The sequence below is a fragment of the Phyllobates terribilis genome, unplaced genomic scaffold (assembly GCF_046119375.1).
Source record: "Phyllobates terribilis strain yellow unplaced genomic scaffold, ASM4611937v1 Scaffold_11__3_contigs__length_659146591, whole genome shotgun sequence".
In the NCBI taxonomy this organism is placed as follows: domain Eukaryota; kingdom Metazoa; phylum Chordata; class Amphibia; order Anura; family Dendrobatidae; genus Phyllobates; species Phyllobates terribilis.
The window spans coordinates 575,129,309-575,255,667 of record NW_027362771.1 but is presented as its reverse complement, the minus strand read 5'-3'; the positions used below and the strand labels follow the sequence as shown (position 1 = coordinate 575,255,667).

Genomic DNA, 126,359 nt, shown 5'->3' with positions numbered 1-126,359 from the left:
GCTTCACCAACACCCCCGGCAGCGTTCCGGAGGGGTTAGGGCAGCGCAGCTTGGAAAACCAGGGTAGTGATTCTAATTAAATTCCTCCCACAGGTGAAAGAACAATAAGTTAAAGGCAGCTCTACCGCACCCCAACAGGGGGAAAGGGACAATAAATGGATATGAATAGCGGTACCAGAGCGCCAATAACAGGGCAAAAATATTAAAAGGACTGATTTATTAATATACACACAACGCGTTTCGGTGGACACAGCCACCTTCATCAGGTGTGACAAGCAGCAAACAATTGATCCTTATATACATTTGACTAGGTATACAATTACTTCAAAGGGGCGGGGCCAGATACAGAGTAATACCTCTATATTAACCCCTTGAGTTCATATATGCTCAATAGAGTAAAAAGGATTGTTATAAAATAATGCCTAATGAAGCATATAGGGTTCTTATAAAAAGGATTCGCTGTAAAAAAACAACAACTTGTGAATCCTATAATCTTAATACTTCATAGGATATATTGTCATCTACCACCCTATATTTTAGATTATATAAAAAAATAATAATAATTTTTACATACAACATAAAACAATGCATAAATATAAAGTATAAAATTACAATCAGTTTCTATCATTATAATTAGGAAAAGTAGACGAAGAAAGGAAAGGGAAAAAAAAGAGAAAAAAAAAAAAAATAAAAAATAAAAAATAAAAAATAAAAATTTTTTTTCTTTTTTCTTTAAATTCTCTCTCCCTTCTCTCTCTCTCCTCCCTCCTCCCCTCCCTCTCTCCTTTCCCCTCTTCCCTCCTTCTCTCTCTCCTCCCCCCTCCTCCTCCATATAAAAGATATATATAATAAATTTGCTAAAATATGAAAACAATTATTTAAAAAGTTGTCTTCTCTATATTAAGGTTCAAACCTTCAGGAGACAAGGTTCCCATTTTGAAAATCCAATAATTTTCACGTGTAATGAGACGATTTAGTCTATCAGGGTGTGTATCAACTATATGATCAATGATAGTTAGTTTTAGGTTATTAGGATTTTTTTGATGTTCTTTTAAGAAATGATTAGAAACACTATGTAGGGGAAAGCCGTTTCTAATATTTTGGCGATGTTTATTTAATCTGGAGTGCATTTCCTGGATAGTGCGGCCAATGTATTGCAGGCCGCAGGTGCACTGGAGCAGATAGATCACATATGAAGACTGACATGTAAGTCTAAAGCGAATGGGATATATCTCTCCAGTGACCGCAGAGACGAATGTTTTGGCTCCGTTATCAATGGATTGACAGCATAAGCATTTAGGGACATTACATTTATAACATCCATTATTGCTAATAGGAACTGAATGGTTCGGTCTTCTACCAATTGTTGTATTGCTAGGGGCTATATAGTTTCCTAGATTTTTACTCCTCCGATATATGACATGAGGAAATTCCGGTAAATGACCAGTTAATATTGGATCATTACTTAAAATGAACCAGTATTTTTTTAATAAACTGGATAACACTTGCGTAGGTTTACCATAGGTAGTAATCAGATTTAAACTGAAATCGCTGTATGGCTCTTGGCTGGTATTCTTGGATTTGTTGATACACAGGTTCTGTGATAGGGATCTAGTTTTGGAGAAAGCATCCTCTAATAATTTCCGGGGGTATCCCTTAGCTCTAAAACGTTTTTGTAAAACCTTAGATTCCAGAAAAAAATCCGAATCATGTGTACAATTTTTTCTGACACGCCAATATTGACCGTATGGAATATTTCTAATCCAGCTGGGTAGATGGCCACTGTCAAATTCAAGATAGCTATTTACATCCACTTCCTTAAAGTGGGTAGATGTGGATATTTTACCCGAATTGTCTATATTTATCTGAAGGTCAAGATATTGAATATTACTCTCAGATATGGTAGAGGTAAAGGAAAGACCCCAGTCGTTAGAGTTTAATTCATCAATAAATTTGGCAGCCTCCACAGTATTTCCCCTCCATATAATAACCAGATCGTCTATAAAGCGGCGGTACATAACGATGGATTTATCGGCGCCGAGGGATTGCGCGATGTGGATAGACTCGAATGCCCCCATATATAGATTTGCATAACTGGGGGCAAACCTCGTCCCCATCGCGCAGCCCCTCAGCTGCCGATACATCACCCCCTCAAAAGAAAATACATTGTTCTCAAGAATGAAAGTTATACCCCTCAATAAAAAGTTTTTTTGAGGATCTTGTAAGTTAGGGTCCTCATCTAGGAATTTTTTAATTGCCTGTAAACCCAATACATGTGTGATATTGGAATAAAGAGAGCTTATATCGAGTGTAATAAGAAGACAGCCTGGAAGAGGGGGTAATTCTCTCAATAGTCTAATTAAATGTGTGGAATCCTTTAAATGAGAATCTAGGGATAAAACGTACTTCTGTAAAAAAAGATCAATATAGTGGGATAAGTTGGATGTGATAGAATTAATACCAGAAATAATAGGACGTCCAGGGGGATTAAATTTATCTTTATGAATTTTGGGTAAAAAATAAAAATAAGGGACTTTGAATTTTTTAATGTCTAAAAAGGATTTTTCTTTTTTATTGAGGAAGCCAGCTGTAGAGGCCCCTGCTACAAGTCCTTTGTACTCCAAAAAAATGGTTACAGATGGGTCTGCTTCTAATTTCACGTAGTAGTTTGAGTCGTCTAAGATTCTGAGGCCCTCCTTGATGTACCAGCCTCTGTTCATTATCACAGTCCCCCCTCCCTTATCTGCTCTCTTTATAATTATTTCTTTATTATCCTGAAGGGTTTTTAATGCACATTTCTCCTGGTAGCTCAAGTTATTCACTTTTTTAGAAATTGGGGGGAATGTCCTAAGGTCCCTCAAAATTAATTGTTGGAAAGTTTCAAGGTGTGAACCTTTGTGATGTAATGGATAAAAATTATTTTTCCCCTTCACATTTACATGAGTGAAAGGGTCCAGTAATGGGGGGCCTGGTATATTAGATTCTTGAATGGAGGGGGATACTGTTGAGCATGAACTAATAGGATGTGATTTTCTCTTATCTTCCAATAGAAAATGTCTTTTTAGTGTCAATTTCCTTATAAATTCATTTAAATCACAGAACAAAGTGAAATTATTAAATGGGACAGCTGGACAGAAAGATAATCCTCGACCTAACAAGGATCGTTCAGCTTCAGATAGCACATAGCTAGAAATATTAAAAATGCCCCCACAACCGATAGGGGTTTCTATCTGCAGGGAATTTGTATTCTGGTTCATTGGCAAGATTTCATTTTCTTTATATTTGGATTGTGTCTCAATTTCGGCATTTGGACTATTTTTGTTATTGAGGCCTCGGGTTTTTCCACTCCCTCTACATCCCCTAAATTTCTTTTTCGTTTTGGACAACGTCCGGGGACCACGTGAAAAAAATGTGTAATTTTCGTTTTATTAGTTTGAGATGCAACTGCATTCTGTGTTTGAGGATTTATCAAGATACTATTTTCATTCAAAATCGGAGATAATTCCAAGGATGTCATTCTGTTTATAGGGGGTTTTATGTGGTTTATACCATTTGTTTTATCAGAAGGTCTCCCTTGATTAAAAATATTCAGTGTATCCGCTATCGGGATCTGACCAGATGACTCCCCAGCAATAGGAATCTGTATTGCACTAGAAAGCTCTGAGATATTAGATCCACTATGGGATATCTCCTGTGTGTTAATATGTAATGTGAAGTTCAGTTCATCAATATCTGCTACTTGTGTGGAAATAGTAGACGGATTAGCAATAAATTCTACATCTGCTGCTTGTGTGGATAAAATAGGTGGATCAGTAATCAGTATGGAGGGAGGAGTAATTTCCATACACATTCCCTCTATTATAAGGTCATTATTTTTTTCCAAATTAGAATTAAATGCAGTATTTTTCTTGTAATTATTGTTAATGGATAACTTCTTCTTATGAGTCTCATATATTGCTTGTTGTTTTTTATTCATAAAAAACTGTTTTTGAAAACTATTCACTTGTTTTGTATGGTTATCAGTATCATTGCTTAGAATAGGGGATGATGGATTATCCCTAGTTGTTCTCTGCATAGAGATGATGGGAACAGGTGAAATTTGAAGTGGTGATTGGATTTTTTCTTTTTTAGAGTCTTTTATATCTCTTTCATATTTTTTGGCTTTTTTATTTATTAAATCATTTTCAAACTTAGCCAGTCTTAGTTTTACCTCATTATCTGTGGCAAAATATTCCGCAGATGAAGAAAAGAACTCCAAATCCCCTTTAATTTTAGCTATTGTTTCTAAAGCATGCATAGCCAGAGTATTCCTTTTATCAATCAACAATCTGATCAGTGTTGTTGAGCAATCAGAAATACACCTGTCCCATCTTTCAGTAAAAACAATATCCTGAGGAAAGGATGAGTTGAGATTCATTCTCAATCCCTTGGGTATTATGTTATCCTTAATGTAATGTTCTAAAAACATCGTGTCTACGTGATTAGTTATTTCTATTTTGCTATTATTTTCTAAGTTCAAAAACAGTCCACGTAACCTTTTTTGATCTGTATCATTCAGCATAGTTGGATTAGTATATATGCATCTGTCGCCATCTTTAGAGTCTTTACTAAGGGCTGTAATGATCAGAGATAATCTAAATTTCTCTCTATTGGTCACATAAAAGTCCATAATGATCCAGCAATTTAGATTTTAAAGTCTTAAACACAGTTCTTATCTGTTGACGATTCTGCAAGATTTTTCCGTCTCTCGATGTGTTGAATAATCTGAGTCGCCCAATTTGCAGCTCCTGGTCTTGAGGCTAAGCCCCCAGCAATAGCAGACTCAATATGTAAAGAGAGGAGAGAACAAGGCGCAATGGGTGACTCAGTATTGCAATTGTTAGAGGGGTGTGAGGATGGCTACTAACCTTATGAAGTTGTGCACCTCTGCACAACCCCAGTGTAAAGCTCCACAAGCTCCGCTCTGTTGGTGGCTGTCATCTATTTCCAGCGGCGTTCACAGATCCTGATCTCTCGGTGGTGGATCACGTGGTCAGGTTAGTTGCATGTAACGCCGAGATGGACGCCCAGCTTCACCAACACCCCCGGCAGCGTTCCGGAGGGGTTAGGGCAGCGCAGCTTGGAAAACCAGGGTAGTGATTCTAATTAAATTCCTCCCACAGGTGAAAGAACAATAAGTTAAAGGCAGCTCTACCGCACCCCAACAGGGGGAAAGGGACAATAAATGGATATGAATAGCGGTACCAGAGCGCCAATAACAGGGCAAAAATATTAAAAGGACTGATTTATTAATATACACACAACGCGTTTCGGTGGACACAGCCACCTTCATCAGGTGTGACAAGCAGCAAACAATTGATCCTTATATACATTTGACTAGGTATACAATTACTTAAAAGGGGCGGGGCCAGATACAGAGTAATACCTCTATATTAACCCCTTGAGTTCATATATGCTCAATAGAGTAAAAAGGATTGTTATAAAATAATGCCTAATGAAGCATATAGGGTTCTTATAAAAAGGATTCGCTGTAAAAAAACAACAACTTGTGAATCCTATAATCTTAATACTTCATAGGATATATTGTCATCTACCACCCTATATTTTAGATTATATAAAAAAATAATAATAATTTTTACATACAACATAAAACAATGCATAAATATAAAGTATAAAATTACAATCAGTTTCTATCATTATAATTAGGAAAAGTAGACGAAGAAAGGAAAGGGAAAAAAAAGAGAAAAAAAAAAAAATAAAAAAAAAATAAAATAAAAAATAAAAATTTTTTTTCTTTTTTCTTTAAATTCTCTCTCCCTTCTCTCTCTCTCCTCCCTCCTCCCCTCCCTCTCTCCTTTCCCCTCTTCCCTCCTTCTCTCTCTCCTCCCCCCTCCTCCTCCATATAAAAGATATATATAATAAATTTGCTAAAATATGAAAACAATTATTTAAAAAGTTGTCTTCTCTATATTAAGGTTCAAACCTTCAGGAGACAAGGTTCCCATTTTGAAAATCCAATAATTTTCACGTGTAATGAGACGATTTAGTCTATCAGGGTGTGTATCAACTATATGATCAATGATAGTTAGTTTTAGGTTATTAGGATTTTTTTGATGTTCTTTTAAGAAATGATTAGAAACACTATGTAGGGGAAAGCCGTTTCTAATATTTTGGCGATGTTTATTTAATCTGGAGTGCATTTCCTGGATAGTGCGGCCAATGTATTGCAGGCCGCAGGTGCACTGGAGCAGATAGATCACATATGAGGACTGACATGTAAGTCTAAAGCGAATGGGATATATCTCTCCAGTGACCGCAGAGACGAATGTTTTGGCTCCGTTATCAATGGATTGACAGCATAAGCATTTAGGGACATTACATTTATAACATCCATTATTGCTAATAGGAACTGAATGGTTCGGTCTTCTACCAATTGTTGTATTGCTAGGGGCTATATAGTTTCCTAGATTTTTACTCCTCCGATATATGACATGAGGAAATTCCGGTAAATGACCAGTTAATATTGGATCATTACTTAAAATGAACCAGTATTTTTTTAATAAACTGGATAACACTTGCGTAGGTTTACCATAGGTAGTAATCAGATTTAAACTGAAATCGCTGTATGGCTCTTGGCTGGTATTCTTGGATTTGTTGATACACAGGTTCTGTGATAGGGATCTAGTTTTGGAGAAAGCATCCTCTAATAATTTCCGGGGGTATCCCTTAGCTCTAAAACGTTTTTGTAAAACCTTAGATTCCAGAAAAAAATCCGAATCATGTGTACAATTTTTTCTGACACGCCAATATTGACCGTATGGAATATTTCTAATCCAGCTGGGTAGATGGCCACTGTCAAATTCAAGATAGCTATTTACATCCACTTCCTTAAAGTGGGTAGATGTGGATATTTTACCCGAATTGTCTATATTTATCTGAAGGTCAAGATATTGAATATTACTCTCAGATATGGTAGAGGTAAAGGAAAGACCCCAGTCGTTAGAGTTTAATTCATCAATAAATTTGGCAGCCTCCACAGTATTTCCCCTCCATATAATAAACAGATCGTCTATAAAGCGGCGGTACATAACGATGGATTTATCGGCGCCGAGGGACCCCAATCCATTATAAGTCCGTTTGGGTATCCTCCCCAACGTCAATTCATTATAAGTCCCTGTATAGCATCTTCTCTAACCAACTAATTCATTAAAAGTCCATGATGACGTCCTCCTCCTTTTTCTCCCAATTCAATATAAGTCCCTGATAGTGACGCGCCCCCTGGGCCGTGTGGGGAACCCAGAACTGGGCCTTTTAGTGGATGCTGGGGGTTGTAGTCACCGTGGCGGTGACCCAGTCCCGTGGCTCAGAGTGGTCAAACCAGTGGCAGTCTATTTATGTGGTTTTTATGATTATTAAATGTCCGACTACGCCACCTGTGGATTGCGGTTAGGAGGAACCGCCGCTGCTGGGCAGGCTGCTGAGGCTGATGAGGTGTGCAGCTAGATGGTGTGACTCCCCACAGGAAGAGTATTGCCTCAGGGCAGCGTGAGTGGATGATGAGAGTTGTGGTGCAAGGGCACAGCAGAAACTACTCAGAGTCTTTGCAGTGCAGTCCAGGGTCTTTACTCATAGTTGCTAATCCAGATTATTACGGCCGGTCATAATCTCCCGCGTCGTACTGTGTTCGCCAAGTGAGGGGCTTGGCCGACTCCCAGATATCTTTGGAGTACTTATCAGGACCCCCTTCATGTGTCCTTTCTCTGGCTCTTCGTGCCTCACACCTTACACTGCTTCTGTCCAGCTGCCTCGGGTCTTGGCGGGCGACGTGTGTTCCGTTCCCTGGACCCTATGTGGTCCCTTCCTAGCGTGGACTGTGAGGGGCTGTGACACATGCAATGCCACAACCTCCGGTGACTAGCTGAGTGTGGTTTCTGCCTCCACTAGTTAAGGGAACCGGTTCCCTGTCTTGGCCTGACCCCCCTACCTCCAGGTAGCGGCGGGCGTACGGCCGGCTTGCTGCATGGCCCGTACCTCTGGGATCCCTTCACTCCTTCTCCTGGAGCCTTTCCTGCTCCCTCTCATCTCTGCTCTTTCTCTTCTCAGTCTTGGGCCTCTCAGGCTAGGCTCGCCTCCTGGAGCAGAGCTCCACAGAGCCCTTCTCTGTCAGTGCTCCCCTCTGACTGAACACACTTCCTAAAATGGCTCCCCTCTTTATACTCCTACTCAGTGCACCCAAGATCTGCACTCTCCATCCACACACCACTGGGTTCCCCCTTTCCTAGGTGACCCCTCCCCACTCCTGCCAGGGATCAGGGACAATTGTGCTCTCCCGTGGGAGCATTGTCGCCCTGTCCCCCGGAAATGTGGTGTAATGCATGCAGGTGTCAGGGTCCTGAGCCATACTCCATCCTTACCTGAGAGTGAGATATCGCACATCTGGGTGAGATGCAATACCTCTGTAGCGACCGAACCCTCTGGGTGCTACACTAGCGTCCGTCCTCACTCTCCAGTTTATTATAAGTCTCTAATATCATCCTCCCCTACCCCCAAGTCATTACAAGTCCCTGATAGCGTCCGTCCTCACTCTCCAGTTTATTATAAGTCCCTGATATCATCCTGTCCCATCCACAAGTCATTACAAGTCCCTGATGACGTCCTCCCTCCAATTCAATCGTTAAGTCTTATGGGATCATCTCTGCATTGCTGGACAGGTCTGGAATACAGAAGAGACGGTTCCCTTCCAGGACGTAGAAACCAATGGACAGAACGTATAGTGGTGAGTGGTGATAGTCTGTAACCAGAAAGGAGGAGCAGACGGCCGATAATACAGGAGAAAATCATTGTGTCAGTGATCATGTACAGAAGCCTGGATAGCTCAGTCGGTAGAGCATCAGACTTTTAATCTGAGGGTCCAAGGTTCAAGTCCCTGTTCGGGCAGAAGCTTTTAATAAAGTTTAATTAAAGAATATTCAAACAATATTTCATGGGACAGATACAGATTTGTGAACTCAGGCACAGTATGGAGGATAAGGTCACATGTACTGTTTGTTACATTGTCGCTTTAAGGAATGAATAAATAGCTGAAGAAGCCGACCGCAGAAATTGCTATTATGTGGTGATGGTATGGCGGTATTCAGTCACTATTTTGAGTTACTATGTGGTGATAGTATGGGGGTGTTCAGTCACTATTTGGTGTTATTATGTGGTGATGGTATGGCGGTATTCTGTCACTATCTGGTGTTATTATGTGGTGATGGTATGGCGGTATTCAGTCACTATCTGGTGTGATATAGTTATACTATGGCGGTATTCAGTCACTATCTGGTGTTATTATGTGGTGTTGGTATGGCGGTATTCAGTCACTATTTGGTGTTATTATGTGGTGATGGTATGGCGGTATTCAGTCACTATCTGGTGTTATATAGTTATACTATGGCTGTATTCAGTCACTATTTAGTGCTATTATGTGGTGATGGTATGGCGGTATTCAGTCACTTTCTGGTGTTATTATGTGGTGATGGTATGGCGGTATAAAGTCACTATTTACTGTTATTATGTGGTGATGGTATGGCGGTATTCAGTCACTATCTGGTGTTATGTGGTGATGGTATGGCGGTATTCAGTCACTATCTGGTGTTATTATGTGGTGATGATATGACGGTATTCAGTTATTGAAGAGCAGTCAGATGGAGGATAAACCCTCTCCCCTCCCCCAGCCTGGGGGGCCTTTCTTTCTTCCATTACAGATTTAGGGGAGGGGCGTTATTAGCATATCCACTCCCAGAATCCTTTGCTCCCACAGCCCCCTAATGACTTTGTCTCTCCTCAGTGTAGACAGAGCCCCAGATCCGGAGGCCGCAGCTCCTCACAGATGGCCTCCAGCTTTGCGCAGTGGCAGTATCATAGCCCATGAGGTTTATCCGAGGTGTGATTATTGCTAGTTGAAAACTTTTCCCAATACCTCGCCATGAGGGCTCGTAATACAGTCAGCATGGCAATTTTTGACAGTCTCCCAGGAGACTGAGTAGGTGGTAAAGAGCAGACTAAGGATGGGTGGTGTGCAAATAGCAATCTGTGAGCTTTGTGGTTGGAGTTTGTCATGATAGTGCTTTCAGTTGTGCAATGTGGTGGCCATCTTTGTACTCTTGTGGTGGCTCTGATGCTGCCTTCTTTGTACTCCTGATAATACTGTGCGGCCGTCATCTTTGTACTCTTGTGGTAGCTCTGGTGCCGCCATCTTTGCACTCTTGTGGTAGCTCTGGTGCCGCCATCTTTGTACTCTTGTGGTAGCTCTGGTGCCGCCATCTTTGTACTCTTGTGGTGGCTCTCATGCCGCCATCTTTGTACTCCTGATAATACTGTGCGGCCGTCATCTTTGCACTCTTGTGGTAGCTCTGGTGCCGCCATTTTTGTACTCCTGATAATACTGTGCGGCCGCCATCTTTGCACTCTTGTGGTAGCTCTGGTGCCGCCATCTTTGCACTCTTGTGGTAGCTCTGGTGCCGCCATCTTTGTACTCTTGTGGTAGCTCTGGTGCCGCCATCTTTGTACTCTTGTGGTGGCTCTGATGCCGCCATCTTTGTACTCCTGATAATACTGTGCGGCCGCTATCTTTGTACTCTTGTGGTGTGACTGGTGCCGCCATCTTTGTACTCCTGATAATACTGTGCGGCCGCCATCTTTGCACTCTTGTGGTAGCTCTGGTGCCGCCATCTTTGCACTCTTGTGGTAGCTCTGGTGCCGCCATCTTTGTACTCTTGTGGTAGCTCTGGTGCCGCAATGTTTGTACTCCTGATAATACTGTGCTGCCGCCATCTTTGTACTCTTGTGGTGGCTCTGGTGCCGCCATGTTTGTACTCCTGATAATACTGTGCGGCCGCTATCTTTGTACTCTTGTGGTGTGTCTGATGCTGCCATCTTTGTACTCCTGATAATACTGTGCGGCCGCCATCTTTGTACTCCTGATAATACTGTGCGGCCGCCATCTTTGTACTCTTGTGGTAGCTCTGGTGCCGTCATCTTTGCACTCTTGTGGTAGCTCTGGTGCCGCCATCTTTGTACTCCTGATAATACTGTGCGGCCGCCATCTTTGCACTCTTGTGGTAGCTCTGGTGCCGCCATCTTTGTACTCCTGATAATACTGTGCGGCCGCCATCTTTGCACTCTTGTGGTAGCTCTGGTGCCGCCATTTTTGTACTCCTGATAATACTGTGCGGCCGCCATCTTTGCACTCTTGTGGTAGCTCTGGTGCCGCCATCTTTGCACTCTTGTGGTAGCTCTGGTGCCGCCATCTTTGTACTCTTGTGGTAGCTCTGGTGCCGCCATCTTTGTACTCTTGTGGTGGCTCTGATGCCGCCATCTTTGTACTCCTGATAATACTGTGCGGCCGCTATCTTTGTACTCTTGTGGTGTGTCTGGTGCCGCCATCTTTGTACTCCTGATAATACTGTGCGGCCGCCATCTTTGCACTCTTGTGGTAGCTCTGGTGCCGCCATCTTTGTACTCTTGTGGTAGCTCTGGTGCCGCAATGTTTGTACTCCTGATAATACTGTGCTGCCGCCACCTTTGTACTCTTGTGGTGGCTCTGGTGCCGCCATGTTTATACTCCTGATTTTACTGTGCGGCCGCCATCTTTGCAGTCTTGTGGAGTGTCTGGTGCCGCCATCTTTGTACTCCTGATAATACTGTGCGGCCGCTATCTTTGTACTCTTGTGGAGTGTCTGGTGCCGCCATCTTTGTACTCCTGATAATACTGTGCGGCCGCTATCTTTGTACTCTTGTGGTGTGTCTGGTGCCGCCATCTTTGTACTCCTGATAATACTGTGCGGCCGCCATCTTTGTACTCTTGTGGTGTGTCTGGTGCCGCCATCTTTGTACTCCTGATAATACTGTGCGGCCGCCATCTTTGCACTCTTGTGGTAGCTCTGGTGCCGCCATCTTTGTACTCCTGATAATACTGTGCGGCCGCCATCTTTGCACTCTTGTGGTAGCTCTGGTGCCGCCATCTTTGTACTCTTGTGGTAGCTCTGGTGCCGCCATCTTTGTACTCTTGTGGTGGCTCTGATGCCGCCATCTTTGTACTCCTGATAATACTGTGCGGCCGCTATCTTTGTACTCTTGTGGTGTGTCTGGTGCCGCCATCTTTCTACTCCTGATAATACTGTGCGGCCGCCATCTTTGCACTGTTGTGGTAGCTCTGGTGCCGCCATCTTTGCACTCTTGTGGTAGCTCTGGTGCCGCCATCTTTGTACTCTTGTGGTAGCTCTGGTGCCGCAATGTTTGTACTCCTGATAATACTGTGCTGCCGCCATCTTTGTACTCTTGTGGTGGCTCTGGTGCCGCCATGTTTGTACTCCTGATATTACTGTGCGGCCGCCATCTTTGCACTCTTGTGGAGTGTATGGTGCCGCCATCTTTGTACTCCTGATAATACTCTGCGGCCGCTATCTTTGTACTCTTGGGGTGTGTCTGGTGCCGCCATCTTTGTACTCCTGATAATACTGTGCGGCCGCTATCTTTGTACTCTTGTGGTGTGTCTGGTGCCGCCATCTTTGTACTCCTGATAATACTGTGCGGCCGCTATCTTTGTACTCTTGTGGTGTGTCTGGTGCCGCCATCTTTGTACTCCTGATAATACTGTGCGGCCGCCATCTTTGTACTCTTGTGGTGTGTCTAGTGCCGCCATCTTTGTACTCCTGATAATACTGTGCGGCCGCCATCTTTGCACTCTTGTGGTAGCTCTGATGCCGCCATCTTTGTACTCCTGATAATACTGTGCGGCCGCCATCTTTGCACTCTTGTGGTAGCTCTGGTGCCGCCATCTTTGTACTCCTGATAATACTGTGCGGCCGCCATCTTTGCACTCTTGTGGTAGCTTTGGTGCCGCCATCTTTGCACTCTTGTGGTAGCTCTGGTGCCGCCATCTTTGTACTCTTGTGGTAGCTCTGGTGCCGCCATCTTTGTACTCTTGTGGTGGCTCTGATGCCGCCATCTTTGTACTCCTGATAATACTGTGCGGCCGCTATCTTTGTACTCTTGTGGTGTGTCTGGTGCCGCCATCTTTCTACTCCTGATAATACTGTGCGGCCGCCATCTTTGCACTGTTGTGGTAGCTCTGGTGCCGCCATCTTTGCACTCTTGTGGTAGCTCTGGTGCCGCCATCTTTGTACTCTTGTGGTAGCTCTGGTGCCGCAATGTTTGTACTCCTGATAATACTGTGCTGCCGCCATCTTTGTACTCTTGTGGTGGCTCTGGTGCCGCCATGTTTGTACTCCTGATATTACTGTGCGGCCGCCATCTTTGCACTCTTGTGGAGTGTATGGTGCCGCCATCTTTGTACTCCTGATAATACTCTGCGGCCGCTATCTTTGTACTCTTGGGGTGTGTCTGGTGCCGCCATCTTTGTACTCCTGATAATACTGTGCGGCCGCTATCTTTGTACTCTTGTGGTGTGTCTGGTGCCGCCATCTTTGTACTCCTGATAATACTGTGCGGCCGCTATCTTTGTACTCTTGTGGTGTGTCTGGTGCCGCCATCTTTGTACTCCTGATAATACTGTGCGGCCGCCATCTTTGTACTCTTGTGGTGTGTCTAGTGCAGCCATCTTTGTACTCCTGATAATACTGTGCGGCCGCCATCTTTGTACTCTTGTGGTAGCTCTGGTGCCGCAATCTTTGTACTCCGGATAATACAGTGCGGCCGCCATCTTTGTACTCTTGTCGTAGCTCTGGTGCCGCAATCTTTGTACTCCTGATAATACTGTGCGGCCGCCATCTTTGTACTCTTGTGGTGTGTCTGGTGCCGCCATCTTTGTACTCCTGATAATACTGTGCAGCTGCCATCTTTGTACTCTTGTGGTGGCTCTGGTGCCGCCATGTTTGTACTCCTGATAATACTGTGTGGCCTCCATCTTTGTACTCTTGTGTCTGATGCCGCCATATTCGTGCTCATGATTCTGTGCTGTCGCCATATTTGTGCTCCTAGCGATCCCATTCTCAAGTTGTGGTTATCACCACACATGTTGTTATTTCTCTGGGAGACCATACAGATTCGATCACTGCCACCAGATGTCAGGGGATGCAACTCAGCTGCCTCTTATGGTCAGGACAATTACACAATAGACTGACGAGTGATGGACGAGGCCCCAGCTGCTTCTACTACAAGGCCGGTTATTGAGGAACTCACAGTGAGTGTACGGTATATGCACCTCCAATTCAAACGCATGGAATATATGTATATTTATATATACACATATATATATATATATATATATATATATATATATATATATATATATATATATATATATATATACCCCCCGTATGGTCACTGCCAGCTCCACAATAACAAAAGGGAACCACTGCTCGCTGCCACCACCTCTGATTGGACACCCTTTACAGATAGCGTATGGCTTCAGGGTTGCGGTTTACAGAGCCAGAGGAACAGCGATATTAAATTTTATATAGTTAATAAAATATATAAATCCAGAAAGGTAGGCAGTGTTTATAAAAATATACAAAGATGATACAAAAGGGGAACAAAACAATATGGTATATATTCAATTACATAAAATAAAAGGGATAATAAGAGAAAAGTACTAAACCTAATCAGGGAAATGAATCAGAGCTTAGTGGAAGAAAGTATTCCTTAGAGCAATAGACAGAATGACAGAGTACTGTGTCTTCCAGAACTGACAAATACCAAAAACCCAAACTTTGCTTTTTATTAGATCAAGGTTACCCGCACATGCCTCCCCTCAGTGAGCTTATATGGGGGCCTGTCATGGGATGTGCTAGGTCTTTTAGAAGTTTATGAGATTTCCAACTTTCAGCATATCTTTGCCCCTGGAGGTCCCAGGTGGGAGATATTATTGTGTTTTCTATCACGATTTTACCTTTCTATAGAGATGAAACATGGCACAGATAGCATCATCCATCGGAATGATATTAAGTTGGAGGGGTTCGGATGGCCTTACCATGATGTGAGTGAATGCATTATGGTTGTCCTTTCGCTACAGCACTGAAAATATTTCTCCCATAAATATCGGATTGATGCAACCCCAATATTCATCACTGACCACTGGCTCCTGAGTGTCTGAGATAATTCCATGAACAGAGGAAGCCCCTATACTTCTCTGCCTCTGAGCATAAGAATCCTAAGTTTGTTGGCTGGTTCCCATCAGATCCCTAAGGCCACGATCCCGCTATCAGTATTTAGTCAGTATTTTTTCTCAGGAGTAGGAGCCAAAACCAGGTGAGGAACAATCAGAGAAAAGGTATAATAGAAATAAGTGCATAAATTCTGCATTTATCACCCACTCCTGGTTTTGTCTTCCACTCCTGAGAAAAAATACTGACCGAATACTGACCAAATACTGATAGTGGGGACGTGGCCTTAATGTAATTACCTGCTCACAGCAGGAAGTCCCTACTTCAATGTTCAGCTCTTTCTCACTTCCCCAGTTATAATTAATCCCATATGTTCAATGTGAGGGTGATATGTCCCATGTCTGGAGATATCTTTATGGATTTTACAATTTCTCTCTAAGACATCTGTTGCATTATCTCCCTCCACTACCTAGAAATAAAACTACTATTTTTCTGGGCCCATAAACCTTAGATCTATGGAAATACGCAATTATTTTACACCAAATAGTGTAAAATGTAAAGAAACAGTAACAAAAAAATAATAAAATAGAATTTTTGGTTCCTGCATATAAAAAGCGACTGTAACATCATACGTACCCTAAAAAGGTACCGTTAAAAGCTCCTACAGCTCGGCACAAATAATAACGAAATGTGGCCCCACACAGCAACATCGCTGGAAAAATGTTCTCCATCCTCCCTGCTACCAATTCTTCTTAAGGGAGGGGTTTATTAGCATATCCACTCCCAGAATCCTTTGCTCCCACAGCCCCCTAATGACTTTGTCTCTCCTCAGTGTAGACAGAGCCCCAGATCCGGAGGCCGCAGCTCCTCACAGATGGCCTCCAGCTTTGCGCAGTGGCAGTATCATAGCCCATGAGGTTTATCCAAGGCGTGATTATTGCTAGTTGAAAACTTTTCCCAATACCCCGCCATGAGGGCTCGTAATACAGTCAGCATGACAATTTTTGACAGTCTCCCAGGAGACTGAATAGGTGGTTAATAGTAGAAGAAGAGTTATTGCTGTTTAACTGGAGTAATTCTATATACAGTTGTATTGGAGCCGTATGTTACATGTGTCGGGCTGAGAATTATAAGTAACATTTCACTTCCCCGAGGACAAGAGAATCAGCAAAGAAACGTGCGGGATCAATTACAGGATTACTATCTAGTCAGCTGCTTCCCCGGAGATTTCTCCATGTAGTCATGTTGTTGTTTTTTTCTTGTTATGTGGGCATGGTATTGCGGTATTACAGTCACTATTAGTTATTATCTATAAGTGTCTGATAACAGCATCCCTCAGCCACCAATTGATTAAAAGTCCCTTATGGCATTTGCCACACCCCCCCCCCCTAATTCATCATAAGTCCCTGTATAGTGTTCTCTTCCACCCCTAGTTCATAATATGTCCTTTATAGCGTCCTCCACCAACCCCAATTCATTATGAGACCCTCTAAGTATCTTCCTCCCACAACTCAATTTATTCTAAGTCCCTTATGGCATCCTACACCACTCCCAATTCATAATAAGTCCCTTGTGGTGTCCTCCCGCACTCTCCTGTTTATTATAAGCCTCTGTATAGCATTCTCCCCAATTCATTATAAGTCCCTGATATCATCCTGTCCCATCCACAAGTCATTACAAGTCCCTGATGACGTCCTCCCTCCAATTCAATCGTTAAGTCTTATGGGATCATCTCTGCATTGCTGGACAGGTCTGGAATACAGAAGAGACGGTTCCCTTCCAGGACGTAGAAACCAATGGACAGAACGTATAGTGGTGAGTGGTGATAGTCTGTAACCAGAAAGGAGGAGCAGACGGCCGATAATACAGGAGAAAGTCATTGTGTCAGTGATCATGTACAGAAGCCTGGATAGCTCAGTCGGTAGAGCATCAGACTTTTAATCTGAGGGTCCAGGGTTCAAGTCCCTGTTCAGGCGGAAGCTTTCAATAAAGATGAAACCAATAAACGCTATTTCTAAAGGATATAAGAGACCTAGGGAAGGACAAATGATGGCGACTGTTCAGGAAAATATCACGGTTACTGTAATATCCTTGATTCCAGTTAGTTTTGGGTGGTGACCTTGTTCTCCTTAGCTGCACTTTTGGCGCCAACAACAGGCGATCACTGGTAATGTAATATAGGAACTTGTGAACAGTCTGTATAGAGGGCACTATATGGCGGTATTCAGTCATTATTTAGTATTATAATGTGGTCATGGTATGGCGGTTATAAGTCACTATTTGTTATTATATGGTCACGGCATGACAGTATTGCCTCTCAGCTTCTCTTCTTGCGCCATCATCAGGAAGTTCCTGGTAATGCAATCCTGTAACACATAAGTGAAGGTTCCCCCAGGACGCAGGAGCAGACAGTCTGTATAGCAGGAGGTGGTGACACTATGGTCAGATGGAGGATAAACCCTCTCCCCTTCCCCAGCCTGGGGGGCTTTTCTTTCTTCCATTACAGATTTAGTGGAGGGGCGTTATTAGCATATCCACTCCCAGAATCCTTTGCTCCCACAGCCCCTAATGACTTTGTCTCTCCTCAGTGTAGACAGAGCCCCAGATCCGGAGGCTGCAGCTCCTCACAGATGGCCTCCAGCTTTGCGCAGTGGCAGTATCATAGCCCATGAGGTTTATCCGAGGCGTGATTATTGCTAGTTGAAAACTTTTCCCAATACCCCGCCATGAGGGCTCGTAATACAGTCAGCATGGCAATTTTTGACAGTCTCCCAGGAGACTGAATAGGTGGTTGAGATAGATCTGAATCGGCCATGTGCTGTAGGATCAATATTCTAGAAATTATAACATTTCAGGTATATTTCTATGCCAATGAGAACTTGTTCCATGCGGGAAGAATTATATATATATATATATATCTGTGTGTATAAAGATCAAACACCCACTTTTCCAAAAATAAATAAAAAATTATCACATTTGTTATCGCTGGGTACATATATAAAATACTATTTATTATATACGGCGTGCACCAAAACAGAAGAAAGTGTAAATGGCAAATTCTCTGGGACTTTTTTGGTCACCTCCCAAAATATGATGGAATAATAAGAGATCAGAAAGTCATATAGACCCCAAAATAGTACTGATAGTATATGTGTATATATATACATATCAGAAAATGTAAAACAATACATGAAAAAATTCTATATATACTGTACATATGTGTATATATATATATATATTTATATTTATTTATATGAATATATAATTAGAAAAATACAGGTGCAGCACTAGCAAAGTTATTACAAAAACAGTTGGGTGCTAAATACGCCTTACAGGCAAAACCAAACCTCAAGACGTCCAGCAAAGACAAAGGCAGCGCTCCATAGTCCAATATAGGGGGATTTATTGACCCATCACGTCAGGGCAACGTTTCGTTCAAAATGTGAAACTTTTTCCAGCTTGAAAAAGTTCACCCTATATTGAACAATGGAGTGCTGCTGCCTTTGTCTTTTTTGGATATATATGTATATATAAATATATTTTTATTTTTTTTTTAAATATTATAAATATTAGATATGAACATTTTTTGAAAAATCTAAAAAATGTTAAAGATTATATATATATGTACATAATTTTTATTTTTTCTTTAAATATTATAATATATATTTAAATATATGTATATAAAATGATATATATATATATAATATGTATTTAAATATAGATATGATATGTATATCTATTTTTTTCTTCTTAAACTGAGAAAATACGATTTATTTAAATATATTTATTCAATATATATATAATTTTAATTTTTTTTTTAAATGTCTTTGATTTTTTTTCAGTCCCTTCGGGGTTTAACCCTGCGATTGCCTGATATAAGAGACCCGCAGCCGCTCCGTACATCATGGATCGCACCCAGACTGTGGACCGCAGATTTGTGAAACCGGTCTTAGATAAACCTTTCCTCTGGACGGAGCTCCGCCGTTATGGACGGGTCGTTTCTGGAATTACTGCTCAGCTTTATTTTAGTAAATGGAGCTCAGTTGCAATACCACACACAACCTGTGAACCGGAGTGGCGCTGTTTTTGGAAGAAAGCAGCCATGATTTCTAATACAGTACATGTTTGTAAAGCACTTTGGTTTTTTTTGGACAATGAATAGTATTTATTAGGTGAAGTTTTCTGTACTTGTATGTACAAACATAGCGGTGACAGGGGCCTTCACTAGACCCCCGGCTGTCATGGTAACCCATCGGCACCATGCAATCACATTGCAGGAGTGGGTGGGAATTTGGGGGGTCGAGATGGGTGCAGACAAATCACGACCATTTACATGCCGCTGTCAGACATTGTCAGAGGGTTGAACAGCAGCGATCAGAGCTTGCACCGGTGGTTGTCTTTGTTTCCCATAGCAACCAATCACGGTCCGGATTTCATTTCTTACACAGCTCTGGTAAAATGAAAGCTGCTCTGTGATTGGTTGCTATGGACACCAAAGACTTTCATAGCAACTGTTTCTTTCTGGGGTCACACAGACTTTTCTACAGAAAAAATAAATAAATTAAGAAAAACACTAAAAGTGTGTGATTAAAAAACAAAACCGCAAGTGATGGGGGAAGGGGAATCACAGACCCAACCTATGTTAGAGGACAGACCCCACAGGGAGAGAGGCGTGGTCTCTTTCGATGTACATGGAGCCTTTCAGCTGACTATGATCCGGTCTAATCACCTTAAAGGGGTTGTCCAGGACAGAAATCTTCAAAGTGTTTCCGAGGATAAACGTCTCTATGTCACCAGACTTCCTAATATCCAGCGCTGCCTTCCTGTCGCTTCCTCTGGTCTTTGTTGACAAGTTGCTGGCGAGACGTCACAACTACAGAACGTGACCACTGCAGCCAATCACCAGACTGATGCCGACCTCAGTGATTGGCTGTAGTGGTCACAATTTGTGGCATCACTGCTGCAGCCTCTTGACAGGACGGGAAGCAATGACAGACAGGCAGCTCGGAAGTATCGGGGGGTGAGGAAAACACAGTTTATTATTATTTTCACTGGGCGAGCCTACGGAGATAGAAAACTTAATAATAGAAAAACCCTTTAAAAAGTTGAAAAAATACTCGCCTCCATACTTCATAAACAGCCAGTCACTGAACATCCTATTAGGCCGTACAGATGTGGGATCACTGCAGCCAGTCTATGATCACATTGGTCACTGCTATGGCTAGTGATTGGCTGCAGCGGTTACATTGTAAAATGGTTAAACAAAACTGTCTACACACCTTCTTATAAGAGACAGACTAAATATTATGCATTTTCTTTATGTTGCTGCCATGTTGGCGTTCCATTATGTTGGTCTTGTTGCACATAGTACAGGCTCTTGTTGCACATAGTACAGGCTCTTTTTGCACATAGTACAGGCTCTTGTTGCTCTCATGTTATGTGTATGGTCCGAGCGGAAGTGACGGGGAACTGTGCAGAGATGGCGCTCGGCCTTGTGGCTCCAAATGGTATTACTGTGTGACTGCGTAGGTGACCCCTTGAACATCGGATGTTTCCTGCTACTCAGGATCAGTCATAGGGGGCACACAAAGCAGGCGGGAGCTGTGCACATCAGTAGTTATGGTGTGCAGCCTTAGGTCACTTACAGAGGGAACATAACCTCTGTGACTGACCCTGGCAGGTCCAAGGAGGCATTCATCCTATGGGCTTCAGTGAGCGTGCATGTAATATATGGTATCAGTATAGATCCCTTCATACTTCCCAGGTGCAAGAAATAATGTATTTATATAATACAAGGTGTTAAGCCCCCGTCTCACATAGCGATATCGCTAGCGATATCGCTGCTGAGTCACGGTTTTGGTGACTCACCAGCGACCTCACCAGCGATGTCGCTGTGTGTGACACTTTGCAACGATCAGGCCCCTGCTGTGAGGTCGCTGATCGTTGCAAAGTGTCCTGGACCATTTTTTGGTCGTTGGCCTCCCGCTGGCCAGCACACATCGCTGTGTGTGACCAGCGGGACCAACGATCTGGCTGGTAACTATGGTAAACATCGGGTTACTAGGGGCACGCACGCACTTAGTAACCCGCTGTTTACCATGGATACCACTCTGCTACGGTGCACGGATGCTCCCGCGCACCGTAGCATAGTGGTATCCATGGTAAACAGCGGGTTACTAGGGGCACACGCGCACTTAGTAACCCGATGTTTACCATAGTTACCAGCCTGCCCCTGCTTGCAGCAGGCTGGTAACGGGAGCAGGACATCGTGGAACGATTCTTTCCACGATATCGCTGCTCCCCTGATCACTGGTGAGCCTGCCTGTTTGACAGCTCACCAGCGATGTATTAGCGATGCAGCAACGATCCCTGACAGGTCGTATCGTTGTCGGGATCGCTGCTGCATCGCTTAGTGTGACGGGGCCCTTAGTTGTTGTTAGTTCCACACTGAAATCTTACCACTCCTATGTTTTCCACAGAGCCTGGATAGCTCAGTCAGTAGAGCATCAGACTTTTAATCTGAGGGTCCAGGGTTCAAGTCCCCGTTTGGCTAGAATTGTTATTTAATAAAATTTCATGACATTTTTTTTCAAACAACTGCATGATATATATGTAAGGTCACCTGCACAGTTTCCCATATTGTGGCATCCATAGGCCACAGATTACACCGTCCCTTTTTGGATCACCTTGGGGAAGACCCGGCTTTATACAGATTTCGGGTAAGTATAAATAACCCGAGGCTGATTCGTTAATTAGTCAGAAGTCACATTGGTCAGTTTTTGTCAAGGATTAGAAAAAAATGTCTGTTCCACACTAGTCCAGAGTTGTGTCCGGAGCCGCCAGCCTGATTTTTATTTTTTTTCTGAACAACTTTTCGAAAGTCACAAACAGAGAACATGGTTTATGGACACATTGAAAACCCATAAAGAACTGTCTAGAAATTTCTGGATGGTGCAAAAACCCGATTAAGTCTGGTATTACTGCTCAGCTCTATTGAAGAGAATAGGGCCTAGCTGCAATACCACAAACAACCTGTTCACAGGGGTGGCGCTGTTTTTTGTAACTCCGAAAAATTGCTATAAACTAGTAGTTGCATTTTTGAGACTGAATCATGTGGTTATAATAGATGTGCTTTCCTATTTTGTGGAGGTGGGAGATCTGACTTGTCTGCAGGCTGACGATGAAAGAAGTGGCCAATCTATTTTTTTTTCTCTCTGTTTTCTAAAAGCCACAACATTTTTATTTCTCCATCCGCGTTGCTGTATGAGAGCTCATCTCTTGCGGGACGAGATTTAGTGTTGTATGATAGCATTCATTTTGCCATAAAATATACTGAATAGTGGGAAAAATTCCAAGTAATGAAAAAGTTTTGATTCCACCATTGTTATTTAAGTTTTGATTTTTTGGCGTTCAAGTTGCTGTAAAAATGACCTGATAACTTTCTTCTACTTGTCAGTGCGATCATCGTGATGTCACATTTTATATAGTTGTTTTACTGTAAAAAAAAAAAATCAAACTGCTTTAAATAAAAATATCTTGTTTCAGCCATCATATTCTGAGAGCCATCACTTTTATTTTTTGGGTTGTTAGAGTTGTGCGAGGTCTTGTTTTTTTCGGGGCGAGGTGTAGTCTATATTGTACCATTTTGGGGTCCATATGACTTTCTGTAGGTGGTGATTTCCCGTTCTATATCCTGTCCTGAACCTTTCCTATATAATCAATAACTCAAGTTTTGGGAAAATAATACAGATGTTTAATGACAAGAAAAATAAGATAATAATAAGGCAATTCAATCAACAATTTCACAATAGAACCTTTCTTCAATGTCCTCTAATTAGAGAAAATACAAATACAATTATAAGTATACTTAGCAATGATCCTTCATGGCAGAGAGAGAGAGATAGTCTTGACTCTACTTCATTTATACTAAAAATTTCACATCCACACCCACATACAACCCACGACTCCGCCCTTCTTCTCCGGTATCTTCTGTGGCAAATATCCAATCATCTTCAGGGTAGTATGAGCATTGTCATTGGCTGCATTGGTCAACACCTTCCTGCAGATGGCACTCTTGTACTTCTGGAAGAAAGTCCTTGTGTAGGTTCAACTCCATTTGGGCTGGCTCCAAGATGTTCATCAAAAGCATTGTGCACCAATATACATATCCATAGGCTGAAGACAGGATGTCTACCTCAGGAGCAATGGTATACAATTCAAATCCACAGGGGCAGTGTACATATGTAGATTACACTAGGACACAAAAACAGGATCTGTATTCAAGTTCACCACAGAAGGTGTGTGTACCTGTATCATCCAGGAGGCTGGAGGGCCTATACTCATTCCATATGTAGATGCAACCTTTACTTTATCACTAAAACAAAGGACATCACACAAAGAACACCGGCCTTTTCGCCTAGCAGGTTCACAACCTTGTACCTAGTGTCTCTTGATAGAGTCCTGGAAATATCCAGCACTCAAAGTTCAGTCATTCCTATGATATATATATATATATTGTACCTGTTGGCCTCCAACACTTTCGTATCTGTTTTAATTCCACTTTATTTTGGGAGGTGACATGACCCCTCCCCCAACCTCCCCTGCAATTCTGCCATTTAGATTTTTTTTTCTTCGGTTTCGGCTTGTAGCATTTGGGATAAAAATATTTTATTAGTTCAGATATTTAGAAACCCAGCAATACCCAATGTGCTAATTTTTTTACATATTGGTAAAAGGGGAGTGATTTTATTTTTATTAGTCCCCTTTGGGGACTTGGACCTGCGATTGCTTAATACTCACCTCTATACAGGCAGCCTCTGTACATCCTATTCTGGACACACAGATGGGCATGATCTTATTTTTATCAGTCCCCTTAGGGGACTTAAACCTGCAATTGCTTAATATTCGCCTCCATAAATAGGAAACAGCCCATCTCTGTACATCCTATTTTGGCCGTACAGAAGTGTGATCACTACTGTCAGTCTCCAGTCACATTGGTTACTGCTGTGGCTAGTGATTGGCTGCAGTGGTTACATTGTAAAAGGGCTTAAAAAAACCTGTCTATGCACCTTCTTATAAGAGACCGTGGTTGCATTCACTCTTTGGAAGTGCTCAGAGGCTAATGGAAGCGAGTTAGGTCCAGCCTGAAATAGTCCTAAATCTTTAGTTCAGGGTTCGAGTACCTTTTCAGGCTGAAACTTTTAATAAAATTGAATAAAAAATGTTGAAATGACTCCATGATATATAGGTGATATAATATAATATACAGCACAACAGGCCTAATATTATGGGAGGAGGCTCAGCATGGAGGACTAGCGGTGATCTCCTCTGATGGCGCCACAACTAGGTCACCTGTACAGTTCCTTACACTGTGGCCTCTATAGGGCCACAGATTACAACATCCCTTTTCGACCACCTGATGGACCTGGTGTTACACAGGATGCGGGTGTCTATAAATGATCGGAGAGGCCGAGCCCAGAGATAGTATTCTCTCACTATCTGGCATTATTATGAGATCATGGTAAGTTGGTATTTAGTCACTACTTTGTGTTATTCTGCGCTCATGGTATAACGGTATTATATCAGTGCATAAACCCCCTCCCCTCCCCCAGCCTGGGGAGCTTTTCTTTCTGCCATTACAGACTTAGGAGAGGGGTGTTATTAGCATATCCACTCCCAGAATCCTTTGCTCCCACAGCCCCCTAATGAGTTTGTCTCTCCTCAGTGTAGACAGAGCCCCAGATCCGGAGGCCGCAGCTCCTCACAGATGGCCTCCAGCTTTGCGCAGTGGCAGTATCATAGCCCATGAGGTTTATCTGAGGCGTGATTATTGCTAGTTGAAAACTTTTCCCAATACCCCGCCATGAGGGCTCGTAGTACAGTCAGCATGGCAATTTGTGACAGTCTCCCAGGAGACTGAATAGGTGGTTAATGTTAGAAGAGGTGTTTATTGGAGATAGTTACGTGTATACAGTTGTATTGGAGCCGTATGTTACATGTGTCGGGCTGAGAATTATAAGTAACATTTCGCTTCCCCGAGGACAAGAGAATCAGCAAAGAAACGTGCGGGATCAATTACAGGATTACTATCTAGTCAGCTGCTTCCCCGGAGATTTCTCCATATGGAGTCATGTTTTAGTTGTTTTTGTTATTATGTGTTCATGGTATGGCGGTAATAAAGTCATTGTTTGGTGTTTCTATATTTTCATGGTTTGGCGGTATTCAAAAACTTTTTGCTGTTATATTATGTTCATGGTATAGCGATATTCAGTCACTATGTGATACTATTATGTGTCTATGATACAGTGCTATTCATTCACTATTATTAGTTGTTATCATTATAAGTCCCTGATGGTGTCCTGTAATGGGGGCTCCTCAGGGGAGATGAATGTATATAAAGGGAATAGATTATGAAGCATTTGCTCCATGTGCTGCACAGCACTCTTGTCAGCACTCTGTCAGCATTCTGTCAGCACTCTGTCAGCACTCTATCAGCACTCTTGTCAGCACTCTAGTCAGCACTCTGTCAGCACTCTGTCAGCACTCTTGTCAGCATTCTGTCAGCATTCTGTCAGCACTCTGTCAGCACTCTGTCAGCACACTTGTCAGCACTCTGTCAGCATTCTGTCAGCTCTCTGTCAGCACTCGGTCAGCACTCTTGTCAGCATTCTGTCAGCACTCTGTCAGCACTCTTGTCAGCACTCTTTCAGCACTCTTGTCAGCGCTCTGTCAGCACTCTTGTCAGCATTCTGTCAGCACTCTGTCAGCATTCTGTCAGCACTCTTGTCAGCATTCTGTCAGCACTCTGTCAGCATTCTGTCAGCACTCTTGTCAGCATTCTGTCAGCACTCTTGTCAGCATTCTGTCAGCACTCTGTCAGCACTCTGTCAGCGCTGTCAGCACTCTGTCAGCACTCTGTCAGCACTCTTGTCAGCACTCTGTCAGCGCTGTCAGCACTCTGTCAGCACTCTTGTCAGCACTCTGTCAGCACTCTGTCAGCACTCTGTCAGCGCTGTCAGCACTCTGTCAGCACTCTGTCAGCACTCTTGTCAGCACTCTGTCAGCACTCTGTCAGCACTCTTGTCAGCACTCTGTCAGCACTATTGTCAGCACTCTGTCAGCACTCTTGTCAGCACTCTGTCAGCACTATTGTCAGCACTCTGTCAGCACTCTTGTCAGCACTCTGTCAGCACTCTGCTATTGTCATCACTATTGTCAGCACTCTGCCACATAAAGGGGCTGTGATACTGTTACATAATCTATTGCCTTTATATACATTCATCTCCCCTGAGGAGTCTCCCGTTACAGGTTGATGAAATGCGTATGGAGGGTTTGTACAAGGACATTATTAGAGGGATAGGTCGCACTCGGGCACTGTCCTTGTCAGGACGGGGAGATATTGCATTGGGCACGACAGGGAACGTAGCTTTACCTGTCTGACTTTATTTCCCTTTTCTCCCTCCTGTGTGATGTTTTTGCTGATTGAAAACTTCTAATGGTAAGATCCAACTATTTTATAATTGAGGACAAGTTCACTTTGTCACTTTAATATCTGTATATGTCATTGTGAGATATTGGTACCCATATTTTAATCTTGAATATTAAAAGTGAGATTTTATTTACGAAATCTGATCCGGCTTACCCCTACTTAAATTCATTGGATTCTTGTACCCCTAGTGGGCTTTGCTAACCTGATAGCATCCTCCCACCACCACCAATTAATTAACCCTCCGTCAGGGGCATCTGATCTGACAGGCGCAGCTCACTCAGTTTCATTTCTCTATTTTCAGTGGTTTGTCTGGGAAACACCCTCCTCCCAGTACCTTCCTAACTTTAAAGGCTGTGTGAAACCTGAGAAGCCTCTTGTGCTGCAGAGCTTCAGGAGATCAGATATCAGCCCCTGAATGCGTCACACCTTTGACGGTTAGTATTTGCTGTTTTTATTCATCCCAATTGTTTTTTTAGCTTGTTTTATGAATAGCTAGTGCTAAATTTGTGGATTTGTCATAGAAGGTTTTGTTAGAAATAAGAGTGTGCTTCTCAGGCACATGGCGCCCTAACACATATTCTCTCTCTTGCTTCAGCTTTTCTTCTGAAATGGCGAGGAGAATATTTGACTTGTCAAATGCCCTTCATGTTGAGCAAGTGCAAAATATACTGCTTGATGATGATGAGACAGACCCCTTACAGCTAGAAGATTTAGGGGAAGAAAGTGACATTGATTCAGAAGATGATGTGGAAGAATGTCCAGATGTGTCTGATACAGATCAAGATGGAGAGAGTGCGGAGGATGCTCAAGACATAGAAACAAATTATTTGGGCAAAGATAAAACAACAAAATGGATAAAAAAGCCACCCCCTAAACGTTCTCACACACGCTCGCATAACATTTTGAGCCACCTTCCAGGTGTCATAGGAACTGCAAGGAATGGAATGCTAAAAATGAAATGGAATGCTGGAACTGTTTATTCACTGATGACATTCTGGTCACAATTGTGACATATACAAATCAGTACATGGACACCATAAGGGACAGTTTCATTAGAAAGCGAGATGTCAACCCTATTGATGTAATTGAACTGAGGGCGTTTATTGGTTTGCTATATCTTGCAGGCGCCTATAGGGCAAACCGACAGAGTTTGGAGGAGCTCTGGGGTAGAGATGGGGACGGCATTGAGAAATTTTCCTTGGTAATGAATAGAAAGAGATTCAAAATTATAATGCGGTGTCCTCGTTTTGACGACAGAAGTACCAGAACTGAGCGAAAAAAATATGACCGGCTTGCTGCGATTCGTGAGATATTTGAAAAATTTGTCCAAACCTGTCAAAAAAGCTATTGTCTAGGTCAAAATGTCACTATTGATGAAATGCTCCCGGGATTTCGTGGTAGATGTGGCTTTCGGCAATATATCCAATCTAAACCAACCAAATATGGGCTAAAAAATGTTTCCCTTGCTGACTCCAGGATTACTTCTACCTACAATATGGAAGTTTATGCGGGGAAACAGCCAGCAGGTCCATATTGTGTAAGCAACACACCGAGTGAGGTGGGAAAGCGAATGGCTGAGCCTTTGTATGGTTCGGGGAGGAATATAACTGCAGATAACTGGTTTACTGATGTGGGTTTGATTGATTTTTTGAAATCCAAAAATATATCATATGTGGGTACTGTGCGAAAAAATAAAACACAATTGCCGCCACAGTTTATCAATGTGAAAGGGAGAGAACAATACCACAGTATGTTTGGATTTAGTGATGGGAAAGTTTTAGTGTCCTATGTCCCACGCAAGAACTAAAATGTTATTCTTGTATCCTCTCTTCATGATGATGATGATGTGATCGATCCTCGGTCTGAAGCACAAAATAAGCCGGAAATGATAACGTTTTACAACGAAACCAAGGGTGGTGTAGACCCTGCAGATCAGATGTGTGCTACTCTCAGCGTGTGTAGAAATGCCAGGCGCTGGCCAATGGTAATTTTTTTCACTATGCTAAATGAGGCAGGAATAAATTCTCTCGTTATTTACATAGGAAACCAGCTGGGATCACAGCGTAGAAGACTCTATCTAAATCATTGGCTCATGAACTGGTCATTGCAGAGCTTCGCAGAAGAAGTGTGAAAACAATTGGAATACCCTCTAGCATGCAAATGCGGCTGAGAAAATTTCGCACAGAACATGAACGCGAAGAATCACCAGCTCCCCCACCACCCAAAAGGCAGAGATGCAACACCTGCACAGGACTCAGGAGACTCTCAAATTATGCATGGAAAAATTGCAAAAATGCTATTTGCCTGTCTCATGCAGAAATGATCTGCAAATCATGCTCATTGCTCTGCAAGTGTACTTTTACAGGTGAACCGCTAACATCTGATAGTAACTGATTTTGAGTACAGTACTATTTCAGCAACCTTATAATTTATTTTGCTTATCTAAATTTTATGTTTACTAATAGTTTTTGAAGAAAACTGTCGGGTTTGTTTTGCAAGTAGCAAAATGTGTGCACTTTGAAACATATTACTTTTCTGGTTAGTAAACATTTTTTTTCCACCTGATTATGTGGATTCTCATTTATTACATTCCTATTAAGGTAACTGATCACTTTTAGAGCATTGAAATTTAAAAAAAAGGAAAATATAGCCAATTTTCTAGCCTGTGCCCCTAAACTCGTTATGAAACATATTGCCCCTGACGGAGGGTTAAAAGTCCCTTATGGCATTCTCCACTCAACCCCTCCAATCAGGGGTGGATTAAGAGTAGCAAGGGCCCCGGGCAGATTAGAAGGCGCGGGCCCCCCCCACCTGATTTATCACGTGACATGTCACATGATCCCCTGTGATAGATCATGTGATAGTTCACGGGAAATTAATTTGGCACAATATTAATTGTGCTGCCCCATCTGAGAGCAGAACAATATAGGGGCAGATACCCTGATTCCAGCGATGTGTCACTTTTTCAGCTGCTTGCTGTCATTTTGAGAAAATCACCGTTTTATCTGCTGCAGATCTAGCAGCTCTCTGAATGCTGCGCTCTGTATAGCCCCGCCCACACCACTGATTGGCAGCTTTCTGCCCATGCTCAGTGTACACAGAAATCTACTGATCAGTGATGGGGGTGGGGTCCTACAGAACTTACTAGTCATCTAGTGATAATTACCTTCTGACAAATCATTGATTTTATCAAAACAACACTAAGCAGCCCAGTAAGTGACACATTACTGGAATCAGTGCCTCTAACCCTACATTATGCTGCTCTCAGATTAGGTGGCAAAAACCTGATGACAGATTCCCTTTAAAGGAGCTGTAAACACAAAAAAAGTTTGTATTAAGAAAATACAAGCCATCTGTGAAATTAACTTTTTTTCATTGTTATTTCACATTAGACTGTATCTTCAACACTTTTGTCAGCAGGTCTTATTACAGACTCTGAATAGGGCAGCTCTCTCCCTCTCCCTCAGCAGAAAGTCACAGCATGGTTAAAAAACGGGATCTTTTATGATTTTCTCATAATAAATAAATAAATAAATAAAAAAGGACATGCAAGTCCTCCAAACTATTTTCCATTTCTCTATAGGGGAGGTCCTAAATCTTTCTTGTTCTTTAGTTGATCACATGTCAAAAAGGCAAAGCATTTACTATGAACTCGCTTAAAAAAATATACACTTGGAGAGTAATATCATCATCTGCATGTAAATCTTCCTTGACTCTAAGGGCTCGCTCACACTGTCGTATAACATGGCCGAATGCTATGTGATGTTTTATCGGATAGGACTCGGCCCTATGTTATACTATGGGAAAGTGCAGATCTGCTATTATTGGCATGAGAAAATAATCTCATTCGATATTCGGACCATGTGCACCCATACAAGTCTATGGGCGCACGTAAAACATTGGACTGCACTCGGATGTCATCCAAGTGCAGTCCGATGAACACTCACAGAGACTATGGAGAAGATGGAGAAATTAAGTTATCCATATCTGTGCTGCGAGAGAATCGGATCACACTCAGTTGAAGCTCTGACAGAGTTTGAGCCGAGTGTCATTAGCATAATTGGCCCTATTCTCTTGCATGAGAGAATATATGGCTTAGTGAGTGGACCCTAAAACTGAATAGTAGTGACGGACAGGCACCTCACAAGCGGGATTCATGTAGCTCTCAGATGTCATGTAGGTAGGGCTTCATTCCATGGGGTAGGGCTTAATTTCAAGGTATATAAAAAAATGGACTTCAAATAAAAATTAAATGAACACAAAAAGCACTAATTGAATTATTTTTTTCGTATTTATGTTTGCAGCCCCTTTAAAAACCCTTTGAGGACCAAGGCACATATATGTCCCATAGTTTTAAACTGGAAAAAAATTTGATTGAATAAAATTTAAGGTCCTCGAAGGTTTAAGTAGGTCATAAATTCATATGAATACTTGCTCATACAATTGCACATGCCAAAAGATGAAGAAGAACAGAATCAAAAATATGACATTAAGTGGAGCACTTACAGGTATTCAAGGTGAAAGAGACCAGCAAAGGCATCGTCTCGAATGACAGTAAATGAGTTAGAATTCAGCAAGCTGAAAATGAAGACAGCAGGTTAGAAGCGAACCAGACTTTATGGTGCTCAGAATTAGTCAAGCAGAATTTATTGACTGCTCTTGCAAAGCACTGAGACTCCCGCTGTGTATAGATGGTGCCGTGCGGCCTCCCGCTGTGTATAGATAGCGCCGTGCGGCCTCCCGCTGTGTATAGATGGCACCGTATAGATGGCTATGTGCGGCCTCCTGCTGAGTATACGTGTATAGATGGCTACGTGCGGCCTCCTGCTGTGTATACATGGCACCGTATAGATGGCTATGTGCGGCCTCCTGCTGAGTATACGTGTATAGATGGCTACGTGCAGCCTCCTGCTGTGTATGGATGGTGCCGTGCGGCCTCCCGCTGTGTATAGATGGCTACGTGCGGCCTCCCGCTGTGTATAGATGGCGCCGTGCGGCCTCCTGCTGTGTATAGATGGCACCGTGCGGCCTCCCGCTGTGTATAGATGGCGCCGTGTGGCCTCCCGTTGTGTATAGATGGCACCGTATAGATGGCTACGTGCGGCCTCCTGCTGAGTATACGTGTATAGATGGCTACGTGCGGCCTCCTGCTGAGTATAGATGCCGCACGGCGTTCCCCCCAGAGACAGCAGGAGGCCGCACAGCGCCATCTATACTCAGTGGGAGGCCGCACGTAGCCATCTATACACAGCAGGAGGCCGCACGGCGACATCTATACTCAGCGGGGGGGCGCACGTAGCCATCTATACACAGCGGGGGGCGCACGTAGCCATCTATAATGAATATCTGAGAAGAGCCCTAGAGAAGCAAGAACATTGGAAAACCAAGAGGTGGTGGCCTCAAGTCAGGTGTAGTGTTCAACAGGGCAAGACTTTCTAACCTGCCCACACACACACACACACACACACACACACACACACACACACACACACACACACACACACACACACACCTACACACACACACACACACACCTGCCCACACAGACACACACACACCTGCCCACACACACACACACACATCTGCCTACACACACACCTGCCCCCCCCCACACACACACATCTGCCCACACACACACCTACCCCCACACAGACACACACACCTGCCCACACACCTACACACCTGCCCACACACACACACACCTGCCCACACAGACACACACACACACCTGCCCACACAGACACACACACACACACACCTACACACCTGTCCACACACACACACACACACCTGCCTACACACACACACACACCTGCCCACACACACACACACACACACCTGCCCACACACACACCTGCCCACACACACACACACATACCTGCCCACACACACACACACACCTGCCCACACACACACACACACACACACACACCTGCCCACACACACACCTGCCCACACACACACACACACCTGCCCACACACACACCTGCCCACACACACACACACCTGCCCACACACACACCTGCCCACACAGCCACACACACACACACCTGCCCACACACACACCTGCCCACACAGACACACCTGCCCCCCCACACACACGCACACACACCTGCCCACACACACATCTGCCCACACACACATCTGCCCACACACACACACTCACCATCCCCCGGCTCCATTCCTCCTGCCTGCTCTCTCTCCGCTCCGGTGGTAAGTAGCAGTACAGGCCGGGCGCGCACTGCGTGACGTCACAGCTAGGAGACACGGCCGCGCACAGAGCCGTGTCTCCTAGCAGTGACGCGGCCGGGCCAGCACAGGGAAGTTAACTGCTTGCAGTGCTGGCCCGGCCGATGAAGAAGTAGCGGCGGTCGCTGCTGGGGGAGCGGTCCGGGGCCCCCCCTCCCGCCACTGTATGTGCCGCGGCGGCCCGCACATATAATGAGGGCAATCCGGCATTAGACACCCCGCCCGGAGCCGCGGGCCCCTTGCAGGCTCGGTGCCCCGGGCGGTCGCCCGGATTGCCCTCATTATAATCCGCCTATGCCTCCAATTCATCATAAGTCCCTGATAACAGACTCCCTGACGGCAATTCATTGAAAAGTCCCTGTATAGTGTTCTCTTCCACCCCTAGTTCATAATATGTCCTTGATAGCGTCCTCCTCCTGTTAGTGTCTTCCCCCCCAACCCAATTCATAATAAGTCCCTTATAGCCTCCTTCCCCACCCTCTGGTTTACTATAAGCCTCTGTATAGCATCCTCCCCAATCACCCAATTAATTATAAATCCTTGATATCATCCTCCCCTACCCCCAGTTCATTACAAGTCCCTGATGACGTCCTCCCTCCAATTCAATCGTTGCCTCTTATGGGATCATCTCTGCATTGCTGGACAGGTCTGGAATACAGAAGAGACGGTTCCCTTCCAGGACGTAGAAACCAATGGACAGAACGTATAGTGGTGAGTGGTGATAGTCTGTAACCAGAAAGGAGGAGCAGACGGCCGATAATACAGGAGAAAGTCATTGTGTCAGAGATCATGTACAGAAGCCCGGATAGCTCAGTCGGTAGAGCATCAGACTTTTAATCTGAGGGTCCAGGGTTCAAGTCCCTGTTCGGGCAGAAGCTTTCAATGAAGATGAAACCAATAAACGCTATTTCTAAAGGATATAAGAGACCTAGGGAAGGACAAATGATGGCGACTGTTCAGGAAAATATCACGGTTACTGTTCTTTGATTTCATTTAGTTTTGGGTGGTGACCTTGTTCTCGTTCGCTGCTCTCTTGACGCCAACAACAGGCGATCACTGGTAATGTAATGTAGTAGAACATAAGTGAGGGCTCCTTACATATTCCACGTAGTAGGAACTTGTGGACAGTCAGTATAGAGGAACTATGTGGCGGTATTCAGTCCCTATTTGGTGTTATGTGTTCCTGGTATGACGGTAATGAGTCACTATTTAGTATTATAATGTGCTCATGGTATGGCGGTATACAGTCTTTATTTGGTGTTATTATGTGGTCCTGGTATGGCGGTATTTAATCACTATTTGTTATTATATGGTCACAGCATGACAGTATTGCTTCTCAGCTGCTCTAGCGCCATCATCAGGAAGTCCTTGGTAATGCAATCCTCTAACACATAAGTGAAGGTTCCCCCAGGACGCAGGAGCAGACAGTCTGTATAGCAGGAGGTGGTGACACTATGGTCAGATGGAGGATGAACCCCCTCCCCTCCCCCAGTCTTGGGGGCTTTTCTTTCTTCCATTACAGACTTAGGGGAGGGGTTTATTAGCATATCCACTCCCAGAATCCTTTGCTCCCACAGCCCCCTAATGACTTTGTCTCTCCTCAGTGTAGACAGAGCCCCAGATCCGGAGGCCGCAGCTCCTCACAGATGGCCTCCAGCTTTGCGCAGTGGTAGTATCATAGCCCATGAGGTTTATCCGAGGCGTGATTATTGCTAGTTGAAAACTTTTCCCAATACCCCGCCATGAGGGCTCGTAATACAGTCAGCATGGCAATTTTTGACAGTCTTCCAGGAGACTGAATAGGTGGTTAATAGTAGAAAAAGAGTTATTCCGGTTTTACTGGAGTAATTCTATATACAGTTGTAATGGACTTGAATGTGTAGGGCTGAGAATTATATGTAAAGTTGTACTTCCATAAGGTTAAGGGCGTACAGAGAAATCATAGCGCCCCACAGAAGAAGTTATAATTCCCACCCCCAAAAAAAAGTAATAATAGTCGGGGGTGCAGAAGAGCAGATCTCACAACCTTCCAGCCTTTACTTAGCAATTTTCCTACTGGTGAAGTCCCAGATTACTCTTTCATTGTCCCCATAAAGTATGATGCCAACAAAAGTGCCCCCCAAACACAGTATGATACCCCCATGGTGAATGCCTCCACATGCGCAGTAAAATGACCCTACTGTACCCCACTTCAACTCCCAAGGCAACATATGGTGACCCTAACACAGTATGATCCCCCAAGTGTGACCCCCACACAGCCCTACATACAGTATAATGGCCCCACACTTCTCCCCACTGTATAATGGCCCGCACTAGCCCTCCAAACAGTAAGATGGCCCCCACACAAACCTTCACACTGTATAATTGCTTGCATACAGTATAATGGACCCCCACATAGCCTTCCATATAGTATAATGCGTCCCCCATAACTCTCCATATAGTATTATGCATTCCCCATGATCCTCCATAAAATATAGTGCACTCCCCATGGTCCTCCATACAATATAATGCACCCCCATGGTCCTACATACAAATTAATGCACCCCCATGGTCCTCCATACAGCCATACAGAATAATGTACCCCCATGGTCCTCCATACAGTATAATGATCCCCAGGGCCGGCTCGAAAGCGTCTCAATGGGCCCCTTTAACACATACCACGATTCATGATGCACAGATAAGGTAGAGGAATGTAGATATAATACAATGCAAAGATTTCACTCAATTCTTACATTACATGACTGATATCTATTGTAAATTCTACAATATCTCAGAAACCAACGAATGCTTGCAGCGCACAGTGCAGACTGGACAGTATAGTCCTCCATACAATATTATGGGCCCCACATAGTCCTCCATACAGTATATGAGCCCCATATAGTCCTCGATACAGTATTATGAGACCCATATAATGCTCCATACAGTATTATGAGACCCATATAATGCTCCATGCAGAAAAATGGCCCCATATGATGCTCCATGCAGAATACTGGGCCCCATATAATGCGCCATGCAGAATGGGCCCCATATAATGCTCCATGCAGGCTGGGCCCCATCTAATGCTCCATGCAGGCTGGGCCCCACATAATGCTCCATGCCGGCTGGGACCCCTTACAATGCTCCATGCCCCTATTAAATGAAAAAAATAAAATACTCACCTCACCTCATCTCTCCTGCTGCTGCTGCCGCTACTCTACTCCGGACTCCTCAGCGTTGCATTCTTCCCGCTCTCTGCGCTGTGACTGCTCAGGAGAGGGCGCGCTGGAAAGACGTCATCGCGCCATCTGACCTGAGACATCACAGTCAGGAGAAGCGGAAGATACAGGATCTGCAGAGGAATGGGGAGAAGTAAGTATTGTGCTGGGGCCCTGAGCAAGCGGGTGGGGGGAGGGCAGTTGCAGGCGCTGGCACCAGACTCCCCGCCCACAGGCCTCATAGCGCGCCAGGGTGCCTGATGGCGAGTGGCCCCCGCACTTGCCCGAGTGCGCCACGTGCTGACGCCAGGCCTGATGCACCCCTATGGTCCTCCATAAAGTACAATGCACCCCCCATGGCCCTCCACACAATATAATACACCCACCGTGATCCTCCAAACAGTATAATGCACCCCCATGGTCCTTCCCACAATATAATGCGCCCCACATGGTCCTCCATGCAGTAGTATGCACCCCCATGGTTCTCCGTACAGTAGTATGCACCCCTATGATCCTCCATACAGTAGTATGCACCCCCATGGTTCTCCATACAGTAGTATATACCCCCATGATACTCCATACAGTAGAATGCACTCCCATGGTCCTCCATACAGTAGTATGCACCCCCATGATCCTCCATACAGTAGTATGCACCCCCATTGTTCTCCATATAGTAGTATGCACCCCCATGATCCTCCATACAGTAGTATGCACTCCCATGGTCCTCCATACAGTAGTATGCACCCCCATAATCCTCCATACAGTAAAATGCACCCTCATGATACTCCATACAGTAGTATGTACCCCCTTGATTCTCCATACAGTAGTATGCACCGCCATGATCCTCCATACAATATAATGCTCCCCCATTATCCTCCATACAGCAGTATGCACCCCAATGGTCCTCCATACAGTAGAATGCACCCATGATCCTCCATACAGTATAATGTGCCCCCATGGTCCTCCATACAGCATAATGTACCCCCATGGTACGCCATACAATATAATGCATCCCCATGATCCTACATACAGTAGTATGCGCCATCATGTTACTCCATACGGTACTATGCACCCCCATGATCCTCCATACAGTATAATGCACCCCCATGGTCCTACATACAGTATATTGCAGTCCTCATACTGTATTATGGCCACCGGTCACTGATTTAAAAAAAAAATACAGTACTCACCTCTCCTGGTTCCACCTGATGCTCCGATCTCCTCAGCGTGCGGTGGGAAGCGCCGGACATCAAGGAGCAGCGGGCGCCCTGTAATTACGTCATCGTGCCCGCTGTTCTGACACGTCAGACACCAAGCAAGAATGATGGGGGTGGAAATGTCTGCTGACGCTCCCTCCACCATTATCATTGCTTGCACTAGGTCCCCCCTCCGGCCATCAGCAAGTCAGTAGACGCTTCCACCCCCATTATTCTGTGTGGGCGGGCAGTACTGGTGCTAACGGGCAGAGACGGGGCACAGTGCGGTGAGGGCCTGCTGCAGTGATGGGCCGTTGCGGCCCCACGGCTCAAGGGGCCCCATAGCAGTGGTGTGGCCTGCCGCCATTGGCAATACGCCAGTGCCTAAGGCCAAAAGATTAAGCAAAGAAATATGGAGAATCAATTACAGAATTAATATCTTGTCAGCTGCTCTCTGCAGATTACTCCAAATAGAGTCATGTTATGGTTTTGGGGTGCTATTATATGGTCATGTTATGGCGGTGTTACAGTCACTATTTGCTTTTGTGTGTTCATAGTATAGTGGTATTATTCAGTCACTATTTGGTATTATTGGGTGTTTATAGTACAGTCACTATTTTTTAGTTTTTTTTCATTATAAGCTTCTGGTAACAGCCTCCCCGATCCCCAATTCATCAAAGTCCCTGTTTAGTGTTCTCTTCCACCCCTATTTCATTGATAGCGTCCCCTCCCACCCCCAGTTCATTATGAGACCCTCTTAGTATCTTTCCCCACATCAGAATTTTCCTAATTTCTGCATAAATTTGACCTAAAACGACATCAGCTTTTCACAAGTGGATGAAGAACCAAATCAAATGAGTCCAAAACATTAAACTTTTACACTTTTTTTTAAAGAAAATAATCCAATCTCACATGTATGTGAGTGACAAAAGTATGTGAACCTTTAAGGTTAGCAGATAATTTGAAGGTAGGATCGATAGGGAGGGTTAATATATGGCGGTATTTAATCACTATTTGTTATTATATGGTCACAGCATGACAGTATTGCTTCTCAGCTGCTCTTCTTGCGCCATCATCAGGAAGTCCCTGGTAATGCAATCCTGTAACACATAAGTGAAGGTTCCCCCAGGACGCAGGAGCAGACAGTCTGTATAGCAGGAGGTGGTGACACTATGGTCAGATGGAGGATGAACCCTCTCCCCTCCCCCAGCCTGGGGGGCTTTTCTTTTTTCCATTACAGACTTAGGGGAGGGGTGTTATTAGCATATCCACTCCCAGAATCCTTTGCTCCCACAGCCCCCTAATGACTTTGTCTCTCCTCAGTGTAGACAGAGCCCCAGATCCGGAGGCCGCAGCTCCTCACAGATGGCCTCCAGCTTTGCGCAGTGGCAGTATCATAGCCCATGAGATTTATCCGAGGCGTGATTATTGCTAGTTGAAAACTTTTCCCAATACCCCGCCACGAGGGCTCGTAATACAGTCGGCATGGCAATTTTTGACGGTCTCCCAGTAGACTGAATAATGGTGTTAGTATTAAAAGAAGTGCTTCTCAGAGATAGTTACGTGTATACAGTTGTATTGGAGCCGTATGTTACATGTGTCGGGCTGAGAATTATAAGTAACATTTCACTTCCCCGAGGACAAGAGAATCAGCAAAGAAACGTGCGGGATCAATTACAGGATTACTATCTAGTCAGCTGCTTCCCCGGAGATTTCTCCATATGGAGTCATGCTTTAGTTGTTTTTATTATTATGTGGTCATGGTATGGCGGTAATAACGTCATTGTTTGGTGTTTCTATATTTTCATGGTTTGGCGGTATTCAAAAACTGTTTGCTGTTATATTATGTTCATGGTATAGCGATATTCAGCCACTATGTGATACTATTATGTGTCTATGATACAGTGCCATTCATTCACTATTATTAGTTGTTATCATTATAAGTCCCTGATGGTGTCCTGTAATGGGGGCTCCTCAGGGGAGATGAATGTATATAAAGGGAATAGATTATGAAGCATTTGCTCCATGTGCTGCACAGCACTCTTGTCAGCACTCTGTCAGCACTCTTGTCAGCATTCTGTCAGCACTCTGTCAGCACTCTTGTCAGCATTCTGTCAGCACTCTTGTCAGCACTCTTGTCAGCACTCTGTCAGCAATCTGTCAGCACTCAGTCAGCACTATTGTCAGCATTCTGTCAGCACTCTGTCAGCGCTGTCAGCACTCTGTCAGCACTCTGTCAGCGCTGTCAGCACTCTGTCAGCACTCTGCTATTGTCAGCACTCTTGTCAGCATTCTGTCAGCACTCTGTCAGCATTCTGTCAGCACTCTGTCAGCACTCTGCTATCGTCAGCACTCTGTCAGCACTCTGTCAGCACTCTGTCAGCACTCTGCTATTGTCAGCACTCTGTCAGCACTCTGTCAGCATTCTGTCAGCACTCTGTCAGCACTCTTGTCAGCACTCTGTCAGCACTATTGTCAGCACTATTGTCAGCACTCTGCCACATAAAGGGGCTGTGATACTGTTACATAATCTATTGCCTTTATATACATTCTTCTCCCCTGAGGAGTCTCCCTTTACAGGTTGATGAAATGCGTATGGAGGGTTTGTACAAGGACATTATTAGAGGGATAGGTCGCACTCGGGCACTGTCCTTGTCAGGACGGGGAGATATTGCATTGGGCACGACAGGGAACGTAGCTTTACCTGTCTGACTTTATTTCCCTTTTCTCCCTCCTGTGTGATGTTTTTGCTGATTGAAAACGTCTAATGGTAAGATCCAACTATTTTATAATTGAGGACAAGTTCACTTTGTCACTTTAATATCTGTATATGTCATTGTGAGATATTGGTACCCATATTTTAATCTTGAATATTAAAAGTGAGATTTTATTTACCAAATCTGATCCGGCTTACCCCTACTTAAATTCATTGGATTCTTGTACCCCTAGTGGGCTTTGCTAACCTGATAACATCCTCCCACCACCACCAATTAATTGAAAGTCCCTTATGGCATTCTCTACCCAACCCCTCCAATTCATCATAAGTCCCTGATAACAGACTCCCCGACCGCAATGCATTGAAAAGTCCCTGTATAGTGTTCTCTTCCACCCCTAGTTCATAATATGTCCTTGATAGCGTCCTCCTCCTGTTAGTGTCTTCCCCCAATTCATAATAAGTCCCTGATATCATCCTCCCCTACCCCCCAGTTCATTATAAGTCCCTGATGGCGTCCTCTCCCCAATTCAATCGTTGCCTCTTATGGGATCATCTCTGCATTGCTGGACAGGTCTGGAATACAGAAGAGACGGTTCCCTTCCAGGACGTAGAAACCAATGGACAGAACGTATAGTGGTGAGTGGTGATAGTCTGTAACCAGAAAGGAGGAGCAGACGGCCGATAATACAGGAGAAAGTCATTGTGTCAGAGCTCATGTACAGAAGCCCGGATAGCTCAGTCGGTAGAGCATCAGGCTTTTAATCTGAGGGTCCAGGGTTCAAGTCCCTGTTTGGGCGGAAGCTTTTAATAAAGATGAAACCAATAAACGCTATTTCTAAAGGATTTAAGAGACCTAGGGAAGGACAAATGATGGCGACTGTTCAGGAAAATATCACGGTTACTGTTCTTTGATTTCAGTTAGTTTTGGGTGGTGACCTTGTTCTCGTTCGCTGCTCTCTTGGCGCCAACAACAGGCGATCACTGATAATGTAATGTACTAGAACATAAGTGAGGGCTCGTTACATATTCCACGTAGTAGGAACTTGTGGACAGTCAGTATAGAGGAACTATGTGGCGGTATTCAGCCCCTATTTGGTGTTATTATGTGTTCCTGGTATGGCGGTATTTAATCACAATTTGTTATTAGATGGTCACGGCATGACAGTATTGCTTCTCAGCTGCTCTAGCGCCATCATCAGGAAGTCCCTGGTAATGCAATCCTGTAACACATAAGTGAAGGTTCCCCCAGGACGCAGGAGCAGACAGTCTGTATAGCAGGAGGTGGTGACACTATGGTCAGATGGAGGATGAGCCCTCTCCCCTCCCCCAGCCTGGGGGGCTTTTCTTTCTTCCATTACAGACTTAGGGGAGGGGTTTATTAGCATATCCACTCCCAGAATCCTTTGCTCCCACAGCCCCCTAATGACTTTGTCTCTCCTCAGTGTAGACAGAGCCCCAGATCCGGAGGCCGCAGCTCCTCACAGATGGCCTCCAGCTTTGCGCAGTGGCAGTATCATAGCCCATGAGGTTTATCCGAGGCGTGATTGTTGCTAGTTGAAAACTTTTCCCAATAACCCGCCATGAGGGCTCGTAATACAGTCAGCATGGCAATTTTTGACAGTCTCCCAGAGGACTGAGTAGGTGGTTAATAGTAGAAAAAGAGTTATTGCTGTTTAACTGGAGTAATTCTATATACAGTTGTATTGGAGCTGTTTGTTGTATTTGTCGGGCTGAGAATTATATATAAAGTTGTACTTCCATAAGGCTAAGGGCGTACATAGAAATCTTGGGGCCCCACAGAAGAAGTTATAATTGCCACCCCCACCACCAAAAAAAAAGTAATAATTGTCGGGGGTGCAGAAGAGCAGATCTCACAACCTTCCAGCCTTTACTTAGTAATTTTCCTCCTGGTGAAGTCCCAGATTCCTCTTTCATTGTCCCCATAAAGTATGATGCCAACAAAAGTGCCCCCCAAACACAGTATGATACCCCCATGGTGAATTCCTCCACATTAGCCTCCACATGCGCAGTAAAATGACCCTACTGTACCCCACTTCAACTCCCAAGGCAACATATGGTGACCCTAACACAGTATGATCCCCCAAGTGTGACCCCCACACAGCCCTACATACAGTATAATGGCCCCACACCTCTCCCCACTGTATAATGGCCCGCACTAGCCCTCCAAACAGTAAGATGGCCCCCACACAAACCTTCACACTGTATAAATGCTTGCATACAGTATAATGGACCCCCACATAGCCTTCCATATAGTATAATGCGTCCCCCCTAACTTTCCATATAGTATAATGCATTCCCCATGATCCTCCATAAAATATAGTGCACTTCCCATGGTCCTCCATACAATATAATGCACCCCCATGGTCCTACATACAAATTAATGTACCCCCATAGTCCTCCATACAGCCATACAGAATAATTTACCCCCATGGTCCTCCATACAGTATAATGATCCCCAGGGCCGGCTCCAGGTTTTCGTGGGCCCTGCTCGAAAGCGTCTCAGTGGGCCCCTTTAACACATACCACGATTCATGATGCACAGATGAGGTAGAGGAATGTAGATATAATACAATGCAAAGATGTCACTCACTTCTTACATTACATGAGTGATATCTATTGTAAATTCTACAATATCTCAGAAACCGGCGAATGCTTGCAGCGCACAGTGCAGACCGGACAGTATAGTCCTCCATACAGTATTATGGGCCCTATATAGTCCTCCATACAATATTATGGGCCCCACATAGTCCTCCATACAGTATATGAGCCCCATATAGTCCTCCATAGAGTATTATGAGCCCCATATAATGCTCCTTGCAGAAAAATGGCCCCATATGATGCTCCATGCAGAATACTGGGCCCCATATAATGTGCCATGCAGAATGGACCCCATATAATGCTCCATGCTGTATTGTCCCCATATAATGCTCCATGCAGGCTGGGCCTCATCTAATGCTCCATGCAGGCTGGGCCCCCCTACAATGCTCCATGCCCCTATTAAATGAAAAAAATAGAATACTCACCTCACCTCATCTCTCCTGCTGCTGCTGCAGCTACTCTACTCCGGACTCCTCAGCGTTGCATTCTTCCCGCTCTCTGCGCTGTGACTGCTCAGGAGAGGGCGCCCTGGAAAGACATCATCTCGCCATCTGACCTGAGACATCACAGTCAGGAGAAGCGGAAGATACAGAATCTGTGGAGGAATGGGGAGAGGTAAGTATTGTGCCGGGGTCCTGAGCAAGCGGGTGGGGGGAGGGCAGTCGCAAGCGCTGGCATCAGACTCCCCCGCCCACAGGCCTCATAGCGCGCCGGGGTGCCTGATGGCGAGTGGCCCCCGCACTTGCCCGAGTGCGCCAGGTGCTGACGCCAGGCCTGATGCACCCCTATGGTCCTCCATACAGTATAATGCACCCCCATGGTCCTCCACACAATATAATGCACCCACCGTGATCCTCCAAACAGTATAATGCACCCCCATGGTCCTTCCCACAATATAATGCGCCCCACATGGTCCTCCATGCAGTAGTATGCACCCCCATGGTTCTCCATACAGTAGTATGCACCCCCATGATCCTCCATACAGTAGTATGCACACCAATGGTACTCCATACAGTAGTATGCACTCCCATGGTCCTCCATACAGTAGTATATACCCCCCATGATCCTCCATACAGTAGTATGCACCCCCATGATCCTCCATACAGTAGTATACACCCCCATGGTTCTCCATACAGTAGTATGCACTCCCATGGTCCTCCATACAGTAGTATGCACAACCATGATCCTCCATACAGTAAAATGCACCCTCATGATCCTCCATACAGTAGTATGTACCCCATTGATTCTCCATACAGTAGTATGCACCGCCATGATCCTCCATACATTATAATGCACCCCCATTATCCTCCATACAGCAGTATGCACCCCAATGGTCCTCCATACAGTAGAATGAACCCCATGATCCTCCATACAGTATAATGTGCCCCCATGGTCCTCCATACAGCATAATGTACCCCCATGGTACGCCATATGATATAATGCACCCCTATGATCCTACATACAGTAGTATGCGCCATCATGTTACTCCATACGGTACTATGCACCCCCATGATCCTCCATACAGTATAATGCACCCCCATGGTCCTACATACAGCATAATGCACTCCTCATACTGTATTATGGCCACCGGTCACTGATTTAAAAAAAAAATACAGTACTCACATCTCCTGGTTCCATCTGATTCTCTGGTCTCCTCAGCGTGCGGTGTGAAGCGCCGGACATCTCGGAGCAGCGGGCACCCTGTAATGACGTCATCGCGCCCGCTGCTCTGACACGTCAGACACCGAGCAAGAATGATAGGGGTGGGAATGTCTGCTGACGCTCCCTCCACCATCATCATTGCTCGCACTAGGTCCCTCCTCCGGCCATCAGCAAGTCAGTAGATGCTTCCACCCCCATTATTTTGTGTGGGCGGGCAGTACTGGTGCTAACGGGCAGAGATGGGGCACAGTGCGGTGAGGGCCTGCTGCAGTGATGGGCCGTTGCGGCCCCACGGCTCAAGGGGCCCCATAGCAGTGGTGTGGCCTGCCGCCATTGGCGGTACGCCAGTGCCTAAGGCCAAAAGATTAAGCAAAGAAATATGGAGAATCAGTAACAGAATTAATATCTTGTCAGCTGTTCTCTGGAGATTACTCCAAATAGAGTCATGTTATGGTTTTGGGGTGCTATTATATGGTCATGTTATGGCGGTGTTACAGTTACTATTTGCTTTTGTGTGTTCATAGTATTGTGGTATTATTCAGTCACTATTTGGTATTATTGGGTGTTTATGGTACAGTCACTATTTTTTAGGTTTTTTTCATTATAAGCTTCTGGTAACAGCCTCCCCGACCCCCAATTCATCAAAGTCCCTGTTTAGTGTTCTCTTCCACCCCTATTTCATAACATGTCATTGATAGCGTCCTCTCCCACCCCCAGTTCATTATGAGACCCTCTTAGTATCTTTCCCCACATCAGAATTTTCCTAATTTCTGCATAAATTTGACCTAAAACGACATCAGCTTTTCACAAGTGGATGAAGAACCAAATCAAATGAGTCCAAAACATTAAACTTTTACACTTTTTTTTAAAGAAAATAATCCAATCTCACATGTATGTGAGTGACAAAAGTATGTGAACCTTTAAGGTTAGCAGATAATTTGAAGGTAGGATCGATAGGGAGGGTTAATATATGGCGGTATTTAATCACTATTTGTTATTATATGGTCACAGCATGACAGTATTGCTTCTCAGCTGCTCTTCTTGCGCCATCATCAGGAAGTTCCTGGTAATGCAATCCTGTAACACATAAGTGAAGGTTCCCCCAGGACGCAGGAGCAGACAGTCTGTATAGCAGGAGGTGGTGACACTATGATCAGATGGAGGATAAACCCTCTCCCCTCCCCCAGCCTGGGGGGCTTTTCTTTCTTCCATTACAGACTTAGGGGAGGGGCGTTATTAGCATATCCACTCCCAGAATCCTTTGCTCCCACAGCCCCCTAATGACTTTGTCTCTCCTCAGTGTAGACAGAGCCCCAGATCCGGAGGCCGCAGCTCCTCACAGATGGCCTCCAGCTTTGCGCAGTGGTAGTATCATAGCCCATGAGGTTTATCCGAGGCGTGATTATTGCTAGTTGAAAACTTTTCCCAATACCCCGCCATGAGGGCTCGTAATGCAGTCAGCATGGCAATTTTTGACAGTCTCCCAGGAAACTGAGGATGTTCTTTGGGTTTTAATTTCACGGCATTTAGATTGCAGTAAGTACAACCTAATATCTTTGTTCTTCTGCTCAGTGCGGTGATAGCGATATCACATTTATATACGGGGATTTATTTTTTACTAGTTACAAAAAATCTTGTCTCTGTATTCTGAGCCAGAACTTATCATTTTCCGGTTGATGGAGACGTACGAGGACTTGTTTTTTCGGGGCGAGGTCTAGCTTTCATCAGTACTATTTTGAGGTCTATATGACTTTCTTATCTCTTATTATTCCAACGTATTTTGGGAGGTGACCAAAAAAATCCCAGAGAATTTGCCATTTACACTTTCTTCTGTTTTGGCGTGCAGTGTATATAATAAATAGTATTTTTATTGGTTCAGACATTTATGTACCCAGCGATACCAAATGTGTTAATTTTTGATTTGCTTTTGAAAAAGGGGGAGATATTATCTATATATAAATATGTGCATATGTGTGCGTGTGTGTATAAAGATCAAATACAATATATATATGTAAAATATACAAGTGCATCTCACTAAATTAGAATATCATCAAAAAGTTAATTTATTTCAGTTCTTCAATACAAAAAGTGAAACTCATATATTATATAGAGTCATTACAGTGATCTATTTCACGTGTTTATTTCTGTTTTGGCGATCCATTATTATTATTTTTGCACATAGTAGTATGGTGATGGTATGGCGGTATTCAGTCACTGTCTGGTGTTACTATGTGCTGATGGTATGGCGGTATTCAGTCCCTATCTCGTGTTATGTGGTGATGGTATGGCGGTATTCAGTCACTACTTGGTGTTATTATGTGGTCATAGTATGGCGGTATTCAGTCACTATTTGGTGTTATTATGTGGTGATGATATGGCGGTATTCAGTCCCTATCTCGTGTTATGTGGTGATGGTATGGCGGTATTCAGTCACTACTTGGTGTTATTATGTGGTCATAGTATGGCGGTATTCAGTCACTATTTGGTGTTATTATGTGGTGATGGTATGGCGGTATTCAGTCCCTATCTCGTGTTATTATGTGGTGATGATATGGCGGTATTCAGTCCCTATCTCGTGTTATCTGGTGATGGTATGGCGGTATTCAGTCACTACTTGGTGTTATCATGTGGTTATAGTATGGCGGTATGTCAGCTGCTCTCCTGGCATTTTCAGCGGGGGTCACTAGTAACATAATCCCCTAATACATAAGTAAAGGTTCCTCTCCAGGAAATCGGATCCGGGGCTGAGTACGAGTAGCAGAAGGTGGAGAAACTGTATAACTGGAATGAGGAGCAGCGGAGCGACCCAGCAGAAAGTCCTGACCTCAGAGCGTCTGTACAGAAGCCCGGATAGCTCAGTCGGTAGAGCATCAGACTGTTAATCTGAGGGTTCAAAGTTCAGGGTTCAAGTTCAAGTTCAGGGTTCAAGTTCAAGTTCAGGGTTCAAGTTCAAGTTCTGGTTTGGGTGGAAGCTTTTAATAAAAAAGTTAAAACATCTTTTGTTTCTTCCATTACAGTCTTAGGGGAGGGGCGTTATTAGCATATCCACTCCCAGAATCCTTTGCTCCCACAGCCCCCTAATGACTTTGTCTCTCCTCAGTGTAGACAGAGCCCCAGATCCGGAGGCCGCAGCTCCTCACAGATGGCCTCCAGCTTTGCGCAGTGGCAGTATCATAGCCCATGAGGTTTATCCGAGGCGTGATTATTGCTAGTTGAAAACTTTTCCCAATACCCCGCCATGAGGGCTCGTAATACAGTCAGCATGGCAATTTTTGACAGTCTCCCAGGAGACTGAGTAGGTGGTTAATAGTAGAAGAAGAGTTATTGCTGTTTAACTGGAGTAATTCTATATACAGTTGTATTGGAGCTGTTTGTTGTATTTGTCTGGCTGAGAATTATATGTAAAGTTGTTCTTCCATAAGGCTAAGGGCGTACATAGAAATCATGGGGCCCCACAGAAGAAGTTATAATTGCACTCCCCCACCACCAAAAAAAAAGTAATAATTGTCGTGGGTGCAGAAGAGCAGATCTCACAACCTTCCAGCCTTTACTTAGTAATTTCCCTCCTGGTGAAGTCCCAGATTCCTCTTTCATTGTCCCCATAAAGTATGATGCCAACAAAAGTGCCCCCCAAACACAATATGATACCCCCATGGTGAATTCCTCCACATTAGCCTCCACATGCGCAGTAAAATGACCCTACTGTACCCCACTTCAACTCCCAAGGCAACATATGGTGACCCTAACACAGTATGATCCCCCAAGTGTGACCCCCACCTCTCCCCACAGTATAATGGCCCGCACTAGCCCTCCAAACAGTAAGATGGCCCCCACACAAACCTTCACACTGTATAATTGCTTGCATACAGTATAATGGACCCCCACATAGCCTTCCATATAGTATAATGCGTCCCCCCTAACTTTCCATATAGTATAATGCATTCCCCATGATCCTCCATAAAATATAGTGCACTCCCCATGGTCCTCCATACAATATAATGCACCCCCATGGTCCTACATACAAATTAATGTACCCCCATAGTCCTCCATACAGCCATACAGAATAATTTACCCCCATGGTCCTCCATACAATATAATGATCCCCAGGGCCGGCTCCAGGTTTTCGTGGGCCCTGCTCGAAAGCGTCTCAGTGGGCCCCTTTAACACATACCACGATTCATGATGCACAGATGAGGTAGAGGAATGTAGATATAATACAATGCAAAGATGTCACTCATTTCTTACATTACATGACTGATATCTATTGTAAATTCTACAATATCTCAGAAACCGGCGAATCCTTGCAGTGCACAGTGCAGACCGGACAATATAGTCCTCCATACAGTATTATGAGCCCCATATAGTCCTCCATACAGTATTATGAGCCCCATATAGTCCTCCATAGAGTATTATGAGCCCCATATAATTCTCCATGCAGAAAAATGGCCCCATATGATGCTCCATGCAGAATACTGGGCCCCATATAATGTGCCATGCAGAATGGACCCCATATAAAGCTCCATGCTGTATGGGCCCCATATAATGCTCCATGCAGGCTGGGCCTCATCTAATGCTCCATGCAGGCTGGGCCCTCCTACAATGCTCCATGCCCCTATTAAATGAAAAACATAGAATACTCACCTCACCTCATCTCTCCTGCTGCAGCTGCAGCTACTCTACTCCGGACTCCTCAGCGTTGCATTCTTCCCGCTCTCTGCGCTGTGACTGCTCAGGAGAGGGCGCTCTGGAAAGACGTCATCTCGCCATCTGACCTGAGACATCACAGTCAGGAGAAGCGGAAGATACAGGATCTGCGGAGGAATGGGGAGAAGTAAGTATTGTGCCGGGGTCCTGAGCAAGCGGATGGGGGGAGGGCAGTTGCAGGCGCTGGCATCAGACTCCCCCGCCCACAGGCCTCATAGCGAGCCGGGGTGCCTGATGGCGAGTGGCCCCCGCACTTGCCCGAGTGCGCCAGGTGCTGACGCCAGGCCTGATGCACCCATATGGTCCTCCATACAGTATAATGCACCAGCATGGTCCTCCACACAATATAATGCACCCACCATGATCCTCCAAACAGTATAATGCACCCCCATGGTCCTTCCCACAATATAATGCGCCCCACATGGTCCTCCATGCAGTAGTATGCACCCCCATGGTTCTCCATACAGTAGTATGCACCCCCATGATCCTCCATACAGTAGTATGCACGCCCATGGTTCTCCATACAGTAGTATATACCCCCCATGATCCTCCATACAGTAGTATGCACCCCCATGATCCTCCATACAGTAGTATGCACTCCCATGATCCTCCATACAGTAGTATGCACCCCCATGGTTCTCCATACAGTAGTATGAACTCCCATGGTCCTCCATACAGTAGAATGCACAACCATGATCCTCCATACAGTAAAATGCACCCTCATGATCCTCCATACAGTAGTATGTACCCCCTTGATTCTCCATACAGTAGTATGCACGGCCATGATCCTCCATACAATATAATGCACCCCCATTATCCTCCATACAGCAGTATGCACCCCAATCGTCCTCCATACAGTAGAATGCACCCCATGATCCTCCATACAGTATAATGTGCCCCCATGGTCCTCCATACAGCATAATGTACCCCCATGGTACGCCATATGATATAATGCACCCCCATGATCCTACATACAGTAGTATGCGCCATCTTACTCCATACAGTATAATGCACCCCCATGATCCTCCATACAGTATAATGCACCCCCATGGTCCTACATACAGCATAATGCACTCCTCATACTGTATTATGGCCACCGGTTACTGATTTTAAAAAAAAATACAGTACTCACATCTCCTGGTTCCACCTGATGCTCTGGTCTCCTCAGCGTGCGGTGTGAAGCGCCGGACATCTCGAAGCAGCGGGCACCCTGTAATGACGTCATCGCGCCCGACACGTCAGACACCGAGCAAGAATGATGGGGGTGGGAATGTCTGCTGACGCTCCCTCCACCATCATCATTGCTCGCACTAGGTCCCCCCTCCGGCCATCAGCAAGTCAGTAGACGCTTCCACCCCCATTATTTCGTGTGGGCGGGCAGTACTGGTGCTAACGGGCAGAGACGGGGCACAGTGCGGTGAGGGCCTGCTGCAGTGATGGGCCGTTGTGGCCCCACGGCTCAAGGGGCCCCATAGCAGTGGTGTGGCCTGCCGCCATTGGCGGTACGCCAGTGCCTAAGGCCAAAAGATTAAGCAAAGAAATATGGAGAATCAATTACAGAATTAATATCTTGTCAGCTGTTCTCTGGAGATTACTTCAAATAGAGTCATGTTATGGTTTTGGGGTGCTATTATATGGTCATGTTATGGCGGTGTTACAGTCACTATTTGCTTTTGTGTGTTCATAGTATTGTGGTATTATTCAGTCACTATTTGGTATTATTGGGTGTTTATGGTACAGTCACTATTTTTTAGTTTTTTTTCATTATAAGCTTCTGGTAACAGCCTCCCCGACCCCCAATTCATCAAAGTCCCTGTTTAGTGTTCTCTTCCACCCCTATTTCATAACATGTCATTGATAGCGTCCTCTCCCACCCCCAGTTCATTATGAGACCCTCTTAGTATCTTTCCCCACATCAGAATTTTCCTAATTTCTGCATAAATTTGACCTAAAACAACATCAGCTTTTCACAAGTGGATGAAGAACCAAATCAAATGAGTCCAAAACATTAAACTTTTACACTTTTTTTTAAAGAAAATAATCCAATCTCACATGTATGTGAGTGACAAAAGTATGTGAACCTTTAAGGTTAGCAGATAATTTGAAGGTAGGATCGATAGGGAGGGTTAATATATGGCGGTATTTAATCACTATTTGTTATTATATGGTCACGGCATGACCGTATTGCTTCTCAGCTGCTCTTCTTGCGCCATCATCAGGAAGTTCCTGGTAATGCAATCCTGTAACACATAAGTGAAGGTTCCCCCAGGACGCAGGAGCAGACAGTCTGTATAGCAGGAGGTGGTGACACTATGGTCAGATGGAGGATAAACCCTCTCCCCTCCCCCAGCCTGGGGGGCTTTTCTTTCTGCCATTACAGACTTAGGGGAGGGGCGTTATTAGCATATCCACTCCCAGAATCCTTTGCTCCCACAGCCCCCTAATGACTTTGTCTCTCCTCAGTGTAGACAGAGCCCCAGATCCGGAGGCCGCAGCTCCTCACAGATGGCCTCCAGCTTTGCACAGTGGCAGTATCATAGCCCATGAGGTTTATCCGAGGCGTGATTATTGCTAGTTGAAAACTTTTCCCAATACATGAGGGCTTGTAATACAGTCAGCATGGCAATTTTTGACAGTCTCCCAGGAGACTGACGATGTTCTTTGGGTTTTATTTTCACGGCATTTAGATTGCAGTAAAAACAACCTAATATCGTTGTTCTTCTGCTCAGTGCGGTGATAGCGATATCGCATTTATATACGGGGATTTATTTTTTACTAGTTACAAAAAATCTTGTCTCTGTCTCTGTATTCTGAGCCAGAACTTATCATTTTCCGGTTGATGGAGACGTACGAGGACTTGTTTTTTCGGGGTGAGGTCTAGCTTTCATCAGTACTATTTTGGGGTCTATATGACTTTCTTATCTCTTATTATTCCATCGTATTTTGGGAGGTGACCAAAAAAATCCCAGAAAATTTGCCATTTACACTTTCTTCTCATACCAAATGTGTTAATTTTTTATCTGTTTTTGGAAAAGGGGGAGATATTATCTATATATAAATATATGTGTGTGTGTGTATAAAGATCAAATACAATATATATATGTAAAATATACAAGTGCTTCTCACTAAATTAGAATATCATCAAAAAGTTAATTTATTTCAGTTCTTCAATACAAAAAGTGAAACTCCTATATTATATAGAGTCATTACACACAGAGTGATCTATTTCAAGTGTTTATTTCTGTTTTGGCGTTCCATTATGTTGGCCTTTTTGCATATAGTACAGGCTCTTTTTGCACATAGTACAGGCTCTTTTTGCATATAGTACAGGCTCTTTTTGCACATAGTACAGGCTCTTTTTGCACATAATACAGGCTCTTGTTGCACATAGTACAGGCTCTTGTTGCTCTCATGTTATGTGTATGGTCCGAGCAGAAGTGACGGGGAACTGTGCAGAGATGGGGCTCAGCCTTGTTGCTCCAGACGGGATTACGGTGTGACTGCATAGGTGACCCTGTGAACATCGGATGTTTCCCCCCGTTCAGGGTCAGTCGTAGGGGGCACACAAAGCAGGCGGGAGCTGTGCACATCAGTAGTTATGGTGTGCAGCCTTAGGTCACTTACAGAGGGAAGATAACCTCTGTGACTGACCCTGGCAGGTCCAAGGAGGCATTCATCCTGTGGGCTTCAGTGAGCGTGCATGTAATATATGGTATCAGTATAGATCCCTTCATACTTCCCAGGTGCAAGAAATAATGTATTTATATAATACAAGGTGTTGAACAGTGGTTGATTTCAGACTAAATTCTAACCACTCCCTTGTGTGGTGCAGAGGCCAGATAGCTCAGTCAGTGTAGCATCAGACTTTTAATCTCAGGGTCCAGGGTTCAAGTGTTTTTTTAATAAAATGTAATGATGAAAAAATATTGAAATGACTGTATGATACATATATGTCTACCAGGAGCTGGTTGATTATGACACAATATTATGGGAGGTGGCTCAGTATGGAGGATGAGCGGTGATCTCCTCTGATGGCGCCACAAGGTCTCCTGCACAGTCAGTTTCCTATATTGTGAAATCCATAGGGTCCCAGATTACTCTGTCCCTGATGGACCTGGCTTTATACAGATTTCGGGTAAATATAAATGACGGGAGAGGCCGAGCCAAGGTCTCTCCAGGAATTTCTGGATGGTGCAAAAACCTGATTATGTCTGGTATTACTGCTTAGCTCTATTGAAGAGAATGGGGTCTAGCTACAATACCACATACAACCTGTGCACAGGGGTGGCGCTGTTTTTTGTAATTCCGAACAATTCCTATAAACTAGCAGTTGCATTTGTCAGACTGAATCATGTGGGTATAATAGATGTGGTTTCCTATTGTGTGGAGCAGGGAGACCTGACTTGTCTGCAGGCTGACGGTGTTAGTAGTGACCAATGGAGATGGAAGTGTCGGCTTTCTCTCTCTCACTTCTCCTGTTTTAATTATTTTTCCTTTTTCCCAGTTATAATGAGTTCCATATGTTCAATGTGCGGGTGATATTTCCCTCTCCGGAGATGTCTGTGTGGATTTTAATTTTTCTTTATGACAGGGAGGTGGGAAAGTGAGGGGGAGGGTGGGCGAGCTGTAATTTTTATTGGTACCATTTTGGGGTCCTTACGACTTTCAAATCTGTTTTAATTCTACCTTATTTTGGGAGGTGACGCGACCAAAAAACAATAAAATGCGATTCTGACATTGATATTTTTTTCCTCTGTTTCAGTGTGTAGCATATGGGATAAGTAATATTTTATTAGTTCAGATATTTACCAACCTGGCGATACCAAAAGTGTAAATTTTTGACATTTTGGTAAAAAGGGGTCAGATTTTATTTTTTCCTGTCCCATTAAGGGACTTGGTGTTAGAACCCTCCTGTTTGTTTTTTCCATCTTGTGTTTTGCGGTCACAAGACCATCTGCCTTTATATTCCAGCTCTGCCCTTTTGGCTGTGCTGGACTTCAGTGTTTGACTGTTTCTCTAGCCTGGTGCTTCGGTGCCTTTCTCTGTCAGTTCGTTTGGTCCTTCTGGGACCTCTAGTACCTTTTTGTCAGTTAGTCTTTTTGTGTTCTGCAACAACTTCTCTGTTTAGGAGGTGTCCCATTTTTTGTCCCAGTCCTTAGTTCTTTTAGGGGCCCCTCCCCTTATGCTATAGGTCTTCGTTCAGACTAGCCGAGGACTAAGGCGGGTCTGTTCGCAAGGAACAGTCAGCCTGCTACATTGTAGGGATTCAGCTTAGTCTTACTGTAGGGACAGCTTTCCCCTATCTTTCCTTAGTACTTGTTGCAGATCATAACACTTGGACCTGCAATTGCTTAATAGTCACCTCCATACAGCCAGTCTCTGTACATCCTATTCTGGCCGCATAGATGGGTGATCGATGTAGTCCAGTCTATGCTCGTGTTGGTCACTGCTGTGGTCAGTGATTGGCTGCAGTGGTTACATTGTAAAAGGTTTTAAAGTAAAACAGTCTACACCCCCTCTTATAAAAGACCGTTGTTGCATTTGTTCTTAGGCCCTCTAAGTGAGGTCTGAACCTCATGCATTTCTTCATCTTGCTGCATTGTTGGCGCTCCATTATGTTGGATGTTTCTCACTTTGTGAATGTAATTATTATAGACTGTTGCTGCACTTATGTTATGTGTATAGAACGAGAGGAAGTGACGGGGGACTATGCAGAGATGACGCTTGGCCGCGTGGCCTCCGACAGGATACTGTTTGACTGCCTAGGTGACCCCGTGAACATTCAATGGTTTCCGCCACTCAGGGTTAGTGGTTACAGTGTGCAGTCTTAGGTCACTTACAGAGGGAAGATCACCTCTGTGAGTGACCCTGGCAGGTCCAAAGAGGCGTTCATCCTGTGGGCTTCAGTGAGTGTGCATGTAATATAATGTCTTTATATATGGTATCAGTGGTAGATCCCTTCATACTTCCCAGGTGCAAGAACTATTTGCACAGTCAAAGGTGTCAGATGACGATTGGTTCCAGACTGAAATGTTAGCACTCCAATATTTTCAACAGAGCCTGGATAGCTCAGTCGGTAGAGCATCAGACTTTTAATCTGAGGGTCCAGGGTTCAAGTCCCTGTTCAAGCAGAAGTATTTTTAATAAAATTGAATAATAAAAATTATTGAAACGACTGCATGAGGGACGGTCTAATCTGTGATATAATATATATTATAATATACAGCATTATAGACACAATATTGAGGGAGGCGGCTCAGTATGGAGGACGAACGGTGATCTCATCTGATGTAGCACGCAAGGTCACCTGCACAGTTTCCTATATTGTGACATCCACAGATTACACCGTCCCTGATGGACCTGGCTTTATACGGATTTTGGGTAAATATAAATGACCGGAGAGGCCGACCCCAGGCATTGTGCCTGTTAATTGTCCAGAAATCACATTAGTCTAATCGTTTTTTCCAGAACCAGGGCCGCACTTCTTCAGGTTTGTCCTGATTTTCCTATTCTTTTTTTTTGGAAAACTTCTTCCGAAGTCGCCGACTCTCAGCATGGTTTATGGACGCATCGACAACACATAACTGACTGCTCAGAAAAACCCCGAGAATCTCCCCGGAGACTGAATCATGTAGAGAACTAGGCTGCGTCATGTGTCATGTCGTTACATACTATTATTGAAGGTATTGTGGGTATTGCGGTATTCAGTCACTATCTGGTATTCTTATGTGGTGATGGTATGGCGGTATTCAGTCACTATCTGGTGTTTTTATAGGGCAATGGTATGGCGGTATTCAGTCACTATCTGGGACTATTATATGGTGATGGCATGACAGTATTCAGTTTCTATCTGGTGCTATTATGAGGTAATAGTTTGGCGGTATTCAGTCACTATCTAGTGTTATGTGGTGATGGTATGGCAGTATTCAGTCACTATCTGGTGTTATTATATGGTATGGCGGTATTCATTCACTAATCAGTCAATGTTTAATGCTATTTTGTTGTCACTGTATGGCGGTATCCAGTCACTATTTGGTGCCGTTATACGACCATGGTTTTGAGGCATTCAGTCACTACTTGTTGTTATTATGTGGTTATAGTATGGCGGTATTCAGTCACTACTTGGTGTTATCATGTGGTTATAGTATGGCGGTATGTCAGCTGCTCTCCTGGCATTTTCAGCGGGGGTCACTAGTAACATAATCCCCTAATACATAAGTAAAGCTTCCTCTCCAGGAAATCGGATCTGGTGCTGAGTTCGTGTAGTAGAAGATGGAGAAACTGTGTAACCGGAAATGAGGAGCCGTCAGACGGCGGAGAGACCCAGCAGAAAGTCCTGACCTCAGAGAGTCTGTACAGAAGCCCGGATAGCTCAGTCGGTAGCATCAGACTTTTAATCCCTGTTCAAGTCCCTGTTCAGACGGAAGCTTTTAATCAAAAATGTTGAAACGTCTCTTGTTTCTTCCATGACAGACTTAGGGGAGGGGTTTATTAGCATATCGTATGCTCCCAGAATCCTATGCTCCCAGAATCCTATGCTCCCAGAATCCTATGCTCCCAGAATCCTTTGCTCCCAGAATCCTTTGCTCCCACAGCCCTCTAATGACTTTGTCTCTCCTCAGTGTAGACAGAGCCCCAGATCCGGAGGCCGCAGCTCCTCACAGATGGCCTCCAGCTTTGCGCAGTGGCAGTATCATAGCCCATGAGGTTTATCCGAGGCGTGATTATTGCTAGTTGAAAACTTTTCCCAATACCCCGCCATGAGGCCTCGTAATACAGTCAGCATGGCAATTTTTGACAGTCTCCCAGGAGACTGAATAGGTGGTTAATAGTAGAAAAACTACTATTCCTGTTTAGCTAGAGTAATTCTATATACAGTTGTATTGGAGCTCTGTGTTATATGTGGGGCTGAGAATTATATGTAAAGTTTTATTTCTCTCAGGCCAGGGGCGTACATAGAAATCATGGGGCCCCTAAGAAAAAAATAATAATAGTCAGATCACAGAAGAGCAGATCTCACAACCTTCCAGCCTTTACATAGCGATTTTCCTCCTGCTGAAGTCATAGATTCCTCTTTCATTGCCCCCATAAAATATGTAAACAAATGTGCCCCCCAAACACAGTATGATACCCCCATGATGAATTCCTCTACACACATTATAATGACCCTACTGTACCCCACTTCAACTCCACAGGCAAAGTATGGTGATCCCCCAAACTGTGACCCCCACACAGCCCTCCATGCACTATAATGGGCCTACATACAGTATAATAGCCCGCACTAGCCCTCCAAACAGTATAATTGCTTGCATACAGTATAATAGACCCCCACATATTATAATGGCCCCACATAGCCTTCCATATAGTATAATGCGTCCCCCATAACTATCCATATAGTATAATGCACTCTCCATGGTCCTCCATAAAATATAGTGCACTCCCCATGGTCCTCCATACAATATAATGCACCCCCTATGGTACTCCATACAGTAGTATGAACCCCCATGGTCCTCCATACAGAATAATGTGCTCCCATGGTCCTCCATACAGAATAATGCACCCCATGGTCCTCCATACAGTATAATGCACCCCCATGATCCTCCATACAGTATAATGCACCCCATGGTCCTCCACACAATATAATGCGCCCACCATGACCCTCCAGACAGTATAATGCACCTGCATGGTCCTTCCCACAATATAATACACCCCACATGGTCCTCCATACAGTATAATGCACCCCCATGGTCCCCCATACAGTAGTATGCATTACCATGGTCCTCCATACAGTAGTATGCACCCCCATGATCCTCCATACAGTATAATGCACCCCCATAATCCTCCATACAATATAATGCACTTCCGTGATCCTCCTTTCAGTAGTATGCACCCCCATCACCCTCCATACAATATAATGCACCCCCATGATCTTCCATACAGTAGTATGCACCCTTAATGGTCCTCCATACAGTAGTATGCACCCCCCTGTTCCTCCATACAGTATAATGCACCCCCATGGTCCTCCATACAGCATAATGTATCCCCATGGTCCTCGATACAGCATAATGTACCCCCATAGTACACCATACAATATAATGCAACCCCATGATCCTCCATACAGTTGTATACACCCTCATGATCCTCCATACAGTTTAATGTGCCCCCATGGTCTTCCATACAATATAATGCACCCCCTTGATCCTTCATACAGTATTATGCACCTCCATGATCCTCCATACAATATAATGCACCCCCATACTGTATTATGGCCACCAGTCACTGATTAAAAAAAAATACAGTACTCATCTGTCCTTTTTGCGCCCAATGCTCCAGTCTCCTCAGCGTGTGGTGTGAAGCGCTGGACACCTCGTCTGATGTGTCAGAGCAGCGGGCGCGATGACGTCATTACAGGGCGCCCGCTGCTCTGACACGTCAGACGCCGAGGAAGAATGATGCTGATGCTCCCTCCTCCATCATCATTGCTCACACTGGGCCCCCCTCCGGCCATCAGCGAGAGCAATGAAGATAGAGGAAGGAGCGTCAGTAGACACTTCCACCCCCATCATTCTGTGTGGGCGGCTGGGCACCGCTGGTGCTAACAGGCAGAGGCGGGGCTCAGTGCGGTATCTGCTGCGGTGAGGGGCCCCATAGCAGTGGTGTGGCCTGCCGCCATTGGCGTTACGCCAGTGCCTAAGGCCAAAAGAATAAGCAAAGAAATGTGGAGAATCAATTACAGAATTAATATCTTGTCAGCTGCTTCCCTGGAGATTACTCCAAATAGAGTCATGTTATGGTTTTGGGGTGCTATTATATGGTCATGTTATGGCGGTGTTACAGTCACTATTTGCTTTTGTGTGTTCATAGTATTGTGGTATTATTCAGTCACTATTTGGTATTATTGGGTGTTTATGGTACAGTCACTATTTTTTTAGTTTTTTTTCATTAGAAGCTTCTGGTAACAGCCTCCCCGACCCCCAATTCATCATAAGTCCCTGTTTAGTGTTCTCTTCCACCCCTATTTCATTGATAGCGTCCCCTCCCACCCCCAGTTCATTATGAGACCCTCTTAGTATTTTTCCCCACATCAGAATTTTCCTAATTTCTGCATAAATTTGACCTAAAACGACATCAGCTTTTCACAAGTGGATGAAGAACCAAATCAAATGAGTCCAAAACATTAAACTTTTACACTTTTTTTTAAAGAAAATAATCCAATCTCACATGTCTGTGAGTGACAAAAGTATGTGAACCTTTAAGGTTAGCAGATAATTTGAAGGTAGGATCGATAGGGAGGGTTAACATATGGCGGTATTTAATCACTATTTGTTATTATATGGTCACAGCATGACAGTATTGCTTCTCAGCTGCTCTTCTTGCGCCATCATCAGGAAGTCCCTGGTAATGCAATCCTGTAACACATAAGTGAAGGTTCCCCCAGGACACAGGAGCAGACAGTCTGTATAGCAGGAGGTGGTGACACTATGGTCAGATGGAGGATGAACCCTCTCCCCTCCCCCAGCCTGGGGGGCATTTGTTTCTTCCATTACAGATTTAGGGGAGGGGCATTATTAGCATATCCACTCCCAGAATCCTTTGCTCCCACAGCCCCCTAATGACTTTGTCTCTCCTTAGTCTAGACAGAGCCCCAGATCCGGAGGCCGCAGCTCCTCACAGATGGCCTCCAGCTTTGCGCAGTGGCAGTATCATAGCCCATGAGGTTTATCCGAGGTGTGATTATTGCTAGTTGAAAACATTTCCCAATACCCCGCCATGAGGGCTCGTAATACAGTCAGCATGGCAATTTTTGACAGTCTCCCAGGAGACTGAATAGGTGGTTAATAGTAGAAAACTGTTATTCTTGTTTAGCTAGAGTAATTCTATATACAGTTGTATTGGAGCTTTGTGTTATATGTGGGGCTGAGAATTATATGTAAAGTTTAATTTCCCTCAGGCCAGGGGCGTACATAGAAATCATGGGGGCCCCCAAGAAAAAAATAATAATAGTCAGATCACAGAAGAGCTGATCTCACAACCTTCCAGCCTTTACATAGCGATTTTCCTCCTGCTGAAGTCATAGATTCCTCTTTCATTGCCCCCATAAAATATGTAAACAAATGTGCCCCCCAAACACAGTATGATACCCCCATGATGAATTCCTCTACACACATTATAATGACCCTACTGTACCCCACTTCAACTCCACAGGCAAAGTATGGTGATCCCCCAAACTGTGACCCCCACACAGCCCTCCATGCACTATAATGGGCCTACATATAGTATAATAGCCCGCACTAGCCCTCCAAACAGTATAATTGCTTGCATACAGTATAATAGACCCCCACATATTATAATGGCCCCACATAGCCTTCCATATAGTATAATGCGTCCCCCATAACTCTCCATATAGTATAATGCACTCTCCATGGTCCTCCATACAATATAATGCACCCCCTATGGTACTCCATACAGTAGTATGAACCCCCATGGTCCTCCATACAGAATAATGTGCTCCCATGGTCCTCCATACAGAATAATGCACCCCATGGTCCTCCATACAGTATAATGCACTCCCATGATCCTCCATACAGTATAATGCACCCCATGGTCCTCCACACAATATAATGCGCCCACCATGACCCTCCAGACAGTATAATGCACCTGCATGGTCCTTCCCACAATATAATACACCCCACATGGTCCTCCATACAGTATAATGCACCCCCATGGTCCTCCATACAGTAGTATGCATTACCATGGTCCTCCATACAGTAGTATGCACCCCCATGATCCTCCATACAGTATAATGCACCCCCATAATCCTCCATACAATATAATGCTCTTCCGTGATCCTCCTTTCAGTAGTATGCACCTCCATACAATATAATGCACCCCCATGATCTTCCATACAGTAGTATGCCCCATTAATGGTCCTCCATACAGTAGTATGCACCCCCCTGTTCCTCCATACAGTATAATGCGCCCCCATGGTCCTCCATACAGCATAATGTATCCCCATGGTCCTCGATACAGCATAATGTACCCCCATAGTACACCATACAATATAATGCAACCCCATGATCCTCCATACAGTTGTATACACCCTCATGATCCTCCATACAGTTTAATGTGCCCCCATGGTCTTCCATACAATATAATGCACCCCCTTCATCCTTCATACAGTATTATGCACCTCCATGATCCTCCATACAATATAATGCACCCCCATACTGTATTATGGCCACCAGTCACTGATTAAAAAAAAAATACAGTACTCATCTGTCCTTTTTGCGCCCAATGCTCCAGTCTCCTCAGCGTGTGGTGTGAAGCGCTGGACACCTCGTCTGACGTGTCAAAGCAGTGGGCGAGATGACGTCATTACAGGGCGCCCGCTGCTCTGACACGTCAGACGCCGAGGAAGAATGATGCTGATGCTCCCTCCTCCATCATCATTTCTCACACTGGGCCCCACTCCGGCCATCAGCGAGAGCAATGAAGATAGAGGAAGGAGCATCAGTAGACACTTCCACCCCGATCATTCTGTGTGGGCGGCTGGGCAGCGCTGGTGCTAACAGGCAGAGGCGGGGCTCAGTGCGGTGCCTGCTGCGGTGAGGGGCCCCATAGCAGTGGTGTGGCCTGCCGCCATTAGCGTTACGCCAGTGCCTAAGGCCAAAAGAATAAGCAAAGAAATGTGGAGAATCAATTACAGAATTAATGTCTAGTCAGCTGCTTCCCTGGAGATTACTCCAAATAGAGTCATGTTATGGTTTTGGGGTGCTATTATATGGTCATGTTATGGCGGTGTTACAGTCACTATTTGCTTTTGTGTGTTCATAGTATTGTGGTATTATTCAGTCACTATTTGGTATTATTGGGTGTTTATGGTACAGTCACTATTTTTTTAGTTTTTTTTCATTATAAACTTCTGGTAACAGCCTCCCCGACCCCCAATTCATCATAAGTCCCTGTTTAGTGTTCTCTTCCACCCCTATTTCATTGATAGCGTCCCCTCCCACCCCCAGTTCATTATGAGACCCTCTTAGTATCTTTCCCCATATCAGAATTTTCCTAATTTCTGCATAAATTTGACCTAAAACGACATCAGCTTTTCACAAGTGGATGAAGAACCAAATCAAATGAGTCCAAAACATTAAACTTTTACACTTTTTTTTAAAGAAAATAATCCAATCTCACATGTCTGTGAGTGACAAAAGTATGTGAACCTTTAAGGTTAGCAGATAATTTGAAGGTAGGATCGATAGGGAGGGTTAATATATGGCGGTATTTAATCACTATTTGTTATTATATGGTCACAGCATGACAGTATTGCTTCTCAGCTGCTCTAGCGCCATCATCAGGAAGTCCCTGGTAATGCAATCCTGTAATACATAAGTGAAGGTTCCCCCAGGACGCAGGAGCAGACAGTCTGTATAGCAGGAGGTGGTGACACTATGATCAGATGGAGGATAAACCCTCTCCCCTCCCCCAGCCTGGGGGGCTTTTCTTTCTTCCATTACAGACTTAGGAGAGGGGTGTTATTAGCATATCCAATCCCAGAATCCTTTGCTCCCACAGCCCCCTAATGACTTTGTCTCTCCTCAGTGTAGACAGAGCCCCAGATCCGGAGGCCGCAGCTCCTCACAGATGGCCTCCAGCTTTGCGCAGTGGCAGTATCATAGCCCATGAGGTTTATCCGAGGCGTGATTATTGCTAGTTGAAAACTTTTCCCAATACCCCGCCATGACGGCTCGTAATACAGTCAGCATAGCAATTTTTGATAGTCTCCCAGGAGACTGAGTAGGTGGTTAATAGTAGAAGAAGAGTTATTGCTGTTTAGCTGGAATAAATCTATATACAGTTGTGTTGGAGCCGTATGTTACATGTGTCGGGCTGAGAATCAGCAAAGAAACGTGCGGGATCAATTACAGAATTACTATCTATTCAGTACCTTCCCTGGAGATTTCTCCATATATAGTCATGTTATGGTTGTTTTTTGTTATTATGTGGTGATGGTATGGCGGTATTACAGTCATTATTTGGTGTTACTATGTGGTGATGGTATGGTGGTATTCAGTCACTATTTGGTGTTATTATGTGGTGATGGTATGGCGGTATTCAGCCACTATTTGGTGTTATTTTGTGGTGATGGTATGGCGGTATTCAGCCAATATTTGGTGTTATTATGTGGTGATGGTATGGCGGTATTACAGTCATTATTTGGTGTTACTATGTGGTGATGGTATGGTGGTATTCAGTCACTATTTGGTGTTATTATGTGGTGATGGTATGGCGGTATTCAGCCACTATTTGGTGTTATTATGTGGTGATGGTATGGCGGTATTCAGCCAATATTTGGTGTTATTATGTGGTGATGGTATGGCGGTATTCAGTCACTATCTCGTGTTATTATGTGGTGATGATATGGCGGTATTTAGTCACTATTTGGTGTTAGTATGTGGTGATGGTAAGGCGGTATTCAATCACTATTTGGTGATATTATGTGGGGATGGTATGGCGGTATTCAGTCACTATTTGGTGTTATTATGTGGTGATGGTATGGCGGTATTCAGCCAATATTTGGTGTTATTATGTGGTGATGGTATGGCGGTATTCAGTCACTATCTCGTGTTATTATGTGGTGATGATATGGCGGTATTTAGTCACTATTTGGTGTTAGTATGTGGTGATGGTAAGGCGGTATTCAATCACTATTTGGTGATATTATGTGGGGATGGTATGGCGGTATTCAGTCACTATTTGGTGTTATTATGTGGTGATGGTATGGCGGTATTCAGCCACCATTTAGTGTTACTATGTGGCGATGGTATGGCTATATTCAGCCACTATTTGGTGTTATTATGTGGTGATGGTATGGCGGTATTCAGTCACTATCTCGTGTTATTATGTGGTGATGATATGGCGGTATTTAGTCACTATTTGGTGTTAGTATGTGGTGATGGTATGGCGGTATTCAATCACTATTTGGTGATATTATGTGGGGATGGTATGGCGGTATTCAGTCACTATTTGCTGTTATTATGTGGTGATGGTATGGCGGTATTCAGTCACTATCTGGTGTTATTATGTGGTGATGGTATGGTGGTATTCAGTCAATATTTGCTGTTAGTATGTGGTGATGGTATGGCGGTATTCAGTCACTATTTGCTGTTATTATGTGGTGATGGTATGGCGGTATTCAGTCATTATTTGGTGTTATTACGTGGTGATGGTATGGCGGTATTCAGTCAATATTTGCTGTTATTATGTATTGATGGTATGGCGCTATTCAGTCACTATTTGGTTATGTGGTGATGGTATGGCGGTATTCAGCCACTATTTGGTGTTATGTGGTGATGGTATGGCTGTATTCAGCCACTATTTTGTGTTATGTGGTGATGGTATGGCTGTATTCAGCCACTATTTGGAGTTATTATGTGGTGATGGTATGGCGGTATTCAGCCACTATTTGGTGTTATTATGTGGTGATGGTATTGCGGTATTCAGTCACTATTTGCTGTTATGTGGTGATGGTATGGCGATATTCAGTCACTATCTGGTGTTATTATGTGGTGATGGTATGGCGATATTCAGTCACTATCTGGTGTTATGTGGTGATGGTATGGCGGTATTCAGTCACTATTTGCTGTTATGTGGTGATGGTATGGCGGTATTCAGTCACTATTTGGTGTTATTATGTGGTGATGGTATGGCGGTATTCAGCCACTATTTGGTGTTATTATGTGGTGATGGTATGGCGGTATTCAGTCACTATTTAGTGTTATTATGTGGTGATGGTATGGCGATATTCAGTCACTATCTGGTGTTATTATGTGGTGATGATATGGCGGTATTCAGTTACTGAAGAGCAGTCAGGTGGAGGATGAACCCCCTCCCCTCCCCCAGCCTGTGGGGCTTTTCTTTCTTCCATTACAGACTTAGGGGAGGGGTTTATTAGCATATCCACTCCCAGAATCCTTTGCTCCCACAGCCCCCTAATGACTTTGTCTCTCCTCAGTGTAGACAGAGCCCCAGATCCGGAGGCCGCAGCTCCTCACAGATGGCCTCCAGCTTTGCGCAGTGGCAGTATCATAGCCCATGAAGTTTATCCGAGGCGTGATTATTGCTAGTTGAAAACTTTTCGCAATACCCCGCCATGAGGGCTCGTAATACAGTCAGCATGGCAATTTTTGACTGTCTCCCAGGAGACTGAATAGGTGGTTGAGCTAGATCTAAATCGGCCATGTGCTGTAGGATCAATATTCTAGAAATTACAACATTTCAGGTATATTTCTATGCCAATGAGAACTTGTTCCATGCAGGAAGAATTATATATATATATATATATATATACAGTGCTGGCCAAAAGTATTGGCACCCCTGCAATTCTGTCAGATAATACTCAGTTTCTTCCTGAAACTAATTGCAATCACAAATTCTTTGGTCTTATTATCTTCATTTAATTTGCTTGCAAGGAAAAAACACAAAAGAGAATGAAGCAAAAATCAATCATTGATCATTTCACACAAAACTCCAAAAAAGGGCCGGACAAAAGTATTGGCACCCTCAGCCTAATACTTGGTTGCACAACCTTTAGCCAAAATAACTGCGAACAACCGCTTCCGGTAACCATCAATGAGTTTCTTACAATGCTCTGCTGGAATTGTAGACCATTCTTCTTTGGCAAACTGCTCCAGGTCCCTGATATTTGAAGGGTGCCTTCTCCAAACTGCCATTTTGAGATCTCTCCACAGGTGTTCTATGGGATTCAGGTCTGGACTCATTGCTGGCCACCTTAGAAGTCTCCAGTGCTTTCTCTAAAACCATTTTATAGTGCTTTTGGAAGTGTGTTTTGGGTTATTGTTCTGCTGGAAGACCCATGACTTCTGAGGGAGACCCAGCTTTCTCACACTGGGCCCTGCATTATGCTGCAAAATTTGTTGGTAGTCTTCAGACTTCATAAAGCCATGCACAGGGTCAAGCAGTCCAGTGCCAGAGGCAGCAAAGCAACCCCAAAACATCAGGGAACCTCCGCCATGTTTGACTGTAGGGACCGCGTTCTTTTCTTTGAATGCCTCTTTTTTTTCCTGTACACTCTATGTTGATGCTTTTTCCAAAAAAGCTCTACTTTTGTCTCATCTGACCAGAGAACATTCTTCCAAAACGTTTTAGGCTTTCTCAGGTAAGTTTTGGTAAACTCCAGCCTGGCTTTTTTATGTCTCGGGGTAAGAAGTGAGGTCTTCTGGGTATCCTACCATACAGTCCCTTTTCATTCAGATGTCGACGGATAGTACGGGTTGACACTGTCGTACCCTCGGACTGCAGGGCAGCTTGAACTTGTTTGGATGTTAGTCGAGGTTCTTTATCCACCATCCGCACAATCTTGCGTTGAAATCTCTCGTCAATTTTTCTTTTCCGTCCACATCTAGGGAGGTTAGCCACAGTGCCATGGGCTTTAAACTTCTTGATGACACTGCGCACGGAAGACACAGGAACATTCAGGTCTTTGGAGATGGACTTGTAGCCTTGAGATTGCTCATGCTTCCTCACAATTTGGTTTCTCAAGTCCTCAGGCAGTTCTTTGGTCTTCTTTCTTTTCTCCATGCTCAATGTGGTACACACAAGGACACAGGACAGAGGTTGAGTCAACTTTAATCCATATTAACTGGCTGCAAGTGTGATTTAGTTATTGCCAACACCTGTTAGGTGCCACAGGTAAGTTACAGGTGCTGTTAATTACACGAATTAGAGAAGCATCACATGATTTTTCAAAGGGTGCCAATACTTTTGCCCACCCCCTTTTTTAGGTTTGGTGTGGAATTATATCCAATTTGGCTTTAGGACAATTCTTTTTGTGTTTTTTTCATTGAAGACAAATTAAATGAAGAGAATAATACCAAAGAATTTGTGATTGCAATCATTTTCAGGAAGAAACTGAGTACTATCTGACAGAATTGCAGGGGTGCCAATACTTTTGGCCAGCACTGTATATATATCTGTGTGTATAAAGATCAAACACCCACTTTTCCAAAAATAAATAAAAAATTAACACATTTGTTATCGCTTGGTACATATATAAAATACTATTTATTATATACGGCGTGCACCAAAACAGAAGAAAGTGTAAATGGCAAATTCTCTGGGATTTTTTTGGTCACCTCCCAAAATATGATGGAATAATAAGAGATAAAAAAAGTCATATAGACCCCAAAATAGTACTGATAGTATATGTGTATATATATACATATCAGAAAATGTAAAACAATACATGAAAAAATTCTATATATACTGTACATATGTGTGTGTATATATATATATATATATATATATATATATATATATATTATATTTATTTATATGAATATCTAATTAGAAAAATACAGGTGCAGCACTAGCAAAGTTATTACAAAAACAGTTGGGTGCTAAATACGCCTTACAGGCAAAACCAAACCTCAAGACGTCCAGCAAAGACAAAGGCAGCGCTCCATAGTCCAATATAGGGGGATTTATTGACCCATCACGTCAGGGCAACGTTTCGTTCAAAATGTGAAACTTTTTCCAGCTTGAAAAAGTTTGCCCTATATTGAACAATGGAGTGCTGCTGCCTTTGTCTTTTTTGGATATATATGTATATATAAATATATTTTTATTTCTTCTTTAAATATTATAAATATTAGATATGAACATTTTTTGAAAAATCTAAAAAATGTTAAAGATTATATATATATATATATATATATATATATATATATATATATGCACATAATTTTTATTTTTTCTTTAAATATTATAATATATATTTAAATATATGTATATAAAATGATATATATATAATATGTATTTAAATATAGATATGATATGTATATCTATTTTTTTCTTCTTAAACTGAGAAAATACGATTTATTTAAATATATTTATTCAATATATACCGTATATTCCGGCGTATAAGACGACTTTTGAAGACTGAAAAATCTTCTGTCTAGTCTGGGGTCGTCTTATACGCCGGTAATGTTTTTGAACTTTCAGAAATTGACATGCGGGGATACTCTGGGGGTGTTAATAAGCTGCCGTGGCCGTATCTCTGCCATGTGGGAGTTAATATAAGGTGGAGGGAGTTAAAATACGGCGGCGGTAGGTCCAGACAGTCAGCGCTTCTGTGCTGAAACTGACACAGCGCAGCGTATTCCCAGCAGCGGAGACAGACAGAACCTAGCGAACTTTTCTGACACATCGCAGTGTCTTCCCAGCTCCGGACACAGCGCAGGGCTTCTGTGCCGACAGCTTTCACTTGTCACAGAAGCGCTGCGCTGTGTCCGGAGCTGGGAAGTTTTAAGCAATCACACAGCCCCATACTGCTTCCCCGCAGCCTCCCACCCCGATCCTCCGCTCCCCTCGCCACCTCCCATCCCGATCGTAAGTTAGGACCGGGCGGGGAGCGCAGCACCAAGGAGCGGGGAGCGAAGGACCCGGGCGGGGAAGCCGGCAGTGAAAAGACTTCACCGCCGGCTTTCCCGTTCTGTGCTGCGCTTTCCCGCCGGTTATTTCAAATGAACAGCTGAGGTATCAGGTGATGCCGATCAGCTGTTCATTTGAAGTCGCCGCGGTGCCCTCAGAGGGTTCATGTGAGTTCATGCTTCACTGCATTGCATGAACTCACATGAACTTTCCCACGGTCTCACAGGTCAGCCTCACCTCCCAGACCCGTCATGATTGGTGTGTGCGGGTGTCTGTGCGTGTGTTTGCGAGTGTGTGTGGGGTGTCTGTGCGATGTCTGCGGGTGTGTGCGGTGTCTGTGAGATGTCTGCGAGTGTGTGCGGGTGTGCGCGGTGTCTGTGCGATGTCTGCGAGTGTGTGCGGGTATGCGCGGTGTCTGTACGATGTCTGGGGGTGTGTGCGGTGTCTGTGCGATGTGTGCGGTGTCTGTGCGATGTCTGCGGGTGTGCGCGGTGTCTGTGCGATGTGTGCGGGTGTGTGCGTGCAGGCAGACATAGGCCGATGTGACACTACTACTCCCATCTGAATGCACTCCGGTGACCTCAGTCAGTGGCTCCCGCTGCCGGGAGCGGACGTGTTCCCGGCAGTGTGAGCTTACAGCAGCCATGCACAGCTGTCACCATCTCCAGATGTGACAGCTGTGCATGGGAGATCAGCGCAGGAACGTGGACAGGTAACTATTTTTTTTTTAGTAAACTAAGAATTAAATAAAATGGTGTGGTTTATTTCAAATAAATTATTTTTTTCTTGGTGTAGTGTGTGTTTTTTCTTTTTAACACTTTGTAGGTTAGCAATGGGGGTGTCTTATAGACGCCCATAATTACTAACCTGGGCTTCATGGCAGCTGGCGCTGACATGAACCCCAGCCCTATTACCCCCTGCCACCGCTACAGGGCAGTGGGAAGAGTGAGGCTAAGTGCCAGAATTGGCATTCAGATGTCGACGGATAGTACGGGTTGACACTGTCGTACCCTCGGACTGCAGGGCAGCTTGAACTTGTTTGGATGTTAGTCGAGATTCTTTATCCACCATCCGCACAATCTTGCGTTGAAATCTCTCGTCAATTTTTCTTTTCCGTCCACATCTAGGGAGGTTAGCCACAGTGCCATGGGCTTTAAACTTCTTGATGACACTGCGCACGGAAGACACAGGAACATTCAGGTCTTTGGAGATGGACTTGTAGCCTTGAGATTGCTCATGCTTCCTCACAATTTGGTTTCTCAAGTCCTCAGACAGTTCTTTGGTCTTCTTTCTTTTCTCCATGCTCAATGTGGTACACAGAAGGACACAGGACAGAGGTTGAGTCTACTTTAATCCATGTTAACTGGCTGCAAGTGTGATTTAGTTATTGCCAACACCTGTTAGGTGCCACAGGTAAGTTACAGGTGCTGTTAATTACACGAATTAGAGAAGCATTACATGATTTTTCAAAGGGTGCCAATACTTTTGCCCACCCCCTTTTTTAGGTTTGGTGTGGAATTATATCCAATTTGGCTTTAGGACAATTCTTTTTGTGTTTTTTTCATTGAAGACAAATTAAATGAAGAGAATAATACCAAAGAATTTGTGATTGCAATCATTTTCAGGAAGAAACTGAGTACTATCTGACAGAATTGCAGGGGTGCCAATACTTTTGGCCAGCACTGTATATATATCTGTGTGTATAAAGATCAAACACCCACTTTTCCAAAAATAAATAAAAAATTAACACATTTGTTATCGCTTGGTACATATATAAAATACTATTTATTATATACGGCGTGCACCAAAACAGAAGAAAGTGTAAATGGCAAATTCTCTGGGATTTTTTTGGTCACCTCCCAAAATATGATGGAATAATAAGAGATAAAAAAAGTCATATAGACCCCAAAATAGTACTGATAGTATATGTGTATATATATATACATATCAGAAAATGTAAAACAATACATGAAAAAATTCTATATATACTGTACATATGTGTGTGTGTATATATATATATATATATATATTTATATTTATTTATATGAATATATAATTAGAAAAATACAGGTGCAGCACTAGCAAAGTTATTACAAAAACAGTTGGGTGCTAAATACGCCTTACAGGCAAAACCAAACCTCAGGACGTCCAGCAAAGACAAAGGCAGCGCTCCATAGTCCAATATAGGGGGATTTATTGACCCATCACGTCAGGGCAACGTTTCGTTCAAAATGTGAAACTTTTTCCAGCTTGAAAAAGTTTGCCCTATATTGAACAATGGAGTGCTGCTGCATTTGTCTTTTTTGGATATATATGTATATATAAATATATTTTTATTTCTTCTTTAAATATTATAAATATTAGATATGAACATTTTTTGAAAAATCTAAAAAATGTTAAAGATTATATATATATATGCACATAATTTTTATTTTTTCTTTAAATATTATAATATATATTTAAATATATGTATATAAAATGATATATATATAATATGTATTTAAATATAGATATGATATGTATATCTATTTTTTTCTTCTTAAACTGAGAAAATACGATTTATTTAAATATATTTATTCAATATATACCGTATATTCCGGCGTATAAGACGACTTTTGAAGACTGAAAAATCTTCTGTCTAGTCTGGGGTCGTCTTATACGCCGGTAACGTTTTTGAACTTTCAGAAATTGACATGCGGGGATACTCTGGGGGTGTTAATAAGCTGCCGTGGCCGTATCTCTGCCATGTGGGAGTTAATATAAGGTGGAGGGAGTTAAAATACGGCGGCGGTAGGTCCAGACAGTCAGCGCTTCTGTGCTGAAACTGACACAGCGCAGCGTATTCCCAGCAGCGGAGACAGACAGAACCTAGCGAACTTTTCTGACACATCTCAGTGTCTTCCCAGCTCCGGACACAGCGCAGGGCTTCTGTGCCGACAGCTTTCACTTGTCACAGAAGTGCTGCGCTGTGTCCGGAGCTGGGAAGTTTTAAACAATCACACAGCCCCATACTGCTTCCCCGCAGCCTCCCACCCCGATCCTCCGCTCCCCTCGCCACCTCCCATCCCGATCGTAAGTTAGAACCGGGCGGGGAGCGCAGCACCAAGGAGCGGGGAGCGAAGGACCCGGGCGGGGAAGCCGGCAGTGAAAAGACTTCACCGCCGGCTTTCCCGTTCTGTGCTGCGCTTTCCCGCCGGTTATTTCAAATGAACAGCTGAGGTATCAGGTGATGCCGATCAGCTGTTCATTTGAAGTCGCCGCGGTGCCCTCAGAGGGTTCATGTGAGTTCATGCTTCACTGCATTGCATGAACTCACATGAACTTTCCCACGGTCTCACAGGTCAGCCTCACCTCCCAGACCCGTCATGATTGGTGTGTGCGGATGTCTGTGCGTGTGTCTGCGAGTGTGTGTGGGGTGTCTGTGCGATGTCTGCGGGTGTGTGCGGTGTCTGTGAGATGTCTGCGAGTGTGTGCGGGTGTGCGCGGTGTCTGTGCGATGTCTGGGGGTGTGTGCGGTGTCTGTGCGATGTGTGCGGTGTCTGTGCGATGTCTGCGGGTGTGCGCGGTGTCTGTGCGATGTGTGCGGGTGTGTGCGTGCAGGCAGACATAGGCCGATGTGACACTACTACTCCCATCGGCCTATGTCTGTCCCCCGTCCATTCCTGCCAGTAGGATCAGCTCGATGGGAGCAGTAGTTCCCATCAGCCTGATCCTGCTATATAAATTGCCCTACTGTGTCCCCAATAAATGTTAAATACATGTCATTGGTGGCCAGTGGTTACCTACAATAAATTAGTTCATACATTACCTGTCCCCGCCGATCGCCACCTAAAATAAAGTAAAAAATAAAAAACTACACCTATACTCACCTAGACACCTAATTCCCCGAAGCCATCGATCTCCTGTAATAAAATATAAAATAATAAACCACAACCTTATCCTTACCCCTCCGTAGTAGTTCACGAGTGTCCCACGATGATCTCCAGTTTAGAGCAGCCACATAGAATGTGACCGCTCTGAACCGCCGCCGCTAGAATGACGGGGCCGTAAAGCAGCCCCGTCATTGCATAAGCGGGTTCGCCGGAGTTCAGGCAGCGCTGCTCCAGTTAGCTGCTTTACGGCCCTGCTGTATCGTGAGAAATTCCCACGGTACAGCAGTGCCGTAAAGGAGGTCTCCGGAGCTGCGCTGACTGAATGCACTCCGGTGACTTCAGTCAGTGGCTCCCGCTGCCGGGAGCGGATGTGTTCCCGGCAGCGTGAGCTTACAGCAGCCATGCACAGCTGTCACCATCTCCAGATGTGACAGCTGTGCATGGGAGATCAGCGCAGGAACGTGGACAGGTAACTATTTTTTTTTTAGTAAACTAAGAATTAAATAAAATGGTGTGGTTTATTTCAAATAAATTATTTTTTTCTTGGTGTAGTGTGTGTTTTTTCTTTTTAACACTTTGTAGGTTAGCAATGGGGGTGTCTTATAGACGCCCATCATTACTAACCTGGGCTTCATGGCAGCTGGCGCTGACATGAACCCCAGCCCTATTACCCCCCGCCACCGCTACAGGGCAGTGGGAAGAGTGAGGCTAAGTGCCAGAATTGGCGCATCCTATGGATGCGCCATTTCTGGGGCGGCTGACGGCTGGTGTTTCTAGCCTGGGAGGGGGCCAATATTCATGGCACCCTTCCTGGGCTATTAATATCAGCCCCCAGCTGTCTGCCTAGCCTTTGCTAGCTATTAAAATAGGGGGGACCCCACGTCATTTTTTTGGGGGGGTCCCCCATTTTAATAGCTAGTGAAGGCTAGGTATTCATCTGGGGGCTGATATTAGTAGACTGGGAAGCTCCGTGGGTATTACCCTCTTCCCAGGCTTCAAACATCTGCCCCAGCCATCTGCTTAACCTCCGCTAGAGACTAAAATTAAGGGGAACCCCACGCCAATTTTTTTTAAAATAAATCCTTTATTTTAACACTAAATGACAAGTACAGTAATCAACACTGTCACTGTACTTCATATATATGTGACTGACATGTTTCTATCTATCTAATCTATGTGTGATGCTCTATTCTTTCTGTTATAAATTGTCGGGTACAGATGCTGAATTGCCGGCCGGCTTTTTTAAAGAGACGGTGCATGAAAACACTATTATTTTTTTAAATAAATCCTTTACACTAAATGACAAGTACAGTAACCAACACTGTCACTGTACTTCATATATATGTGACTGACATATTTCTATCTATCTAATCTATGTGTGAAGCTCTATTCTTTCTGTTGTAAATTGTCGGGTACCGGTGTATGCCGCTGATGAAAATGGATGATAGTAATGTTGTTGTTGTATGCCTTATGTTTATGAGTGACAGTTTTCCTGCTATATACCTGCATGTCATAAGAATTTAAATTAAAAAAGGACCATGTTAAATTCAAATCTGTTTTTTTTTTCATTTTTACCGGTGTTTGGTATGCGTTGGAAAAGGGGTAGTCCTATACGGTGAATATATCCTAAACTCTATATTTTAACAGGAAAGTAGGGGGGGTCGTCTTATATGCCGGAATATACGGTATATAATTTTAATTTTTTTCTTTAAATGTATTTGATTTTTTTTCAGTCCCTTCGGGGTTTAACCCTGCGATTGCCTGATATAAGAGACCCGCAGCCGCTCCGTACATCATGGATCGCACCCAGACTGTGGACCGCAGATTTGTGAAACCGGTCTTAGATAAACCTTTCCTCTGGACGGAGCTCCGCCGTTATGGACGGGTCGTGTCTGGAATTACTGCTCAGCTTTATTTTAGTAAATGGAGCTCAGTTGCAATACCACACACAACCTGTGAACCGGAGCGGTGCTGTTTTTGGAAGAAAGCAGCCATGATTTCTAATACAGTACATGTTTGTAAAGCACTTTGGTTTTTTTTGGACAATGAATAGTATTTATTAGGTGAAGTTTTCTGTACTTGTATGTACAAACATAGCGGTGACAGGGGCCTTCACTAGACCCCCGGCTGTCATGGTAACCCATCGGCACCATGCAATCACATTGCAGGACTGGGTGGGAATTTGGGGGGTCGAGATGGGTGCAGACAAATCACGACCATTTACATGCCGCTGTCAGACATTGTCAGAGGGTTGAACAGCAGCGATCAGAGCTTGCACCGGTGGTTGTCTTTGTTTCCCATAGCAACCAATCACGGTCCGGATTTCATTTCTTACACAGCTCTGGTAAAATGAAAGCTGCTCTGTGATTGGTTGCTATGGACACCAAAGACTTTCATAGCAACTGTTTCTTTCTGGGGTCACACAGACTTTTCTACAGAAAAAATAAATAAATTAAGAAAAACACTAAAAGTGTGTGATAAAAAAAACAAAACCGCAAGTGATGGGGGAAGGGGAATCACAGACCCAACCTAAGTTAGAGGACAGACCCCACAGGGAGAGAGGCGTGGTCTCTTTCGATGTACATGGAGCCTTTCAGCTGACTATGATCCGGTCTAATCACCTTAAAGGGGTTGTCCAGGACAGAAATCTTCAAAGTGTTTCCGAGGATAAACGTCTCTATGTCACCAGACTTCCTAATATCCAGCGCTGCCTTCCTGTCGCTTCCTCTGGTCTTTGTTGACAAGTTGCTGGCGAGACATCACAACTACAGAACGTGACCACTGCAGCCAATCACCAGACTGATGCCGACCTCAGTGATTGGCTGTAGTGGTCACAAGTTGTGGCATCACTGCTGCAGCCTCTTGACAGGACGGGAAGCAATGACAGACAGGCAGCTCGGAAGTATCGGGGGGTGAGGAAAACACAGTTTATTATTATTTTCACTGGGCGAGCCTACGGAGATAGAAAACGTAATAATAGAAAAACCCTTTAAAAAGTTGAAAAAATACTCGCCTCCATACTTCATAAACAGCCAGTCACTGTACATCCTATTAGGCCGTACAGATGTGGGATCACTGCAGCCAGTCTATGATCACATTGGTCACTGCTATGGCTAGTGATTGGCTGCAGCGGTTACATTGTAAAATGGTTAAGCAAAACTGTCTACACACCTTCTTATAAGAGACAGACTAAATATTATTCATTTTCTTTATGTTGCTGCCATGTTGGCGTTCCATTATGTTGGTCTTGTTGCACATAGTACAGACTCTTGTTGCACATAGTACAGACTCTTTTTGCACATAATACAGGCTCTTGTTGCTCTCATGTTATGTGTATGGTCCGAGCGGAAGTGACGGGGAACTGTGCAGAGATGGCGCTTGGCCTTGTGGCTCCAAATGGTATTACTGTGTGACTGCGTAGGTGACCCCTTGAACATCGGATGTTTCCTGCTACTCAGGATCAGTCATAGGGGGCACACAAAGCAGGCGGGAGCTGTGCACATCAGTAGTTATGGTGTGCAGCCTTAGGTCACTTACAGAGGGAACATAACCTCTGTGACTGACCCTGGCAGGTCCAAGGAGGCATTCATCCTATGGGCTTCAGTGAGCGTGCATGTAATATATGGTATCAGTATAGATCCCTTCATACTTCCCAGGTGCAAGAAATGATGTATTTATATAATACAAGGTGTTAGTTGTTGTTAGTTCCACACTGAAATCTTACCACTCCTATGTTTTCCACAGAGCCTGGATAGCTCAGTCAGTAGAGCATCAGACTTTTAATCTGAGGGTCCTGGGTTTAAGTCCCTGTTTGGGCAGAATTGTTATTTAATAAAATTTCATGACATTTTTTTTCAAACAACTGCATGATATGTATGTAAGGTCACCTGCACAGTTTCCCATATTGTGGCATCCATAGGCCACAGATTACACCGTCCCTTTTTGGATCACCTTGGGGAAGACCCGGCTTTATACAGATTTCGGGTAAGTATAAATAACCCGAGGCTGATTCGTTAATTAGTCAGAAGTCACATTGGTCAGTTTTTGTCAAGGATTAGAAAAAAATGTCTGTTCCACACTAGTCCAGAGTTGTGTCCGGAGCCGCCAGCCTGATTTTTATTTTTTTTCTGAACAACTTTTCGAAAGTCACAAACAGAGAACATGGTTTATGGACACATTGAAAACCCATAAAGAACTGTCTAGAAATTTCTGGATGGTGCAAAAACCCGATTAAGTCTGGTATTACTGCTCAGCTCTATTGAAGAGAATAGGGCCTAGCTGCAATACCACAAACAACCTGTTCACAGGGGTGGCGCTGTTTTTTGTAACTCCGAAAAATTGCTATAAACTAGTAGTTGCATTTTTGAGACTGAATCATGTGGTTATAATAGATGTGCTTTCCTATTTTGTGGAGGTGGGAGATCTGACTTGTCTGCAGGCTGACGATGAAAGAAGTGGCCAATCTATTTTTTTTTCTCTCTGTTTTCTAAAAGCCACAACATTTTTATTTCTCCATCCGCGTTGCTGTATGAGAGCTCATCTCTTGCGGGACGAGATTTAGTGTTGTATGATAGCATTCATTTTGCCATAAAATATACTGAATAGTGGGAAAAATTCCAAGTAATGAAAAAGTTTTGATTCCGCCATTGTTATTTGAGTTTTGATTTTTTGGCGTTCAAGTTGCTGTAAAAATGACCTGATAACTTTCTTCTACTTGTCAGTGTGATCATCGTGATGTCACATTTTATATAGTTGTTTTACTGTAAAAAAAAAATCAAACTGCTTTAAATAAAAATATCTTGTTTCAGCCATCATATTCTGAGAGCCATAACTTTTATTTTTTGGGTTGTTAGAGTTGTGCGAGGTCTTGTTTTTTTCGGGGCGAGGTGTAGTCTATATTGTACCATTTTGGGGTCCATATGACTTTCGTATCTGTTTTAATTCCACTTTATTTTGGGAGGTGACATGACCCCTCCCCCAACCTCCCCTGCAATTCTGCCATTAGATTTTTTTTTCTTCGGTTTCGGCTTGTAGCATTTGGGATAAAAATATTTTATTAGTTCAGATATTTAGAAACCCAGCAATACCCAATGTGCTAATTTTTTTACATATTTGTAAAAGGGGAGTGATTTTATTTTTATCAGTCCCCTTTGGGGACTTGGACCTGCGATTGCTTAATACTCACCTCTATACAGGCAGCCTCTGTACATCCTATTCTGGACGCACAGATGGGCATGATCTTATTTTTATCAGTCCCCTTAGGGGACTTAAACCTGCAATTGCTTAATATTCGCCTCCATAAATAGGAAACAGCCCATCTCTGTACATCCTATTTTGGCCGTACAGAAGTGTGATCACTACTGTCAGTCTCCAGTCACATTGGTTACTGCTGTGGCTAGTGATTGGCTGCAGTGGTTACATTGTAAAAGGGCTTAAAAAAAACTGTCTATGCACCTTCTTATAGGAAACCGTGGTTGCATTCACTCTTCGGAAGTGCTCAGAGGCTAATGGAAGCGAGTTAGGTCCAGCCTGAAATAGTCCTAAATCTTTAGTTCAGGGTTCGAGTACCTTTTCAGGCAGAAACTTTTAATAAAATTGAATAAAAAATGTTGAAATGACTCCATGATATATAGGTGATATAATATAATATACAGCACAACAGGCCTAATATTATGGGAGGAGGCTCAGCATGGAGGACTAGCGGTGATCTCCTCTGATGGCGCCACAACTAGGTCACCTGTACAGTTCCTTACATTGTGGCCTCTATAGGGCCACAGATTACAACATCCCTTTTCGACCACCTGATGGACCTGGTATTACACAGGATGCGGGTGTCTGTAAATGATCGGAGAGGCCGAGCCCAGAGATAGTATTCTCTCACTATCTGGCATTATTATGAGATCATGGTAAGTTGGTATTTAGTCACTACTTTGTGTTATTCTGCGCTCATGGTATAACGGTATTATATCAGTGCATAAACCCCCTCCCCTCCCCCAGCCTGGGGAGCTTTTCTTTCTGCCATTACAGACTTAGGAGAGGGGTGTTATTAGCATATCCACTCCCAGAATCCTTTGCTCCCACAGCCCCCTAATGACTTTGTCTCTCCTCAGTGTAGACAGAGCCCCAGATCCGGAGGCCGCAGCTCCTCACAGATGGCCTCCAGCTTTGCGCAGTGGCAGTATCATAGCCCATGAGGTTTATCCGAGGCGTGATTATTGCTAGTTGAAAACTTTTCCCAATACCCCGCCATGATGGCTCGTAATACAGTCAGCATGGCAATTTTTGATAGTCTCCCAGGAGACTGAATAGGTGGTAAAGAGCAGACTAAGGATGGGTGGTGTGCAAATAGCAATCTGTGAGCTTTGTGGTTGGAGTTTGTCATGTTAGTGCTTTCAGTTGTGCAATGTGGTGGCTATCTTTGTACTCTTGTGGTAGCTCTGATGCTGCCGTCTTTGTACTCCTTATAATACTGTGCGGCCGCCATCTTTGTACTCCTGATAATACTGTGCGGCTGCCATCTTTGTACTCTTGTGGTGTGTCTGGTGCCGCCATCTTTGTACTCCTGATAATACTGTGCGGCCGTCATCTTTGTACTCTTGTGGTAGCTCTGGTGCCGCCATCTTTGCACTCTTGTGGTAGCTCTGGTGCCGCCATCTTTGTACTCTTGTGGTAGCTCTGGTGCCGCCATCTTTGTACTCTTGTGGTGGCTCTGATGCCGCCATCTTTGTACTCCTGATAATACTGTGCGGCCGCTATCTTTGTACTCTTGTGGTGTGTCTGGTGCCGCCATCTTTGTACTCCTGATAATACTGTGCGGCCGCCATCTTTGTACTCTTGTGGTGGCTCTGATGCTGCCATCTTTGTACTCCTGATAATACTGTGCGGCCGCCATCTTTGTACTCCTGATAATACTGTGTGGCCGCCATCTTTGTACTCTTGTGGTAGCTCTGGTGCCGTCATCTTTGCACTCTTGTGGTAGCTCTGGTGCCGCCATCTTTGTACTCCTGATAATACTGTGCGGCCGCCATCTTTGCACTCTTGTGGTATCTCTGGTGCCGCCATCTTTGTACTCCTGATAATACTGTGCGGCCGCCATCTTTGCACTCTTGTGGTAGCTCTGGTGCCGCCATCTTTGCACTCTTGTGGTAGCTCTGGTGCCGCCATCTTTGTACTCTTGTGGTGGCTCTGATGCCGCCATCTTTGTACTCCTGATAATACTGTGCGGCCGCCATCTTTGCACTCTTGTGGTAGCTCTGGTGCCGCCATCTTTGCACTCTTGTGGTAGCTCTGGTGCCGCCATCTTTGAACTCTTGTAGTAGCTCTGGTGCCGCAATGTTTGTACTCCTGATAATACTGTGCTGCCGCCATCTTTGTACTCTTGTGGTGGCTCTGGTGCCGCCATGTTTGTACTCCTGATATTACTGTGCGGCCGCCATCTTTGCACTCTTGTGGAGTGTCTGGTGCCGCCATCTTTGTACTCCTGATAATACTGTGCGGCCGCTATCTTTGTACTCTTGGGGTGTGTCTGGTGCCGCCATCTTTGTACTCCTGATAATACTGTGCGGCCGCTATCTTTGTACTCTTGTGGTGTGTCTGGTGCCGCCATCTTTGTACTCCTGAAAATACTGTGCGGCCGCCATCTTTGCACTCTTGTGGTAGCTCTGGTGCCTCCATCTTTGCACTCTTGTGGTAGCTCTGGTGCCGCAATGTTTGTACTCCTGATAATACTGTGCTGCCGCCATCTTTGTACTCTTGTGGTGTGTCTGGTGCCGCCATGTTTGTACTCCTGATATTACTGTGCGGCCGCCATCTTTGCACTCTTGTGGAGTGTCTGGTGCCGCCATCTTTGTACTCCTGATAATACTGTGCGGCCGCTATCTTTGTACACTTGGGGTGTGTCTGGTGCCGCCATCTTTGTACTCCTGATAATACTGTGCGGCCGCTATCTTTGTACTCTTGTGGTGTGTCTGGTGCCGCCATCTTTGTACTCCTGAAAATACTGTGCGGCCGCCATCTTTGCACTCTTGTGGTAGCTCTGGTGCCTCCATCTTTGTACTCTTGTGGTGTGTCTGGTGCCGCCATCTTTGTACTCCTGATAATACTGTGTGGCCTCCATCTTTGTACTCTTGTGTCTGATGCCGCCATATTTGTGCTCATGATTCTGTGTTGTCGCCATATGTGTGCCCCTAGCGATCCCATTCTCAAGTTGTGATTATCACCACACATGTTGTTATTTCTCTGGGAGACCATACAGATTCGATCACTGCCACCAGATGTCAGGGGATGCAACTCAGCTGCCTCTTATGGTCAGGACAATTACACAATAGACTGACGAGTGATGGACGAGGCCACAGCTGCTTCTACTACAAGGCCGGTTATTGAGGAACTCACAGTGAGTGTACGGTATATACACCTCCAATTCCAACGCATGGAATATATGTATATGTATATATACATATATATATATACCCCCCGTATGGTCACTGCCAGCTCCACAATAATAAAAGGGAACCACTGCTCGCTGCCACCACCTCTGATTGGACACCCTTTACAGATAGCGTATGGCTTCAGGGTTGCGGTTTACAGAGCAAGAGGAACAGCGATATTAAATTTTATATAGTTAATAAAATATATAAATCCAGAAAGGTAGGCAGTGTTTATAAAAATATACAAAGATGATACAAAAGGGGAACAAAACAATATGGTATATATTCAATTACATAAAATAAAAGGGATAATAAGAGAAAAGTACTAAACCTAATCATGGAAATGAATCAGAGCTTAGTGGAAGAAAGTATTCCTTAGAGCAATAGACAGAAACACAGAGTACTGTGTCTTCCAGAACTGACAAATACCAAAAACCCAAACTTTGCTTTTTATTAGATCAAGGTTACCCGCACATGTCTCCCCTCAGTGAGCTTATATGGGGGCCTGTCATGGGATGTGCTAGGTCTTTTAGAAGTTTATGAGATTTCCAACTTTCAGCATATCTTTGCCCCTGGAGGTCCCAGGTGGGAGATATTATTGTGTTTTCTATCACGATTTTACCTTTCTATAGAGATGAAACATGGCACAGATAGCATCATCCATCGGAATGATATTAAGTTGGAGGGGTTCGGATGGCCTTACCATGATGTGAGTGAATGCATTATGGTTGTCCTTTCGCTACAGCGCTGAAAATATTTCTCCCATAAATATCGGATTGATGCAACCCCAATATTCATCACTGACCACTGGCTCCTGAGTGTCTGAGATAATTCCATGAACAGAGGAAGCCCCTATACTTCTCTGCCTCTGAGCATAAGAATCCTAAGTTTGTTGGCTGGTTCCCATCAGATCCCTAAGGCCACGATCCCACTATCAGTATTTAGTCAGTATTTGGTCAGTATTTTTTCTCAGGAGTAGGAGCCAAAACCAGGTGAGGAACAATCAGAGAAAAGGTATAATAGAAATAAGTGCATAAATTCTGCATTTATCACCCACTCCTGGTTTTGTCTCCCACTCCTGAGAAAAAATACTGACCGAATACTGACCAAATACTGATAGTGGGGACGTGGCCTTAATGTAATTACCTGCTCACAGCAGGAAGTCCCTACTTCAATGTTCAGCTCTTTCTCACTTCCCCAGTTATAATTAATCCCATATGTTCAATGTGAGGGTGATATGTCCCATGTCTGGAGATATCTTTATGGATTTTACAATTTCTCTCTAAGACATCTGTTGCATTATCTCCCTCCACTACCTAGAAATAAAACTACTATTTTTCTGGGCCCATAAACCTTAGATCTATGGAAATACGCAATTATTTTACACCAAATAGTGTAAAATGTAAAGAAACAGTAACAAAAAAATAATAAAATAGAATTTTTGGTTCCTGCATATAAAAAGCGACTGTAACATCATACGTACCCTAAAAAGGTACCGTTAAAAGCTCCTACAGCTCGGCACAAATAATAACGAAATGTGGCCCCACACAGCAACATCGCTGGAAAAATGTTCTCCATCCTCCCTGCTACCAATTCTTCTTAAGGGAGGGGTTTATTAGCATATCCACTCCCAGAATCCTTTGCTCCCACAGCCCCCTAATGACTTTGTCTCTCCTCAGTGTAGACAGAGCCCCAGATCCGGAGGCCGCAGCTCCTCACAGATGGCCTCCAGCTTTGCGCAGTGGCAGTATCATAGCCCATGAGGTTTATCCGAGGCGTGATTATTGCTAGTTGAAAACTTTTCCCAATACCCTGCCATGAGGGCTCATAATACAGTCAGCATAGCAATTTTTGACAGTCTCCCAGGAGACTGAATAGGTGGTTAATAGTAGAAAAAGAGCTATTGCTGTTTAACTGGAGTAATTTTATGTACAGTTGTATTGGAGCCGTATGTTACATGTGTCGGGCTGAGAATTGTAAGTAACATTTCACTTCCCTGAGGACAAGAGAATCAGCAAAGAAACGTGCGGGATCAATTACAGGATTACTATCTAGTCAGCTGCTTCCCCGGAGATTTCTCCATGTAGTCATGTTGTTGTTTTTTTCTTGTTATGTGGGCATGGTATTGCGGTATTACAGTCACTATTAGTTATTATCTATAAGTGTCTGATAACAGCATCCCTCAGCCACCAATTGATTAAAAGTCCCTTATGGCATTTGCCACCCCCCCCCCCCCCCCTAATTCATCATAAGTCCCTGTATAGTGTTCTCTTCCACCCCTAGTTCATAATATGTCCTTTATAGCGTCCTCCACCAACCCCAATTCATTATGAGACCCTCTAAGTATCTTCCTCCCACAACTCAATTTATTCTAAGTCCCTTATGGCATCCTACACCACTCCCAATTCATAATAAGTCCCTTGTGGTGTCCTCCCGCACTCTCCTGTTTATTATAAGCCTCTGTATAGCATTCTCCCCAATTCATTATAAGTCCCTGATATCATCCTGTCCCATCCACAAGTCATTACAAGTCCCTGATGACGTCCTCCCTCCAATTCAATCGTTGCCTCTTATGGGATCATCTCTGCATTGCTGGACAGGTCTGGAATACAGAAGAGACGGTTCCCTTCCAGGACGTAGAAACCAATGGACAGAACGTATAGTGGTGAGTGGTGATAGTCTGTAACCAGAAAGGAGGAGCAGACGGCCGATAATACAGGAGAAAGTCATTGTGTCAGTGATCATGTACAGAAGCCCGGATAGCTCAGTCGGTAGAGCATCAGACTTTGAATCTGAGGGTCCAGGGTTCAAGTCCCTGTTCAGGCGGAAGCTTTTAATAAAGATGAAACCAATAAACGCTATTTCTAAAGGATATAAGAGACCTAGGGAAGGACAAATGATGGCGACTGTTCAGGAAAATATCACGGTTACTGTGATATCCTTGATTCCAGTTAGTTTTGGGTGGTGACCTTGTTTTCCTTAGCTGCACTTTTGGCGCCAACAACAGGCGATCACTGGTAATGTAATATAGAAACTTGTGAACAGTCTGTATAGAGGGCACTATATGGCGGTATTCAGTCACTATTTAGTATTATAATGTGGTGATGGTGTGGCGGTATTTAATCACTATTTTCTGTTATTATGTGCTGATGGTTTGGCGGTTATAAGTCACTATTTGTTATTATATGGTCACTGCATGACAGTATTGCTTCTCTTCTTGCGCCATCATCAGGAAGTCCCTGGTAATGCAATCCTGTAATACATAAGTGAAGGTTCCCCCAGGACGCAGGAGCAGACAGTCTGTATAGCAGGAGGTGGTGACACTATGATCAGATGGAGGATGAACCCTCTCCCCTCTCCCAGCCTGGGGGGCTTTTCTTTCTGCCATTACAGACTTAGGAGAGGGGTGTTATTAGCATATCCACTCCCAGAATCCTTTGCTCCCACAGCCCCCTAATGACTTTGTCTCTCCTCAGTGTAGACAGAGCCCCAGATCCGGAGGCCGCAGCTCCTCACAGATGGCCTCCAGCTTTGCGCAGTGGCAGTATCATAGCCCATGAGGTTTATCCGAGGCGTGATTATTGCTAGTTGAAAACTTTTCCCAATACCCCGCCATGAGGGCTCGTAATACAGTCAGCATAGCAATTTTTGATAGTCTCCCAGGAGACTGAGTAGGTGGTTAATAGTAGAAGAAGAGTTATTGCTGTTTAGCTGGAATAAATCTATATACAGTTGTGTTGGAGCCGTATGTTACATGTGTCGGGCTGAGAATCAGCAAAGAAACGTGCGGGATCAATTACAGAATTACTATCTATTCAGTACCTTCCCTGGAGATTTCTCCATATATAGTCATGTTATGGTTGTTTTTTGTTTTTATGTGGTGATGGTATGGCGGTATTACAGTCATTATTTGGTGTTACTATGTGGTGATGGTATGGTGGTATTCAGTCACTATTTGGTGTTATTATGTGGTGATGGTATGGCGGTATTCAGCCACTATTTGGTGTTATTTTGTGGTGATGGTATGGCGGTATTCAGCCACTATTTGGTGTTATTATGTGGTGATGGTATGGCGGTATTCAGCCACTATTTAGTGTTATTATGTGGTGATGGTATGGCGATATTCAGTCACTATCTGGTGTTATTATGTGGTGATTGTAGCACCCTGAGGATTCGGCTGCTACAGGGGTATTGCACCTCAACCCAGAGGTGTGATATTCCACTCCCGGGTAAGGATGGAGTGTGGAACTGAGCTCAGATAGACTGCATGCACTACATACATCCCATTTCCGGGGAGCAGGCCGACGGCACTCCCACTTAGAAATGTGCAGGTGCGACCGAGCCTGTTCCTGGCTGGAGTGGGAGGGGGGAGGAACATCCCATGTAGTGTAGGGGCAGATAGGGGGAGCAGTCTGGGTAGTGATAGGAGCTCATTGGGTGCTGGTCACCTGAGCTCACACATAGAGGGATATATAAGGAGGGCACCAACTAGGATCAGGGTCAGACGCAGAGGAGCCTGTCAGACGCAGAGAGTCAGTCAGTGCAGAGGACAAGTCAGCAGGAGAGGAGGAGCGGAAGCTGGCAGAGGAGCAGCTGAAAGAAAGAGAGGCCCTGAAGAGAGAGAGTGGAGTGAAGAAAGACCCAGAGGGAGACAAAGAAGGGACCCAAGAACCCAAATTAGAGCACCGGGTGAGGAGTCAGCAAGAGGGTACCGGAACCCAAGCTGGTGGGGGTAAAGACATTCCCCAGCCAGAGACCGGAGACCGTGGGCAGTGTCTGTCACGGTCACCCACTATATCCACCCTGAAGGCATACCACATGGAGGGTCAGGGAACCTAAGGCCAAGGGTTGCCCAGCAGAAGGCCCGAGGGAGCTGGACCTAGGTGGATCACTGGTGGGGACGGCTGAAGAAAGGACAGAGGGAGAGCTCAGGGCCACGCTCCGGACTTGTTTGGGGGTTGGCTGGATCCAGGACCTGGTGGACGCAGCACGGCTCGGGTGGTCACTAACAGCTGGAGTGACCGAAACATCAGCAGTAAGTAAACTCCCTTAACTGCATAACCCGAGTCTGTCTTCATTGTCGGCTGCACCGCACCACCACAACCCCCATCCTCTGCGCCTGTCCCCTCTGAGGCTATACCCCTCCCGTTGGGGGTTATCTCACCAAGCTGCACATCCACCATCAGCCTCAGCGGACCCTGCTGCAGCGGCGGCCACAGTGACCGCATCACAACGGGTGGCGTAGTCGACACAAAAGAACTCTTATAACATCAGTAAGGACTGCCACATAACACATAGCTTGACGCCCTGGGCACGGGACCGGGTCACAGCCACTCGGAAGACTACAACCCCCATCTGATCCGGCTCCGGATATTCCCCCTAAAAGAATATGGCCCAGGGGGCGCGTCAACTTTGGCGTAGTCGGCAGGATTACGTGCCCGCAACACCCGGGTACTGCGTGCCTGAAGAAAAGTGCAAGTTTACCTCAGAAAGAAGACTCCTGCCGGTTCCGGAGGGTCCACGCCATCGGACTCCATCACCAGTCGTTTCCCGCCGATTGTCCGCCATTTCCAGCTTGTTCCCGCCATCTGCAGAGTTTCCCGCCACTGGGAAGCGATTCCCGCCAAAACCGCAGATTTCCCGCCTTGGAAGAGCAGCGGACGCCATTATGGGCGTGCCAAAGGAGGGCAAGAGGCCACCTCCCATCGTGGGCCAGGACAGAAAATGGCGCCAAAAGTGGAAACCGCCCCCACCAACGGAGACTGTGATGCTGGAGGTGTCTGTCAGCGTGAAAGAACTCCCCCTGGAGCTGACAGTCACCGAGTTGCCCCGGGACCGCCCTCGAAGTGGGAGGAGACGAAAGAGAAGAGAAAAGATGGGTGTCGCTTGGAGCAGTCTAGAACGAGCGCACCCGGAGGCAAGGTGTCCAGAGCGAGAGCACCCGGAGTCGAGGAGAGGAAGAGTAGACCCGGGAATGGAGCGGCAGCAGTGCAGCACCGGCCCGCTGGCCAGGAGCCTGCAAAAGGAAGAAAGAGGAGAGCAGAGCAGCACCGGCCCGCTGGCCAGGAGCCTGCCGGAAGAAGAGCAGAGCAGCACCGACCCGATGGTCAGGAGCCTGCTAGAGTCAACAACCCCGCTAGGCTTAGCGGAGATCCTGGCGCAGCTTCCCCGAGATCGGGAGTGCGCGCGGAGTGCCCTGGAGGGCCTCGCGGGAAGGATGGCCCGAGTGCAGAGGGAGATCCTGGCGGAGTGGGGCCGGGAGATGGCCCAGCAAGCTGGAACCCGTCCACGGAACCCGCTCCCTTGGAAGAAGACACCGACTACCTCTGCGGATGACGCGGGAGGACCCAAGGCCGGAGACGGCGCAGAAGAGGGAGCGAGACGCATGGCAGCAGGTAAGGGGGATGCCTATACCCCATACCGGAAGACCACCTACCTGCCCCAGCTCCCCGTCGCAGAGCCCGAAAGTCCCCCTGCCGTACCCGAGACCGCCATGACACCGCCACCGACTAGGCCCCGACCGGAAGCCGCCGTCGCGACCCCAGTGACGTCACACGTCGTGACCCGGAGCGTGGCGAAGGAAGGGAAGCCTCCGGCCTGGTCGCAAGGCCTAGCGTTTCCGGGCGCCGCATCCCCAGCAGAGCCATCTACCTCCGCGGAGCCTCCGGCCTGGTCGCAAGGCCAGGTGGCCCAGGGTGCCGCCGTGTTAACAGTTCCATTTACCTTCCAGATGCCCCAGGCCTGGCCGCAAGGCCTGGGCAACCTGGGCGCCCCCACCATCGCGCCCGCACCCGTAACATCAAGGGTGCCAAATCTGGGAGAGGACCCCTTCAGCCAGCTAGCGTGGCCGGACGGGCGGCCCTTCATCTGGCCCGAAGAATTCTTGGAACTGGAGCGACAAAAGAAGTTAGGTCCCCTGTGTGAGCCCCTGATCCCGGCTCCAAAGCCCGTGACTCGGGTCTCGCCTCCACTAGAAGAAGCCCAATTCGTGTGGGACCCCACGGGAGAAGATTTGATGGGGTTCACCGGAGAGACTCGGGCAGCTGCAGCTGAACGCACAGAGTGTTGCCGTCAACAGCTGGCCGAGTTTAAGAGAGAACGGGAGGAGAGGCGGGTCAGAGAGCAATGGGCCCGGACCCGCAGCGCGGAGCAAAAGAGTCGGACCAGAAGGGACCCCTATGCAGCAGATCGTCCCCGTACCATCGGGACGGTAATAAAGTTTAATGCGCAGCATGGGTGGGGCTTCATAAAGGACCGGAACACCATGGGTGACGTCTTCGTTACCCGACGGGATGTCGAGTCCCACCTGCCAGAGGGTCACAAAGGCCGTGACCTCTACGTCGGTGACGAGGTAACGTTCACCCGGCACAAGTGTGCCAAGGGACCTTACGCCCTCCACGTGCATCGCCTGACAGAGGAGGAGTTGCGGTGTAGGGAGGAGGAGCCAGAAGACCCGGACGGGTTCAAGGCTAGAAGGTACTATGACTGAGATAGTACAAAGGACTGTATATAGTTACCTGTCGGGGTACCCAAGTAACCGTGGCTGCTTTAAAGTTTAGTCCCCGTAGGGACCAGTGAACAGTTTAACCCGTGTGTCCCCTACCCAAACCAGGCTGAGGACTGTGAGCAGCCATCCCTTTACTTGGCCGGGGACTGAGAACGGCCAAACTCCCCTGTACATAGTTGCGCTTTCTAAGGCGCCCCCTACTGGTTTTATGAGAAACTGCTTTTCGGTCGCACTTTACCTGGTCACGAGTTGCACGGTGACCAGAGGAGGAAGAAAGAAAGAGACGACGAGAATGTTATTTATATAAATATATCTACTGTTTTATATAATGTTTTATATGTTTTATATGTTTATATGAAAAAAAAAATTTTGTATGTTTTGGTGTTTTGTCTTACAGCCCGAGGACGTGCTGTGATTTACCAGGGGGGAATGTAGCACCCTGAGGATTCGGCTGCTACAGGGGTATTGCACCTCAACCCAGAGGTGTGATATTCCACTCCCGGGTAAGGATGGAGTGTGGAACTGAGCTCAGATAGACTGCATGCACTACATACATCCCATTTCCGGGGAGCAGGCCGACGGCACTCCCACTTAGAAATGTGCAGGTGCGACCGAGCCTGTTCCTGGCTGGAGTGGGAGGGGGGAGGAACATCCCATGTAGTGTAGGGGCAGATAGGGGGAGCAGTCTGGGTAGTGATAGGAGCTCATTGGGTGCTGGTCACCTGAGCTCACACATAGAGGGATATATAAGGAGGGCACCAACTAGGATCAGGGTCAGACGCAGAGGAGCCTGTCAGACGCAGAGAGTCAGTCAGTGCAGAGGACAAGTCAGCAGGAGAGGAGGAGCGGAAGCTGGCAGAGGAGCAGCTGAAAGAAAGAGAGGCCCTGAAGAGAGAGAGTGGAGTGAAGAAAGACCCAGAGGGAGACAAAGAAGGGACCCAAGAACCCAAATTAGAGCACCGGGTGAGGAGTCAGCAAGAGGGTACCGGAACCCAAGCTGGTGGGGGTAAAGACATTCCCCAGCCAGAGACCGGAGACCGTGGGCAGTGTCTGTCACGGTCACCCACTATATCCACCCTGAAGGCATACCACATGGAGGGTCAGGGAACCTAAGGCCAAGGGTTGCCCAGCAGAAGGCCCGAGGGAGCTGGACCTAGGTGGATCACTGGTGGGGACGGCTGAAGAAAGGACAGAGGGAGAGCTCAGGGCCACGCTCCGGACTTGTTTGGGGGTTGGCTGGATCCAGGACCTGGTGGACGCAGCACGGCTCGGGTGGTCACTAACAGCTGGAGTGACCGAAACATCAGCAGTAAGTAAACTCCCTTAACTGCATAACCCGAGTCTGTCTTCATTGTCGGCTGCACCGCACCACCACAACCCCCATCCTCTGCGCCTGTCCCCTCTGAGGCTATACCCCTCCCGTTGGGGGTTATCTCACCAAGCTGCACATCCACCATCAGCCTCAGCGGACCCTGCTGCAGCGGCGGCCACAGTGACCGCATCACAACGGGTGGCGTAGTCGACACAAAAGAACTCTTATAACATCAGTAAGGACTGCCACATAACACATAGCTTGACGCCCTGGGCACGGGACCGGGTCACAGCCACTCGGAAGACTACAACCCCCATCTGATCCGGCTCCGGATATTCCCCCTAAAAGAATATGGCCCAGGGGGCGCGTCAGTGATGGTATGGCGATATTCAGTCACTATCTGGTGTTATCATGTGGTGATGATATGGCGGTATTCAGTTACTGAAGAGCAGTCAGGTGGAGGATGAACCCTCTCCCCTCCCCCAGCCTGTGGGGCTTTTCTTTCTTCCATTACAGACTTAGGGGAGGGGTTTATTAGCATATCCACTCCCAGAATCCTTTGCTCCCACAGCCCCCTAATGACTTTGTCTCTCCTCAGTGTAGACAGAGCCCCAGATCCGGAGGCCGCAGCTCCTCACAGATGGCCTCCAGCTTTGCGCAGTGGCAGTATCATAGCCCATGAGGTTTATCCGAGGCGTGATTATTGCTAGTTGAAAACTTTTCCCAATACCCCGCCATGAGGGCTCGTAATACAGTCAGCATGGCAATTTTTGACAGTCTCCCAGGAGACTGAATAGGTGCTTGAGATAGATCTGAATCGGCCATGTGCTGTAGGATCAATATTCTAGAAATTATAACATTTCAGGTATATTTCTATGCCAATGAGAACTTGTTCCATGCAGGAAGAATTATATATATATATATCTGTGTGTATAAAGATCAAACACCCACTTTTCCAAAAATAAATAAAAAATTAATACATTTGGTATCGCTTGGTACATATATAAAATACTATTTATTATATACGGCGTGCACCAAAACAGAAGAAAGTGTAAATGGCAAATTATCTGGGATTTTTTTGGTCACCTCCCAAAATATGATGGAATAATAAGAGATCAGAAAGTCATATAGACCCCAAAATAGTACTGATAGTACATGTGTATATATATACATATCAGAAAATGTAAAACAATACATGAAAAAATTCTATATATACTGTACATATGTGTGTGTATATATATAGATATATATATATATATTTATATTTATTTATATGAATATATAATTAGAAAAATACAGGTGCAGCACTAGCAAAGTTATTACAAAAACAGTTGGGTGCTAAATACGCCTTACAGGCAAAACCAAACCTCAAGACGTCCAGCAAAGACAAAGGCAGCGCTCCATAGTCCAATATAGGGGGATTTATTGACCCATCACGTCAGGGCAACGTTTCGTTCAAAATGTGAAACTTTTTCCAGCTTGAAAAAGTTCACCCTATATTGAACAATGGAGTGCTGCTGCCTTTGTCTTTTTTGGATATATATGTATATATAAATATATTTTTATTTCTTCTTTAAATATTATAAATATTAGATATGAACATTTTTTGAAAAATCTAAAAAATGTTAAAGATTATATATATATATGCACATAATTTTTATTTTTTCTTTAAATATTATAATATATATTTAAATATATGTATATAAAATGATATATATATAATATGTATTTAAATATAGATATGATATGTATATCTATTTTTTTCTTCTTAAACTGAGAAAATACGATTTATTTAAATATATTTATTCAATATATATATAATTTTAATTTTTTTCTTTAAATGTCTTTGATTTTTTTTCAGTCCCTTCGGGGTTTAACCCTGCGATTGCCTGATATAAGAGACCCGCAGCCGCTCCGTACATCATGGATCGCACCCAGACTGTGGACCGCAGATTTGTGAAACCGGTCTTAGATAAACCTTTCCTCTGGACGGAGCTCCGCCGTTATGGACGGGTCGTGTCTGGAATTACTGCTCAGCTTTATTTTAGTAAATGGAGCTCAGTTGCAATACCACACACAACCTGTGAACCGGAGCGGTGCTGTTTTTGGAAGAAAGCAGCCATGATTTCTAATACAGTACATGTTTGTAAAGCACTTTGGTTTTTTTTGGACAATGAATAGTATTTATTAGGTGAAGTTTTCTGTACTTGTATGTACAAACATAGCGGTGACAGGGGCCTTCACTAGACCCCCGGCTGTCATGGTAACCCATCGGCACCATGCAATCACATTGCAGGAGTGGGTGGGAATTTGGGGGGTCGAGATGGGTGCAGACAAATCACGACCATTTACATGCCGCTGTCAGACATTGTCAGAGGGTTGAACAGCAGCGATCAGAGCTTGCACCGGTGGTTGTCTTTGTTTCCCATAGCAACCAATCACGGTCCGGATTTCATTTCTTACACAGCTCTGGTAAAATGAAAACTGCTCTGTGATTGGTTGCTATGGACACCAAAGACTTTCATAGCAACTGTTTCTTTCTGGGGTCACACAGACTTTTCTACAGAAAAAATAAATAAATTAAGAAAAACACTAAAAGTGTGTGATAAAAAAACAAAACCGCAAGTGATGGGGGAAGGGGAATCACAGACCCAACCTATGTTAGAGGACAGACCCCACAGGGAGAGAGGCGTGGTCTCTTTCGATGTACATGGAGCCTTTCAGCTGACTATGATCCGGTCTAATCACCTTAAAGGGGTTGTCCAGGACAGAAATCTTCAAAGTGTTTCCGAGGATAAACGTCTCTATGTCACCAGACTTCCTAATATCCAGCGCTGCCTTCCTGTCGCTTCCTCTGGTCTTTGTTGACAAGTTGCTGGCGAGACATCACAACTACAGAACGTGACCACTGCAGCCAATCACCAGACTGATGCCGACCTCAGTGATTGGCTGTAGTGGTCACAAGTTGTGGCATCACTGCTGCAGCCTCTTGACAGGACGGGAAGCAATGACAGACAGGCAGCTCGGAAGTATCGGGGGGTGAGGAAAACACAGTTTATTATTATTTTCACTGGGCGAGCCTACGGAGATAGAAAACTTAATAATAGAAAAACCCTTTAAAAAGTTGAAAAAATACTCGCCTCCATACTTCATAAACAGCCAGTCACTGAACATCCTATTAGGCCGTACAGATGTAGGATCACTGCAGCCAGTCTATGATCACATTGGTCACTGCTATGGCTAGTGATTGGCTGCAGCGGTTACATTGTAAAATGGTTAAACAAAACTGTCTACACACCTTCTTATAAGAGACAGACTAAATATTATGCATTTTCTTTATGTTGCTGCCATGTTGGCGTTCCATTATGTTGGTCTTGTTGCACATAGTACAGGCTCTTGTTGCACATAGTACAGGCTCTTTTTGCACATAGTACAGGCTCTTGTTGCTCTCATGTTATGTGTATGGTCCGAGCGGAAGTGACGGGGAAATGTGCAGAGATGGCGCTCGGCCTTGTGGCTCCAAATGGTATTACTGTGTGACTGCGTAGGTGACCCCTTGAACATCGGATGTTTCCTGCTACTCAGGATCAGTCATAGGGGGCACACAAAGCAGGCGGGAGCTGTGCACATCAGTAGTTATGGTGTGCAGCCTTAGGTCACTTACAGAGGGAACATAACCTCTGTGACTGACCCTGGCAGGTCCAAGGAGGCATTCATCCTATGGGCTTCAGTGAGCGTGCATGTAATATATGGTATCAGTATAGATCCCTTCATACTTCCCAGGTGCAAGAAATAATGTATTTACATAATACAAGGTGTTAGTTGTTGTTAGTTCCACACTGAAATCTTACCACTCCTATGTTTTCTACAGAGCCTGGATAGCTCAGTCAGTAGAGCATCAGACTTTTAATCTGAGGGTCCAGGGTTCAAGTCCCTGTTTGGGCAGAATTGTTATTTAATAAAATTTCATGACATTTTTTTTCAAACAACTGCATGATATGTATGTAAGGTCACCTGCACAGTTTCCCATATTGTGGCATCCATAGGCCACAGATTACACCGTCCCTTTTTGGATCACCTTGGGGAAGACCCGGCTTTATACAGATTTCGGGTAAGTATAAATAACCCGAGGCTGATTCGTTAATTAGTCAGAAGTCACATTGGTCAGTTTTTGTCAAGGATTAGAAAAAAATGTCTGTTCCACACTAGTCCAGAGTTGTGTCCGGAGCCGCCAGCCTGATTTTTATTTTTTTTCTGAACAACTTTTCGAAAGTCACAAACAGAGAACATGGTTTATGGACACATTGAAAACCCATAAAGAACTGTCTAGAAATTTCTGGATGGTGCAAAAACCCGATTAAGTCTGGTATTACTGCTCAGCTCTATTGAAGAGAATAGGGCCTAGCTGCAATACCACAAACAACCTGTTCACAGGGGTGGCGCTGTTTTTTGTAACTCCGAAAAATTGCTATAAACTAGTAGTTGCATTTTTGAGACTGAATCATGTGGTTATAATAGATGTGCTTTCCTATTTTGTGGAGGTGGGAGATCTGACTTGTCTGCAGGCTGACGATGAAAGAAGTGGCCAATCTATTTTTTTTTCTCTCTGTTTTCTAAAAGCCACAACATTTTTATTTCTCCATCCGCGTTGCTGTATGAGAGCTCATCTCTTGCGGGACGAGATTTAGTGTTGTATGATAGCATTCATTTTGCCATAAAATATACTGAATAGTGGGAAAAATTCCAAGTAATGAAAAAGTTTTGATTCCGCCATTGTTATTTGAGTTTTGATTTTTTGGCGTTCAAGTTGCTGTAAAAATGACCTGATAACTTTCTTCTACTTGTCAGTGTGATCATCGTGATGTCACATTTTATATAGTTGTTTTACTGTAAAAAAAAAATCAAACTGCTTTAAATAAAAATATCTTGTTTCAGCCATCATATTCTGAGAGCCATAACTTTTATTTTTTGGGTTGTTAGAGTTGTGCGAGGTCTTGTTTTTTTCGGGGCGAGGTGTAGTCTATATTGTACCATTTTGGGGTCCATATGACTTTCTGTAGGTGGTGATTTCCCGTTCTATATCCTGTCCTGAACCTTTCCTATATAATCAATAACTCAAGTTTTGGGAAAATAATACAGATGTTTAATGACAAGAAAAATAAGATAATAATAAGGCAATTCAATCAACAATTTCACAATAGAACCTTTCTTCAATGTCCTCTAATTAGAGAAAATACAAATACAATTATAAGTATACTTAGCAATGATCCTTCATGGCAGAGAGAGAGATAGTCTTGACTCTACTTCATTTATACTAAAAATTTCACATCCACACCCACATACAACCCACGACTCCGCCCTTCTTCTCCGGTATCTTCTGTGGCAAATATCCAATCATCTTCAGGGTAGTATGAGCATTGTCATTGGCTGCATTGGTCAACACCTTCCTGCAGATGGCACTCTTGTACTTCTGGAAGAAAGTCCTTGTGTAGGTTCAACTCCATTTGGGCTGGCTCCAAGATGTTCATCAAAAGCATTGTGCACCAATATACATATCCATAGGCTGAAGACAGGATGTCTACCTCAGGAGCAATGGTATACAATTCAAATCCACAGGGGCAGTGTACATATGTAGATTACACTAGGACACAAAAACAGGATCTGTATTCAAGTTCACCACAGAAGGTGTGTGTACCTGTATCATCCAGGAGGCTGGAGGGCCTATACTCATTCCATATGTAGATGCAACCTTTACTTTATCACTAAAACAAAGGACATCACACAAAGAACACCGGCCTTTTCGCCTAGCAGGTTCACAACCTTGTACCTAGTGTCTCTTGATAGAGTCCTGGAAATATCCAGCACTCAAAGTTCAGTCATTCCTATGATATATATATATATATTGTACCTGTTGGCCTCCAACACTTTCGTATCTGTTTTAATTCCACTTTATTTTGGGAGGTGACATGACCCCTCCCCCAACCTCCCCTGCAATTCTGCCATTTAGATTTTTTTTTCTTCGGTTTCGGCTTGTAGCATTTGGGATAAAAATATTTTATTAGTTCAGATATTTAGAAACCCAGCAATACCCAATGTGCTAATTTTTTTACATATTTGTAAAAGGGAAGTGATTTTATTTTTATCAGTCCCCTTTGGGGACTTGGACCTGCGATTGCTTAATACTCACCTCTATACAGGCAGCCTCTGTACATCCTATTCTGGACGCACAGATGGGCATGATCTTATTTTTATCAGTCCCCTTAGGGGACTTAAACCTGCAATTGCTTAATATTCGCCTCCATAAATAGGAAACAGCCCATCTCTGTACATCCTATTTTGGCCGTACAGAAGTGTGATCACTACTGTCAGTCTCCAGTCACATTGGTTACTGCTGTGGCTAGTGATTGGCTGCAGTGGTTACATTGTAAAAGGGCTTAAAAAAACCTGTCTATGCACCTTCTTATAAGAGACCGTGGTTGCATTCACTCTTTGGAAGTGCTCAGAGGCTAATGGAAGCGAGTTAGGTCCAGCCTGAAATAGTCCTAAATCTTTAGTTCAGGGTTCGAGTACCTTTTCAGGCAGAAACTTTTAATAAAATTGAATAAAAAATGTTGAAATGACTCCATGATATATAGGTGATATAATATAATATACAGCACAACAGGCCTAATATTATGGGAGGAGGCTCAGCATGGAGGACTAGCGGTGATCTCCTCTGATGGTGCCACAGCTAGGTCACCTGTACAGTTCCTTACATTGTGGCCTCTATAGGGCCACAGATTACAACATCCCTTTTCGACCACCTGATGGACCTGGTATTACACAGGATGCGGGTGTCTATAAATGATCGGAGAGGCCGAGCCCAGAGATAGTATTCTCTCACTATCTGGCATTATTATGAGATCATGGTAAGTTGGTATTTAGTCACTACTTTGTGTTATTCTGCGCTCATGGTATAACGGTATTATATCAGTGCATAAACCCCCTCCCCTCCCCCAGCCTGGGGAGCTTTTCTTTCTGCCATTACAGATTTAGGAGAGGGGTGTTATTAGCATATCCACTCCCAGAATCCTTTGCTCCCACAGCCCCCTAATGACTTTGTCTCTCCTCAGTGTAGACAGAGCCCCAGATCCGGAGGCCGCAGCTCCTCACAGATGGCCTCCAGCTTTGCGCAGTGGCAGTATCATAGCCCATGAGGTTTATCCGAGGCGTGATTATTGCTAGTTGAAAACTTTTCCCAATACCCCGCCATGAGGGCTCGTAATACAGTCAGCATGGCAATTTTTGACAGTCTCCCAGGAGACTGAATAGGTGGTTAATGTTAGAAGAGGTGTTTATTGGAGATAGTTACGTGTATACAGTTGTATTGGAGCCGTATGGTACATGTGTCGGGCTGAGAATTATAAGTAACATTTCACTTCCCTGAGGACAAGAGAATCAGCAAAGAAACGTGCGGGATCAATTACAGGATTACTATCTAGTCAGCTGCTTCCCCGGAGATTTCTCCATATGGAGTCATGTTTTAGTTGTTTTTATTATTATGTGGTCATGGTATGGCGGTAATAAAGTCATTGTTTGGTGTTTCTATATTTTCATGGTTTGGCGGTATTCAAAAACTTTTTGCTGTTATATTATGTTCATGGTATAGCGATATTCAGTCACTATGTGATACTATTATGTGTCTATGATACAGTGCTATTCATTCACTATTATTAGTTGTTATCATTATAAGTCCCTGATGGTGTCCTGTAATGGGGGCTCCTCAGGGGAGATGAATGTATATAAAGGGAATAGATTATGAAGCATTTGCTCCATGTGCTGCACAGCACTCTTGTCAGCACTCTGTCAGCATTCTGTCAGCACTCTGTCAGCACTCTTGTCAGCACTCTGTCAGCACTCTGTCAGCACTCTTGTCAGCATTCTGTCAGCACTCTGTCAGCACTCTTGTCAGCACTCTTTCAGCACTCTTGTCAGCACTCTGTCAGCACTCTTGTCAGCATTCTGTCAGCACTCTGTCAGCATTCTGTCAGCACTCTTGTCAGCATTCTGTCAGCACTCTGTCAGCACTCTTGTCAGCATTCTGTCAGCACTCTTGTCAGCATTCTGTCAGCACTCTGTCAGCGCTGTCAGCACTCTGTCAGCACTCTGTCAGCACTCTTGTCAGCACTCTGTCAGCGCTGTCAGCACTCTGTCAGCACTATTGTCAGCACTCTGTCAGCACTCTGTCAGCACTCTGTCAGCGCTGTCAGCACTCTGTCAGCACTCTGTCAGCACTCTTGTCAGCACTCTGTCAGCACTCTGTCAGCACTCTTGTCAGCACTCTGTCAGCACTATTGTCAGCACTCTGTCAGCACTCTTGTCAGCACTCTGTCAGCACTATTGTCAGCACTCTGTCAGCACTCTTGTCAGCACTCTGTCAGCACTCTGCTATTGTCATCACTATTGTCAGCACTCTGCCACATAAAGGGGCTGTGATACTGTTACATAATCTATTGCCTTTATATACATTCATCTCCCCTGAGGAGTCTCCCGTTACAGGTTGATGAAATGCGTATGGAGGGTTTGTACAAGGACATTATTAGAGGGATAGGTCGCACTCGGGCACTGTCCTTGTCAGGACGGGGAGATATTGCATTGGGCACGACAGGGAACGTAGCTTTACCTGTCTGACTTTATTTCCCTTTTCTCCCTCCTGTGTGATGTTTTTGCTGATTGAAAACGTCTAATGGTAAGATCCAACTATTTTATAATTGAGGACAAGTTCACTTTGTCACTTTAATATCTGTATATGTCATTGTGAGATATTGGTACCCATATTTTAATCTTGAATATTAAAAGTGAGATTTTATTTACGAAATCTGATCCGGCTTACCCCTACTTAAATTCATTGGATTCTTGTACCCCTAGTGGGCTTTGCTAACCTGATAGCATCCTCCCACCACCACCAATTAATTAACCCTCCGTCAGGGGCATCTGATCTGACAGGCGCAGCTCACTCAGTTTCATTTCTCTATTTTCAGTGGTTTGTCTGGGAAACACCCTCCTCCCAGTACCTTCCTAACTTTAAAGGCTGTGTGAAACCTGAGAAGCCTCTTGTGCTGCAGAGCTTCAGGAGATCAGATATCAGCCCCTGAATGCGTCACACCTTTGACGGTTAGTATTTGCTGTTTTTATTCATCCCAATTGTTTTTTTAGCTTGTTTTATGAATAGCTAGTGCTAAATTTGTGGATTTGTCATAGAAGGTTTTGTTAGAAATAAGAGTGTGCTTCTCAGGCACATGGCGCCCTAACACATATTCTCTCTCTTGCTTCAGCTTTTCTTCTGAAATGGCGAGGAGAATATTTGACTTGTCAAATGCCCTTCATGTTGAGCAAGTGCAAAATATACTGCTTGATGATGATGAGACAGACCCCTTACAGCTAGAAGATTTAGGGGAAGAAAGTGACATTGATTCAGAAGATGATGTGGAAGAATGTCCAGATGTGTCTGATACAGATCAAGATGGAGAGAGTGCGGAGGATGCTCAAGACATAGAAACATATTATTTGGGCAAAGATAAAACAACAAAATGGATAAAAAAGCCACCCCCTAAACGTTCTCACACACGCTCGCATAACATTTTGAGCCACCTTCCAGGTGTCATAGGAACTGCAAGGAATGGAATGCTAAAAATGAAATGGAATGCTGGAACTGTTTATTCACTGATGACATTCTGGTCACAATTGTGACATATACAAATCAGTACATGGACACCATAAGGGACAGTTTCATTAGAAAGCGAGATGTCAACCCTATTGATGTAATTGAACTGAGGGCATTTATTGGTTTGCTATATCTTGCAGGCGCCTATAGGGCAAACCGACAGAGTTTGGAGGAGCTCTGGGGTAGAGATGGGGACGGCATTGAGAAATTTTCCTTGGTAATGAATAGAAAGAGATTCAAAATTATAATGCGGTGTCCTCGTTTTGACGACAGAAGTACCAGAACTGAGCGAAAAAAATTCGGGAGATATTTGAAAAATTTGTCCAAACCTGTCAAAAAAGCTATTGTCTAGGTCAAAATGTCACTATTGATGAAATGCTCCCGGGATTTCGTGGTAGATGTGGCTTTCGGCAATATATCCCATCTAAACCAAACAAATATGGGCTAAAAAATGTTTCCCTTGCTGACTCCAGGATTACTTCTACCTACAATATGGAAGTTTATGCGGGGAAACAGCCAGCAGGTCCATATTGTGTAAGCAACACACCAAGTGAGGTGGGAAAGCGAATGGCTGAGCCTTTGTATGGTTCGGGGAGGAATATAACTGCAGATAACTGGTTTACTGATGTGGGTTTGATTGATTTTTTGAAATCCAAAAATATATCATATGTGGGTGCTGTGCGAAAAAATAAAACACAATTGCCGCCACAGTTTATCAATGTGAAAGGGAGAGAACAATACCACAGTATGTTTGGATTTAGTGATGGGAAAGTTTTAGTGTCCTATGTCCCACGCAAGAACTAAAATGTTATTCTTGTATCCTCTCTTCATGATGATGATGATGTGATCGATCCTCGGTCTGAAGCACAAAATAAGCCGGAAATGATAACGTTTTACAACGAAACCAAGGGTGGTGTAGACCCTGCAGATCAGATATGTGCTACTCTCAGCGTGTGTAGAAATGCCAGGCGCTGGCCAATGGTAATTTTTTTCACTATGCTAAATGAGGCAGGAATAAATTCTCTCGTTATTTACATAGGAAACCAGCTGGGATCACAGCGTAGAAGACTCTATCTAAATCATTGGCTCATGAACTGGTCATTGCAGAGCTTCGCAGAAGAAGTGTGAAAACAATTGGAATACCCTCTAGCATGCAAATGCGGCTGAGAAAATTTCGCACAGAACATGAACGCGAAGAATCACCAGCTCCCCCACCACCCAAAAGACAGAGATGCAACACCTGCACAGGACTCAGGAGACTCTCAAATTATGCATGGAAAAATTGGAAAAATGCTATTTGCCTGTCTCATGCAGAAATGATCTGCAAATCATGCTCATTGCTCTGCAAGTGTACTTTTACAGGTGAACCGCTAACATCTGATAGTAACTGATTTTGAGTACAGTACTATTTCAGCAACCTTATAATTTATTTTGCTTATCTAAATTTTATGTTTACTAATAGTTTTTGAAGAAAACTGTCGGGTTTGTTTTGCAAGTAGCAAAATGTGTGCACTTTGAAACATATTACTTTTCTGGTTAGTAAACATTTTTTTTTTCCACCTGATTATGTGGATTCTCATTTATTACATTCCTATTAAGGTAACTGATCACTTTTAGAGCATTGAAATTTAAAAAAAAGGAAAATATAGCCAATTTTCTAGCCTGTGCCCCTAAACTCGTTATGAAACATATTGCCCCTGACGGAGGGTTAAAAGTCCCTTATGGCATTCTCCACTCAACCCCTCCAATCAGGGGTGGATTAAGAGTAGCAAGGGCCCCGGGCAGATTAGAAGGCACGGCCCCCCCCCACCTGATTTATCACGTGACATGTCACATGATCCCCTGTGATAGATCATGTGATAGTTCACGGGAAATTAATTTGGCACAATATTAATTGTGCTGCCTCATCTGAGAGCAGAACAATATAGGGGCAGATACCCTGATTCCAGCGATGTGTCACTTTTTCAGCTGCTTGTTGTCATTTTGAGAAAATCACCGTTTTATCTGCTGCAGATCTAGCAGCTCTCTGAATGCTGCGCTCTGTATAGCCCCGCCCACACCACTGATTGGCAGCTTTCTGCCCATGCTCAGTGTACACAGAAATCTACTGATCAGTGATGGGGGTGGGGTCCTACAGAACTTACTAGTCATCTAGTGATAATTACCTTCTGCCAAATCATTGATTTTATCAAAACAACACTAAGCAGCCCAGTAAGTGACACATTACTGGAATCAGTGCCTCTAACCCTACATTATGCTGCTCTCAGATTAGGTGGCAAAAACCTGATGACAGATTCCCTTTAAAGGAGCTGTAAACACAAAAAAAGTTTGTATTAAGAAAATACAAGCCATTTGTGAAATTAACTTTTTTTCATTGTTAATTCACATTAGACTGTATCTTCAACACTTTTGTCAGCAGGTCTTATTACAGACTCTGAATAGGGCAGCTCTCTCCCTCTCCCTCAGCAGAAAGTCACAGCATGGTTAAAAAACGGGATCTTTTATGATTTTCTCATAATAAATAAATAAATAAATAAAAAAGGACATGCAAGTCCTCCAAACTATTTTCCATTTCTCTATAGGGGAGGTCCTAAATCTTTCTTGTTCTTTAGTTGATCACATGTCAAAAAGGCAAAGCATTTACTATGAACTCGCTTAAAAAAATATACACTTGGAGAGTAATATCATCTGCATGTAAATATTCCTTGACTCTAAGGGCTCGCTCACACTGTCGTAGAACATGGCCGAATGCTATGTGATGTTTTATCGGATACTCCATACAGTAGTATGTACCCCCTTGATTCTCCATACAGTAGTATGCACCGCCATGATCCTCCATACAATATAATGCACCCCCATTATCCTCCATACAGCAGTATGCACACCAATGGTCCTCCATACAGTAGAATGCACCCCATGATCCTCCATACAGTATAATGTGCCCCCATGGTCCTCCATACAGCATAATGTACCCCCATGGTACGCCACACAATATAATGCATCCCTATGATCCTACATACAGTAGTATGCGCCATCATGTTACTCCATACGGTACTATGCACCCCCATGATCCTCCATACAGTATAATGCACCCCCATGGTCCTACATACAGTATAATGCACTCCTCATACTGTATTATGGCCACCGGTCACTGATTTAAAAAAAAAATACAGTACTCACCTCTCCTAGTTCCACCTGATGATCCGGTCTCCTCAGCGTGCAGTGGGAAGCGCCGGACATCTAGGAGCAGCGGGCGCCCTGTAATGACGTCATCGTGCCCGCTGTTCTGACACGTCAGACACCGAGCAAGAATGATGGGGGTGGAAATGTCTGCTGACGCTCCCTCCACCATTATCATTGCTTGCACTAGGTCCCCCCTCCGGCCATCAGCAAGTCAGTAGACGCTTCCACCCCCATTATTCTGTGTGGGCGGGCAGTACTGGTGCTAACGGGCAGAGACGGGGCACAGTGCGGTGAGGGCCTGCTGCAGTGATGGGCCGTTGCGGCCCCACGGCTCAAGGGGCCCCATAGCAGTGGTGTGGCCTGCCGCCATTGGCGGTACGCCAGTGCCTAAGGCCAAAAGATTAAGCAAAGAAATATGGAGAATCAATTACAGAATTAATATCTTGTCAGCTGCTTCCCTGGAGATTACTCCAAATAGAGTCATGTTATGGTTTTGGGGTGCTATTATATGGTCATGTTATGGCGGTGTTACAGTCACTATTTGCTTTTGTGTGTTCATAGTATTGTGGTATTATTCAGTCACTATTTGGTATTATTGGGTGTTTATGGTACAGTCACTATTTTTTAGTTTTTTTTCATTAGAAGCTTCTGGTAACAGCCTCCCCGACCCCCAATTCATCAAAGTCCCTGTTTAGTGTTCTCTTCCACCCCTATTTCATAACATGTCATTGATAGCGTCCTCTCCCACCCCCAGTTCATTATGAGACCCTCTTAGTATTTTTCCCCACATCAGAATTTTCCTAATTTCTGCATAAATTTGACCTAAAACGACATCAGCTTTTCACAAGTGGATGAAGAACCAAATCAAATGAGTCCAAAACATTAAACTTTTACACTTTTTTTTAAAGAAAATAATCCAATCTCACATGTCTGTGAGTGACAAAAGTATGTGAACCTTTAAGGTTAGCAGATAATTTGAAGGTAGGATCGATAGGGAGGGTTAATATATGGCGGTATTTAATCACTATTTGTTATTATATGGTCACAGCATAACAGTATTGCTTCTCAGCTGCTCTTCTTGCGCCATCATCAGGAAGTCCCTGGTAATGCAATCCTGTAACACATAAGTGAAGGTTCCCCCAGGACGCAGGAGCAGACAGTCTGTATAGCAGGAGGTGGTGACACTATGATCAGATGGAGGATGAGCCCTCTCCCCTCCCCCAGCCTGGGGGGTTTTTGTTTCTTCCATTACAGAGTTAGGGGAGGGGTTTATTAGCATATCCACTCCCAGAATCCTTTGCTCCCACAGCCCCCTAATGAGTTTGTCTCTCCTCAGTGTAGACAGAGCCCCAGATCCGGAGGCCGCAGCTCCTCACAGATGGCCTCCAGCTTTGCGCAGTGGCAGTATCATAGCCCATGAGGTTTATCCGAGGCGTGATTATTGCTAGTTGAAAACTTTTCCCAATACCCCGCCATGACGGCTCGTAATACAGTCAGCATGGCAATTTTTGACAGTCTCCCAGGAGACTGAATAATGGTGTTAGTATTAAAAGAAGTGCTTATGGGAGATAATTATGTGTATACAGTTGTATTGGAGCCGTATGTTACATGTGTCGTGCTGAGAAATATAAGTAACATTTCACTTCCCTGAGGACAAGAGAATCAGCAAAGAAACGTGCGGGATCAATTACAGGATTACTATCTAGTCAGCTGCTTCCCCGGAGATTTCTCCATATGGAGTCATGTTTTAGTTGTTTTTGTTATTATGTGTTCATGGTATGGCGGTAATAAAGTCATTGTTTGGTGTTTCTATATTTTCATGGTTTGGCGGTATTCAAAAACTGTTTGCTGTTATATTATGTTCATGGTATAGCGATATTCAGTCACTATGTGATACTATTATGTGTCTATGATACAGTGCCATTCATTCACTATTATTAGTTGTTATCATTATAAGTCCCTGATGGTGTCCTGTAATGGGGGCTCCTCAGGGGAGATGAATGTATATAAAGGGAATAGATTATGAAGCATTTGCTCCATGTGCTGCACAGCACTCTTGTCAGCACTCTGTCAGCATTCTGTCAGCACTCTGTCAGCACTCTTGTCAGCATTCTGTCAGCACTCTTGTCAGCATTCTGTCAGCACTCTGTCAGCGCTGTCAGCACTGTCAGCACACTTGTCAGCATTCTGTCAGCACTCTGTCAGCATTCTGTCAGCACTCTGTCAGCACTCTTGTCAGCACTCTGTCAGCACTCTTGTCAGCACTCTGTCAGCAATCTGTCAGCACTCTGTCAGCACTATTGTCAGCATTCTGTCAGCACTCTGTCAGCGCTGTCAGCACTCTGTCAGCACTCTGTCAGCACTCTGCTATTGTCAGCACTCTGCTATTGTCAGCACTCTGTCAGCACTCTGTCAGCACTCTTGTCAGCATTCTGTCAGCACTCTGTCAGCACTCTGCTATTGTCAGCACTCTGCTATTGTCAGCACTCTGCCACATAAAGGGGCTGTGATACTGTTACATAATCTATTGCCTTTATATACATTCATCTCCCCTGAGGAGTCTCCCGTTACAGGTTGATGAAATGCGTATGGAGGGTTTGTACAAGGACATTATTAGAGGGATAGGTCGCACTCGGGCACTGTCCTTGTCAGGACGGGGAGATATTGCATTGGGCACGACAGGGAACGTAGCTTTACCTGTCTGACTTTATTTCCCTTTTCTCCCTCCTGTGTGATGTTTTTGCTGATTGAAAACTTCTAATGGTAAGATCCAACTATTTTATAATTGAGGACCGGTTCACTTTGTCACTTTAATATCTGTATATGTCATTGTGAGATATTGGTACCCATATTTTAATCTTGAATATTAAAAGTGAGATTTTATTTACGAAATCTGATCCGGCTTACACCTACTTAAATTCATTGGATTCTTGTACCCCTAGTGGGCTTTGCTAACCTGATAGCATCCTCCCACCACCACCAATTAATTGAAAGTCCCTTATGGCATTCTCCACCCAACCCCTCCAATTCATCATAAGTCCCTGATAACAGACTCCCCGACCGCAATTCATTGAAAAGTCCCTGTATAGTGTTCTCTTCCACCCCTAGTTCATAATATGTCCTTGATAGCGTCCTCCTCCTGTTAGTGTCTTCCCCACAACCCAATTCATAATACGTCCCTTATAGCCTCCTTCCCCACCCTCTGGTTTACTATAAGCCTCTGTATAGCATCCTCCCCAATCACCCAATTAATTATAAATCCTTGATATCATCCTCCCCTACCCCAAGTTCATTACAAGTCCCTGATGACGTCCTCCCTCCAATTCAATCGTTGCCTCTTATGGGATCATCTCTGCATTGCTGGACAGGTCTGGAATACAGAAGAGACGGTTCCCTTCCAGGACGTAGAAACCAATGGACAGAACGTATAGTGGTGAGTGGTGACAGTCTGTAACCAGAAAGGAGGAGCAGACGGCCGATAATACAGGAGAAAGTCATTGTGTCAGTGATCATGTACAGAAGCCCGGATAGCTCAGTCGGTAGAGCATCAGACTTTTAATCTGAGGGTCCAGGGTTCAAGTCCCTGTTTGGGCGGAAGCTTTTAATAAAGATGAAACCAATAAACACTATTTCTAAAGGATATAAGAGATCTAGAGAAGGACAAATGATGGCGACGGTTACTGTTCTTTGATTTCATTTAGTTTTGGGTGGTGACCTTGTTCTCGTTCGCTACTCTCTTGGCGCCAACAACAGGCGATCACTGGTAATGTAATGTACTAGAACATAAGTGAGGGCTCGTTACATATTCCACGTAGTAGGAACTTGTGGATAGTCAGTATAGAGGAACTATGTGGCGGTATTCAGTCCCTATTTGGTGTTATTATGTGTTCCTGGTATGACGGTAATGAGTCACTATTTAGTATTATAATGTGCTCATGGTATGGCGGTATACAGTCTTTATTTGGTGTTATTATGCGGTCCTGGTATGGCGGTATTTAATCACAATTTCTTATTAGATGGTCACGGCATGACAGTATTGCTTCTCAGCTGCTCTAGCGCCATCATCAGGAAGTCCCTGGTAATGCAATCCTCTAACACATAAGTGAAGGTTTCCCCAGGACGCAGGAGCAGACAGTCTGTATAGTAGGAGGTGGTGACACTATGATCAGATGGAGGATAAACCCTCTCCCCTCCCCCAGCCTGGGGGGCTTTTCTTTCTTCCATTACAGATTTAGGGGAGGGGTGTTATTAGCATATCTACTCCCAGAATCCTTTGCTCCCACAGCCCCCTAATGACTTTGTCTCTCCTCAGTGTAGATGTGACACCCCAGGGGTCTGGTTGCCACAGTGATAGAGATATTACGTCTGAGAGCAGGTGGGAGGTCTCTTGGTCAGGAATCCTATGCATGCCACACCTCCTGCACAGTCCTGGGAGGGGAAGAACTTCCCCTATATAAAACTGGGGCTGAGGCAGGGTTAGTGAGTAGAGAAGAAGTAGAGACAGAGAAAAGAAGCAAATATAGGAACAGAACATCAGGAGCTCTGTGGGAGCAGTGTTACAAGGAGTCAGGGGCTGGCAGCTGCAGAGCTCGCCCTGACTGAGAAGATTTCTTACCGGACCTGGAGTCCGAGGCTGTGGGGACTAACTCCTACCCAGCAGCAGAATCCGTCAGGCAGGGGATTCCAGGTCCTCTGGCCAAGAAACCCGAAGGCACGGTCACACGCATGGGACCAGCACCGCCGTCGTGGAGCGGAAGCTACTAGAAGGCCCCGAGTCACCGGCCATACGGGTGAGCACCACACGGTACACTCAGGGACGTGGGCTACTTATACCCGCCTCTAGCAAGGTAGCCAGAAGAGTACAGTTAGTTTGGGAGGCCTACAACTCCGCCTGGCCAGGGGAGATCCCATCTGCTCAAGGACTGACCAGGCCCCAATCGCTAGCCAGTACTCCGGGAGGGTCTATCTTTGTCACCAGTAAAGACCCTGAACTACACCGTACCGTCTCCGAGTGGTTCCTGCTACCCCCATCATCCACGTCGGCTGCCCTGAGGCCATACCCCTCCCGTTGGGGGTTATACTATCACGCTGCACAATCCTACCACCGGCCTCAGCGGTCTGCCCTGCAGCAGCAGCTCCTTAGCTGTACTCAACGGTTGGCGTAGTCGTCCAACATCTACCGTTGATACATCGCCGCTCAGTTTGACTCCCTGGGCACGGACCGGGTCACCGCCACGAGACTACAACCCTCAACAGATCCGGCTCCGGGTAAGCTCCCGCGTGCGCAACGCAGCGCGACACAGGCCCAGGGGCGCGTCAACTTTTGGCGTAGTCGGCAGGATTTCGTGCCCGCAACCACCGGGTACTGCGTGCCTGAAAAAGACTGTTCAAACTTACCTGTGGTGAAGATTCCCGCCATCCGGCGCCATCTTCAGCCTTCTTCCCGCCATCGGTGAAGATTCCCGCCATCCGGCGCCATTTTCAGCCTTCTTCCCGCCTTCCGTGGAGTTTTCCCGCCGTTGGACGCCATCTTGAAGACGTCGCGCGGGAAGAAGAGGGGCGTGGACTCCGAAAGCGCGCGAGAACTGAAGCCCCGCCTCACGTCCGGACGTCGCGTAAGGTCCTGGAAGGAGCCCAGCAGACGCCGACGTCACAGGAGCGCGACGGAAGGTCCTCAACCCTGACGATCTACTGCGGAGCCGCGGCCTACGGAAGAGGATCATCGCAAGGTAGGCCACGGTCCACTAGGGGGGAGGAGGATGTCGGATACGGAGGAGAGCTTCACTGCCTCAACCCCCGCCAGCGCCACCGCTGCTGCAGTCATGCCTTTCACCATGCCCTATATCCCGGGAGCGGCCTGGCTACCCCAGTACTCAGGGGAGTCACATACCCTGCATGACTTTAGAGAAAAGCTGGATAGCCTCTTCCAGGTGTACCCCCTCACAGAAGAGCAAAAAGTGAGCATCCTGGTGGCCCAATTAACTGGGGCAGCCCGAAGGGAGGTAAAGTCCTGGCCACCTGGGGGGAGGACTGTCGCAGGGATACTAACCCGGCTGAGGGACACCTTTGATACCCGCACCTCAGCCGAGATCAAGCTTAGATTCTACGGGTGCAAGCAGCGAGCATACGAGAGTATAAGGGACTATGCCCTGAACCTACAAGAGGCCCTGAGAGCCATTAAGCAGACCGACCCTGACGGCGTGGCAGACGAGGACAGGCTGTTGACTGAACAATTTATAGAGGGTTTATATTGCAATGCCCACCGAACCCAGTTGCGGGCAATGGCCTTACAGGACCCTCATCTGGGATTTGCACAGTTCAAGGACAGAGCCATCCGGGTGCTCCGAGAACCGGCACCAGGTGGCGTTGTGACCCACAGACGCCCCACTACCACTTACCACCAGGAGGCGGCACCCTTGTCGGCAGGGCCTGTGGGAGCTGATGCGCAGGCTTTGAACAATGACCCGGCTCCAGACCTGCACCATCAGGTCCAAGAGCTAGCTAAAAGCGTTGCTGCGCTAACCCGAACTGTGCAGTCTTTACAGGTTTCCACTCCAGGGAAGATCCAGCTGGCACCCGGACCGGAGGACATCCCGTGGCGTCGACCAAGGAGGACCCCACCGGCCAGAGGGAGACCCAGCGACCGATACAACGAGGACGGACGACCCATCTGCCGCCGCTGCAATCAACCCGGACATATGGCAAGGTACTGTCCTTTAAACTGGAACAACCTGGGGTAGAGGGCCAACCCCCAGGAAAAAGATCACCAGGCCCATCGAACTGGCACGACAAATATGTGGGAGGACGTCCAGTCTTACCCGTGGTACTGGATGGCATTCCTATGAGTGCCCTACTGGACACCGGGTCACAAGTCACCACCATCCCGTACGTGCTCTTCAAGCAGTACTGGAATGACTCGGATATCACCCGCTACCCTGACGACGACTTGAGTATCATCGCCAGCAATGGTCAGCCCGTGCCACAGATTGGATTTAAAGAGGTGACCATTAAAATCGGTAGAGTCAAACTGGCAGCACAGGGACTGATCATTGTAGACATTGACAAACACGAGAGTCACCCAAAGATAACTCTAGGAACTAATGTAATTGAAAATTGTCTTGCAGAGGTGATTTTCCTTTTACAGCAGGTTGCCAAGAACGCCAGCTCCGGCGAGCAGCGAGTGCCCCAAAAAGAGATCCGGGCACTGATGCGACGGCAACAGGTGGAACTCTCCGGCGGTGAGATTGGTAGCGTGAGAATGTGTGACCCTTTCCCTATTGCCATGCCCCCAAAAAGTGAAATAATGATTTGGTGCCGGGCAGCTATTGGTCTGAGAGGTAGAGATTACCAGGCAATGGTAGAACCAGTTTACTCAGACAGTAGGCCCACCATCTTGACAGCACGGGGGGTGGTTAATGTACGCCATGGGAGGGTGCCCGTTCGCATAATCAATATCGGGAAGAGGGAAGTGTACCTGCCCCGGTATGCCACGCTAGCCAAATTATATACCATTAACCAAAATGCTATACAATCTGTGGAACCCTTGCCTCCATCTCACCCGGAGGAAGGTAACGGCTCTAAGAAAACAATGGAGGACTGGTGTCAGCAACTACATTTGGGTACTGACTCCACTCCCTCACACCAGAAACAGGGAGTCTATCGGGTGGTTCAAGAGTACGAGAGAGTGTTTAGTAAACACCCGTTAGACTTCGGGCGAGTCAAGGGGGTAGAACACCACATCCCCACGGGAGACCATCCTCCCATAAAAGAGAGGTATCGACCCGTACCCCCTGCACACTACCAACACGCCAAGGGGATGCTTAGAGACATGAAGGAGGCTGGGGTGATCAGGGATAGCTGTAGCCCCTGGGCAGCTCCACTAGTCTTAGTCAAAAAGAAAGACAACACCATGAGGATGTGTGTAGATTACCGGAAAATCAACCGTATCACACACAAGGATGCGTACCCCTTACCAAGGATAGAGGAGTCTTTGGCTGCTTTAAGATCTGCTAACTTCTTCTCTACCTTGGATCTCACTAGTGGGTACTGGCAGGTTCCTGTAGCAGAGGCGGACCGGGAGAAGACCGCATTCACCACCCCGATGGGACTTAGCGAGTTTACCTGCATGCCGTTCGGACTCTGCAACGCACCAGGAACCTTCCAACGATTAATGGAGTGCTGTCTGGGCCACAGAAACTTCGAGACGGTCCTGTTGTACCTGGACGATGTCATCGTATATTCTAAGACTTATGAGGACCACCTGAAACACCTGGCGGAAGTGTTCGAAGCTCTGGCAAGCTACGGCCTAAAGGTGAAACCCTCCAAGTGTCACCTCCTGAAACCAAAGGTGCAGTACCTGGGACACGTGGTGAGCGCTGACGGAGTGGCTCCCGACCCTGATAAGATCACCGCAATTAAGGAATGGCCAAGTCCCTCCAGTGTAAAGGAAGTGCGGCAGTTCCTCGAGTTGGTAGGCTACTACCGCAGGTTCATCCCCGGTTTCACCAAAAAGGCAGCTCCTATGCAGGACCTCCTGATAGGCCAGTCCCGGAAGGCCAAGAACCAGAAGCCGCCCTTCAGATGGGAGAAGTTGGAAGAAGAGTCCTTCCGCCAGCTGAAGATGGCCCTCACGGGGGATGAAATCCTGGCGTACCCGGATTACAGCCAGCCCTTTATCCTCTACACCGACGCAAGTAACATCGGGCTAGGAGCCGTGCTGTCCCAGATCCAGCAGGGGAAAGAGCGAGTAATCGCTTACGCCAGCCGAAAACTGCGACCCACCGAAAGAAACCCTGAGAATTACAGCTCATTTAAGCTAGAGTTCCTGGCAGTGGTGTGGGCAGTCACCGAGCGCTTTAAGCACTACCTCGCTTCTTCCCGGTTCGTCGTGTACACGGATAACAACCCGTTGACACACCTGGACACGGCAAGACTCGGTGCCCTAGAGCAGAGATGGATGGCCCGCCTGTCCAACTACGAGTTCACCATCAAATACCGGGCAGGACGCTCCAATACCAACGCGGACGCCCTGTCCAGGATGCCAAACCTACCGGACGTAGGAGAAGATCCAGAGGGACTGGAAGAAGTCGAACTCCCCGCGTTTCACCGTCATGGGACTATCCAGTATTCCCATCGGGTAAGGAGTAAGCAAGGCGCTACGCTTAACCCCTTACCTCACTACAACTGGGCGGAAACGCAAGACAGTGACCCTGCTGTCCGGCTGGTGAAGGAGATGCTGACTCAGCCAGAGGCTCGCCTTGACCCAGACGCTCCGGAGGAAGCCAAGCAACTGTGGGCAGAAAAGAGTAGACTGTTCCTTTACAAGGGGAAGTTGTGCCGCAGGATGGTTAACTCCCGGACGCATGAACTAATCTGGCAAGTAGTGGTGCCACGACGAGACGCAGCCATGGTGATGGAGGCATACCACGATGGAGCTGGGCATTTCGGATGGAAGAAGCTGGAGTTCCTGCTGCGCGGGCGGTTCCATTGGGTAGGCATGAGGGGAACCATCGAGAGGTGGTGCAGAGACTGTGGCCCGTGCAACCTGAGGAGGAAGGACCGTGCCAGCCAGAAGACTCCCCTGCAGTCCATCGTCACCCGGCAGCCGTTGGAACTGGTAGCCTTGGATCATGTAAAACTGACCCCAAGCAGAAGTGGCTACGTCTACGCGTTTAACCATCGTGGATCATTACTCCCGGTTCTTGGTTGTCATCCCCGTCAAGGACTTAACGGCTCAAACAGCAGCTAGAGCCTTCCAGCAGCACTTCTGCCGTCCACACGGGTACCCGGACCAAGTGCTGACGGACCAGGGACCTGCCTTTGAAGCGGAGGTCTTCCAGGAATTCTGCAATCTGTATGGCTGCCGGAAGATAAGGACGACACCCTATCATCCGCAAACTAATGGACTTTGTGAGAAAATGAACCAGGTGGTAATGGATCTTCTGAAAACGTTGCCCCTGGAAGAACGCAGTCTGTGGCCTGAGAAGCTGCCCGATCTGGTGGACCTATACAACCACATCCCGGTAGGTTCCACCAACTGTACCCCGGCTTACCTAATGAGGGCGAGACCTGGTAAGTTACCTGTTGACCTGGAAATGGGAGTCCTGACACCCGAGGACACTTCACCAGAAGCAGACTGGGACACAGAGAGGCAGCAGCAGTACCGGAAAGTACAGGAGAGCGTGGAGCGAAGTCTCTGTCAGGCTAGGGAGAGACAAGAGAAAACTTACAACCAGTATGCTCCCGCTGTTCCCCTGGTGCCCGGAGAGCAGGTCTTGAAGAGGAAAAGACGGCTCCACAAGTTGGACGACCAGTGGGAAAAGGACCCGTACACCGTACTGCCCAAAAGCCACGAGAACCCGAAGGTCTGTACCATCAGTAAAGACGGAGGGGAGACCACAGCCATTGTATCCCGGGATCACCTGAAGAAGTGTCCTGAACAGCTACGGAACCCTGAAGAGGAACAAGAAGACCATCGACCCGTAGAGGAAAGGGAAGATATGGTTAGTACTGTGCTCGGAGACTTCCCTCGGTCTTGGACTCAAGTCAATGGTGCAGTTGTGGTACCCGTACTCACCTTCCTCCAACCAGCATCCCAAGCACCTACGGAGCAACAGGTAGAGCTGGAAGAACAGCCGGTCCAGGAGGCAGAAGACCCCACACCAGCAGACCAGGAGGATCAACCCTCTGCTTGCAGTGAGCCTGCCATATCCCTAGTGAGCCAAAGGGCCCGTAGACCGCTGCCCAGTTTACCCTTAACAGCTCCTACACCCTGTAGTTCAGGGCCAGACAGTCAGCTCCGTAGGTCCACTAGGGCCACTAGAGGCCAGTTACCCGCACGTTGGAGGATTTGAAGTGTATAAATTGTTTTATTTGTGGTCACCTGTTTTTCTTGTTGCTTGTGTATAATTATGTGTTTCTAGTTGTTTATAGGAGTCTTTGGTGGATTTACCGGGAATCCTGTGTACATAGTTGGAGCGTAACCCAGGACGGACTAAAGACTGTTAAGGACTCGGGGCAGGACAGACCCCTACCTGGTTACGTCTCCCTGTTTTGGTGAAATGGACACCTTGCTTTCTTCAAAGACTGCACCCGGTTACGGACATGCCGTGACCACCTTTATGTGTTTCTTTATTGTATTGTTATTGTTATATCTTGTTATGTTTTTCTAAAATATGTTTAGTCCCGGAGTACTAAATTTCACTAGGGGGGAATGTGACACCCCAGGGGTCTGGTTGCCACAGTGATAGAGATATTACGTCTGAGAGCAGGTGGGAGGTCTCTTGGTCAGGAATCCTATGCATGCCACACCTCCTGCACAGTCCTGGGAGGGGAAGAACTTCCCCTATATAAAACTGGGGCTGAGGCAGGGTTAGTGAGTAGAGAAGAAGTAGAGACAGAGAAAAGAAGCAAATATAGGAACAGAACATCAGGAGCTCTGTGGGAGCAGTGTTACAAGGAGTCAGGGGCTGGCAGCTGCAGAGCTCGCCCTGACTGAGAAGATTTCTTACCGGACCCGGAGTCCGAGGCTGTGGGGACTAACTCCTACCCAGCAGCAGAATCCGTCAGGCAGGGGATTCCAGGTCCTCTGGCCAAGAAACCCGAAGGCACGGTCACACACATGGGACCAGCACCGCCGTCGTGGAGCGGAAGCTACTAGAAGGCCCCGAGTCACCGGCCATACGGGTGAGCACCACACGGTACACTCAGGGACGTGGGCTACTTATACCCGCCTCTAGCAAGGTAGCCAGAAGAGTACAGTTAGTTTGGGAGGCCTACAACTCCGCCTGGCCAGGGGAGATCCCATCTGCTCAAGGACTGACCAGGCCCCAATCGCTAGCCAGTACTCCGGGAGGGTCTATCTTTGTCACCAGTAAAGACCCTGAACTACACCGTACCGTCTCCGAGTGGTTCCTGCTACCCCCATCATCCACGTCGGCTGCCCTGAGGCCATACCCCTCCCGTTGGGGGTTATACTATCACGCTGCACAATCCTACCACCGGCCTCAGCGGTCTGCCCTGCAGCAGCAGCTCCTTAGCTGTACTCAACGGGTGGCGTAGTCGTCCAACATCTACCGTTGATACATCGCCGCTCAGTTTGACTCCCTGGGCACGGACCGGGTCACCGCCACGAGACTACAACCCTCAACAGATCCGGCTCCGGGTAAGCTCCAGCGTGCGCAACGCAGCGCGACACAGGCCCAGGGGCGCGTCAACTTTTGGCGTAGTCGGCAGGATTTCGTGCCCGCAACCACCGGGTACTGCGTGCCTGAAAAAGACTGTTCAAACTTACCTGTGGTGAAGATTCCCGCCATCCGGCGCCATCTTCAGCCTTCTTCCCGCCATCGGTGAAGATTCCCGCCATCCGGCGCCATTTTCAGCCTTCTTCCCGCCTTCCGTGGAGTTTTCCCGCCGTTGGACGCCATCTTGAAGACGTCGCGCGGGAAGAAGAGGGGCGTGGACTCCGAAAGCGCGCGAGAACTGAAGCCCCGCCTCACGTCCGGACGTCGCGTAAGGTCCTGGAAGGAGCCCAGCAGACGCCGACGTCACAGGAGCGCGACGGAAGGTCCTCAACCCTGACGATCTACTGCGGAGCCGCGGCCTACAGAAGAGGATCATCGCAAGGTAGGCCACGGTCCACTAGGGGGGAGGAGGATGTCGGATACGGAGGAGAGCTTCACTGCTTCAACCCCCGCCAGCGCCACCGCTGCTGCAGTCATGCCTTTCACCATGCCCTATATCCCGGGAGCGGCCTGGCTACCCCAGTACTCAGGGGAGTCACATACCCTGCATGACTTTAGAGAAAAGCTGGATAGCCTCTTCCAGGTGTACCCCCTCACAGAAGAGCAAAAAGTGAGCATCCTGGTGGCCCAATTAACTGGGGCAGCCCGAAGGGAGGTAAAGTCCTGGCCACCTGGGGGGAGGACTGTCGCAGGGATACTAACCCGGCTGAGGGACACCTTTGATACCCGCACCTCAGCCGAGATCAAGCTTAGATTCTACGGGTGCAAGCAGCGAGCATACGAGAGTATAAGGGACTATGCCCTGAACCTACAAGAGGCCCTGAGAGCCATTAAGCAGACCGACCCTGACGGCGTGGGAGACGAGGACAGGCTGTTGACTGAACAATTTATAGAGGGTTTATATTGCAATGCCCACCGAACCCAGTTGCGGGCAATGGCCTTACAGGACCCTCATCTGGGATTTGCACAGTTCAAGGACAGAGCCATCCGGGTGCTCCGAGAACCGGCACCAGGTGGCGTTGTGACCCACAGACGCCCCACTACCACTTACCACCAGGAGGCGGCACCCTTGTCGGCAGGGCCTGTGGGAGCTGATGCGCAGGCTTTGAACAATGACCCGGCTCCAGACCTGCACCATCAGGTCCAAGAGCTAGCTAAAAGCGTTGCTGCGCTAACCCGAACTGTGCAGTCTTTACAGGTTTCCACTCCAGGGAAGATCCAGCTGGCATCCGGACCGGAGGACATCCCGTGGCGTCGACCAAGGAAGACCCCACCGGCCAGAGGGAGACCCAGCGACCGATACAACGAGGACGGACGACCCATCTGCCGCCACTGCAAGCAACCCGGACATATGGCAAGGTACTGTCCTTTAAACTGGAACAACCTGGGGTAGAGGGCCAACCCCCAGGAAAAAGATCACCAGGCCCATCGAACTGGCACGACAAATATGTGGGAGGACGTCCAGTCTTACCCGTGGTACTGGATGGCATTCCTATGAGTGCCCTACTGGACACCGGGTCACAAGTCACCACCATCCCGTACGTGCTCTTCAAGCAGTACTGGAATGACTCGGATATCACCCGCTACCCTGACGACGACTTGAGTATCATCGCCAGCAATGGTCAGCCCGTGCCACAGATTGGATTTAAAGAGGTGACCATTAAAATCGGTAGAGTCAAACTGGCAGCACAGGGACTGATCATTGTAGACATTGACAAACACGAGAGTCACCCAAAGATAACTCTAGGAACTAATGTAATTGAAAATTGTCTTGCAGAGGTGATTTTCCTTTTACAGCAGGTTGCCAAGAACGCCAGCTCCGGCGAGCAGCGAGTGCCCCAAAAAGAGATCCGGGCACTGATGCGACGGCAACAGGTGGAACTCTCCGGCGGTGAGATTGGTAGCGTGAGAATGTGTGACCCTTTCCCTATTGCCATGCCCCCAAAAAGTGAAATGATGATTTGGTGCCGGGCAGCTATTGGTCTGAGAGGTAGAGATTACCAGGCAATGGTAGAACCAGTTTACTCAGACAGTAGGCCCACCATCTTGACAGCACGGGGGGTGGTTAATGTACGCCATGGGAGGGTGCCCGTTCGCATAATCAATATCGGGAAGAGGGAAGTGTACCTGCCCCGGTATGCCACGCTAGCCAAATTATATACCATTAACCAAAATGCTATACAATCTGTGGAACCCTTGCCTCCATCTCACCCGGAGGAAGGTAACGGCTCTAAGAAAACAATGGAGGACTGGTGTCAGCAACTACATTTGGGTACTGACTCCACTCCCTCACACCAGAAACAGGGAGTCTATCGGGTGGTTCAAGAGTACGAGAGAGTGTTTAGTAAACACCCGTTAGACTTCGGGCGAGTCAAGGGGGTAGAACACCACATCCCCACGGGAGACCATCCTCCCATAAAAGAGAGGTATCGACCCGTACCCCCTGCACACTACCAACACGCCAAGGGGATGCTTAGAGACATGAAGGAGGCTGGGGTGATCAGGGATAGCTGTAGCCCCTGGGCAGCTCCACTAGTCTTAGTCAAAAAGAAAGACAACACCATGAGGATGTGTGTAGATTACCGGAAAATCAACCGTATCACACACAAGGATGCGTACCCCTTACCAAGGATAGAGGAGTCTTTGGCTGCTTTAAGATCTGCTAACTTCTTCTCTACCTTGGATCTCACTAGTGGGTACTGGCAGGTTCCTGTAGCAGAGGCGGACCGGGAGAAGACCGCATTCACCACCCCGATGGGACTTAGCGAGTTTACCTGCATGCCGTTCGGACTCTGCAACGCACCAGGAACCTTCCAACGATTAATGGAGTGCTGTCTGGGCCACAGAAACTTCGAGACGGTCCTGTTGTACCTGGACGATGTCATCGTATATTCTAAGACTTATGAGGACCACCTGAAACACCTGGCGGAAGTGTTCGAAGCTCTGGCAAGCTACGGCCTAAAGGTGAAACCCTCCAAGTGTCACCTCCTGAAACCAAAGGTGCAGTACCTGGGACACGTGGTGAGCGCTGACGGAGTGGCTCCCGACCCTGATAAGATCACCGCAATTAAGGAATGGCCAAGTCCCTCCAGTGTAAAGGAAGTGCGGCAGTTCCTCGGGTTGGTAGGCTACTACCGCAGGTTCATCCCCGGTTTCACCAAAAAGGCAGCTCCTATGCAGGACCTCCTGATAGGCCAGTCCCGGAAGGCCAAGAACCAGAAGCCGCCCTTCAGATGGGAGAAGTTGGAAGAAGAGTCCTTCCGCCAGCTGAAGATGGCCCTCACGGGGGATGAAATCCTGGCGTACCCGGATTACAGCCAGCCCTTTATCCTCTACACCGACGCAAGTAACATCGGGCTAGGAGCCGTGCTGTCCCAGATCCAGCAGGGGAAAGAGCGAGTAATCGCTTACGCCAGCCGAAAACTGCGACCCACCGAAAGAAACCCTGAGAATTACAGCTCATTTAAGCTAGAGTTCCTGGCAGTGGTGTGGGCAGTCACCGAGCGCTTTAAGCACTACCTCGCTTCTTCCCGGTTCGTCGTGTACACGGATAACAACCCGTTGACACACCTGGACACGGCAAGACTCGGTGCCCTAGAGCAGAGATGGATGGCCCGCCTGTCCAACTACGAGTTCACCATCAAATACCGGGCAGGACGCTCCAATACCAACGCGGACGCCCTGTCCAGGATGCCAAACCTACCGGACGTAGGAGAAGATCCAGAGGGACTGGAAGAAGTCGAACTCCCCGCGTTTCACCGTCATGGGACTATCCAGTATTCCCATCGGGTAAGGAGTAAGCAAGGCGCTACGCTTAACCCCTTACCTCACTACAACTGGGCGGAAACGCAAGACAGTGACCCTGCTGTCCGGCTGGTGAAGGAGATGCTGACTCAGCCAGAGGCTCGCCTTGACCCAGACGCTCCGGAGGAAGCCAAGCAACTGTGGGCAGAAAAGAGTAGACTGTTCCTTTACAAGGGGAAGTTGTGCCGCAGGATGGTTAACTCCCGGACGCATGAACTAATCTGGCAAGTAGTGGTGCCACGACGAGACGCAGCCATGGTGATGGAGGCATACCACGATGGAGCTGGGCATTTCGGATGGAAGAAGCTGGAGTTCCTGCTGCGCGGGCGGTTCCATTGGGTAGGCATGAGGGGAACCATCGAGAGGTGGTGCAGAGACTGTGGCCCGTGCAACCTGAGGAGGAAGGACCGTGCCAGCCAGAAGACTCCCCTGCAGTCCATCGTCACCCGGCAGCCGTTGGAACTGGTAGCCTTGGATCATGTAAAACTGACCCCAAGCAGAAGTGGCTACGTCTACGCGTTAACCATCGTGGATCATTACTCCCGGTTCTTGGTTGTCGTCCCCGTCAAGGACTTAACGGCTCAAACAGCAGCTAGAGCCTTCCAGCAGCACTTCTGCCGTCCACACGGGTACCCGGACCAAGTGCTGACGGACCAGGGACCTGCCTTTGAAGCGGAGGTCTTCCAGGAATTCTGCAATCTGTATGGCTGCCGGAAGATAAGGACGACACCCTATCATCCGCAAACTAATGGACTTTGTGAGAAAATGAACCAGGTGGTAATGGATCTTCTGAAAACGTTGCCCCTGGAAGAACGCAGTCTGTGGCCTGAGAAGCTGCCCGATCTGGTGGACCTATACAACCACATCCCGGTAGGTTCCACCAACTGTACCCCGGCTTACCTAATGAGGGCGAGACCTGGTAAGTTACCTGTTGACCTGGAAATGGGAGTCCTGACACCCGAGGACACTTCACCAGAAGCAGACTGGGACACAGAGAGGCAGCAGCAGTACCGGAAAGTACAGGAGAGCGTGGAGCGAAGTCTCTGTCAGGCTAGGGAGAGACAAGAGAAAACTTACAACCAGTATGCTCCCGCTGTTCCCCTGGTGCCCGGAGAGCAGGTCTTGAAGAGGAAAAGACGGCTCCACAAGTTGGACGACCAGTGGGAGAAGGACCCGTACACCGTACTGCCCTCAAGCCACGAGAACCCGAAGGTCTGTACCATCAGTAAAGACGGAGGGGAGACCACAGCCATTGTATCCCGGGATCACCTGAAGAAGTGTCCTGAACAGCTACGGAACCCTGAAGAGGAACAAGAAGACCATCGACCCGTAGAGGAAAGGGAAGATATGGTTAGTACTGTGCTCGGAGACTTCCCTCGGTCTTGGACTCAAGTCAATGGTGCAGTTGTGGTACCCGTACTCACCTTCCTCCAACCAGCATCCCAAGCACCTACGGAGCAACAGGTAGAGCTGGAAGAACAGCCGGTCCAGGAGGCAGAAGACCCCACACCAGCAGACCAGGAGGATCAACCCTCTGCTTGCAGTGAGCCTGCCATATCCCTAGTGAGCCAAAGGGCCCGTAGACCGCTGCCCAGTTTACCCTTAACAGCTCCTACACCCTGTAGTTCAGGGCCAGACAGTCAGCTCCGTAGGTCCACTAGGGCCACTAGAGGCCAGTTACCCGCACGTTGGAGGATTTGAAGTGTATAAATTGTTTTATTTGTGGTTACCTGTTTTTCTTGTTGCTTGTGTATAATTATGTGTTTCTAGTTGTTTATAGGAGTCTTTGGTGGATTTACCGGGAATCCTGTGTACATAGTTGGAGCGTAACCCAGGACGGACTAAAGACTGTTAAGGACTCGGGGCAGGACAGACCCCTACCTGGTTACGTCTCCCTGTTTTGGTGAAATGGACACCTTGCTTTCTTCAAAGACTGCACCCGGTTACGGACATGCCGTGACCACCTTTATGTGTTTCTTTATTGTATTGTTATTGTTATATCTTGTTATGTTTTTCTAAAATATGTTTAGTCCCGGAGTACTAAATTTCACTAGGGGGGAATGTGACACCCCAGGGGTCTGGTTGCCACAGTGATAGAGATATTACGTCTGAGAGCAGGTGGGAGGTCTCTTGGTCAGGAATCCTATGCATGCCACACCTCCTGCACAGTCCTGGGAGGGGAAGAACTTCCCCTATATAAAACTGGGGCTGAGGCAGGGTTAGTGAGCAGAGAAGAAGTAGAGACAGAGAAAAGAAGCAAATATAGGAACAGAACATCAGGAGCTCTGTGGGAGCAGTGTTACAAGGAGTCAGGGGCTGGCAGCTGCAGAGCTCGCCCTGACTGAGAAGATTTCTTACCGGACCCGGAGTCCGAGGCTGTGGGGACTAACTCCTACCCAGCAGCAGAATCCGTCAGGCAGGGGATTCCAGGTCCTCTGGCCAAGAAACCCGAAGGCACGGTCACACGCATGGGACCAGCACCGCCGTCGTGGAGCGGAAGCTACTAGAAGGCCCCGAGTCACCGGCCATACGGGTGAGCACCACACGGTACACTCAGGGACGTGGGCTACTTATACCCGCCTCTAGCAAGGTAGCCAGAAGAGTACAGTTAGTTTGGGAGGCCTACAACTCCGCCTGGCCAGGGGAGATCCCATCTGCTCAAGGACTGACCAGGCCCCAATCGCTAGCCAGTACTCCGGGAGGGTCTATCTTTGTCACCAGTAAAGACCCTGAACTACACCGTACCGTCTCCGAGTGGTTCCTGCTACCCCCATCATCCACGTCGGCTGCCCTGAGGCCATACCCCTCCCGTTGGGGGTTATACTATCACGCTGCACAATCCTACCACCGGCCTCAGCGGTCTGCCCTGCAGCAGCAGCTCCTTAGCTGTACTCAACGGGTGGCGTAGTCGTCCAACATCTACCGTTGATACATCACCGCTCAGTTTGACTCCCTGGGCACGGACCGGGTCACCGCCACGAGACTACAACCCTCAACAGATCCGGCTCCGGGTAAGCTCCCGCGTGCGCAACGCAGCGCGACACAGGCCCAGGGGCGCGTCATAGACAGAGCCCCAGATCCGGAGGCCGCAGCTCCTCACAGATGGCCTCCAGCTTTGCGCAGTGGCAGTATCATAGCCCATGAGGTTTATCTGAGGCGTGATTATTGCTAGTTGAAAACTTTTCCCAATACCCCGCCATGAGGGCTTGTAATACAGTCAGCATGGCAATTTTTGACAGTCTCCCAGGAGACTGAGTAGGTGGTTATGGTAGATCTAAGTGTGCTGATAGTTAGGTAACAGTTCTCTAGAAATGATAACATTGCAGGTATGTTTCTATACCAATGAGAATTTGTTCTCTGCAGAAAGAATTATTACTTGTCTTTATTTTACCGTATTGTGAGCTTAAAAATTGGAAATAAATGTCATCCTGACAATCTTCTTTGGGTTTTATTTTCACGGCATTTAGATTGCAGTAAAAACAACCTAATATCTTTGTTCCTCTGCTCAGTGCGGTGATAGCGATATCACATTTATATAGGGGGATTTATTTTTTACTAGTTACAAAAAATCTTGCCTCTGTCTCTGTATTCTGAGCCAGAACTTATCATTTTCCGGTTGATGGAGACGTACGAGGACTTGTTTTTTCGGGGCGAGGTCTAGCTTTCATCAGTACTATTTTGGGGTCTATATGACTTTCTTATCTCTTATTATTCCAACGTATTTTGGGAGGTGACCAAAAAAATCCCAGAGAATTTGCCATTTACACTTTCTTCTGTTTTGGCGTGCAGTGTATATAATAAATAGTATTTTTATTGGTTCAGACATTTATGTACCCAGCGATACCAAATGTGTTAATTTTTGATTTGTTTTTGGAAAAGGGAGAGATATGATCTTTATACACACACACACATACAGTGCTGGCCAAAAGTATTGGCACCCCTGCAATTCTGTCAGATATTACTCAGTTTCTTCCTGAAAATGATTGCAATCACAAATTCTTTGGTATTATTATCTTCATTTAATTTGCTTGCAAGGAAAAAACACAAAAGAGAATGGAGCAAAAATCAAATCATTGATCATTTCACACAAAACTCCAAAAAAGGGCCGGACAAAAGTATTGGCACCCTCAGCCTAATACTTGGTTGCACAACCTTTAGCCAAAATAACTGCGAACAACCGCTTCCGGTAACCATCAATGAGTTTCTTACAATGCTCTGCTGGAATTGTAGACCATTCTTCTTTGGCAAACTGCTCCAGGTCCCTGATATTTGAAGGGTGCCTTCTCCAAACTGCCATTTTGAGATCTCTCCACAGGTGTTCTATGGGATTTAGGTCTGGACTCATTGCTGGCCACCTTAGAAGTCTCCAGTGCTTTCTCTAAAACCATTTTATAGTGCTTTTGGAAGTGTGTTTTGGGTCATTGTCCTGCTGGAAGACCCATGACCTCTGAGGGAGACCCAGCTTTCTCACACTGGGCCCTGCATTATGCTGCAAAATTTGTTGGTAGTCTTCAGACTTCATAAAGCCATGCACAGGGTCAAGCAGTCCAGTGCCAGAGGCAGCAAAGCAACCCCAAAACATCAGGGAACCTCTGCCATGTTTGACTGTAGGGACCGTGTTCTTTTCTTTGAATGCCTGTTTTTTTTTCCTGTACACTCTATGTTGATGCTTTTTCCCAAAAAGCTCTACTTTTGTCTCATTTGACCAGAGAAAATTCTTCCAAAACGTTTTAGGCTTTCTCAGGTAAGTTTTGGCAAACTCCAGCCTGGCTTTTTTATGTCTCGGGGTAAGAAGTGGGGTCTTCCTGGGTATCCTACCATACAGTGCCTTTTCATTCAGACGCCGACGGATAGTACGGGTTGACACTGTTGTACCCTCGGACTGCAGGGCAGATTGAACTTGTTTGGATGTTAGTCGAGGTTCTTTATCCACCATCCGCACAATCTTGCATTGAAATCTCTCTTCAATTTTTCTTTTCCGTCCACATCTAGGGAGGTTAGCCACAGTGCCATGGGCTTTAAACTTCTTGATTACACTGCGCACGGAAGACACAGGAACATTCAGGTCTTTGGAGATGGACTTGTAGCCTTGAGATTGCTCATGCTTCCTCACAATTTGGTTTCTCAAGTCCTCAGACAGTTCTTTGGTCTTCTTTTCTTTTCTCCATGCTCAATGTGGTACACACAAGGACACAAGACAGAGGTTGAGTCAACTTTAATCCATGTTAACTGGCTGCAAGTGTGATTTAGTTATTGCCAACACCTGTTAGGTGCCACAGGTAAGTTACAGGTGCTGTTAATTACACGAATTAGAGAAGCATCACATGATTTTTCAAAGGGTGCCAATACTTTTGTCCACCCCTTTTTTAGGTTTGGTGTGGAATTATATCCAATTTGGATTTAGGACAATTCTTTTTGTGTTTTTTTCATTGAAGACAAATTAACCGGTTCAGGACCGCCCACTGTACATAAACGTCGGCGCTGCCTGGGCTCTGTGCAGCGCCGACGTTTAAAAACGGTGGGTGGTCCCGCAGCGCTCAGGACCCCCAGGGTCCTGCTAGCGCTGCGGTACCGGTTCAGAGCGATAGCTCTGACATGTGGCATCATGGGGACCTGATTGGATCAGGTCCCCATGATGTTAACCTGTTCCTATCTTCTAGATGCCGCGATCCATAGCGATCGCGGCATTTAAAAGATAGGGACAGCCGGTGGTCGGCGATCGGGACCCCCCACATACCTGTCAGCGGCGGGGATCCCGGTGCTGTGACCTCTGACATCATCGAGACCTGATTGGCTCAGGTCTCGATGATGTCAGCGTCACACCAGCCAATCAGAGAGATCACCAGGGAAGTTTGTTTTAGCAACAAACTTTCCCGGGCGATCTGCCTGATAAATGCAGTTTCTCCTCCGATCTCAGTGAGAGAGCAGAGGAGAAACAGTGTGACAAGAGCTGTCAGCCTTGCCACTGTGAAAGTAAAAAAAAAATAAAATAAAAAAGAAAGTAAGAGTTAGGGTTAGTGAGTCTGTCAGATCAGTCAGTCCTGTCAGATCAGTCCAGTCAGATCTGTCAGTCAGTCAGTCCTGTCAGATCAGTCCAGTCAGATCTGTCAGTCCTGTCAGATCTGTCAGTCAGTCAGTCCTGTCAGATCTGTCAGTCAGTCAGTCCTGTCAGATCTGTCAGTCAGTCCTGTCAGATCTGTCAGTCTGTCAGTCAGTCAGTCCTGTCAGATCTGTCAGTCAGTCAGTCCTGTCAGATCTGTCAGATCTGTCAGTCAGTCAGTCCTGTCAGATCTGTCAGTCAGTCAGTCCTGTCAGATCTGTCAGTCAGTCAGTCCTGTCAGATCTGTCAGTCAGTCAGTCCTGTCAGATCTGTCAGTCAGTCAGTCCTGTCAGATCTGTCAGTCAGTCAGTCAGTCAGTCCTGTCAGATCTGTCAGTCTGTCAGTCAGTCAGTCCTGTCACATCAGTCCAGTCAGTCCTGTCACATCAGTAAGTCAGTCCTGTCACATCAGTAAGTCAGTCCTGTCAGATCAGTCAGTCAGTCCTGTCAGATCAGTCCGGTCAGTCCAGTCCGGTCCCGTCCTTTCAGTCCGGTCCGTTCAGTCCAGTCAAAAAATATAAAAATAAAATGGCCCGTCAGACTTATACCGCAGAGAAGGTGTATGCCCTGCTGTGTTCTGACACTGATGACAGCGCAATCTCAGATGGAGATATGGATTTTGAGGGCTTTAGTAGCGGCGACACTGAGAGCCCAGAAATGAGCAGTGATTCTGTTCCATCCTCAAGCCCAAGGACCAGTACAGCAATAGGGGCAAATAGCGCTACTGGAGAAACGTCTCCAAATCAGGGAACACTGCCCAGTACAAGCGCTGTCCCTGCTACTAGTGAATTGGCGCACGCCAGTGTACAAGGGGCGTTGCCACATGATCTAGCATTTCCCAGATGGGAGGCTTCAGATTCGGCTGCTCCATTCAGCCCTGATTTCAACGCCATTCCTGGTATAAATGTGGAGGTGGAAGATTTTGGACCAATTCATTTTTTTAATTTGTTTTTTACAGACAGCTTGCTAGAGCATATTGTCGTGCAAACAAATTTATACGCGTCCCAATTCATAAGCCAGAATCCCCGATCTTACTATGCTAGGGCAAATTTATGGACACCAACTAATGTCCCGGAAATAAAAAAATTTTTAGGACTTACATTTGCCATGGGGCTTGTTAAAAAACCGAGCATTCGATCCTACTGGTCCAACCACCCTGTTCAAGCCACCCCTATGTTTTCAGTCATTCTGCCTAGGACCCGTTATGAAATGCTCATGCGGTTTTGGCATTTTAACGACAATAGTCAATGCCTGCCCAGAAATGCCCCAGAACATGACAGGTTATATAAAATTAGACCCATCATTGAAAATTTGTCAGAAAAATTCTTAAGCCTCTACACCCCAACACAAAATATTTCTATAGATGAGTCCCTTGTAAAATTCAAAGGAAGACTGCACCTCAAGCAATTTATCCCATCTAAAAGGGCAAGGTTTGGAATAAAGATCTATAAAATGTGCGAAAGTTCAACCGGATACACATCCGCTTTTCGCATATATGAGGGGAAAGATAGCCAACTAAACCCACCAGGATGCCCTACTTATCTGGGGACATCTGGAAAAATTGTTTGGGAGCTGATAAGTCCATTTTTTCAAAAAGGCTACAATCTATATGTGGACAATTATTACACCAGCATACCCCTATTTAAAAGTCTGGTTGAACACAACATCGGGGCTTGTGGGACCATCCGTAAAAACCGTCAGGGGTTTCCACAACCATTGGTCAACCAAAAGTTTCAAAAGGGGCAGTCAGGGGCTGTACGCAACGGAGAGCTGCTTGCCCTGAAATATAGGGATAAGAGGGATATTTTTGTCCTCAGCTCGATCCAC

At 45.7% G+C, this 126,359-nt stretch overlaps 30 non-coding genes across 30 annotated transcripts; all 30 read left to right on the top strand.

Annotated features, from left to right (window-relative positions):
* Nucleotides 1-8,864: 8,864 nt before the first annotated feature.
* Nucleotides 8,865-8,937, top strand: TRNAK-UUU (transfer RNA lysine (anticodon UUU)). The gene has a single exon. It is a non-coding gene; the product is annotated as a tRNA-Lys (tRNA).
* A 943-nt stretch (nt 8,938-9,880) lies between these two features.
* LOC141168185 (U4 spliceosomal RNA) lies at nt 9,881-10,020 on the top strand. Its single transcript, XR_012251932.1, has one exon. It is a non-coding gene; the product is annotated as a U4 spliceosomal RNA (small nuclear RNA).
* A 5,970-nt stretch (nt 10,021-15,990) lies between these two features.
* LOC141168478 (U4 spliceosomal RNA) lies at nt 15,991-16,130 on the top strand. Its single transcript, XR_012252215.1, has one exon. It is a non-coding gene; the product is annotated as a U4 spliceosomal RNA (small nuclear RNA).
* Nucleotides 16,131-17,010: 880 nt separating this feature from the next.
* Nucleotides 17,011-17,083, top strand: TRNAK-UUU (transfer RNA lysine (anticodon UUU)). Its single transcript has one exon. It is a non-coding gene; the product is annotated as a tRNA-Lys (tRNA).
* Nucleotides 17,084-17,746: 663 nt separating this feature from the next.
* Nucleotides 17,747-17,886, top strand: LOC141168013 (U4 spliceosomal RNA). The gene has a single exon (XR_012251774.1). It is a non-coding gene; the product is annotated as a U4 spliceosomal RNA (small nuclear RNA).
* A 6,996-nt stretch (nt 17,887-24,882) lies between these two features.
* On the top strand, nt 24,883-25,022 carry LOC141168399 (U4 spliceosomal RNA). The gene has a single exon (XR_012252136.1). It is a non-coding gene; the product is annotated as a U4 spliceosomal RNA (small nuclear RNA).
* Nucleotides 25,023-33,643: 8,621 nt separating this feature from the next.
* Nucleotides 33,644-33,716, top strand: TRNAK-UUU (transfer RNA lysine (anticodon UUU)). Its single transcript has one exon. It is a non-coding gene; the product is annotated as a tRNA-Lys (tRNA).
* Nucleotides 33,717-34,499: 783 nt separating this feature from the next.
* On the top strand, nt 34,500-34,639 carry LOC141168153 (U4 spliceosomal RNA). Its single transcript, XR_012251903.1, has one exon. It is a non-coding gene; the product is annotated as a U4 spliceosomal RNA (small nuclear RNA).
* A 3,969-nt stretch (nt 34,640-38,608) lies between these two features.
* On the top strand, nt 38,609-38,748 carry LOC141167767 (U4 spliceosomal RNA). Its single transcript, XR_012251558.1, has one exon. It is a non-coding gene; the product is annotated as a U4 spliceosomal RNA (small nuclear RNA).
* Nucleotides 38,749-40,674: 1,926 nt separating this feature from the next.
* On the top strand, nt 40,675-40,747 carry TRNAK-UUU (transfer RNA lysine (anticodon UUU)). Its single transcript has one exon. It is a non-coding gene; the product is annotated as a tRNA-Lys (tRNA).
* Nucleotides 40,748-41,443: 696 nt separating this feature from the next.
* LOC141168398 (U4 spliceosomal RNA) lies at nt 41,444-41,582 on the top strand. Its single transcript, XR_012252135.1, has one exon. It is a non-coding gene; the product is annotated as a U4 spliceosomal RNA (small nuclear RNA).
* Nucleotides 41,583-45,582: 4,000 nt separating this feature from the next.
* Nucleotides 45,583-45,722, top strand: LOC141168276 (U4 spliceosomal RNA). Its single transcript, XR_012252018.1, has one exon. It is a non-coding gene; the product is annotated as a U4 spliceosomal RNA (small nuclear RNA).
* Nucleotides 45,723-47,382: 1,660 nt separating this feature from the next.
* Nucleotides 47,383-47,522, top strand: LOC141168001 (U4 spliceosomal RNA). Its single transcript, XR_012251768.1, has one exon. It is a non-coding gene; the product is annotated as a U4 spliceosomal RNA (small nuclear RNA).
* A 3,927-nt stretch (nt 47,523-51,449) lies between these two features.
* LOC141167795 (U4 spliceosomal RNA) lies at nt 51,450-51,583 on the top strand. Its single transcript, XR_012251585.1, has one exon. It is a non-coding gene; the product is annotated as a U4 spliceosomal RNA (small nuclear RNA).
* Nucleotides 51,584-54,993: 3,410 nt separating this feature from the next.
* Nucleotides 54,994-55,066, top strand: TRNAK-UUU (transfer RNA lysine (anticodon UUU)). The gene has a single exon. It is a non-coding gene; the product is annotated as a tRNA-Lys (tRNA).
* Nucleotides 55,067-56,608: 1,542 nt separating this feature from the next.
* On the top strand, nt 56,609-56,748 carry LOC141168117 (U4 spliceosomal RNA). The gene has a single exon (XR_012251867.1). It is a non-coding gene; the product is annotated as a U4 spliceosomal RNA (small nuclear RNA).
* Nucleotides 56,749-59,618: 2,870 nt separating this feature from the next.
* LOC141168277 (U4 spliceosomal RNA) lies at nt 59,619-59,758 on the top strand. Its single transcript, XR_012252019.1, has one exon. It is a non-coding gene; the product is annotated as a U4 spliceosomal RNA (small nuclear RNA).
* Nucleotides 59,759-62,585: 2,827 nt separating this feature from the next.
* On the top strand, nt 62,586-62,725 carry LOC141168242 (U4 spliceosomal RNA). The gene has a single exon (XR_012251986.1). It is a non-coding gene; the product is annotated as a U4 spliceosomal RNA (small nuclear RNA).
* A 2,273-nt stretch (nt 62,726-64,998) lies between these two features.
* LOC141168472 (U4 spliceosomal RNA) lies at nt 64,999-65,138 on the top strand. The gene has a single exon (XR_012252209.1). It is a non-coding gene; the product is annotated as a U4 spliceosomal RNA (small nuclear RNA).
* Nucleotides 65,139-76,001: 10,863 nt separating this feature from the next.
* TRNAK-UUU (transfer RNA lysine (anticodon UUU)) lies at nt 76,002-76,074 on the top strand. The gene has a single exon. It is a non-coding gene; the product is annotated as a tRNA-Lys (tRNA).
* A 2,343-nt stretch (nt 76,075-78,417) lies between these two features.
* On the top strand, nt 78,418-78,557 carry LOC141168358 (U4 spliceosomal RNA). The gene has a single exon (XR_012252096.1). It is a non-coding gene; the product is annotated as a U4 spliceosomal RNA (small nuclear RNA).
* Nucleotides 78,558-82,412: 3,855 nt separating this feature from the next.
* On the top strand, nt 82,413-82,552 carry LOC141168341 (U4 spliceosomal RNA). The gene has a single exon (XR_012252080.1). It is a non-coding gene; the product is annotated as a U4 spliceosomal RNA (small nuclear RNA).
* Nucleotides 82,553-83,435: 883 nt separating this feature from the next.
* TRNAQ-UUG (transfer RNA glutamine (anticodon UUG)) lies at nt 83,436-83,508 on the top strand. The gene has a single exon. It is a non-coding gene; the product is annotated as a tRNA-Gln (tRNA).
* A 701-nt stretch (nt 83,509-84,209) lies between these two features.
* On the top strand, nt 84,210-84,349 carry LOC141168235 (U4 spliceosomal RNA). The gene has a single exon (XR_012251979.1). It is a non-coding gene; the product is annotated as a U4 spliceosomal RNA (small nuclear RNA).
* Nucleotides 84,350-90,150: 5,801 nt separating this feature from the next.
* LOC141167989 (U4 spliceosomal RNA) lies at nt 90,151-90,290 on the top strand. Its single transcript, XR_012251761.1, has one exon. It is a non-coding gene; the product is annotated as a U4 spliceosomal RNA (small nuclear RNA).
* A 3,083-nt stretch (nt 90,291-93,373) lies between these two features.
* TRNAK-UUU (transfer RNA lysine (anticodon UUU)) lies at nt 93,374-93,446 on the top strand. Its single transcript has one exon. It is a non-coding gene; the product is annotated as a tRNA-Lys (tRNA).
* A 3,218-nt stretch (nt 93,447-96,664) lies between these two features.
* On the top strand, nt 96,665-96,804 carry LOC141167978 (U4 spliceosomal RNA). Its single transcript, XR_012251751.1, has one exon. It is a non-coding gene; the product is annotated as a U4 spliceosomal RNA (small nuclear RNA).
* A 6,970-nt stretch (nt 96,805-103,774) lies between these two features.
* Nucleotides 103,775-103,914, top strand: LOC141168063 (U4 spliceosomal RNA). The gene has a single exon (XR_012251818.1). It is a non-coding gene; the product is annotated as a U4 spliceosomal RNA (small nuclear RNA).
* A 1,994-nt stretch (nt 103,915-105,908) lies between these two features.
* TRNAK-UUU (transfer RNA lysine (anticodon UUU)) lies at nt 105,909-105,981 on the top strand. Its single transcript has one exon. It is a non-coding gene; the product is annotated as a tRNA-Lys (tRNA).
* Nucleotides 105,982-121,544: 15,563 nt separating this feature from the next.
* LOC141168108 (U4 spliceosomal RNA) lies at nt 121,545-121,684 on the top strand. Its single transcript, XR_012251859.1, has one exon. It is a non-coding gene; the product is annotated as a U4 spliceosomal RNA (small nuclear RNA).
* The last annotated feature ends 4,675 nt before the right edge of the window (nt 121,685-126,359 follow it).